At 42.0% G+C, this 105,759-nt stretch overlaps 1 protein-coding gene across 4 annotated transcripts; it reads right to left on the bottom strand.

Annotated features, from left to right (window-relative positions):
- Positions 1 to 9,557: 9,557 nt before the first annotated feature.
- CAP2 (cyclase associated actin cytoskeleton regulatory protein 2) lies at positions 9,558 to 83,475 on the bottom strand. Of its 4 annotated transcripts, none has more exons than XM_077809106.1 (12): positions 83,346 to 83,475; positions 79,682 to 79,782; positions 53,621 to 53,698; positions 38,405 to 38,548; positions 37,808 to 37,893; positions 34,208 to 34,313; positions 17,495 to 17,684; positions 16,304 to 16,479; positions 14,758 to 14,881; positions 14,452 to 14,534; positions 11,459 to 11,599; positions 9,558 to 9,641 (listed from the first exon to the last, which is right to left on the bottom strand). In XM_077809106.1, exons 1-12 carry the CDS (start codon positions 83,473 to 83,475, stop codon positions 9,558 to 9,560), a joined length of 1,443 nt encoding a protein of 480 aa, XP_077665232.1. The 4 variants fall into 4 exon arrangements, with proteins under 4 accessions (XP_077665232.1, XP_077665234.1, XP_077665235.1 ...); XM_077809108.1 differs by having other exon boundaries at positions 83,352 to 83,475; XM_077809109.1 differs by lacking the exon at positions 53,621 to 53,698 and having other exon boundaries at positions 83,352 to 83,475.
- Positions 83,476 to 105,759: the final 22,284 nt, after the last annotated feature.

Genomic DNA, 105,759 nt, shown 5'->3' with positions numbered 1-105,759 from the left:
GCTAGGGACGCCCAGAGCATGGGGTTCTGTTCCTGACCATCTTGGCTAACAGCCATTGATGGACCTATCCTCCATGAGTAAAAAGTGTGTCTCTGCTCCCCACTAGGTTTAGACTGCTTGTGCCTCCTGCTTTCTGCCTCTAGATTATGGTCACTGATTCTGTACTTGGTGACAGTTCATGTGAGTCTTAACACATTTCACTCAGTGGGGTAGTCTGTTTGTCTGATGGGTCTATGTAGGGATCAGTACTCCAGCAGCTAAAGGTGCAGGGAAATGACCCCAGGAATTTCCACAGTAAATCATTTAAGATAACAAAATAATGCCACTAATGCTGATGAGAGCCCAGAGAGCAGCAAATGTGATGGTGAGAGCATTGCTGAAAGATTTCTCAACAGAAATCTGTGTAGTTGAGTACTGATTTCTTTATTAAATGTCTTAGTATTAAGAGTTTTTGAGAGAGACAACTTCGTAGTCTAAGCTGCTTTAATATCTTCTCAAATGACCTCCTGGTCCCGGGGCTGCCTGCATGGCAAACCACAGAGACCATGTGCACAAAGATTTTTTTTTTTAATGTGAGACTATTAACCTCCAGCTGAAACACGTGTAGGCAAACCCTTCATTCCCAAAGGCCTTCAGCTGTATTCCTTAATTAACAAGTTTCTTTAGTCAATGCATTAGACATTTGGGCTCTGCATGTTTGTAGCTCTGTTGATAAGCAACATGTCTTGGTTTCATTGTTCCTATAATTTAAGTTATTTTCATCCCAATGCTGTCCTCCATCACACCCATGCAATTCTACTGAAGTCAGTGGTGTTACATGGGGTGTAAAAGATAGAGGGGAGCTTTTGTACAAACCCCATTACCATGCTGAAATTCCATTCTGAATTCAGAACTGAATTTAAGCTGGTGTAACAGATGTGCTAAGGGGGCAGGGCATAAGTTACCACTTAAGCTTCCCATAAACTTTCCTCTGAATTTGGTCGACATTACTGATGAATCAGTCTTACCAACGGTTACCTTGTCATGCCAATAAATCTACTGACATGATTAAAATGTGCTCTCACCCTACCCTACATTTCTGAGCAGATGTAGCTGGATAAATTTAATTTTCTTTGTTGTTCTTGCCCATCTGTGCTTTCAGCTTGTTTGTGGCCTCTGGCTACTTTCAAATCACTTTCTATTCTGAAAACGGAATTAGGTTTGTAGTTGCATTTTCTAAACTGAAATTAACTAGAGGACACAGAATTAGCTAGAGGCATCAAGGCTCAGGAGGATGGGAGGTAGTTAAAAGTTGCCATTTTTCTATGTATCCTAGTTGTTTCTAAGGCACTTGTCACCATGGTATCTAATGAGAGGTTTCAGAGTAGCAGCCGTGTTAGTCTGTATTCGCAAAAAGAAAAGGAGGACTTGTGGCACCTTAGAGACTAACCAATTTATTTGAGCATAAGCTTTCGTGAGCTACAGCTCACTTCATCAGCTGGAGCTCACGAAAGCTTATGCTCAGATAAATAGATTAGTCTCTAAGGTGCCACAAGTACTCCTTTTCTTTTCATGGTATCTAAGTCAGACAGTATCTTTTTGCCTTGAGACCTCGGCCTCTCATCTTTTCTGTCTCCCTCTTCTCTCTTTGCAAAACTTGGAAGTGTAAGAAACTAAATTGGGAGCTTTACAGCAGCTTCCAACTCAGCTGTCTAAAATTAACTTTACATTTTTAAACTACTTTGCTGGTTTCCAGATGCTGCTGAGCACCACAGCCACTCTTCAGTAGGAAGTGATGGCTTTCCTCTGAAGATCCACCTTCAACAGGGCTGGCGGCAGTACATCTTCCCCTTGCTGCCAAGCTATGGTGCTCAGCAACATTGGAGAAATAACTGTCTATATTAGAAAGACAAAACAAACCTCACAGGGATTAAACCATATTGATTTTGAAGCCAATCTAGTTACTTTGTTGCAAGCCCCTAATACAGATGGATTGAAAGACATTTAAATCATGCTTAAACTGATTTAACTGAGTGGGACAGATGTTAGCTAAATCAGTTTAAGCACATCTGTAGTAGGAAGATCCACACTAGTGCATGTTTTCTAATATAGACCAGACCAAAATTAGAGATCAGATTAAGCAGATGAATTGAGACCTTCTTATACTGCAAAGTTTGGCATAAGTGGGGAAAGATACGAGAAGAGGGTAGTGCATAAAGTGGACTGAAAAAAGTGTTTGGGTGGATCTATCATTTTCTACAGAACTGAAAGCGGTATCGCATCGGCCTGTCTCTGCAGCTCATCAATTCTGTCCCTCCAACACTTCACATCAGGTCTCCTCCCACCTTGCCTCATCTCTGGTCCTGCAGCTCTTGGGGTTCTTTGCCCCCCCCCCCGACTCAGGGGCTGCACTGGGGTCCCCTCTCCCCTTTCCAAGCTGCGGGGGGCAGCTCCAGGGTCTCCACCCCCACACACTTTCCATTCCAAACCATTTGGGGGTGGGGTGGGGGTCCATGAACCATCCTATGGTTCACAGGAGGGAAGGAGGGAGTGGAGCTACCCTGAGTTTTTTGTGCTCCCTCCAGTGAGAAGGGCTTTGGCTCTTGAGAAGAAGGGGGGAGAGCACAGCTTGTTTCCTGCAGCAGCTCTGATTGACTGGCCCCAGGAGATGGGCAAGAGAGGAAAGCAGGGTATTTTTTGCCCCAGGTAGGGTTGAAATGTCACCTCTGCTTGAGTTTTAGAAATTTTATTTCTGGGCCTCTAACCCAGTGCACTTTAATCACTGAGAGAGGGAAAGGAGAAAAGATAAGAAAGGAGGTAAAGAAGGGTGAGCAAATGAGAACTGCACAGTGTGATTCATGTAAGATAACATTTTGGAAGAAAGACCGTGGGATCAGAAACTCTTACAATAGAGAGTTGCTCTGCTGCTGAATGACTATGGCAAGCCCAGGGATTTTTTAAGAGATCCTGAAAAACAGATTTATTTTAAAATGTTTATTAATCCTTAAGTGGAGATCTATTCTGTAAAGGGACTGTAAAATTGGTATCATGGGGCTCCTTGTTCATTATCTTTCACTGATTTTTATATTAACTGTACTTTTTTAAAAATTTGCTTTAAATAGGTTTTCTAACTTCCAGCCCTGCAAATTCAACTAGTCTCCAGAAGTCCAACTTAGTTCTTTCCTTCCTGGGCATTACCACTGGCATAAAGAGTTCTGAAGGCCAAATTAGACCTCCAGTTACATCTGTGAAATCTTCCAGGCTTCAGGTATGCCCTCAGTGACACCTTTGCAATCCCATTGCCCTCAGGGGTTTTACATAGGTGTAACTGGCTGGAATTTAGGAGGGGACGGCCTTTAACAGCTTAACCGTGGCCAGTGGGAGCCACGATCAGCCGAACCTGTGGAAGCGGCAGGTAAACAAACCAGCCTGGCCCACCAGGGGCTTTCCCTGAACAAGCTGCGTCCCAAGTTTGGGAAACACTGCTCTACACCTTTTCCCCTCACCCCTCTAAGTAACCAGAGGGCATTAGAGGCTGGACTGATAGTCACAGAGTCTTTCTACCACCATGTGGATCTTCCAGTCATCCCCACCCTCTGGAGGTGCAAGGGATATAGAGAGAAATCGTGTCTCCACTGAAGTCAATGGCATCAGCATTTCACTTATGTAGGCTCTTTAGCTCTTAGGCTGGAGATCTCCATTGACTACATGATATGGGCTGATGTTTGGGAGTAGAATTGGGGTTTCAGGTGTAGATATTTCTGGGATATGTGTATAATACAATGGCACTAAATCAAATACTGGATGCAAGTTCTACAGGGCATGGACTGTGACTTGTACAAAGCCGAGCACTCTGACCACACTTAACAATTAATAATAACATGAATGTTTTGGTTGAACACACTGGAAAGATTTCTGTATTTCAAATTATTTCCTCTGTCACCTTCTTCAATAACCCTGCTCACTAGATTTCAGTGTTTTAAGCCAACTAGGTATTTCCTGTTGCGTGTGTTTTTAAAATGATTATTATAGAAGGACAGCTAAAAATAGATGAGCTGACTTATTCACTGACACCTAGACCTGGATGTTCTTTCCCTCCCCGACGCTTTCTAAACAAATAAAAAAAAAAAACCCTCTGGATTTACTCAAACGATCATTTTCAGAATCAAATAATCTTTTCTTGTTTTTAACAATGTAAATTTGGCCTCGTTTTTGGAGTGTAAACTTTCCTAATTCCTGGATTAGCTGCAATTCTAAATTAGTACATGTATTCTGTATAAATAGTATAGTTCCTACATTGTCTGATTGCCAAAACAGCTTGGATTTTCTTGCACCACAATAGTTTTCTGCCACCTGGTGGATATATAGGGTCAGTACCTCAATACTTACAATCTCTTATGTTTTCCTATATTTTTAATGACAAGTATGATTAAATAAATCAGGATTTTTACAGTTTCCTTTTTAAGATAATATGAAACAAAGGGCCAATTCACCATTTCTTGATAACGGTTGGGGAATTACTGTATTTACTACCTGAGTTTCTGCTTTCAGGGATATATCCTGTCATCAGTCCGTATCAAAAATTGGCCCAGATTCTATTATATAATGTTGGGATTATTTCTAGAACTGCGTATCCCTTAAGGTCTGATCCTGATGCCATTAAAATCCATGGAAAAACTCATGTTTTTAATTTGGCAAGAGCAGGCTCTGTAGGCCCAAATACTACACAAAGTGCAAGGCAGTAGAGACAAAGGCTAAGGGCTGGTCTACACTGGCAACGTTAAAGTGCTGCAGCTGTGTATTCACGGCACAGCTCCCACCTCGCGAGGGGCGCAGCTCCCAGCGCTGGGGCACTGTCTACACTGGCGCCTTGCAGCGCTGAAACCTGCAGCGCTCAGGGAGGTGTTTTTTCATGCCCCTGAGTGAGAAAGTTGCAGCGCTGTAAAGTGCCAGTGTAGACAAACCCGTAGTGTCAACAAAGGGTGATGAACTTCATACGGGATATGGGATGTTGCCCCACAGTATGAAACCTTTATTATTTTGTGGCTTTCTACAAACTCGATCATTCTAACATCATTACATGCGAACTTTGTATTCTGCGGTAATTACTTTCATTATTTGGCAACACACATTGCACGTGTCCTTTTGGCCACATACATACAGTATCACTGAAATGCAGTCACCTTTGGTGTGGCTGGCAGCGGCCAGCGAACAAACAGCACAACAGTGTGGAGAAGGGACACTTTTGGCTAAGAACAATGAAGCGACCCCCTAATGTTGTGGAAAGTGTCCTAGGATCTCTAAGATCCATGCAAAGCGGACAGGCCCTCAGGGAAGGTATGATAATAATAAAGAAGGACATATACAGTAAATGACTTATGGTGCTCAGTTTATACACCTTGGAAAGATAAAGGGCGGAAGTGATGCCAGAAGAATTTTAACCTGTGGTTCCAGAGTCTAGATATTGTCTCTAGGAGTAAAATGATAATAGTTACATTTATCTATAATTACACTGATGAAAAGAAGTTGAGATGTGTTTAGAAGATACAACCTTGTATCCTGTATTTATTACCTTGGATACAAGGCTGACTCTTCACTCATAAAGCTACAACTCTTCAGCCACTAAAACTAGAAGCTGCTATTTTGGCCACCTGATAACTCCCATCTCTTTCCATTAACAAACAAAAATATACAGAGAATGACAACATTGAGAATAAAGGCTTTAAAGTTCAAAAGGGCCTGTTCCCTGCATTATTTCCAATATTTATGTGGGTACAAAACTTCATGAAAATCACACTACGTTGATTGTTTTAGAGTAGCAGCCATGTTAGTCTGTATCTGCAAAAAGAAAAGGAGGACTTGTGGCACCTTAGAGCCTAACAAATTTATTTGAGCATAAGCTTTTGTGAGCTACAGCTCACTTCATCAGATGAATTGATTGTGTAATTCTTCTTCAAAAAGGTGATAACTGTCCTAGGTGCCACAATTATCCCCACAGATAGCACACATGTTTAAATAATTGTTCTCTCAAGATCATTGTATGCACCCAAGTGGGTTCTAGCTAGTGTGATGCTGTACAATTTAAATTGGTGCAACAATTAGTTTGGAGAATAACCACAATTTTGGGGCAGAAAAGCACAATGAGGGTGTGACTTGGACACAGATCGCTGGAATCGGTACATGATAATACACAACAATCTTCACACATTAGGGCTGCAACAGAACAGGGGAAGGCATTAAGTGTAGATCAAACCTGCAGACAATCGATTAAAGTTGGCACAGTTCATCAGATCATCATTATGCAAAATGCCTGAAGGATGTAGGCATCTACATATCTTGACCAACATGATTTTATATATGATTTTCAGTAGAGGATTATTCTTTAGAGGCAACTATGCACAGATGTGTATTAAGTGGAGTCAGAAGCTGGGATTTTTTTAAAAAAGATCCTCTTCCTTCATGTCCCGTAGATACATTAAAGATGGGTTTCCATTGTAGGGCAGGGGGCAGCCCATCCTACATGACAGTGCATGGCAAGGAAGCTAAACTGCACTTTTAAAAAAGTGTAGCAAGGGCACATGTATCTGATATCAACAGTTAATACGATAATTTCTTAGAAGTGCCTTTTCTGCAATATTTGTAAACCATTTGCAGGAACATAATCCACAGGGAGAAAGCTGTACCACAGTGGTGTTTTCCCTGCAAATATTTAGGAGAAAAGTCATACAAGTATACTGCCCCTCAAACTGCCACTTATTTCAGGGGAGAATCAGTATCCTGGTTCCTCATTGGGATATTTTGAAATTATTTGCCTGCCTACTATAAGTCAGAGCTGTATATCTGCTTCCTGTTGTTATTGAGTATTCAACACTTGTTTTGCTTCAGCAGTCCAAAGGGTTGGTTGGCATCACATTGCTGAGTGATGACATATATAATATCAATATCAGATGCAGTATTAGAAGAGAAGTCAGTGGCTCAGGTTTAGAATGTTCCAATGTATGATTGTTTTACTGCAGGAATTATTAGTGTAATTAATGTTAATAAACTGTTCGGTCATGACCTACACCGGCTACCCGTTCCTTTAGGTATGTGCTCTACATCCAGGTGAAATACATTGCACAACTAGTGGATGGTGCTATGCTGTGCACCTCTGACAATCCGACCAAAAGGGTCATGCCCAAGGGCCCACAGTGAGTTAGTGGCAGAGCTGAGACTAGAAACAAAGTTTCAGTGACTCCCACTTGAACATGGTCATTTCCAGGACATACCCTACAGCACATACAGGTGCTCCAAAAAGAGAGAGTGATGTTATATATTGCAATTATTTAAAGTAAGGGCCTCTGAAGTTCTGTGGTTGCCACTAAGGCTTTAATTTTGAAACTGCACATCTGCCCATTATCACTAATACATTATATCCAAGCTATTCTCTGGGAGGAGGGTGGGTGGGATATGATGTACAAGAGACAGTCGGTCAACTGCAGGGAGTAAGAGCTGCCTCCCCTCATTCAGACCTTTTGAAATGGCATTTAGGAAAATGGATGAAAACACTTAAAAGAAGTGCACTCTGAACTCGCTGTATTTAAACCAAGTACAGACTCCTTTTTTTTATTTCAGAATAGGTTTACCGTTGAAAAATGCTATGTACTAAAGCCACAACATTATACATACAGATAAAACATCAGATAATAAAACCTTATTGTGTGAGCACTATTGGTTGTAGTACAATCAGATACCTTAAACCTGAAGGAATTGATGTATTCTGAAAAGGTGCAGGAGGCACAATGTATATCCTGTAACTAGCTTTGCAAGCATATAACCATGAATTCACTCTTACAAAGGATTACAAGTGATCAAAAATGTATGCTGAATGTTGAGTACTACAAGCTGAAATCGTAAAATGTATAGCACACGCCACCTTAGTGTTGAAAAAGCACGTAAATAAGAACTGTAACATAGAATCAAGGGTCTTAAACAAGAAAGAGTCCCTTTAATTTGGGTTCAGAATTCATATGGAATACATCTATGGCTTTTATTTATGGACATATTTGAAGATTAGTATGCAAATCTTGCAAGTGACTAAAAAAACCAAGCAAAACCCTGGGATTACATCCCCAACAGACAGCTTATACAATAGAATACTTTAGAGAACCAAAATCAGCACGGAAACCAGTTATAGGGCACCTGACACTTAGCATGTGCCCAAATCATAAAACAACCCTATCTCAGGCTATGTCTACACTACCATGGAAAATCGACCTACGCTACGCAACTCCAGCTACGTGAATAACGTAGCTGCAGTCAACGTACCTTAGGTCAAGTTACTGTGGGGTCTACACTGCGGGGGTGGGGGTGGGGGGGGTTTCAACAGAAGAAACTCTCCCATCAACTTACCTTACTCTTCTCATTGGTGGTAGAGTACAGGGGTTGACTGCAGAGTGATCTGCTGTTGATTTGGCGGGTCTTCGCTAAATTGACCACCAGTGGATCGATCTCAGAGCAATGATCCTGGATGTAGTGTAGACCAGGGGTTCTCAAACTGGGGGTCGGTCGTGAGGTTATTACATGGGGGGATCGCGAGCTGTCAGCCTCCACCCTAAACCCCGCTTTGCCTCCAGCATTTATAATGGTGTTAAATATAATTAAAAGTGTTTTTAATTTATAAGGGGGGGTCACACTCAGAGGCTTGCTGTGTGAAAAGGGTCACCAGTACAAAAGTTTGAGAACCACTGGTGTAGACCTGCCCTCAGTTTTTAGAGCAGGCTGTGCAGTACTGTGTGAAGAAAAACAAAAAAACCCAATTCCTGCCCCCCCAACCCCAAATAAAGGAACACAAAAGAAATCAGAGAAGTGAAAAACCTTCAGATGATATGCTGAACATTAAATAACGTTTTCTAGAAGATATTAGGATTAATAATTTACAACCAAAAGGGATACAACAGGTCTGTGTAAACTGAAAGCTGAGGGATACTCTACATATACATATTAGAAAAATGTTTGATTAAAATATCCTGTTTTTATATTCCACTGGCAAAATGTATTGCTGAAAATTGTACTTTTGTGTCTTAAAAATCCCCATGATTATTAGAACAGATCTAAAAGAATCACACATTTCCTAAAGGTACATGTTCACCGCATCATACATGAATTGTCTAAAAGGTAAAATAAACATCTTAACTGTTTTAAGATTATTTTTGACTAGCAGAAACATGAAAAGGAATGCACTGAAACATGATTATAACAAAGTATATATATCATGCAATATTTTGGCTTATTGTGTGCAGTGTAATAGCCAATAACGCGAATGGAGTATTTTTTTTAAAAAATCCCTTATGTTCACATGACATCATGTAGAATCAAAACCGTAAATGAACGCAAACTGTGTGGAAACTTTAAAAATATCAGAATGCCTAATAAAAGCGTGCCAGACATGTCATTGTTTCTAGTGTACAGAGCTGCTGTTTGGAGACCTACTACAGCAGTATAAGCTACTGTTACTTCTAGTTCTTTATGTTGCTGTTTTATTTAGGCTGACCTTGGTCTGAGATCGTGGTCAGCGGGTGCTGTATGGCATTAGGAAGTTAACCTACAATCTCTGCAGGTTCAGTGACCAACTTAGATCCATCCCATGCTGTCTTAAACTGTTCAGGAACAGGAAATTCTTTCTGGTAAATGGAAAGAGCAACAATGATTGTTAGATAAACAGTGGATATCTTATAAAAACTGATGGAATACTATTAGTGCTGCATGATTGACAAGGCATTTATAACTCAGACATGCCTGGATTACAAAGAGGCCTTCTTCATTACGCGCAGGAAACTGTTTCAATGTCACACAGAAAACAAGCTCATTATTACCATAATTCACTTAGCTTTGTTCATGTGCTAGTTTGTAACAGCCCCCTTTCCTCATTATTTGGGCAAACTACATCAGTATAACTTGTTTCAAAAAAGACTATGGACTCCATTAGCAGGCAGTCAAGCTAACTGGATGGGAATGTAGAAAAGAAAACCTGGTAAATACCAGTAAACTTGGTAAGGTAGTAACAAGACTAACAGGAATTTTAAAGAGAAAAGTGATATCCTACAGAGCAAAACCCATGGTCAATCCCCAGAATTTGGTGGCAGATGTAATCTCAGATCTCAAGATAATTGTTGACCAGTCTTAGGTGGATGAACAAAGGTGCATGTTAACAAAAACACTGTCACATTACCACTTTAACAGTGAAGCATTCCAAAAGACACACTATGTACAGTCAATGTTGCAGGACTTCACGGGAGTCCTTAGCTCATTCAGTGTGCACCTGTGAACTCTGCTGGATCCCTGGCCTCAGGTGCTGCACACCTTGTAGGGTAAAAATTGTGTGATGCTCCTAAGATGTGGAAGAGAGGGCTCCTTTCCTCAGACCCTGCAGTAGACTTATATTTTCTTAAATGACTAGTGATTTTGGGTACCCAGCTCGAGACATGTTCAAAGGGGCCTGATTTTCAGAAAGTGCTTAGCAACCGTCCTCTGAAAATGAGGTCCTTTTAAGGTGTTGGAAGTTGGGCACCCAGGACCACTAGTCACTGCTGAACATTTAGGCTTTTTTTTTTTTTTAATTAACAAAAAACTCCCCAATGAAATTCCCGCACAAAAATATTAAGAGAAAGTTAAGGTAGCCTGGTTAAGCCCTCAGTAAAGTTGCATACACAACTTTAACCCTGCCCCTTTGTGTGTATGTATTACAACACAGCCTAATTATATGATATCCTGCTACTGTATTGCATGCAGTGAATGAGGAACAGCTTCACAGGAGGTGCTGAGATACTGCAGTCCTAAGTATAGTCTGAGAACCTCAGTAGAAGAGTCAGAGCCCTTGCTTCAGGTAACGTGCCCCTTATGTATGAATCAAAAGAAAAGGAGTACTTGTGGCACCTTAGAGACTAACCAATTTATTTGAGCATGAGCTTTCGTGAGCTACAGCTCACTTCATCGGATGCTTTCCTGGACTCTGTCTGGCATGCGCAGAAAGTACTACAAGAAACTATACACGTACCAAAAGCTTGTATTTAAAAATATACTGTATTATTTGAGAATTAATATGTGATGATGTTGACCTTAACACTGGCATTTCTTGACCTTTGAGTTGATGTTCTTATAATATGTGGCAGGAAACTGAAGTTAGAAATCTGTTTCACACAGGCCAGAGACTAAAGTGACATAGGAGACACTGAATTATTTTCCATCACAACGGAAGGAGATAACGGCTCTTTTAATGTATGGAATTACTTTGCACCCCAGGAAAAGGTGTTCTTTGATGGATTGTAGCTGAGACTATTGGTATATGAAAGAGGGTTTATTTCTGTGGTTTGAATCAGACCTTGCTGGGGGGGGGAAATTGTGGCACTTTAACTCCTACTTGCCTCGTAATATGAAAGGCTAATCACTACACAGATTAAAAGAGGGAGAAAAACTGAGTCTTTAAAAATATTCCACTTACGTAATCTCCATTTAGGGGGATAAGAATGTTCATTTCAGATGACTTGGCACTCACAATCTCACAGTCTAATGAATCTTCACTGAGGTATATGTGGCAGCCTTCTGTCTTGTTAATCGAAATGGTTGGCACTTTCCCCATCACCTGAAGAACAATAAATGTACCTAATATCAAATGCCACTGCATCAGTGAAAGTAACAGTTAATAACAAAAACCCTATCCACCTGCTGAGCCTAGCTTTGGCCACCAAACTCTGATGTATGGCAGCTGCATTTACATTTGGGGATTTAAACAGACTGGCATGGACCAATTAATGGATGGTGGGAAGGCTGCTACTGTTTAACTGTATTAAATGTTATTTTCTATCCCTGAAGTTCTAAAACATCAACTTTTAAACAACAAGCCTCTCACTCCCACACACATGCACACGGTCTCCACCCCTTGGCCCTCTTTACCAAAGGGGATAAGATGATGGGATCCACACACATTCCCACCAGTACCAGTGCATAACTTGCATGTACATCAGTGGGACTTATGGGGAAACAGATCCCCCCCACACACAGAGTGACTGACTGCAAATAATGACAGGTTTCAGAGTAGCAGCCGTGTTAGTCTGTATTCGCAAAAAGAAAAGGAGTACTTGTGGCACCTTAGAGACTAACAAATTTATTTGAGCATAAGCTTTCGTGAGCTACAGAAAGCTCACAAAAGCTTATGCTCAAATAAATTTGTTAGTCTCTAAGGTGCCACAAGTCCTCCTTTTCTGACTGCAAATACTCCTTCACTAGAGAGATGCTCCACAAGTTTCTGCTTAAAACATTCTGCAGCCTCTGGGTCTCTGAGGTATTGCAGCACATAATAAAAAAGGATTTTTTTTTCTTCCCCTGCCAGCAATGGTACAGCTCTAAAAGTGTATTGAAATTGATTACAATTTAAATTAAACAGACATTTCTTTAAGTCAGTTTGAAAGCAAGTGCAAGATTTACTTGAGGCGAGAAGAGGAAATGAGCCAACTCCTCTTTGCATCTGTGGGGTTGTAAACAACTCCACAAGGCAAAGTGGTTGAGTCACTGTTTGTCAGTAAGAATCCCCTTCTCTCCACCCCCTGCCCTGCAAAAAAAAAAAAAAAAAAAAAAAAAAGCAGTAACTAGAGCCCCATGGTAAATGATTGCCAAGATATCAAAAGGACAGAGGTTAGTTAGGGTCATAAAACAGCAGCAGCAGGGTATATATATATATATATATATATATATATATATATTCCCATGTAAATAAAAAGGAGTGTTTTCTCACATCATTCACGTTAATACATTTTAGATTCAGTTCCTGAACAACATGCTGATAAACACAGAGTGTTCAGTGGCCATGGCCTTGATTCTATAGCTAGTCTGTGCAAGTGGAGCACTTTCTCTAGGTTGATTTTAATGGAGCTCCATTGAGTCGAAAGTATGCTCCTATATGGATCATATGGTATGCCTGGGGGTATTTTATTTGACAAATATTAACCCAGCAGGAAAAATAATCGGTAAATAGTTATACTGGTGGGGGTCAAGAGCCAAGAGCATTGCACTATTATTGCTGTTTATGGCAAGATCTGCTTGGTGAATTCCATTGATCTGTTACATTAACATATCATTCATATGACCAAACCTGCAAAGTGCTGACAGAGTTCAGGTGCTCAGCACCTTGCAGGATCAAACCCTTAGAAAGAAGACAGCAGCCTGCTTCAAGCAGTTGTTCAGCCTGACTCATGCTTTTCTTAAGTGCAAGACCAGCCACGCTATAAGGCACTGAAATCTTATGCAACATTCATGAAGCCTGAATCATCAAAGGCATTTTGATTTTAGCAAATATATTTCCCCTTTATTTGAATTTTAACGAGACGTGGTGTTCCTATTCATTGTGTATAGACTTTTCAGCTTTGGTGAATAGTTCTAGCGCTAACAATCAAAATCCTCTATTTATTAAAAAAAAGATCACTATTTCTTAAATAATCATGCCCTTTTCTCTCTCCCAACTGCCTCTTTCCCGCAAAAGGAAATGTAGTGATTACCAATAAAATTATTGCTAAATGTTCAGAAGTAGACAAGTAACTAGTAATAATGGCATTCACTCGTTTAACGTTTAAAAGATACAAAATATCTTGCTGTTCCTCTCCCTATGGTGGCTTTGACCCACATTTCTGAAGCATGGTACAGTATTCCCCATTATTAATGTCACTCACTGTGCTGTATCTGCCCATCTACATGTAAATAGAAGACCCCACTGATTTCAGTGAGGAATGTGAGCCTCGAGACGGATGGCAGGATATGAGCTGATGAGTGTTTCAGCGGTTTTATTTTTTATTGATATTTTAAAGAAAAGCCATTGTTTGCCCTTCTCCCAGCAAAGCTGGAGAAGCCATTTCAATTCCATTCTGTTGCTAACAGGGTAGACTGTCAAGGGCTCAGCACCTAGTACTCAATTAAAGTCATTGGGAGTTAGGTGCCATTTGAAAATCTACCCAACATCCTCAGTGTGAGAAAATTAGCTGAGCCTCACAACCACCTTCTTGACTTTAGCACCAATTAGGCAAATGAGTGGCACTATGCCATGAAGCTTTGTCAAACTCCGACACTGATGGACCAGGATGCATGGAGTCCAAACCTGGGGACCGTTCATTGAGAGAACCTGACCACCACTCCCCAGAAGTAAAAGTTCCCAGACTATCAGAAAATACCTCTGCTGATCTCAACTACAGCACCAGAACATTAAGGAAAGGTGTTCTCGACAGGGAGCCATGATCAGTGGCACTTGAAAACTCAAAGGCAAAAACAATAGTAGCTCTCAATCTTTTTCTAGACAAGTTAGAAGAATTTAGTGCATCTAAAAGGTAATTTTTGGAAATATACATTTTTTTTTTGTATACTCCAGGGAAGCTGAAATTATCTCTAGTAGTCAAATACCACTTTGAAGTTGTTGGTTCTTTTCTTCTTCTTGTCTAATTGGATGTTTACCTGAATCTGAATATCCCTGGAATTGATCACTTCCACGATACCCACGACGTTGTCAAACACAAGGCCAAACTTTCTGCAGTTGTCTACAAACAAACAAACCCGAAACGAATGAAGGCAAAATAAAAAGATCTTTTTTAAAAAAAAAATCACATGACCACATTAAAAACTAAAATGCTTCAATCCTGCAATGACTTACACGTGTGAGTAACTTTACACAGGACTATTCATGTCAATAAAGTTACCTGCATGTGCAAATCTTTCCAGGACTTACTGCCCCAAAGCTCATATGTGAGACTGTCCACTCACCAATTGTAATGGAATTTATTTTTCCTTTCATCTGTAGTGTAGATTTGTTGCATTTAAAAATGTAAGCCACTTGCTTGAGTTCAGTATCAGTAATAACAAGGTCGTTCTTATCCTCTTGGTATTCCTGTTTTAAAAAACGCATATACTGGTTTCACTATCTTTAATAAGGCAGCAATAAGGTAGACTTTAAGCACAACTTATTCCAGTCATTGCATCTTCACATAGAAAGAGAATGGGGAGGAAAAAAGATTCTCACTTATCTCAGCCTGTGATAAGTCTAACTGATTGGGTTTATGAGGGCACATATTCAGTGCTGTGTGTGCATGATTTAGAGCTGAAGTGTCTGTGTTGTGAAGATCTTAACACTGACCAAGACCAAAAAATGTTTATTTTGGTACTAGGTTCTTATACACTCAACTATTTAAAACTATCTCAGTGAAGTTGTTGCTTGGTTACCACCCAATTTTAGAACAAGTAGGCACCTTCAGGAATAGAACAAGTTGTTGGTGCATACTGTTATATAATTCATTAGGGTTAGGTGTGAGCAAGGCAGTATCCAATAAGGAGTAGTGCATGAAGACCTTCCTTTCTATTTGTAAGACACTGAGGGCCCATTTTGCACACAAGACTTCCAATTGATTTCAATGGGAGAGTTGAGGTATGTAAGCTACACACTGCGTGTCCCAGCATAGTAAAACAGAATTCATAGCAAAATGCTGGTCTACTTAGCATGTACACAGGGGCTCTCCCATGTTTTGCCTTTACTGCACTTTCCTGTCTCAGTGAGAGTACCTGGAATATTCTAACACTAGCATAGCACAACCCATGTAAACAATGGCTGACCCTCATGCACACTGTGACCCATGCAAACAAGGGCCTATGTAAGCTACCAACTGACTAAATCATGTCTTGTCTTCCCCACCCTTATAAACAACATAACTTTCCATTCAATAAGTTCTGTGCATGCACATGCAAAAAACCACACATACCCCCTCCAAAACTAAACGAATCAAGCTATTCCTTCTATGGGCTGGGAAAGAAGATGGAGAACTATTGTTCTTTCTATTTGTAAATACTATGATATTGTGATTATATGAGTATCTAGATAGAGGTGCTCCCACTGGCTAATAAATGAGAACTTCCATTGTGTCACAACAACTATATCTCTCATACGTAAGAATGGCTTGCACAATGGGACCTTACTCAATTGGAGTTCTCTGTGGGTTTCCTTCTGAGGGACTTTTTGACTGAGTTAAGAACTAAAATATTGGTTCTGAATCTTATAGGACTATTTTCCAGTTCAGGTAAATTCTCATACTATTCTCACCAACAAATGAAAAAGCTGTAAATCTCACAAGAATATTAAGGACTAAGCTGTGGCTAGATGGGACAGTGCAGAGCCACTGTGCCCCCAGAGAAGCACTGGAGAGATTGTGCCTCAGGCAGGTACAATCCCTCTTGGGATGTTCCAGGCAGTAGTACGTGTGTGTGTGTGTGTGTGTGTGCGTGTGTGTGTGTATATATGGGCGATGTGAGCTGAACTTACCACTCTCCATTTCTTTCCCTCTAGTTCTAACAAAGGAGAATGGCTCTGCTGAGGAGAATTTTTGGGAGAAGTGGGACTCGGAGTATGGCTTTTTGTAGGAGAACGAACTGGCAGACCCTGAGCACGTAGATTGGGATTCTTATGGGTCTTCTGGTCATCTGAGACATGTCGTAGCCCTAATAAATAAATAAATAAATAAATAAACAAAGAGGTGCTGATATGACTGAGTCTCTCTCACAGCATTAGGCCCCTAGGGAGGTTAATATTAAAACAGGGAAGAGAATACCATAGCTAGTTTGATTACAATTGTATTAAAATGCCCAACACACTTCTATGCTTCTTTAGGTATTTAGCCAAAAGGGAACTGTCTGGCCTCATACTTTTAAATAAAGGTTCTTTTACTGTGAATGGGCTGGCATTATGTCTTCACAGATAAGCTCAGCAATGTCTATTGGCATCTCTCTGTTCACAAATCTAAAGGTTCACTATATCTGTCATCAGCTGTGCATGCCGCCACTCCATTCATTTTATAGGTTCATCTGTGAAAATTAGATTCTCTAGCTAATCTGATTGTAATGCACTCATCCTCAGAATACCTAGGGCCAAAGACTGAACTTTACTGTACTGTGTATATTTCAACTCAAAACTGTGTACACTAATTAAGACTGTCCTCAGTTTTATTAAGAAAAGCTTAATAGCTTTATTTAGGTGTACTTACAACAACATTATACAGTGGTATAGCAATCGGTACCTGCTTATCTAAACCAATGTCTCAGTACAAATCAGTGTATGCAGAAAATGCAGAGTGGACAAATTCTAGTCTCAGTGACATCTGGGCACTGCCACTGAAGTCAACAGGACCCAAAGTGTCAAACTTGGATGCCTATAATAAGGTACCCAAATTCACACTGAGGGATCTAAATAAGTGACAGGAAATTCAAAGGTGCTGAGTACCTATGAGATCCTACTTATTCAATGGGAGCTGCCAGGGCTCAGTATCTCTGAAAATCACGCTATTTATTTGGGTGCCTCAATATGGATTTAGATGCCTAAATTTAGGCTTCCAAGCTTAAAAATATACTGGCTTTGGGCCGTATAGATCTGACTAAAGGGAGAATTTGGCTAAGTATATATAGTGGTAGCTAGTATCAGTTGGCTGAAGAGTGACAAGTTGAACTATTTTCCTCTAACCTTTGGTAATTGCCTCTCCCTGGTTAAGCTGGGCAAACAAGGCTGAGCGAGATGTGGTTGCTTCATCCTTTCCACTTTCTGTATCGAAGACAGGAGGAGGTCCTGGGGGCAGCGGTGGAGGTGGGGGTGGTGGGAGGCACTGCCCACTTGTTAGAGTAGACAACACAGATGCTGTTGATGCAGTTGGGCCCTATGTGTGGGAGAGATGGAAAATATGTTTAATACAGTTTTTCAAAAACCCTCTATTATGGAATCTTACTCTTTTCATACTTGAATGCTGCTGGGAGTTGGACTTCGGCCAGCAGTGGGCTTGGGAAAAATTGCTGGCACTAATGAATGAACTTACATATTAAGAAAGATTCATAGTGTAAGGAAGAAAATTTCTTCTTTCCCCAAATATCCAGATAAAATAAACCCCGGAATGATGCACATTCAGTATAGGCCAGACAAATAAAAAAGCATTTCACTCTAATCTCCAGTGAAGATAACACAATGAATAATAGGGTGGAACTTGCCCAGCCAGTTATACACATGCAAAGTGGGCATGAAATGCTACCCTTCAGATTTTGAATATACTTTGCAATGTGGTGTAAGGTTGTGGTGACTCAGGCTGTTAAATTCAACACTATATTTCAGAATTCTGATTTGACTGCTTTTTATTTTTTAAAATTTCTATATGTTTCTAACACAATAGCTCCAGGTGCAGTCATAATACCAGTTATAGACAAATACTGTAATGAGGGACATGGATATAGTGTGAATAAACTAATCTTTCTAGCAATTGTTTTGTATAATCAGCCGTACATGGTATTGGTCTGTTTGAATTATATGTCTATGCCAGTGCACTATGAAAAGAAACAGAACAGCTTTATTAGTAAAAAATCAGATTCAGATCTTAGATTTCTAATTTGCCTGACTCACAGGAAAGACAGGAAGGATCAAAGGAATTGGGATTCATTTTTTCTGTCTGACCACTCAGCGAGTGTCACTCTGATTCCAAGAATCCCTCATCTGGACAGCACCTCTGCAGAGGAGGACAAAGACTATATTTTATAGGATCCATTATGGAAGATCAGACGTTTGGAATCTATACCTGAAAACCTCATTGTTTCAGGCATAACTACCACCTAGAAGCAGCAGCCCAGGCTGGTTATATGGAAGTAGCATGAGGCCCTCTGCACCACTTATATCTTACATGGGGGCTGCACAGGCAGGTCGCTAGGAAAATGGATGTATAGGAGGGCCTGGCATCTGTGTGGGTCCAGCACAATCCAATGGGGAAGGCTACAATGGGATGAGGCTGCTGGAAAGGCCATAAGTTCAATGTGAGCAGAGTCCCTGAGTTATTCCAGCCCATAGACTAGAATAGCAGTCAAGAGGGTGAAGGCTAGGCTGGGCTGCACAAAACCTGAGATGGGAAGGTGGATTTTACCTCCACAGCCACTCCACTCCCATAGAGCACAGATCCTTGAGCCTTATGTGGGATGGGTAAATTTCTCCATAGAGAAAACAGAACTTTTTGTTTGGTTTCGGGATCATTTGCCCCCCAGGCTGCAAAACTGCCTCACATCCTATTATGGACCCAGTCTAAAGCCCATTTCAGTCAATGGGAGTCTTTCATTTGAGTTCAGCAGGCTTTGGATCAGGCCCTATAACAACAAGGAAGCATTTTGGCAATTGTATCAGAAGTAAAAAGCATGGCAGTAATTGACAAAAATGCTAATATATTCAACCAACAGTACCTCTGTAACGTACTTTCCCACTGTTTCAGTCTGGGGTAAGATCTTTGCATACAAGTTATGACTCAGGTAGTGAGTAAAGGATCAGAACTCTAAACACTGTAAAACCAGCAGTGTTTTGTATTCCTCCTCTTCCTCCTCCTCCATGGGCTAAGTAAACAATAGAGGTTATAAAAATCATTATATTCCACTACACTCCTAGAATTCATAGCAGCACTCACTGAGCCATCAAAGATTGAATGGTAAATAAGCTGCATTTTCTCTTGTTTCTTACTTTTATGCACATTTAGGTGGCTTGGGAAAGGGAGAAGAGAAAATAACAATCGACTTTGTAACAGAAATCAAGGAAGTTCAAGAGTTAAGTTGAACTTCTGTTGCAAACTTTTTTCCTGTGTGCCAAATTCTTTTCTCAATTACAGCCAAGCAACATAGACAGAATATCAGCAGACTGCAGAGAAATCAATCTGCACAACAGCCTAGAGTACAATCATGGGTTTTGGAAGAAGGCTATAAAAGTTGCTGACGCTGACTAGGAAAGTGTGTAGAACAGTGTTTTTCGACCTTTTTTCATTTGTGGACCCCTAAAAAATTTAGAATGGAGGTGCAGATCCTTTTGGAAATCTTAGACATTCTGTGGACCCCAGGTGAAAACCACTGATCTAGAAAGAAGAGTTACAGCCAAGTAACCCTATAAAAATCAACAGAATAACATGGGTGTATGTGAGAGCAGAATTTGTCTCCATAATTATTGCATAGGAAGAGATTCTCAAAACCTAGTCCCACTTTTTAACCTGTAATGAATTTCAGTCATAATTTAGGCCACTGAGACATCTAAGAACAAATCCAAGGTAATGAGATTGCTGGGGTATAATTCAGGGCTGAGTTTGCTCCATTGTACGTACACATCTCAAGGCATGAGGGACTGAGCTGAAGTTACTAAACACACCCAGTGAACACACCTGGGACAGAATGACGAGAAAAGACAGACCAATTTAAATAATTAGGAGACATACAGAAACATACTGGTGCTGCTGTCAACTGTCTGCCTCTGTGTGTACTGTGTGTGTGTCTGTCTCTCTCTTTTAACCTGTACAATATTGAGTTGCCCAATTTAGATCAAGTAAATATTCATGAAAAGAAAAGGAGTACTTGTGGCACCTTAGAGACTAACCAATTTATTTGAGCATGAGCTTTCGTGAGCTACAGCTCACTTCATCGGATGCACCGTGGAAACTGCAGCAGACAGTCTGCTGCAGTTTCCACGGTATGCATCCGATGAAGTGAGCTGTAGCTCACGAAAGCTCATGCTCAAATAAATTGGTTAGTCTCTAAGGTGCCACAAGTACTCCTTTTCTTTTTGCGAATACAGACTAACACGGCTGTTACTCTGAAACCTGTAAATATTCATGCTTCATGAAATTCATTCCATGGAGGAGGACCCATGTGTAGCATAGAGGCTCCTTGGGCAAGGGTCCCCTGTTCTTTTAAAACAAATCTCACCTCAGACCTGACAATCTCACTACATCAAATGCATGTCTTACAGGATATTTAGCCATAAAGAGTAACATGTAAGGTATCTACAGAAAACTTATAACCAGACATGCCAAACCCATGAAAAAATGCAGAAATTGGGCTTGTTTTTGGCTTAATTGACTTGTGAGTTGCTTGTTGGCTAGTTTTTGGCTTGTTGCTTGTTTGGGTTGTAGCTTATTGCAGCTTGTTGCTTCTTTTTTTTGATCGGCTCCTGGCAAGCAGGGGCAAGCAGGGGAGAGAGTCAGGGATGCACAGTGGGCCCACCACAGTCCCAGACTGCATGACAGGGGGTATCTAGTCACATAGAGTGTTGGGGTTCTTAGGGATTGGCTTGTTATGGCCTTGTTTTGAAATGGGATTTGCTTGATTTTTGGCTTATTGTGAAAGTCAGGGTGCTTATTTACCGCATGGAAGTTGGCAACTGTGCTTATAACTTGTCAAGACTCATAATCTTTGCAAGATATATATGGATAATATTTAAGGAATAATGTATTTATATTGAAATTATGCTTTATCGACTTGGAGCAAAAATTAGTCACCAAGGTAGTCTTGGTGATGACCTATTCAAGCAAGAGTTGCCACCCTTCCCTAGTCAACTGGTGAGGTAATGCAAGATTCTATTGTCTACCCTTGCCACATCGCAGAACAGTCAATGGAAAACCATCAAAGACAAATGCCAACAATCAAAACAAAACCACTTGGAGGTGAAAAAGAACATTTTAGCAGGCAGGAGATTGCCCTAGCTATGAATAAAAACAAAACACTGTTTCACTATAACAGAGTGTAGGGAAAGGCGCTCTGGACCCATTCATTGAGGAAACCCTTTAACAAGGGGGCTTTCATGAACGTTTGGATCCTAGTTCTTCTGAAACCAGCCAGCTCTGCAACAAGCTGAACTTTGGGGGGAAGCCTACTTTGTTGTATAGGAAAGGTAACTACTGCTAAGCATAGACCCAGGTTTGTGTTTTATGATTGTTTTGTGTTTGTAACCAGTTGTTTCCATCCTTTTCTCTCACTTCTAGTTAAATCTTTATTCTTTCTCAAATAAACCTACTTTTGTTTTATTGTAAGTGTTCACAAGTGCTGTGTGGTTTTCAGGAGTGGTGGTTTAAGGTAAAACTGGTAAACTGGGGTACCCTGCACCTCTGGGTGCCGAGAATCTGGAATTTCAGTGAGTAGCCAGTGTCTGGGGCTGGATGTCACAAGGGAATGATTCAAAGAGACTCAAGGCTTGGGGCGCACCTATTGTTAACCTGCAAGGTGAAGACAGAGCTGGCATAGCCCAGAGGAGAGTGTTTGAGTGGCTGACAGGCTGGTGGTGTCAGGGAGGTGATACCCAGTTACCAAAGGGAAGACTCCCACTTGCTGGAGGCAGTGGTAAGAAAGATGACCCACAGTCCTGGGTACCCCGAGAACCATCACACCATGCAAGGCCCTTCATGTTGAGGAAGCCCTGAGATACCTCTTGGCAAGGGGACAGGGAGCAGGCAAGCAGACTGGATGTGCAGGAAAGTCTCTGCATCCCTAGCCTGCCAGGGCAATGGATTTTGTGCTGCTTCCAAATACGCTGGTATGGAGGGCAGTTTTGGAGTGGGCTTGGTTAGGAGGGTCCATTGGATCCATAAATTGCTCTAGTATCTAGGAATGGCTGCATAGGGATCACTGTGGGGCAGCAATCACCATACGAGCTGGAGTAGTAGCTATGTACGGGGTATTTTATTGGGTGACCTGTCCCTGAATTGGGGTGAATTCTATTCCTGTCCAGTTTCCACTGATTTCCCTTCATAAAGCCCATTTATTTGTGCTTTGCATTGCGTGGTGTGTGTATGTGTGAGCCCCTGGGAATTGAAAAAACAGCACATTATACGCTCACAAAAGTTCATCTTTTTTAATACAGCAGGTGGTTAAAAGGCTTGCTATTTGCAAACAACTCTTTACATTAACTTTGAGCAGATGTCCACAACAATGTATCTTTACACAAAGAGTATTTAAGAGCCATTTGACTAGCGAGGGATGTTATCTGCAAGCCCCTGTCTTCTATTTTCATTTCAGCTGTTTTCCTTGGTAACAGCTGCTCTCCTCAGTGCTCTGGTTTACATACATCCATTCAAGTTATGCTCAGGGATGTTTGTTCCCACTTGCATCTTTGGGTGGTCACTTTCCATTTGTAATTAAGATCTTTTTGTTGAAACAGTGTCATCACTTGCAAATGTGCCCCTTGTAAGAAATATTAGGGAAGTGACTGACTTCAGCGCTAGCTAGCTAAAATTACAATTTTATATAAATACAGGAAGACATCTGAGAAGAAGGGAATGTATCATACACGTTTCATCATACAGTACTAGCAATCTCAATGTGGTTGCTTTAGTAAAGCTTGCTTTAGTAAAGATTTATATAACTGGACAAAGAATTCTTTGTAGCTGTCTGAGTAAGATCCTATGAACATTGGAAATGCTAGAACCTAGCTCTATGTGGAAATAGCTGTGTAGGGGACAGGAAGCTCCACAGGATTATCATCATGGTGTTTCCCCTGCAGCCTTCCATTGGGGTCAGGGTTTGACCCTGTGTAGGTCAGAGTCATCTGCACAGAGGCCCTGTTCCTCCATACTGACTCTGGCTCCCTAGCAGCCCCCTGTACCTCAGTGACACAGTTCCAGTGGCGTCATGCTTATAAACCTCCAACAGCTTGTGCATGCCCCAGGATTCTCTGTAAAAGGGGGATACTGCTGTGGAAGGGGTGCAGGAATGTAATACAGACCGTGGCTGTATTATGTCTCCACCCTTAGCTCCACAGAGCTACCCATATGTTCCTCCTGACCTACCTCTTTTCCCCCACTGGATGGGCCAGGAACGTGAAGGAGTAGAATGTTGCATGGAAGAAGCTGATAACCCCACACCATGCTGGAGGGGCGACATCAAATGTGCAGATCAGTGGGGAAGAGGTGTTTGGACCCAAAGCTCTTTATTCTGAGTAGCTTCTCTATGGTAGCTCTTGGAGCGTAATTTAAGCCAGGTAATGTCCCAGTGCAGGCGTTACAACCTACCTGATCACTCTTGCTCCTAGTTCCCAAGGTTAAGTTCCTAGGAAGTTTCTGTAGGGCTAGACGCAGAAAGGATCTCACTTCTATCACTCATCAAGTTCAAATTGAGTGAGCCACAGAAAGGTATCTGTCCTTATGGTAGCATCCAGACGCCACAATGAGAAATGAGGCCTTAATGTGCTAGGTGGTGTACAAACACACAGAAAGACATGGACATGCCTCTTTTTGTTCAAGCTTTTGGTGATCTACTGCAGGGTTTTATGTGTAATAACAAAGAAGATGGGAGGATGAAGGTTCCAGTGCAGTGTGAGATTACTGTGGAACATTTAAATGGGAACACATCTCATTTTGTAGTCTACTGATTGCTCTTAGTGAGGAAAGACATTGGGTATAAATATAAATTTCTAAATAATACATACAAATATATATATATATATATAAAAATAACTGAAGTGAGTTAGAAATAAAATGTATCCCTTTATATCTATCTCATGATACAGGTATCTAATTGAGGACGAGACAAGTGGTTTTGGGGGGGCATAACCCCCTGAAATTCATTGAACGCTTTCCTTTTCAAGGCAACAGATGAATAGGACTCCCAATGGGGAGGTTCACTTTCTCCTCATAAAAGGATACGCCACCCCCCTTTTTATAATCCTAGTTACATGCCTGAAATGATTACTGCTCTGTGTTGTTCTCTTCATACACATGCAGTCACAAAGATGAGGATCGTAGAGCTCAAAATATCATGTAACAGCCTCTAGGAACAGGTGGACTATGACACAGAGACATAGATCTTTTGTTAAGGTGTTTCTTCTGTAAAAGTGGCTTAATGTTATGGCCCTATTAACTACAACATGTTAGGCCACCTGTCTGCAAGCATTCATGCTGCCCAATGATATGGAAGTTATAAGATGAAACAGCTGATGTGCAGGGGCTGCAGTCTTTGTGAATAAAAAAAAAATCCTCTTTTTCTGGTTCTCGGCAGGATTATTTATCTGTCCGGCTCTCCAGCTCTGAAGCCGCTTTTATGCATTTGTGCCATTTATCACCTGTTTGGGATTTAACATAGGGCCTATGTTGCCACTGAGCAATGGTACCATTCAATCACGCAATCAGAGATGTTTTACAAAGTCTGGGTTCTCTAAATCACCCTGGAGCTGAATGATGATGTACTATCATTAAGTAATTTGTTTAATGGGCCTATTTAAGCTGTTTCTTTTTTAAAAGTAAAAAAATGTGGAAATACTTCTTGTAACCTATTAAATTGATTAGTAGACATCTTTCTCTCCTTTTCCCTCTATGTATGTTCAGTCCTCCCATTCCATCCCCCTGGCTGTGTTTATACTACAGCTCAAGCTGCACTTGATGGCTGGTGTCAAACAAGTCTCCACAGGCTTCCCCTTAACTGGGGCTGAATAATGTTTGGCCACTGGTGTGGATAGGGCCAAATCAGTATACAGTGTTGCGAACCCCTGCTAGAAGGAGGGAGTGAGGACACTTTCTTAGTAAGTGTGTTGAATGTAACCGATCCTATCTACACCAGTGGGGAAAATGATTTCAGCACTGGATGGTGTTCTGCCATGTTTACATTGAGTGTCCTGAATGGCAGTTTCTATAATGTTAGTGTCTCAGTGGTGAGACTCTGTCTTACAGGGGAAAGGTGACGGCTGAAGCTTTCTACAGGAACCTCTGCCAGGCAATCTCCAGCTTGGCATTGCACCGGTAACAGTCTCGGAGCACAGTGTGTTCTGTGAAATGGAAGTGGCTCAGATTAAAGTGATTCAAGCTGGTCAGCAAAATGAGTCAGAGGGAAATACAACATGGGGCAGAAGGGTGCCCCAGAAAAGATTGGGGGGGGGCAGGAAGGGCGGGGCAAGCCATGTTCTCTTACCAAGACCTAGAAGATTAAAACCCTATGTCCAAACTCTGCTCTTACTTATATTTGTGCAATCCTGCTGAGGTGAGTGGAGCTGCACCGCTATACAATAACACAGGGTGGAATTTCACCTGATCATGTTAACCTCTTGTTTTATGAAAGATGAGTGTCGCTGGCAATGGTGGGTGCATCGTTTATTTTCTAAATTTCTTGTTGGAAACCTGGAATTGCATCAGGTGTATGTTTATACCTTCCCAACATCTCTTCTTCTGGGGGGTGGTCAGAAAAGAAAGATGAACTTTATTCCACATAAGAACACAAGACTTATAATTCCCCCTGGGCGTGACTATGTGGCTTTTTGATAAATGGGTCGAACTAAACATAGCATGGCAGATATACTGTAAAGATAGCATGAGGTTGCTGATTGCAAAAATCAGCCTTTGCAGCCTCCTCCTCTGAGCATGCAGATGGTAGGGACAAGACAAAGTTTTATGGGGAAAATGTTGAGGTGTTAAAGGAAATGGTGGCGATTCGGTGAGAGAATGTCTAGAGCAGGTGTCTGTAGCTGGGAATGAAGTGCCAAATGATTGTATTGGGACTAAATATAAGGGCAGACTGGATGCTAATTTATGGGCTGCAGTACTTACCACTGTTTGATCTATCTCTGGTTCTCGCTGAAGATGCTTAGGGGAGTTTTAATCAAAATTTCAGTTTTTTAAAGAACATTTAAAAATATTATGTATTCCATTATGAATATTTTAGAAAAATATATGTTAGGAGATAAGACTTGCAGACACAGATAAAACTGTCATTGACTTCAATGTGAGTAGGATCGGCCCACTGTAAATAAATCTCAATTTTGAAACTGTTCGTAAATTGCAGATTTTCTCCTAGGTATCTGTGTTTTTTTATAAATGGGGAAAATATTTAGTGTTTCCTTGAGATTGTGTCAAAGGGAACATTTTCACTAAATTCACCACTATTGTGAGACTATTTCATCAAATCAAAAACTCACCAATTTTGTCCCAAATGACCATGGTCTACAAAAAATAAATTATCCCAGCTCTACACAAGTAACTTGAGATGAATGTTTTGGAAAATAATCCTCAGGCAGTATTTGTTTGTTAGCACTGATTTGAGATACAGTTAGCTATAGCAAACTCTCCTTATTGCCAGTTGTTTTCAGGCCATAAAGTAAACCTGCATGAATAGGAGTGGATGTGTTTCCCTGGTCCCTCCCAACACACTCAACCCTTCCAGCAAACTAAAACTTTTATGAGACATTCCTGATAGCTTATACTACAGCTGTTCTAAAAAAGAAAAAAAAGTGGGGCGAGGGGAGGGAGAGATAGTTCAGTAGTCTCTTGCATTTCACCAGTGACAACTGAAAGAAGGAACAGTTTATTACTACAGCTGTAGATTTCGTCTAGAGTTCAAAAAGTGGTAACAAGGAAACATGGTTGCAACTGTCACAAAACAGAACAGTTGTTGTGTGGGGGAAATGATATGCTGATCATTTTCAACAGTTCATTATAATAATAGCTTTGCACTTCTACAGTCTCTTCTGACATCTGAAAATGTCCAAGCATTAATGAATTACATTTTACAGAGCTCTATTAGGTAAGTAAATATTATTATCCCCATTATACAGATGGGTAAATTGAGGCACAACACCTAGTGACTTACCTAGTAGAACCAGGTATCATGACTCCCACCCATTCACATGACTTCTGAAACTTCACACATTCCAATCAATTCAATGAATCCCCAAAACCTTACTTTAGGGAAATGATTTCAGATTGAATTATTTTGGATCATACTGGCAAGAACAGTCTCTTTGAGTTGCTTGCATATCATGATGAAAATATAATTCTATATTTTATTCCATGGGTGTCAGTGGGGCTGAACAGTGGGTGGCCTGTATGCACTGGTCAATTACCAAGTTGCAGTCAGGAGATAAGTCAGGGTCGAACTGGGTAAGGATACCAGGGAGTCAGGGTCAGACATCAAGTTACAGACAGCAGGCAAACAGCAGAGTCTGGGACAAACCAGGGTCAGAAGCCAGAGTCTAGGGTCCACAGCAAGGCAAGGTCTGGAGAAGAAGCAAGCAGGCAGTCTGTGTCATTGCTCAGGACAATTCCCCATGATGGCTTCTTGGTTTATATACCAGCATGAGACAATCAGTGGGCTGCAAGGGGCTGCCACTCAGACCCTGTTGGTCAGTACTTCCTGCAGTGCCTAGCTCCACAGGATACTCCAGCGGAAACATGGCGTAAACTTCCTATGACAATGCTGAATTGTTAGCAGCCCAGAATTCTCATGGTCCAGGTTCTAACTCTTTCTCCCCTGCCCCCCAGTTCTGGGTTGGGTTCTACTTGAGGGTTGGGGGTGGTTCCAGAGCATGAGGTGTGGTGGTACCCAGACTGCACCCCCCTACTGCATCTGGTCTTGTTCATTTCCTGAGCTCTTCTGAGCTGGAGAGGAGGCAAGAGAGTGTTCTGGAACCACACAGTGAAAACAGAGCTTCGCTGCTGTCTATGTTCTTTCTCCTGAGGTCAAGTGTTGGTGACCCTTGTAGACTTATATGGGTTCAGGATTGGGTCCTACAGGCTTTGGTGTAGAGGGAGGACATGGGGGCATCTGGACACCCCTCATTTCCTCCTGCTACTCACACAGCTGAGAGTTGATGTGAGATCAATAGAGGCCTGTAGGCAGGTGGGGCAGGCTAGCTCATCTTTTACATACTCACTGAGCACCACCAGAATTTATGTAGTTGGGCAGTGTCTTTCCATTGGATGTCCGCTGCACACTGTTGGAAATGAGCAACATAAGTGGCTGGCCCTTGCTCCTGGCAAAGCTTCCAGAGGGCAGCCTCTGCAGAGCAGCCACAATGTGGGTCATCAAAGATGGTTGAGAAGGCTTGCAAGGAGTCCCAATCAGAGACCATGGGCCTGCTCTACTCCAACAGGAGGGAAGCCCAATCGAATGCTTCACAGGCAATCAGGCTGACTATTAGCTCCACCTTTGTCTGGTCCATGGGGTACGTTGGGGGCACAGCAGGAAGAGCAGGCTGCCTTGGTTCAGGAACCCCCGGAATTTCCAACAATCCCTGTCAAACTGTTTGGGCGGTGGCACCGCAGGCGTTGGTTCAGGCGATGGGTGGTCTGTCGGGCACATAGTGTGGCTGCTTCTCCCTGTAAGCATGCCAGCTGTTTGTGTAGGGTTTGTGCTTTGACAGTGAGCTTCATCACTCGGGTCTGTAGTATTAGGTTCTCCGCCTGCAGGTTGGCAACTTGCTCTTGCAGGTCCCAGACCCCTGGGGAGCTACTGGTCGGAGGGCAGCCCACCCATTCCATCATATATGCAGGGGTTAGATGGGCTTAGAGGGTGAAGGTGGTTTGAGTAAACTGTCAGGGCTGGGCTGTGGGTAGCCTGTGTTCATGGTCAGTTACCAAATTGCAGGTAGGAGAAGAGTAGCAGGCTTGGGGTCAAGCCAGGTCAGGATACCAGGACGCCAGGGTCAGGCACCAGGCAAGTAGCAGGGTCAGAGTAAAGCTGGGTTGGGATACCAGGGAATCAGGGACCAGGTTACAGACAGCAGGTAAATAGCAGAGTTGGGGACAAACCAGGGTCAGAAGCCAGAGTCTAGGATCCAGAGCAAGGCAAGGTCTGGGGCAGAAGCAAGCAGGCAGTCTGTGTCATTGCTCAGACAGATCCCCATGATGGCTTCCTGGTTTATATACCAGCATGAGCCAATCAGTGGGCTGTGAGGGGCGGCTACTCAGGCTCTGCTGAGAGGTACTTCCTCCAATGTCTATCTTCACAAAGTCCTCCAGTGGAAACCCAGCCTAAGTGTCCAATGGCACTGTGGAAGTATCAGCAGCCCAGAACCCGCCGTCATCCTATCTAGTCCCTCAGGTTCTTCCAAGGGGAACCAGTCTTGTGAATAGTTTTCCCATGAGCAAAGAGCCCAGAAATGCACTAACCCTATTTATTATTTGTTTAAAAAATCTGCAAATACAGGTGGCTCAGTTCTGCGACCTGTATGAACGTTGAGAAGTAACTTACTCCTCAAATAATTACACATATTTCAGTGGGACTGCTTAAAGAATAAGGTATTACTCAACAGGGTGGCAGAATCAAGACCGAAATGAATAAGGGTGACAGAACAGGGCACATTATTATCTTTCAGAGTCTGTACAGATCTATTTTTATCAGCATAAGCACAATAATAAAAGCTGATAGAGCCCCTGTGATTATATTATGAGGGCTGATTGCTTATGTGTGCTTTCACCCTTATGTGCCCTGTACTAGGGCTGCTATACTGTACTCCATTAAGACCTATCTTGAACCTGCCTCTTAAAGCATCCAGAACTGGCCAGTGCCAGAGACAGAGATACAGTTCTAGATGCCCTAATGATCTGATCTAATTTGGTAACTCCTATGTTCTTGATTTTGCACATTTTCCCAAGATATTTGCAAACTGGTTGGAAAAAAGTAGTAATTTGCTAATGATTTTCCAAGACACTTTTTCTCTCTCTTTAACAACCCCAAATACACTGAGTTATTTATTTTATTTGTGTGTGAGTGTGATTTCCAGCATTCCTTGTCCAGTTGTGCAGATACCAATGACAAATTATTTGTATGACATGGTACTTATAAATATGCTTTCAAGTTGGTCAAAAGTTTATTGTATACACAATAGCGATTCTGTACCAACATTTTCTTTCCATAAACATTCCTTTCTCAATGCCTAGCCAACCTACCAGTTTTTCCTTTTATGCACATAAGCGGATGCTATTCCTTTCAAGGATTAACAATTTTGTTTGTAATAGTCCCATAGTACCTATCTAAGACCCTGATCCTGCAAACACCTGGGCGTGTGCCCGACTTTATACACTGTGGGTCTGGTCCTGACTTGTTGAAGTCAATGGGATCTTTGCCATTGACTTCAATAGTGCAGGATCAGGCCTTGTGAGTAGTTCCACTGATTTCACTGGGAGTTAAACCTGTGCTAAATTGGTCAAAAGTTCCCTTTTAAATGCAGTATCTTTATGATACAGTCACTTTATGCCTGGCCAAAACTCTTAGGTGTATCACTTTTGAAAGCCTGAGTATATAATCAGGGATTCACTGAAAACTATCCAAAAACATTGATATGTGACTGTTTAATTCTGACTTTAAAAAGTAAAAGAAAAATCATAATACCATTTTATAACTCCTGGATTTGTTACAGGTGTCTAGTAGAAAAATATCTAAACAGAAAAGATACATGCTAATTTATTAAACTTCTGACTTTGTAAGGTTCACTTGATGGTATGTCAAAAGAATTACATATCACATCAATAAGAACATTATGTTTAGAATTTGACATCTGAGTCCCAGGTCATCTGAGATTTAACTGAACCATACTTTCAGGATAAACCACTTCAGATAGGACACATTTCAAGTGAGCGAAACTAATAATACTATGGATGCAGTAAATCATCTTTAACCAACTGTAATGGATGGAGTACTGTCTGTGGAGACGTTATATTTGATATGAACAAATAGTGGGTTTCGGTCTGTTTGCATACAGCACTCTGATTGACAATTAAACCAAAGGAAACAGAGAGACCCTGGGTGGGAGGCTGAGATGCTGACTTACAACCAGTCAAATGTATCCTGCAATAGCTACTATTTTGGGAAAGATTGCAGGTGCCCACAAAGCTAAAAATGACTCCTATCTGACGAAATGCAAATGAGATAGCTTTGTCTTATCTTAATATTAGTTCCATACCTGTAAAGTTCCATTATGTAAAATAAAATTATTTCTTTTATATATTCGCATATATAAAGTTGGCCCTTATTCTAATGCTCATTCTGCTAATAGGGTAATAGAGTTCCTTAGCCCTGTCTTATAATCATTTCAAAATCAGTAATTCTTCTCACACCCACTGACTGGATTAAAATAGAATAGGATGCAGCAAGGGTGTAATTTTATACTAAACACTGAGAAAGAAAGTGAAGTTTAATATTTTAAACCTTTGCTAAAGAAAGAACCCCACAAAAAAGCAGCTAATTCCTCAGACACTTCAAAAAAGTTTAATATTTTACTTTGGTTCAGACCAAAAAGTACACATATTTCAGCAAATGCTAGTTTCTCCTTTGTTTGAACTTGCACTTGCTATGCTTCAAGGTCTTGCATGGTGCACAGGGAAGAGCGCAAAGTTGTAGTCCAGTGCAAATCTGAGCAAAAGCTATCCCTGGGCACAAGTAACATGATGTACTAGGCACAGCTGTTTTCCCTGAACAGAAGTAAGTTTCAAGCCCCTTGAGTGCAAAGCAAGTGCAGTGAATGTACGTGTCTAAAGGGACATGTCAAGTGCGATCCTTGGCATGCTAATATGTGTTTCTTTCTCTGGGCCAATGTAACTCCTATTAAAGTCAGTGGAAAGACTCCCGTTGACTACAATAAAAGTTGCATCAGGGCCTTTATCCTGACTCCTACTATTAGGCTGTAGTGATTTGGCAACCATGGATTTGTAATATTAGAATACATCTCAGAAGAGGTGGCTTAGTGGTTAGGATGCAGGCATCAAAGGTTAGCGATAGATACAGTTTATCACATGGATCTCACCTCTACATATGTGCCATATATATTGGAGGGGAGGTAACCACTTCATAGCTGAAGTTAAAGCTAGCCTCCATTATAAGATACAATTTTAGCTTCTCTATGTCTTTGGATTGGAAAACTGTTTTGGCCTGAAACTGTAACGTTCTGGTGACTTGTCCCATTCCACTTAATTACAAATTTTTAAACTGTGTCTTTATTTGCTTACACAAAAGAAACTATGAACAATATTGTATGGGTGTGCTTTTTAAAAAAAATTAGGACACTCCAAAACCAAAAAATTGTTAATGAAATTTCAGGGCATAAGACATTTTGACTCACATCTAGAATTCCTCTAACTAGATAATAAGTAATGTGAGTACATTCTTTAGACTACCAAGAAAAAACTTAGACTCTTACATTTTTATATTGACAGGGGTTCAAAATCCTTGCATGTGTGTCAAACACAGCAAATTCTTTATTCTTAAAGTTTAACCCTATTTAAGAGAAGAATAGACAACAGATTGCAAGATGATCCTCTAATGTGGTTACACATCATAGTTGTAACACAATGAAAATGTACTTATATTGTATATATGTTACACACAATATATACACATAGCATGGAGCTCAATAATTATTTATATTCGTATAACATTGTAAAATAAAATTATCTATACTATAATAATGTGGTATGTGTCCCTTATATTTCTTTTTCTCATTATAAAACCTCCCTCTTCTCTGTCTTTCCCTCCCATTCTTCCATCTTTCAATCTCTCCTTAACTTTTTATCCCCTTCTTAACCTTTCTTCTGCTTTCTATCCCCACAAGCAATAGCACACTGGACCTGGAGAATCTAATTTCCTTACTCCTCCCTCATTGCTGCTGAGAACTAGGAGCCCAAAGAATTTCTCCACCTCCCCAAATGTCTAGGCCACAATCGTCCTAAAGCATCATTCTGTCCATCTTTCGCACAAGTTTCAGCTGTTCTCAGCGGAGAGCAAAAAGAATGTAACTTCTGCTACTGGCTAAGAACAGTGAGCTGTGACCATTGCCTGCTCTGCCCTGGAGAAGCACAGTTGTGTAGCCACACAGCCAGCACTGTTTAGTCTCTGATTTGTGTAAGACACAAAATTTCTGCGGAGGCTTCACCTCCCTGGGGCCCATCCATTGTCATGCTTTGGAAAAGTGAAAGGGAAGATGAGGGTAGACATGTCACTATCCACAAAGGCAGATTAAAGAACGAAAAATCCTGCAGCCAGCATACATTGAGCCTAGTTTGTTCATATCTGACGACTATTATTACAATGTCCACCTCCGCCCACTCAGATCTACATTTTATTTTATCAATGCACCCGACCCACTTTAGATCTCTCATACTAGGAGACTACACCAGCACTTTTGTCAGCAAAACTTTTGTCGGGAGTGTGAAAAAACCACACCACTGACTAACATAAATTTCGCCAACAAGAGTGCCAGTGTGGAGAGCGCTATGTCAGTGGGAGATGCTCTCCTGCCGACATAGCTACCACTGCTCATTGTGGGTGGTTTAATTATGCCAGCAGGAGAGCTCTCTCCTGCCGGCATAGAAGAGCTACACAGGAGACCTTACAGTGCAGTGGTACAGCTGTGCCGCTGTAAGGTCTGTAGTGTAGACATAGCCTAAAAAGCTACCTTACTACAACATTCACTACTTTGCACGGCCAACTTTTGTTTTGAATCTTCTTCCTGGGTCACATTTGTCTTATCCCCTTAAAATATTTTTAAAATTTTAAATACAGAAATGTCGTCTTCTTTTTTTTTTTTTTAAATCCTTTCCTCTCCCGGAGATAATGTTTGGTCTCGCTGCAATAATGCCAGAATCTGGTAAAAGCAGAATGAGCTAGTGTTATTTTTCTGTTCTGACTGTGAAAGGGAAGGAGCACTCACGGTTTTACTCCAGGTGAGGCCTGTGGTATGATGTTCTTTGATGTAAGCCTGAAGCTCAGTCCAGATGTTCAAGTATGATTTCACCCAATCAACATGATGTAAGTCACTGTAAGGAAAAAAAAAGGAAATATTTCTATGTATGATTTATTTCCTCCTCTCCTGTGTTTAAATATAGATACTTGCTACCCTGTATTTAAAGCAGACTAGAGACTGCATCTGTCATTGGCCACTGACAATTCAGTCAGAAGACTGCTGACAGACAGGCAGCCCAGCAAATGGTGAGGCCTAGCAGACTGGTGAGCCCTGAGATCCTTCCAGAGGAGAGATAAGGGAACAAGAGGGAACAAAGAGCATCAAAGTGAGCCAGGGCAGTAATAAAGCTAGATGGGGCCCTGTGCCAGGAATTCAAACCTGGTCCCCTTCAGTGTTTTGATTTTTAGAGAATTAAAGATCAGCATATTCTGTAAAATGTCCTGGCTTCTGAGTTCAAAGGTAGTTTGTTGCTTTCCTTTACACCTCTCAAATGAGCATGTGCTCTGCTACCCTTTCCCCTTGGAACATTTTAACCAGCACCTTATAAACTCTTAAATGCAATCAAAATATTAATCTCAAAAGAAAATGAGGAGTTGTCATAAATGAAGACTGGTCAGGAAGCAAAGGTTATGTGCATCTTTAGGCTAGATAATATGGTGTCATGTTATAATTTCTCTCAGACTCATATTTATAAGCCAAGATTTTAAAAAATAAGTTAGGTTCCCAAATTACTATTTAGGCACCTAAATAAGTGGCCTAATTTTCCAAAACTCCAAGCACCGGGATGCCTATCATTGACTGCAATGGGACAATGAGTGGAAGTAAGAATATGTATGGGAGTAACTATTTGTAGGATGGAGCCCTTAATGGTGAAAATCCAGTTAAAGATAATAACAGTGATCACTAAAAGCCTGATCCATGGCCCGCTGGAGTCAATGGAAAGACTCCCATTGATTCCGTTGCATGGGCACTGGGATCAGGTCTTAAAGTAAAACAAAGCCTCAGAGAAAAATTTCCACACTTAAATCCTGTGTCTTGTTTGTTTATTTTTATATAACTTTTTCAGCTCCAATACTCAGAAATATCTTGGTGTGAAATACTAAACAAACATCATCCCTCTCCTCATCCCTAAAAATCATGCACATTGTTTATTCCTTTTTAAAAGGTACACTTTCCCCACTGGTGCTTATACCCGTTCAAAAAGTACATTCTAAAATGGAGTAAAGAATTACCCAGAGTAGATAATTTTGGGCTCCAGCAGGCAATTCACAACTATAATTAAAAGAACTTTCTCAAAAATTCAGATCTGCAGATTAATTTTTACTTGGGCAAAAGATTAAATTACTTGTGAGCTGCTTTCCCTCTGCTGATCAGTGTGGATGAAAATGTGTATCAACAGACCTGATATAAGGACTTGAATCAGGTATAGATTCATAGATATTTAGGTCAAAAGGGACCATTATGATCATCTAGTCTGACCTCCTGCACAACGCAGGCCACAGAATTTCACCCACCACTCCTACAAAAAAAACCTCACACCTATGTCTGTGCTATTGAAGTCTTCAAATCGTAGTTTAAAGACTTTAAGGAGCAGAGAATCCTCCAGCAAGTGACCCGTGCCCCATGCTACAGAGGAAGGCGAAAAACCTCCAGGGCCTCTTCCAATCTGCCCTGGAGGAAAATTCCTTCCCGACCCCAAATATGGCGATCAGCTAAACCCTGAGCATATGGGCAATATTCATCAGCCAGATACTACAGAAAATTCTTTCCTGGGTAACTCGGATCTCACCCCATCTAATAGCCCATCACAGGCCATTGGGCCTATTTATGAATATTTAATTACCAAAACCATGTTATCCCATCATACCATCTCCTCCATAAACTTATCGAGTTTAATCTTAAAGCCAGATAGATCTTTTGCCCCCACTGCTTCCCATGGAAGGCTATTCCAAAACTTCACTCCTCTGATGGTTAAAAACCTTCGTCTAATTTCTAGTCTAAATTTCCTAGTGGCCAGTTTATATCCATTTGTTCTTGTGTCCACATTGGTACTGAGCTTAAATAATTCCTCTCCCTCTCTGGTATTTATCCCTCTGATATATTTATAGAGAGCAATCATATCTACCCTCAACCTTCTTTTAGTTAGGCTAAACAAGCCAAGCTCCCTGAGTCTCCTTTCATAAGACAAGTTTTCCATTCCTCGGATCATCCTAGTAGCCTTTCTCTGTACCTGTTCCAGTTTGAATTCATCCTTCTTAAACATGGGAGACGAGAACGGCACACAGTATTCCAGGTGAGGTCTCACCAGTGCCTTGTATAACGGTACTAAAACCTCCTTATCCCTACTAGAAATACCTCTCCTGATGCATCCCAAGACCGCATTAGCTTTTTTCACAGCCATATCACATTGGCGGCTAATAGTCATCCTATGACCAACCAATACTCCAAGGTCCTTTTCCTCCTCCGTTACTTCTAATTGATGTGTCCCTAGCTTATAACTAAAATTCTTGTTATTAATCCCTAAATGCAAAACCTTACACTTCTCACTATTAAATTTCATCCTATTACTATTACTCCAGTTTACAAGGTCATCCAGATCCTCCTGTAGGGTATCCCTGTCCTTCTCTAAATTGGCAATACCTCCCAGCTTTGTATCATCTGCAAACTTTATTAGCACACTCCCACTTTTTGTGCCAAGGTCAGTAATAAAAAGATTAAATAAGATCGGTCCCAAAACCGATCCTTGAGGAACTCCATTGGTAACCTCCCTCCAGCCTGACAGTTCACCTTTCAGTAGGACCCATTGTAGTCTCCCCTTTAACCAATTCCTTATCCACCTTTCAATTTTTCTATTGATCCCCATCTTATCCAATTTAACTAATAATTCCCCATGTGGCACGGTATCAAATGCCTTACGTTCTATAAAAGAACAAAAATGGGATTTCAATCAGCCTAATTTGTCATGGAAGATGATGGCTAAGGGGGAAAAAAAAAACCCTAATCTGCAGGTATTGTATTTTAGTAACAATATGGTACTATCGGCTAAAAACTGTGCACAGGCCAAGTGAATGGGATTTGTGCAAGGGTTCCCCAAAGGGGCTCAGAAAAAGGAGTCATCCTCTCACTGTCTCAGGCTACAGAACACCAGTAGCACTGCACCATATCTGCTGCAGCAACCACATGCCTCCCTGTGCCCACCCCTTAAGATCCCCTTGCATTGGTGCAAAGAGAGCCCCTTTGGAAACACAGCATCAAGGGGCAGTAAAGTCTCAACTGCATGGAGCTGGACTCCAGATGATAGAGCCTAAGTGCAATTTTTCAAGCAGAAAAGCAAGATGGGCAGTCAGGGAATTCCATCTCTGCAGCAGTGTATCAGTCAGACAGGGTAGTGCTGTAGCTGGCAGTGTGTGTGTGTGTGTCGTGCGTTCACGTGTTGAATGCTTTTTAATTTTCAAAACATTTTTTTGTCATGTGTTTGCAAATAATACAGTACTCTCTAGCACCTCAGTAAAGCTAGTTCTAAGCTATCAATAGAGAAAGTGTAGACATTCACACCAGGCAACATACCTGTTTTTGTAGTCCTTTAACACCCTGTTAGTATAAAAAGTAGCAGCATCATTCATCTCCTTGACATAAGGGCCTGGTTTAGGAGACTAAGAGAACAGCACCATTGCCCAAGCAGAGCAAGAAAAAAATAAAAGAAGAGAAGAGTTAAAACATTAGTCAAAACCCCCCACCACTATTTTAGACTAAGGGCTTGTCTTCACTACGAGGGAGATCAACGCCGCTGCGAGCGATGCAGTGGGGGGTCGATTTAGCGGGTCTAGTGAAGACCTGCTAAATCGACAGCAGAGTGCTCTTCGGTTGACTCCAGTACCCCAGCTCTCCGAGAAAAGTAAGCGAAGTCGACCGGAGAGCATCTCCCGTCGACACAGCGCAGTGAAGACACCAAGGTAAGTCGACCTAAGCTACATTATTCATGTAGCTGGAATAGCGTAACCTAGATCGACTTACTCCCCTAGTGTAGACTAGGCCTGACTGTAGAGATAAGGAGATGGGAATGCAGAGTTAAATAATATTCAGGACTGCTCTGATTTGATTATTTGTTTATGGAGTACCATTAAGAAGTGCGTTTAAAAATGCCCTAGTCTGTGTCTAACTCACCACTGTTATCCACCCAAGTGCAGGAATGCTTTCGCTGACAGCTGAGAGGTGGTTGAACATTTTACTTCCTCGGTTTCTCTCTCTGAAGGTTTGGATTTCCTGGATCTTGTCAGATATAGGTTTGAGCAGCACGGCCATCTCACTCTGCAGTAAAACATGAAACTATTGGTAACATTGGCAGACTGGAAGCACTCTGTGCTCAGCACTTCTCCGTGTAATGCCATCGATTTAGGGAGGCAATAAAGGTCAATGTCTTGTATCACTTGTAAGCCCACCACACAACTTCATTTGCCCCGCTCCAGTTACAACAGCAAAACATCCACCCATTAAATACTGATGTGCATTGCAATATAAATTACAGTCAGCATTGGCAGTGTCTGAGATATGTGCAATCTATACAGCAGGGCTGGTCAAACTGGCTCTTTTACCGTTAAAGTGTGGCTCGCAAGCCCCCCACGTTCCCCCATTCTCTGTCTACCAGACTGGGGGGGAGCTCAGGACCTCTGCCTTGCAGTGGGGTGGTGGGGTAGGGACTTCTGTCCAGTAGGGAGGGGAGGGGTCTCCGGGCTTTAGCCCTATAGGGTGCACTTGCTGGGGCTCGGGGCTTCAGCAAGAGTGGGGCTGACGCCCCGAGCCCTGGCTCCTGCCAGGTGTGCTCCAGCTCTCGAACTTCTGAAGATTTTTGTATGTCGCTCAGAGGGCCAGTGAGTTTGGCCACCCCTGCTATATAGTTAAACAGGGACCTGTGCTTCCTGGGACCTGTGATGCTCCCCAAGGGCACCCATGGTTGTGAGGCACCTCACTACTACCTGCCTTTAGCAGACACAGACAAGACTTCTTCACACTGTGGATCAACTCCCTGAAACCAATGGCCTCTGGCAATACAAGCACTGCCTTCCAGGCCTCTGCAGGCCTCACTCCCTCTGAGCAGGTTGGCACACACCAACAGCCAAGCCCTTTCTGAGCATTCCCTGTTTTGTCCAGCCCCGTATTCATTAAACACTCAGAGAAATACCAGGATATACAGAACACTCACACTCAGAAAACACACACAGAGAAAACAAATGTACACATAAGGCATACACCAGCTTGTAAGATTCAGCTCAAGACCCGCACTTTGCTTAACATCAGTGCACTGAGATATATTTATAGTGAAAACAAGAATAAGTTTATTATCAAATAGTAGATATTCAGGAGACAGTGAGTAAGGATACTGGAAACATGGTTACATATGAAACAATATCATAACACACTTTCTAGAGACAGATTAACCTCCTTTCTAAAGATTTTCAACACTTTCAACCAAGGCTGGCTGAGATCCCATTTTCATGAATATAAACACATCGTCCATTTACTTCCTAGGTACAAGATGAAGCGGTATCTTCTTTGTCTTCTAGATATATCAGCAAAGTTCATGGTCTTTACTCACAGACAGGATAACCTCCCATAGATTGTCTTTTTTCCTGTGTGACCTTTCCCTGTTTGCTTCACATTTCTTCATTAATATTTGACTTCATATGTAAATGGGCAGCCATTGTGTTAGTTTACAATGCTTAATTTACATCCTGACACAGAGACACACACATTTCTTACCTCCCGTTTGGAGGAAAACCTGTTTTTCACCTTTGCTGATGACAAACATCTTGATACAGACTTAAAAAACATATTTTCAGTGTGTGTGTATATACATAACTTCTTCATACATATCACTAGGATAGTAATGACCAGTGTGACACTGGCTTTAACTTGAGACCTCACATGACATTCTTTGAAGAAACAAAATGTACATACTAGAATCAGGATATGCCCATAAACTTATCAACTGGCATTATGAGATTCTTGGGTCACAGGACCCCACTCCTAAAATGATTATACATTTTGGAGTTACTGTGACAATTAGTTTTTTCATACGATATTCCAGAAACTTCTTTAGGACACTTGCAATGCCCTGGGTTTTCATTTTATTTATCAAAATGTATTTTATGTCTGATTTTGTTTTTTAGAAGTACAAAATATTTGTTTTGATGTATTGCTATACCAAGTAGAATTTGCTCTGTGTTTACCAGCAACAAACAGTCCAATAGAATGAGTACTCAGTGCGATTGAATAGCGTTTGGAATGAAGAGAAAAGCTGGATGAGCATAGATGGCATCTAAGCTATTCTTTTATTCAACGTGAATATTAATCACACTTGTCCAGTGTATCAGATAAACTCATTCAAAACACTAAGTCAGTGGAAAATTTACCACATTCAGTAATAGACACATGTTGCTGCAGAGTGAGAATCTGTCAGCATCTTCTTATCTGTAATATAAACTATCTTGCGACCCTAAAATATATTGCCACAAAAATGGCTCAGTTTTTGATTTTAAAAGTTCAGTCACCTAACCCATGCCACACACTGACATGTAACCGACTTGAGAGAACAACATTCCCCAGTGCCCATGCTCTTTCCTGAAATATAACCGAGGGGAGAAGTTGGCCACTAGTATTTATGGACAAAGTTGTCTGAGACAGATATTTCTTTTCACTTTTCCTAAGAGTGTAACTGTTTGACTGACTTAACTGTTTACCGAAGAAAATTCATTTTTCAGAATACTTTGAGGACCAGCATTACCATTCACATAATAAAATTACCATTATTGTACAATTACCTGCCCAGTCAAGGTGCAGGTCCATTCTGTAGTAAGAAACTGGTATATCAGAGTGCTTAAATACTGCAGTGATGGATGCTATACAATTCCTAAAATAGGTAGGTAGTGTAACAGAGAGATTAATGATCAGAAAGACTTTCCAGTCAGCAAAGAAAGATTGATTGTAAGTGGCTTCATTTGCAAAAGATGTATCCAATAGTGGGATTAGTGGAAAAGGTGAAAGCTCCTAAATGGCCTTTTGAGAGCTACACAATTTTCTTTTCCGTGCTGGGAGAGAGTTGTAACAAAGAGAAGTTCAAATGTTCCCCAGATCAGCTAAGGAATACCTTTACAGGATGACCTTCTTCCTGCCTTGCCATTTAAAATATCTCATGACTTCTGATTGAGCAACAATATCTGATGACTTCTGATGGCTTTAAAAAATAACACACAGCAGTAAGCTTTGCTTGTTTATTTCCCTCCCCTTTAACATGTGTTTCAAGCCATTCCGCATGACGTAAGCTTCTTAAAATATTCCCCCTACTTAAAATAAATGTGTCAAAGTTACCATAAATCAACATATGGTCAAAAGGCTTTCCCAGCAACAGGGGAAAAATCAGGGGTTAAAAAATTTTAAAGGAGTCAGTCTCGAACCTTATTATTGTCACATTGAGAAAGACCAGTGCATCTGAAAAGTTGGTGATATCTGGCCTGCCTCCACAAAGGGCGAAAATATGATATTTACAATATTAACTGGATCAGAAAGGATTCTTGTTTATCTCTGGCTCCCCAACTACAAGTCATTAAGTCTGAAAAGACCCTGCGATCTCTTAAAAATTGGTTTTGTGACCATAATATTATCAAGTTTGGAAAAGTTCTTGTTTACAGTTTTTATTTTTTCATACAACACTCAGGAATCGGAGTACAACACAGATGAGCAAAAATGAAATTAAACAAAGTATTAGCCCTGCTTTTGTGTTGTGCTAATTTGCTCCTAGAGTCTAAGGAATGTTTACAGTCTCTAGCTCATCATAAACCTTCATGGTCCAGATCCAAACAGCCCAAGAGAATGTCAGGAACAGAACATGTAGCTCCAGAAAGGCCTTGCATATCGAGGCAGCACAGGGATAGGGCACAGGCTTGGTAATCAGGAAACCTCAGTTCTCTTCCAGGCTCTGCCGCTGACTTATTGTGTGACTTCTGGAAAATCACTTCAGTTCTCTATGCCTCAGTTCCTTATATGTCAATTGGGGCTGATGATACTTACCTTCATTTGTAAAATGCTTTGAGAGCCAAGTAAAAAGCCCTAAATAAGAGGTAAGTAGTATTATTACTGTGGGCAGGGGACCCAATCCTGCTTTCATTAAGGTCAACAGAAAAGCTCCCATGACTTCAGTACAAGATTATGTCCATTCATCTTACGTGTGTTAGAGTTTTCTGTTGCTTTGAATGTAGGGAGATATATATTTTCTTTTGCTGCACTACATATTAAATATTTCTAAAAATGTAGTCCATTTTACTTTTTCTATTAAGTTATTTAAGTCCATCGCAGGGCTTTTTAAAGATGAAATATTAAGTGCTAGAGAAACTGAAAGGAGCAGAATTTGGATTCATATAGCAGCTAGATTCATCCTCACAGTAAGTGTGTGTGTGTGTGTGTGTGTGTGTGTGTGTAGCTTCTTGTTACTCATGCACTTGGGCAAGGGTCTGTCACAATCCAGCCCTAAGCATCCGAACTTCTTAAAATGATTGAAATGTACCATTAGACGAATGAAATACAGTGCATTTGACTATGTGGTGCGGGGGAATTAATTAATAAAATACTCTTACTTCGGGCAGTAATAGCTCTTGATTTGGCTCTACAATAGGAGCAATATGGATCTGCTCTGCTCAGGATTCTAAAAGAATTTTCTCTTTATTAGCTACCAGCTGATTTAATATTCATTGCGATAAAGTGAATCTCTATGCTGTATCTCTAACAAAAAAAAAATCAATTCAAAGAGATGAATCTGACCAATTTAGTTGGAAAAAATCTTCCAACATGTCTTCTGCATGTGCTACATGAAATTTCTTGTCATGTAAAACAGCACAGTTGTTCAAGGTACAGTAATTTAGGACTCTTGGTATTTAAACACTAGATCCATTCCTATTATAACATCATTTTACTGAAATTTAAAAAATGCAGAATAGTACAACTGAAAAATATCAAATATAATTCTTAGCTTCTCTCTTACCTTTCGGCCTTTATAATAATTAGTAATGCCAGACAAGAATCTCTTACCCTTATTAGTAGTTGTGGAGCAAAGCTTGAAAATGTGAATCCTAAAGGTTCACAAACCACAAGGCAAATAAAAAGAAGCCAACGTATTATTTTTAGTCTCATGACTTTAAGCCAATCTCATAGTGTTTTGGGGCTTGACTAATTTAAAAAAAAAAAAAAAAAAAAGCTTGGGGTTGACAACACTTCCGGTATATCTACCCAGCAACTGGGAAGGTGTTCCCCATCCTGAATCAACAGACACGCGCTAGTTGAGCTAGCATGCTAAAAATAACCGCATAGCCAAGGGTAGCCCAGGAGGTGGCTCAGGCTAGCCACCCAGCTATATACCCTGGAGGTTGGGTGTGACTGTATTCAGGTAGCTAGTCAAAGCCACTGCCCATGATGCTATGTGACACTGCTATTTTTTTTAGCACACTAGCTCCAGCAGTGTTTGGAAGCACCCTCCAGCTGCTGTGTAGACATACCCTGAGTTCTCTCCAACCTTGTCCACACTGCAGCAGTTAGTTTGGGTTAGTACATTCCAGTTACAGCATCCAGGTTACCCAAGTTCGAGTGAGAGCAGAGAGTGGTCGCACTGCGAAACAATGCTGGAGCTACACAGTGATTGGATTAGCATCTGATGAGTTGTAACCTGAGATGCTGCATCCCCACAGCTATCTGGTCATCCTAGATCCTTCCCATCTTGGATTCCAAGTTAGAATAATTCCCTGCACCTCCACCAAGCAGTACAGCATATCTTTTACTGTGAATTGTGTATGGCCATAAGGTAGGCCAGAGTTAGTGGTATCACTGTGTATTGAAGAAAAAGGCATTGTAGTTTGTTATCGCTGATGAGATGAAACTCTGTTATGGATGGATAAAATCATCTAAGAGTTTCTGGCATAACTACAGTTGCAGAGTTTGGGTGCATTAACTGTGCTTTTCCACACTTTCAAATGTTTGTGTTTCTTTTAAAGGCAATCTGTAAAGAGCATTTTTTTTATTGGACTTGAACCCTTCTTTTATTATGCATACGGAAGGAATGAAAGGTTGTTTTGTTTTTGACATTCAAGAATGTCAGCAGTGTGATGGAATAATTTTTCTATTTTATTACTAATCTGAACTCAACTGAGGTGGTGCTTGTGTTAGGCTGAGGAATGATTTTCAGAGCTGAATCTAAATAAACCCAAAACAAGCTGCTAAACAGCCTTGAACCTCCAGGGCTTGCTGTTTGGGAAATATCTGGATCCCCTGAATGGTTACAATTTTCTGTTTGTTTATTTCCTAGCAAAAATGTATCCAGCTTTCAAAGGCAGCTGCCGGACAGTTCCTTTTGCACACTCCTCCTCCTCCTCCATGGGATGACATGATTCACCCCCCTTGCACAAAGGAGCTTTGTCTTGTGTGAGGTTTGAGTGGGAAGAAATTGCAGCCCCTCTGCATCTGCTACTTCAGCCTCTGGGCCAGAATAGCATCCGCTGCCCCTGTGCACTGGGGAGCAAGTGGGTTACTGCTAAATATATGACAACTTTCAGAGTAACAGCCGTGTTAGTCTGTATTCGCAAAAATAAAAGGAGTACTTGTGGCACCTTAGAGACTAACCAATTTATTTGAGCATAAGCTACAGCTCACGAAAGCTTATGCTCAAATAAATTGGTTAGTCTCTAAGGTGCCACAAGTACTCCTTTTCTTTTTGCTAAATATATGCAGCTGCAGCTTTAGTTGAACTTCCCCCACCCTGGGTCCATAGGCCTTCACCACACCAGCTTATTCGGGATCAGTACAGAGATCTGTCTTCAAGGATCCCTCTGTGTGACCAATCCACTCACACCTCCCCCAGGGAGGGCTACAGCAATATTTCCATGCAGGGGGCCTTGTGCAGACCCTCCATACATAAGTGAATTTTCTGATTTCTCTTAAATTAAATGAGTCTCCAACTCAATTGTACATTTAGGGCTTGTTCCTGCATTCACAGAAGTCAATGGCAAAGCTCCGATTGACTTTAATAGTGCAGGACCTGGGCCTTAACAAGGTGCGACAAGTGTGAGGGAAAATTCCTGGCCTTACCAAGTCAGTTGTCTATAGACAGATGCATGTGATTCAGCAGTCACTTAAATGGCATTTGATGTATTTCTCTTAAAAACCACAGCAATGCCCAACCTAACAACTAATTGGTGTTCTGTCAAAACTGACAAATTACTATTTTTGTCACTTGTGGTTTTTATTTTTATGCATAAAACGTTAGGAAAGCAAACAGCCAGGAACATGAAAGATAAATAGTTTCCTAATCAGTGAAGAAACCTGGGGCTGGTGTAAATTTCAGTGAAGCTGTGCCAAGTTATACGAACAGAGAATCAGGCCCAATATATTTATTCTGGGAGCCTGGAGTCAGTCTGACAATTTTTATAATTAGAATTGCCTGCTACTGCACACTGCGTTACCTTCTGCGGTCATTCTGGCCAGGCAGCACACTGTACGTCCAACAAAGAGCCACTCCTAAGGTCAGACAAACTGTGCAGACCCACCTAGGTGTTCTGCTGCCCCAGCCAAACTGAACAGATTCCACTCCTAACTATGGGTTGCTACCCAGGCAAGACCAGATTTGCTCCTAATTTGTGCTGCTCGAGGTACTCCTGGGTTCTGTTTGTTACATGGTTTGCCCTACTCTGTATGTTCTAGCAATACACTGAAGCAAATTTCACGACAGAGAATGGTGGTAGGAGGGCATGTGCACTAACTGAAAACACAGAAGTGCGCAGGAAGACTGAGCTGACTAGCTATATAAGCTACTCGGGTTTTAAAAAGCAATCACATGCTGTAGTACCACTCCAACAGCTTTAAGAAGGACAATAATTCTTCTCTAAACACTGCCACTGTTAAAATCCACTCACCGGATTCACCCTGTGTTTATGATGGCAAAAACCCCGGCCGCAGGTCACTAGTGGTAGCATATTTGCCAGAGATGGAGACTGCAGCAGTGCCCAATCACCATGTTGTCTCTCCTGCCAGAAGATGTAGCGGGGGTGAGTGCAGACCAAAAGTGCTGGGAAGTGGGTGGACCTGCTGGCCAAGGGAGTGAGCTACTTCAGTTTTGGGTTTGCAAAAAATGAAGAGCATGGTCCCTAGTGGATTAGGGACTCTTACCAGAATACTTACATCAAAATGGTTTAATGTAACCTTATATAGCTCAAGGGCTTGAGTATGAGCATTTCTGCAGGGACTGAAAACTGGCTGAAGGATTATGGAGAAAGGATAAATGCCAAAAGGAAATGTTTCAGGCAGGTATCCAATAAGGAGCCACAGGGATTATTAGTGTTGTGTCCAAAGGCATTTACTGTTTCATTCATGAGCCTCGAGAGGCAATGAATAGCATATCCGTTAAAACGGTAAAATGGTGCTCAGCCCCTGCACGGATGTGCTGGGGGTCAAAGGTGGAAGGAGCCTCCCTCTTACTTGTGTCTGGCCCCTGCATGTGTACACGATGACAGTGCTCACACTGAGAAGTGCAAAGTCTGTGAGAGGCTAGAGATGCTGGTGGTGTCTGCCCCTCAAAAGGGTGTGAAGAAGCAGAACCGTAGCCTCACCTCCCTTCTGCACTGGCCAGAAGAGCTGGTAGGGTACAGAGAATGGACTTCCTCAATGGTACCACAACAACCACAGCCTTCCTGTACTCTCTGGAGCTCCAGGTGGCATTATGCCTTCCCGAGGCTAAGTGCCCTGCCTGCAGGGCTGTGTCTCGAACACTTCAGACCATCAAGCTGCAGAAGACATTAACTTGGGAGGTTTTGCAGACACCAATGAGGAAAGAGAAACCATACAAGGGGATCTAGAGAGGTGAGCTATGTGGGCAGGAAATAAAATTAGTCTGAAGCTGGTAAAGTGCATCTGGAGGAAAAAAAGTGAGCAATACACAACCAATGGCAGGTAGCTATTTGGAAAACAATAATACTTACCAAAAAAACAACCAAGGATGGTGGTGGACAACTGGATGTAAGTGTGCAATGCTGAACAAAAAAAGAGCCCATGCAGTTTTGGGCTGCATATACAAAAGGCAGCACATGAAGGAGCTGGGAACTGTATGCTGCTGTGGACCCTCTTTATATGGCATTAATGAGACCACAGGCATCACACAGTTCTAGGCTTATTCATACCTGAAACATACTGACAATCAGGAAGGAATGCAGAGAACCTGGGTGGAAGGGGGAATAAGGGCCTAATGATGCAAGGTGCTGAGTGCCTCTTATTAGGGGCGCAGCACTCTCAACTCTCATTCACTTCAACCTCCACACTTTTTACCAGATTGTGCCCTGAGGGCCTAGAAAGATTTAAGAAAGAAGAAAAAATAATTGGACCAAATTCTACTTCTAGTTACAAAGGTGCAGCCTTGCTGAAGTCAACCAAATGAGTAAGATGACAGCAGATCTTGACCTAAAATGTTTAGTTTGGCTGAGCAATGACTGAAGAGGAAGGGATGTATTTAGAAAATAGGTGGTCCATGGGTGGTATATCTAGGAGCAATCAGTAATGGAATGACAATCAACAAAGAGAAATTCTACATAAGTAATAGGAAAAATCTCCTACTTGAGGCAATAGTCTCCCATGAGATGCAGTGGCCATCCTATCACTGGGGTAATTTAAAAATAGGATAGTTCCCATGCTGCCTCCACGATGTTCTGTCCTGAACCAAATCTGGCGGGTTACTGGATTAGATGCCGATGACCAACAGGTTTCTGTTGAGACTATCCAGCTATTGTGTTTTAGGTCTTCCGAGGGGTCTTTTCTATCCTGCTTTCATTAGATAAAATTGAAAATAATTCTCTCAGGGGAAGCTGGTGGATATTAGGAGCAAATGACCACACCACCTTAGAGAACGTTGGGTGACCGTCCAAGAGAGTGGGACCTGTTTAGTTGGAAGATGGGTTTCTTCAATTGACTTGAATTTGGACCATTTGATGTTTTTGAACGTTTCTGAGATGCCAGCTTCATCTGAATGGTGCTCAACTTCTTTTCAGTCTGGACAAAACAGACTGGAAAAAAACTTAAGAATATGATGCTGCAAACAATCCTGCACTCGCAGGAACGAACTGGTTGAAAACATTCATCTCTAATTTCTATAGACTAAATTTCGATGTATTTACTCAGTCTGTACTCAGGCAAATTCCCACTGACTTTAACGAAAGTCATGTCTGAGTAAAGGGCCATTTAAAACCTCAGGTTTTGCTCCTACACTCTAACTTCCACTCTAACTTCCCTAGTTTTTGTGGGATTTTGAGGACAGGTTATTGTGATTTATTTTTTTCTAGGTGAGCCCTTCGCATTCCCCACCCTCAAATTGGTTATAGCATTTGCACATTAAAGGCAGGTATTTATCCGGAATGTTTGTCTACAGAATGTTAATATCAGACCAGCTGGGGATTGGCAGACATATGCACCATTTATAGTCTGAACTGCATCTGTCATCTGAATTTGGTTGTGATAATCTCTTATGATCAGTTTCTTACATTTCTAGCTGTGCCTATTTGTATGGACACTAAATTTTTGAACGTAAAGGGCTTTACCTCAGAAGTGCTGTGGTGTAATTTTAAATGAATTGACTTAATGGCAAGATGTGCATTATTACATCATGAAAAAAGCCCCTCTGTCTCCCACAACATATCTGAGGAATAAACTTTAATATGAGAGGTTCCTGATAAACTGGGCTACAACATTTCAGTCCAGTACCATCTGCAGCAATGTGTTTGGCACAGATCTAAAGCTGATACTGCTTATACTTATAATAATTCATGGGCAAACTTATCTTATTAATGATCCCCTTTGTGGGAACAGTGGTACAAATAGAAGATCAAACTGACAAAGCAGTTTTTTAAGATATTTAAACTCTTGAAGTGAAAAGAAACAGTTACTCAAGAAGCAGTGGCATAAAATTTATCATTCATAGAATATTTACTCCTATGACTTTGAATGGTACTATTCTGGAACAAGAATGCATTTTTTGAAGATCACAAGTAAAAACTTATATTGTTAAAAAGATAGTTACTCAAGGAAACAAATAACTTTAAATATGCCACAAAATAATATTCTGTTTGATTCAGAATTAGATTTGGAATAGAATATGTGGAATAGGAAATTCAGTTCAAAACTGTTTCACAATGTTTTGATATTTTAATTTTTTGAACAGCTCAAAAAGCATATAAATCAAAATGCCTTTTAAAATAATTTCTCACAGAACACAACACACTTACACCTCTTTGGCTCTCTCTTCACCCCTTTCCATTCCCATGTATAAATAATTTATGGTAGATAGGTTTACATTTTTCACATTTTAAAATGTAGCATCAGAAAATTACTTCCAATAAGTGGATGAATGTAAGAATTGTAGAATTAGTTTGTATCCAGCAGCCACTAGTTGGGACACAAACATTAATATCAAATGATAGTTTTGTCATGTGATCTTTTCCACTGAACCTACAAATATAGAACATGACCATAAAAAGTAAGGAGAACATGCACTCTGCTAAGTAATTTATTGCAGTTGATGCAGGATTGGTATGCCATCTGGAACAGTTATTTTCACATATACAGATGATAAATGCTGTTCACCACAAGCTCCAAGATGAAAAAATGTAGAAGCTAATAATAAGAAACAAATCTGAACAAAACCAAGCTAAATGAGTTTTAGCTAAATGGAAGAGCATTTGATAGTAACTCACTGACTACAGATATTAAAGAACTAAATTAATTAGTCACCTCAGCATTTGAATAAAAGGAGAAGAGAAAAAAATCCTGACTTCTACAAATTATGTATTTCTATTTTCTGACCTCAAAGTTATAATATTATTACCTCAACAGCCATCTTTCTAATGCTGATTGCCTAATTCATTAGTTTCTTTAGCAAAGACAGCTGAGCTAATTTGTTTTTTCAGGGTTTTCTCTCTTTAGTTTTTTTTCTTAAAAAGTCACCATGTGCGACATCCCAACACCACAGGAAGTCAGTAAATCCTCTCAGTCTCCACACCGCTGTCTCTGAATATCTACAAAGCTACTATGCCATAATTGCAACTCACTGGCTCATTCACAGCTTTACATTACTAAAGCAAACAGTCTAGACAGCTGAATGACAGAATTACTCCCTTTTCTCTTGCATTTACAGATATGCTGTTATCTTCATTTGCTTTTCTCTGCCCTGTGCATTCCGATACACTAATGATTAGCTTTCCTGTTTGGATTCCACACTGACTTTGTAGGTTTAGGCTATAAATACAAGCAGACCCAGATTACATCACATTGATACAGTCCTGGGGGGGGTCTCCCCTTCCTTCCCTCTCTTGGGATATTCTGTGCTCACCAATTTTCATATGTGGTGCAGAAAATAATCTGCAAACTCATTAATCTGTGTGGAATTAGTAACACAGGCTTTTTTTTCTACTACTGACATGTAGGTGTGAAAAGACAGAGTGGTACCTGGAACTGCACGCTCTGTAATGGAAAATACTATTCAAGCTGCTGCCATGCAAACTACATGTTGCACGGAATAAGTAGCCATCTGCAGCATTCGGGTCTGCCCACAGAATAGCTGAGTGTAAAGCTATGCAAAGAACTGGGTCTGAAAAAAAGTTAGAATGAGCAGCAATATCCTTTTTTATGGAGGCCCACCAAAATAAATGTGTGTATCAGCAATGCTGCCTAATGCTCTTGATATTAAAAGGAACAAATGCACTTGGCTTGGTCTCACTCACAAGCAATCGGAAAAAAAACCTTATGACATTTTTAACTTTCCAGTAGTGTTCACCTACACACTATGACTATGTGGACCTCTGTCTATAGCTATAACATTCCAGCCTTGATCCTCTAAGTCAGGGGTCTCAAACACGTGGCCTGCGGGGTTATTTGCTGCGGCCCGCCAAGCTCCCCCACCCCCCGCTACCAGAGTTATTTCCTGTGGCCCCAAGCTCCCCACCCCTGCCACCCCCCCAGCATGCCACGTCCCCGCTCCTCTGCCTACCTCCAGGTGCTTCCTGCCGCCAAACAGCTCTTTGGTGGTGCTTAGCACTTTTCCGGAGGGGGGGGGGCAGGGAGCCGCATGCTCAGGGGAGGAGGCGGAGAAGGGCAGAGCAGGAGCAGGGATTTGGGGAAGGGGTTGGAATAGGGGCAGGGAGGGGGCGGAGTTGGGGAGGGGACTTTAGGGAAGGGGTTGGAATGGGGGCGGGGAAGGGGTGGGAAGAGGCTGGGCAGGAACTCATGGAAGGGGTGGAATGGGGGTGGGGCTGGGGCTGGGGGCAGAGGCGGGGGCTTTTGTATCTTTATATTAAAAGGTGTCAGTGGTGCGGCCCTCAGGCCAATGTACTAGTTCTCATGTGGCCCTCGTGGTGATCTGAGTTTGAAATCCCTGCTGTAAGTCCTAACAAGGTAAACAAAATCGTCATGCCAGCCAAAGCGCAAGTAAAATTATGCCCCAAGTTGCCAAGTTTTGTGATTTTATTGCAAGTTCTGCAATATGTAGTGTGTTTCTTAAAGCCCCGCCTCCTGGAAAGCAGTGATTTACATGAGAATCTTAGTTTACTTTTTTTTTTTTAATTGAAAGTTTCTAGCCCTCATGGTTGCTGAGAAAAGCCTGAAAATGTGATTCAATTCTGCCAAAAGCTCAGAAACAAGAAGACAAACAAAAAGAACCCCAAAATGCATTCTTTTTTAAAGCCAATCATGAACTTCTGGGCGGGCCTGACTCCCTATTTTTGGGTGTGGCAATACTGCACGCCTAGTGCTTAATTTATCGTAACCCAGGAACCTCTTGATGTCAATTGGCAGAGGGCAAAGGGGGTTCATAGAGTTTTACAGGGCTCTCCTGAATCAGTTATATGGATAATAATGTGCCAAAGAATGTCATGTAAGGTCTCTACTGAAAGCCTGTCTCACTCTGTTCGTCACAATCACTGCAAAATATATGTACAAATAATATGGAAGGGATAATGTGCATATATACTGAAAACTGAATTCTTAAGGTATGTAAGACAGGTCACGAGAAGGTGATAAACAGCTTCTGTTCAGACAAGGGATAGGAGACACTTATCTCCCTGGCTGACCATTGTGTGTCTTAAAATGGAAGTTAGTCATTAATGGACGCCATTAATGACTGCTCCCTGGAGCAGCTAGTCCTGGAACCTACAAGGGGAGAGGCAATTCTTGATTTCGTCCTAAGTGGAGCACAGGATCTGGTCAAATAGGTGAATATGGCTGAACCACTCAGGAATAGCAACCATAATGTAATTAAATGTAACGCCCTTGTAGGGGAGGAAATTCCAAAGAAACCCACCACAGTAGCATTTAACTTCAGAAGGAGAACTACACAAAAATGAGGAAGCTACACAAAAATGCAGGCCATGGACAGACTATGCACAGGGACTCTTAATTCCCTGCATGCCCCATGAAGGAGGATTTGAGGGTGGACCCATGGAGAGACCGGGATATTTGATACAGACAGATCAAAACTCAATGTATTACAGAATCTGTAATAGAGGCTCCATAGGGCTGCTCCAAGCCCTAGCTTCAAATTGTTAAGAAGGATTCAAATAACCCCCCTTTAAAAAAAATAATCATTCTGACAGAGAAATGTTTCCTCCTTCTCCTCATAATACTACCTCCTTGAAGTATTTTCCTCCCAAAATTAGTGTAATCTGGGCCTCAGGCAGGGCCCGAGTCAGCCCTGGGCCAATAATAATGTTTCTATACATAAAAAGTGTTGTGGCTTTCAAGTCTGTTACCTAGTGTCCCTGCAGGACTAGAAATGGAAGTTTTATTCCATGGGAAACAGGAGATGTCTGGCTTCCCAATGAGATACACAGCACTCACTTCCAGCCCCAGAAGGTCCAAAGGTCCAGTTAGTATTGTGACACTTTTATGCATGGAAAAACTGTTTTAGGGCATTTGGGGGATTTTATGGCTTACTCTGATCCCTGTGCAATAGAACTTTGAGCTACTAAGGTACCTTGCTTTACAGGTAGAGAGGACTGCAACAACTCGTCCTAGGAAAAAAGTTCTAAAACTCTCTAATATATTTTTTAAATGTTCTGCCATATGTGTGACAAAGCATAAATAATAGTGTGTTTATATCAGTGCTCATTTGAGAGTAGCTGCATGACCCACTTCTAGCTTTGCCATTGGTACTGCGCCCATCCCAAACTCATGTCAGTACAGCATTTATACCACACCATCACATATTCCCTCTAAATAAAGAGCAGTGAATGCACGAGAGCTTGAGTGCTGCCATTTATACATACACAGACATTCTAACACGTGTCTCCCAAAATGTTATACTGATTTCCTTACCTCTTGAGGTTCTTGATATTGAGACACTAACAACAAGAAGGCTCTCTGTGCTTGGAAAGCAGCACGTACCATTTCTGCCTATAAGAAGAGGAGCAAAACAAATTAAACTTTAATCTTGGAAGGAAAATAATTGTTAATAGTAACATTAACCTCATCTTTTTAGCATTAACAATTATTCTGTTCCTTCTTTATGCCCTAGTTCCCCCCTACAGCCTTCACTCTTCTAGTTGGTACCGCCAAGTCAAGTGTTATGACTTAATTCTCTCTTTCTGCTTCTAGTCTAACTCCCTGCAGCAGTACAGACTGGCCACAAGACAATGGAGGTAGGGGAGTCCAGCACCTTACAGGTGGTGCTCAGCTACTGGTAGCAATGGGTCCTCTGTGTTTTTGAACATGCACAAACAAGCACAAAACTTGACATGGGCTAGAATGTACCATCTAATCCTCATTCAACTGCAGATCAGGAGAATCCAATTCAGGCGTAGAGGATAACAGTTCAAACAAGCATATCTGTGGTTTCTCCTAGCCAGAAATGGGCAAATTTTTTGGCCCGAGGGCCACATCTGGGTATAGAAATTGTATGGCAGGCCATGAATGCTCACAAAATTGGGGGTTGGGGTGCAGAAAGGGCTGAGGGCTCCAGCTGGGGGTGTGGGCTCTGGGGTGGGGGCAGAAATCAGTAGTCAGGATGCAGGAGGGGGCTCCAGGTTGGGGTGTGGGGGAAGGGGCTCCGGGTTGGGGTGTGGGGGAGGGGGCCCCGGGCTGGGGCTGAGGGGTTTGGAATGTGGGAGGGGGCTCTGGGCTGGGGCTTCGGGGGCAGGGTGAGCGCTCTGGCTGGGGGTGCAGGCTCTGGGCTGGGGATGAAGAGTTTGGGGTGCAGAAGGGTGCTCCAGGCTGGGACCAAGGGGTTCAGAGGGCGAGAGGGGGATCAGGGCTAGGGCAGGGGGTCGGGGACAGGAAGAGGTCGGGGTATAGGCTCTGGGTAGCGCTTACCTCAAGCAGCTCCTGGAAACAGCGGCATGTTTGGCCACAGTTCCCGGCCAACGTGTAGGAGGTGGTGGGGGGACATGCCGCTGCTTCCAGGAGTTGCGCGGCGTCATGGCACACGCAGAACAGGGAAGCCCCCAATCCTGCTTCCCGGCGGGAACTCGAGGGCTGGTTTAAAAGGTCTGACAGGCTGGACATGGTCCATGGGCTATAGTTTGTCCACCCCATCCTATGCTGTCTCTCATGCTTGGGAGGAGCACCCATAAACATTTGCAAAGCTATTTCGTTATCCACCTTCAAAACCCTCCTTAAACTCTCCTTTACCATCAAGCCTACAAAAAGCTTGACAACAGCTAGACTGTTGGTGTGCTGAAACCATTGTGTATAATGCTGACTAATACTTGTCTCACTGTTTCCTTGTACTCTCCTGTTGGTCTGTCTGCATACATCCATTGTCTCTTCTCTTATACTTAGGCCTTGTCTACACTACGAAATTAGGTCGAATTTATAGAAGTCGGTTTTGTAGAAAGCGTTTTTATACAGTCGATTGTGTGTGTCCCCACACAAATGCTCTAAGTGCATGTAATCGGTGGAGTGTGTCCACAGTACCGAGGCAACCGTCGACTTCTGGAGCGCTGCACTGTGGGTAGCTATCCCACAGTTCCCGCAGTCTCCGCTGCCCATTTGAATTCTGGGTAGAAATCCCAGTGCCTGACGGGGCTAAAACATTGTTGCGGGTGGTTCTGGGTACATATCGTCAGGCCCCCCTGCCCTCCCTCCCTCCATGAAAGCAAGGGCAGACAATCGTTTTGAGCCTTTTTTCTTGAGTTATCTGTGCAGACGTCATACCACGGCAAGCATAGAGCCCGCTCAGCTAACTGTCACCAAATGTCTCCTCAGTGCTGGCAGACGCGGTACTGCACTGCTACACAGCAGCAGTTTATTGCCTTTTGGCAGCAGACAGTGCAATATGACTGTAGCCGTCGTCGACGTAGTCCAGGGTGCTCTGTTAGCCGACTTCAATGAGGTCAGGGGCGCCTGGGCAAACATGGGAGTGACTCAGCCAGGTCATTTCCCTTTTAAGTTTTGTCTCATGGTGATTCAGTCCTACCAGCAGTGCACTGTCTTTTAATCTGCAGCCAGCAGAAGACGATGGTCAGCAGTCATACTGCACTGTCTTCTGCCGAGCACCCAGGTGATGACGATGGCTAGCGGTTGCACTGCACAGTCTGCTGCCAGCAAGATGTATAAAGATAGATGAAGTGGATCAAAACAAGAAATAGACCAGATTTGTTTTGTATTCATTTTCTCCTCCCTCCCTCCATGAAATCAATTGCCTGCTAAACCCAGTTTTGAGTTCTATCCTTGAGGTTTTGAGTTCTATCCTTGAGGGGGCCAGTCTGTTTCTCGCAAAGCCACCCCCTTTGTTGATTTTAATTCCCTGTAAGCCAACCCTGTAAGCCATGTCGTCAGTTGCCCCTCCCTCCGCCAGAGCAACAGCAAACCATCATTTCGTGCCCTTTTCCCTGGATTGCCCGAGCAGGAGCAGACACCATAGCACAGCAAGCATGGAGCCCGTTCAGCTCACCACAGCAGTTATGACCAATGTAAACATCTCGCGCATTATCGTGCAGTGTATGCAGAACCAGCACCTGAAAAACCAGGCGAGGAGGTGACAGCAGCGCGGTGATGAGGACATGAACACGCTTTTCTCTAAAACTGCATTCCCCCACAATTTGGAGATCATGGTGTTAATGGGGCAGGCTCATGCCGTGGAACGCTGATTCTGGGCCTGGGAAACAAGCACAGAGTGGTGGGACCGCATAGGGTTGCAGGTCTGGGATGATTCCCAGTGGCTCTGAAACTTTCGCATGCGTAAGGACACTTTCATGGAACTTTGTGACTTACTTTCTCCTGCCCTGAAGCACAAGAATACCAAGATGAGAGCAGCACTCACAGTTCACAAGCGAGTGGCAATAGCCCTGTGGAAGCTTGCAATGCCAGACAGCTACCGGTCAGTCGGGAATCAATTTGGAGTGGGCAAATCTACTGTGGGGGTTGCTGTGAGGCAAGTAGCCAACGCAATCACTGAGCTGCTGCTATCAAAGGTAGTGACTCTGGGAAATGTGCAGGTCATACTAGATGGCTTTGCTGCAATGGGATTCCCTCACTGTGGTGGGGCTATAGACGGAACGCATATCCCTATCTTGGGACCGGACCACCAGGGCAGCCAGTACATACACCGCAAGGGGTACTTTTCAACGGTGCTGCAAGCACTGGTGGATCACAAGGGACGTTTCACCAACATCAACGTGGAATGGCCGGGAAAGGTTCATGACGCTTGCGTCTTCAGGAACTCTGGTCTGTTTAAACGGCTGCAGGAAAGGATTTACTTCCCAGACCAGAAAATAACTGTTGGGGATATTGAAATGCCAATAGTTATCCTTGAGGACCCAGCCTACCCTTTAATGCCCTGGCTCATGAAGTCGTACACAGGCACCCTGGACAGTAGTCAGGAGCTGTTCAACTATAGGCTGAGCAAGTGCAGAATGGTGGCAGAGTGTGCATTTGGACGTTCCAAGGGTTGCTGGCGCAGTTTACTGACTCGCTCAGACCTCAGCAAAACCAATATCCCATTGTTATTGCTGCTTTTGTGTGCTCCACAATCTCTGTGAGAGTAAGGGAGAGACGTTTATGGCGGGGTGGCAGGTTGATGCACGTCGCCTGGCCGCTGAATACGCGCAGCCAGACACCAGGGCGGTTACAAGAGCGCAGCAGGAAGCGGTGCGCATCAGAGAAGCTTTGAAAACCAGTTTCATGACTGGCCAGGGTACTGTGTGACACTTCTGTTTGTTTCTCCTTGATGAAAACCCGCCCCCTTGGTTGACTCTAATTCCCTGTAAGTCACCCGCACTCCCGCCTTCGATCACAGCTTGCTTGCAAAGGAAATAAAGTCACTATCGTTTAAAAAACATGTATTCTTTATTAATTGATTATAAAAATAGGGAGATAACTCACAAGGTAGCCCGGGTGGGGTGTGGGAGGAGGGTAGGAGGGAAGAAAAAGGCCACTTTAAAACTTGTTGAATGCCAGCCTTCTGTTGCTTGGGCTGTCCACTGGGGTGGAGTGGTTGGGTGCCCGGAGCTTCCCACCCCGCATTCTTGGGTGTCTGGGTGAGGAGGCTATGGAACTTGGGGAGGAGGGAAGGCAGTTAAGCAGGGGCTGCAGCGGCAGTCTGTGATCCTGCTGCCGTTCCTGAACCTCCACCAGATGCCTGAGCATGTCCATTTGATCCCGCAGTATCCCCAGCGTTTCCTCATGCCTCCTCTGATCTTCCTGCTGCCACCTCTCCTCATGTTCATCAGCCACCGTCCTGTACGCTGCTATTGTGTCCCTCCACACAGCTCTGTCAGTGCCGGATGACTGCATGAGCTCAGAGAACATGTCATCGTGTGTGCGTTTTTTTCGTCGCCTTATCTGAGATAGCCTCTGGGATGGAGGAGGGAGGCTTGAAACATCTGCAGCTGCTGGAGGAAGAAAAGGGAGTGAAGTATTTAAAAAGATACATTTTACAGAACAATGGCTATACTCTTTCACGGTGAACAACACTATTCACATTACATAGCACATGTGAGTTTGGTACAAGGTCGCATTTTGCATCTTATATTGAGTGCCTGTGGCTTTGGTGTTAGAGATCACACACGCAGTGCCAGGCAACAGAATTTGGCTTGCAGGCGGCCATGGTAAGCCATAGTCTTTTGGCTTCTGCAACCTTCATAACAGCAGCGCCCTCCTCTCCCATACCAAGCAAAGCCCGTAGACTTGGCCATTTACTGCTGCAGTTTTCCTGTTAATGTGCAGCAGCAGAAACCAAACTAACCCCCTTCCCACATCCAGTTCTCTGGGATGATCGTTTTTCCCCTCCCACCACTGCCTGGCTGGTATCAGGGAAGATGTCTGCTAACCAAACGCGAACAGCTCAGCGCCAATGGCCCCCCCTCCCACCGCGTGGCTAACTGCGGGGAGGATTTATTTTCAGCCACAGGCAAACAGCCCAGTAGGAACGGCCACCTCTGAATGTCCCCTTAATCAAATTCCCCTATTTCAACCAGGTTACCATGAACAATATCACTCTCCTGAGGATAACACAGAGAGATAAAGAACGGATGTTGCTTGAATGCCATACGCTGGGACCATACGCTGCCAGGCTTTGTCATGCAATGATACCAGATTACTTGCTACTAGCATGGCATGGTAAAGTGTCCTACCATGGAGGACGGAATAAGGCTGCTGTCCCCAGAAACCTTCTGCAAAGGCTTTTAGAGTACCTCCAGGAGAGCTTCATGGAGATGTCCCTGGAAGATTTCCACTCCATCCCCAGACACGTTAACAGATTTTTCCAGTAATAATACTGGCCACGAATGCATCCCAAGTCCTCAGGGCTACTTAATCATTAAAAAACGCTTGCTTTTATAACATGTATTATATTTTAAAAGGTACACTCACCAGAGGTCCCTTCTCCGGCTTCGTTGGGTTGGGAAGGTATTTCAGTCAGGGTGATAAAAAGATCCTGGCTGTTGGGGAAAACTGTGTGTTGTGTGCTCTCCTCAAGCTCGTCCTCCTCCTCATCTTCCCCATCTGCAAAATCCTCAGCCATGGCAGAGAGAATCCCATCCTCGGAGTCCATGGACAGGGGTGGGATAGTGGTGGCAGCCCCCCCTAGAATTGCATGCAGCTCAGCGTAGAAGCGGCATGTCTGGGGCTCTGTCCCGGAGCACCCGTTTGATTCTTTGGTTTTCTGGCACGCTTGTCTGAGCTCCTTAAGTTTCACGCGGCACTGTGTTGCGTCCCTGATGTAGCCTCTGTCCCTCATAGCCTCTGAGATTTTTTGAAATGTTTTGGCATTTCATCTTTTGGAACGTAGTTCTGATAGCATGGATTCCTCTCCCCATACAGCGATCAGATCCGGTACCTCCCGTTCGGTCCATGCTGGAGCTCTTTTTCGATTCTGGGATTGCATGGTCACCTATGCTGATGAGCTCGCCTGGCCAAACAGGAAATGAGATTCAAAAGTTCCCGGGGCTTTTCCTGTACACCTGGCCAGTGCATCCGAGTTCAGAGTGCTGTCCAGAGCAGTCACAGTGGTGCACTATGGGATAGCTCCCGGAGGCCAATACCTTCGAATTGCGTCCACACTAACCCTAATTCGAAACGGCGATGTCGATTTCAGCGCTAATCCCCTCATTGGGGAGGAGTACAGAAATCAGTTTTAAGAGCCCTTTATGTCAAAAAAATGGCTTCGTTGTGTGGACAGGTGCAGGGTTAATTCAGATTTAATGCTGCTAAATCCAACATAAACTCATAGTGTAGACCAGGCCTTAGATTGTAAGCTCTCCGTATGGCACCTAGCACAACAGGGTCTTGGTTTCTGAACTCGGTTCTTAGGCACAATGATAATACAATTGAGTAATAATATCAATAAATGGAAAAACAGGATGACTATGTTAAATTAACCTAATAACTGTACTTTCAAATGGGAATGTACATATTGGTCCTTTTGTTTTTCCCCAATGTCTTTCCTTTATTTATCTGTCCCTCCCATCTAAAAATAAAACAAGGAAATTAACTGTAAAAGCCCATGTGAATATAACTTTTGATTGAGATTTTAAATATACATGAGTCAGGAAATTCAAAGTTATAGCAAGAGTAAACCAGACACATTGCCCACATGAATGTTACCTTTGATATCATATCTAGTAACATCAGATACTATGTGAGTCAATTCATGTCTGTGGGCTAATGTTGCTGATTTCAGAGTGATTACTGTATGCCAGGAATTAATCTGGCTTTAGACACTTCAGGCTGCTGTGGGCACCAGAATGCTCATGTTCCTGGCATGAGTATTTAAATCTTGACCAAAAGATTGTATTGACATAGCCTTTGCAATTAATATAGTATAATTTTATAAGGCCTTTTATTATCACTGTTTACTTCCTTCTCCCAGCAATAATATTTAAAGATGGTCCTACTTGAGTTCTACTGCATATCCCTGTTTATGGAAGTGTGTTGATTTCATTCCACTATGTCTCTGCAAAGTAACACAAATGCTTCTTCACAGTGAGACTGCAGTATCACTGGCTGTAATCTACCACCGCACTTCCTTTTTTAACCACCTCACAGACTTGGAACTCTACTTTACACATTTCATTGTCACCTACCTGAGGAGCCCTGCAAATCCGTGGATATTCACTTTACATCCGCAGACCATGTTTGCAGCTCGCGGATTGGATGCGGACACACATTTTGTATCCGCGCAGGGCTCTACCTTCCTGGTTCTAACTAACTAGTTATTTACCTAAACAGATACATTTATTTTTACAGAGAGCTGGTCCTTGAATAGGACTCTTTATTGAATGGGCAGCCAGTATAGTGACCGTGAGCACAGGGGTGATGTGTTTACAGTGACTTTTGTGGCTGAGCAGATCGGCTGCTGCATTTTGTATCAGCTGAAGCTTTTTAAGTTTTATTTGGCTTCCTTCCCAGATATGAAATGAAGTAATGAAGTCTGGAAGTCATAAATGCCTGGGTAAACATGGCTAGATCTGTGTCCTACTGGATGGGGCACAACTTCCGGCTATCAGTGGGTGCCAATGGATATATTTTGCAGCCATGGCTCTCCGGGCATGCAAAATCTTTGGGAGTCCTTTTAGTCGGTTCAAGGCTGTGCACAGATTTCACAATTAGTGTGCAGGTGCCTTGAGGTGTATGTTACAGAGGAAGCAAACTATGAAGCCAATTTCTTTCTTATGGAAGTCTATAGCGCTTCCATTGACTACAATCAGATAAGGAGTGGGTCCTTCTGTACATTCTCAGTAACATTTATCAATACCCAGGTCTCGAGATAGTGAAACCTAGCTCACCATGAACACCTCACCGCTTTGCTCCACTCACTATGCTGGCTGTACACTGAATAAAGAATCCAATTCAGGGACCAGCTCCCTGTAAAAAGAATGCTGTCTGTTTAAGTAGATAACATGTAGGTAACAATGAAATGTGTGAAACAGTCCCAACGGCTGTGAGGTGTTTAAAAAGGAAGAGCAATGGCATATTACAGACAGTGACAGTGCATTTGTCCTACAAAAAGTCTCTGCAGAATTCTGGCTAGATTGCTGTACAGGCATATATACATAGAACCAGATGTTCGAAAAAGCTCAGCACCCAATAGCTCTCATTTAAGATCCTAAATAAGAGGCTGGATTTTAAAAATAATTCAGCTCCTAATGGCTGTCAATGGGAGCTGCTGAGTTCTTAGCAGTTTCGAAAATCTGCTTCCTAATGTACAAGTACAGTAAACTATGCATCTTAAGAGCACTGTGCCGTAGTTCTGCCCAAAACTTCCCCTTCTCTGGAGAAAGCATGATAAAAAACAGTATGCTTGTATCATCCTAGCTGCCACACCATACAATTAGCTCTGTGCATGACAGCTGACTAAAGAGATTAAATAAACTGTATGCTGTGTGTGTGTGTGTGTCTTTCAAGCAGTTTTGAAGCTGCCTCTACAATTTCAGATAGATATATTTGGGCTGAGGTTAGCTAAAATTCAGGCTTCAGTGAAGGTTGTCATCAGTACATATGTCTGCAACATCTGGAGGATACATGTATTTTCACAGTGGCTGGTGGCAGCGTGTTCTCAGCAGAGGGTCCTTGACTCAGGAATTCACTTCTCCCCCTTATCCAGCCAAGTAAGGCCTTGTCTACTCTAGAGAATTTTACTGTTCTAAGAATGTTTAGTCCCCCTAGTAGACTTGTAAAATATCTCATGTCCACATACAAAAGTGCTCCGAATGGTTAACATGTGTTCCAAGAAACGATTTGGATTAAACTTCCTTTTAGACAGCCTAAACTACTGCATTCTTTTAGTGCCAGTGTAGATGGAGACTTGCCCAAATTGTAGTGATTCAAACCACTCTCCTACAGTGCACCCTAATGATGGGGTCTAAATTAGCTGTTACCACTCAATAAAGAGATCTTGGAGTCATCATAGATAGTTCTCTGAAAGCATCCGCTCAGTGTGAACCAGCAGTCAAAAAAACTATCAGAATGTTAGAAGCCATTAGGCAAGCGATAGATAATAAGACAGTAAATATCACAATACCACTATATATATCCCTGGTACACCCACACTTTGAATACTGCATGCAGCTGCATACAGTCACTCCATCTCAAAAATATACATATTAGAATTGGAAAAAGTACAGAGAAAGGCAACAAAAATGATTAGGGGTATGGAACAGATTCCCTATGAGGAGAGATTAAGAAGACTGGGACTGTCTGAAAAGAGACAGCTAAGGGGAGATGTGACAGAAGTCTACACAATCATGAATGGCATGGAGAAAGTGAATAAGGAAGTGTTATTCACTCCTTCACATAACACAAGAACCAAGGGTCACCCGATGAAATTAATACGCAACAGGTTTAAAACAAACAAAAGGAAGTACTTCTTCACATAATGCAAAGACAACCTGTGGAACTCATTGCCAGGGGATGTTGTGAAGGCCAAAACTATAACTGGGTTCAAAAAAAGAATGAGATAGGTTCACAGAGGATATGTCTATCAATGGTTATTAGCCCCTATTTTCTGGGTGTCCCTAAGCCTCTGACTGCCAGATGCTGGGACTCGACGATAGGGGATGGATCACTCAATAAATGCCCTATTCTGTTCATTCACTCTGAAGCATCCGGCACCGGCCACTGTCAGAAGACAGGATACTGGACCATTTGTCTGATCCAATATGGTCTGTCTTATGTTTGTTCACTACTGGCTTTTGATGTCTCCCTGAACGCACTGCTCTGGTAGTGGTGCCAGGAACTCTGGGAGCGAAGCTTAGAAAAGATACTACAATTGAACTGTTTAGAATAGTGCTAGTTTGGACACTGGGCAAAGCTTCATTGGTTCAGAATGTGAACTGACAGGGTCACGCTGAGCCATTTGTGCCTGAACCAATTCTATACCACCCATTCAGTTAGGAACAGTTCAATTCTGTAGTGCAGGCATGGTCCTAGGCAATGGTAAGTCCATCCCTCCTCTCAGGCTGTGGTGGTGGTGGTGGAGGTGGTGGTAATTCGCTTTGTTTTGGGGCAATGTTTGTTCTTTTTATTATCTTTGCAAACTATAAATTCTGTATGTATACATTTCATACCTGCACCTTGAGTTTGGGAATATGAGCGCTGTAGGCTGGTGGGCTGTTCCAGCAGCCAGAAAGGGAAGCAAACTCCATGCCCAGGTCCCTGCATGGTAGATTGTTTATAACAAAGGACATAAACAACACAAAATAACAACTCAGCTGAAAAATGTTGCTTGCTATCCCCAGAGTTTTCCCTGCCTCAACCAGCCAAGGAGAAAGAGGCCACAGTGTTCTTCCCCTATGACCCAGTTTTTTCTTCCTTATATATCCTGTCTGGCCAGGGATAGCAAGGATCCTGTCATAGGATGACTGGCCCTGTTAAGAGGGACTGGGTTCAGTTCACCTGTGACTAATTAGCTGCCTCTCAATGGGGCCTCATAGACAGTACCTGGCCTCTATAAAGAGCCTCGAAGTAGTTACGACAGTGTATGTGTGTGGGTACATGTGTACTGGTGGGAGCTCTCTGGGATAGCTGCATGGTGCTTCCCAGAGTCCCCTGGTGAAGGAAGCAGTAGACAGCTACTGGGTAAAAGGATCAGGGAATTACCCTGTAGCCCGCTCTTCTGTACAGGGACAGGGTCCTGGGGAAGGACCCAGGATGGACTAGGATTTTAAGCCCAGGCCAGGGAGGGCAGACACTGATTGCATGGGAGTTTTGTTTAGGCCCAGGATGGCTGGATGCTATTTATTCAGCTTCTTCATTTGGGGCCTTGACAGAGGTGGATTAAGATTTATTGGGGCCCTGGGCACAAAGAACATTGCCCCCCCACACACACACACACCCTGCCATGGAGCCCCATCCTCTGCTTCTCCCTTTCCCCCCATGGCCCTGCCTCCTGGCCTGGCCAGAAGCCGGGCTGTGGTAAGAGCTGCCCAGAGAGCCTGGGCTGCTGTGGGGAGTCCTGGACCCTCCACCTGTCCTAGACAGCGCACCCTGGGAAGCTGGGACATGGGCCGGGGGCTGTTCTCGGGCACCCCGGCTCCTCGCCCAGGGCAGGTGGAGGGTCCGGTGTTCCCCAGGCTCCCTGGGTGGCTTTTATTACAGTCTAGGGTGACCATACGTCCTATTTTGGCCAGGACAGTCCCCTTTTTAAGCCCTGCCCTGGACATCCTGACCTTTTTGGCAAAACTAGGTATTTGTCCATCATCAATTGGCAAGAGCAAATGGGAAAAATGCCCAGCTTTGCCAAAAAGGGACTTGGGGCGGTAGCAGCTCTGTGGGGGGGGGGAGGGGAGAGAGGGATTCGGGGGGGCCCTAGAAGGGAAGGTCTGTATACCAATACAAGGAGCAAAGGAGCAGTGTGTATACATGTTTAAAAGAGAGGGGAAATTTTGGCTGTCTAAAAGGCTAATTCAAATGGGGAAGGAATGAATCTGAGTGAGGGTGAGAGGGGAGCTGCAAAAAGCCTACATAGCTTATATATAACATACTGGGCTGTCTGGAAAAAACCGCTATGGGGGTATTTATTGAAGACAACAAAGAAACCGTGTACAGTTGCTACACTTTATTTTACTGCCTTTATTGTTTTAAGTAAGTTAGAACTGCCTATCATATTGCAACTTGTTTAATAAAGAAAAACATTTAATAATTTAAAATACTTCAATTATTCCTGTTTAACACAGATACGAGATGTAACTTTTTCTTTTTAAGTAGTTTGAGAAGCTGATGTAGTAAGAGCATCTCAGCACAGGCTGCAGATGTCTGTACACATAACACAGCATTATGCCAGAGAACTCTGCCTAAGTGCCAAATATTGTAATAGCTGAGACATGAGTTTTTTTTATTAAAACAGTATCTATTGGTAAGTGTCGGAGACTGGCAGTCAGGACTCTTGAGTTCTCTAACTAGCAGTGATACTTGATTCACTTTGTGCTTGACTATAGGTAATTCACTAACCTCTGTGCATATCACTATACCCATGTGTAAAATGAGGGGAAGGAGAGGGGGTGGTAGCTCCGAGTGGGAGGAAGGGGGGAGAGGGATTCGGGGGGCAGCACCGTACAGGGTATGTGGGGAATATGCTCACCCTATAACTCCTGCGTCCGGCCTAGCCAGGGAGCGGTGCCTCAGGGGGAAGACGAGAAGCTGGGTGGCAGGGAGGGGGGGGTGGGGCAGGGGGTGGGGCCAGAGTTCCAGCAATCCTGAGGGGCCCCCCAATTCGCTGGGGCCCCTGGGGACAGGCCCCAGTGGCCCATAAGGTAATCTACCACTGAGCTTTGAGTATATTAAGAGGACATGGAAGGAAGCCTGGTACCCCATTCTGAAGGATGAGTGGGATGGAAGAGTCTGGATTGGCAGAAGATGACAGAGCTAAGTGATAAATTTTGAGCTATTAAATTGGGACTTTCTTTTCAGCTTGTAAAGGGTTATTCTGAAGCCCATTTTTTAATAACTGAGCCTGGAACATGGATGGCTTTGGCTTAAAGTGCAGTGGTGGGGTGATCTGAGGGATACTGAGATGGGCGAGCCAAGGCCAGAATCCTGGGGCGGGATGGTCCTGCCACAAGGGAGTGCCTCAGGAGGGCCTGCCTGGAAATCAATACCTCACCTTTTTCCAGGCTGTGGCTTTACCTTGTCATAAGCACATTTTATAGACAATAAAACACATAAGTCCATCAATGGCTGTTAGCCAAGATGGTCAGGGGGACAACCTGGTGAAGCTCAAATGATGCCAATCACAAAGTTGGCTCTAAGAGCATCAATGTGTTACTTTTTCTTCCAGCTTAAACATCTTATTCTATCTTACACACACACATTATAGCAATAAACAACCCAACTGACTGAGGGTCACAACATTACCATGAACTAATATTCCATTCTTTCTTTTAAGAATTGTAAGAAAGAGTTCAACCACCAAAAGGAGAAAATGGTCTTGCCTCTGAGATACTTGTCTGTTTTCAAGAGCCTTTTGAGAGTGAAGAGGCTACTCTTTCAGAAGTATGACCTCCTGGTGGCTTTAAGGGACAAGGAAGAAATGGAGAAAGAATGGAGCTTTGATTAAACAGGAACAAGCAAACTACCCAGTGCAGCTGCAGAGACAATATGTATGCTGTACTGCTGAATAATCTGATTGCTTTTTTTTGTTTTGGTTTGGTTTTTTTGGTTTGTATAACTGGGCCAAATGTTAGTCACTAGCAATTCTCTAAACACTGGGCTAGTAACTGAACTGGTCAAGGAAAAGGAAAGCGAGCAAACGACCACCATCTTTCTCTCATTGGCCCATGCAGAAAATAAGGGTGAATTTCTGGTCCCACTGATGTCTCTATGCAGATGACTCTAGACCAGTGGTTCCCAAACTTGTTCCGCCGCTTGTGCAGGGAAAACCCCTGGCAGGCCGGGTTGGTTTGTTTACCGGCCGTGTCCGCAGGTTCAGCTGATCGTGGCTCCCAGGGGCCACAGTTTGCTGCTCCAGGCCAATGGGGGCTGTGGGAAGCGGCGGCCAGCACATCCCTCAGCCCGTGCCGCTTCCCACAGCCATTGGCCTGAAGCGGTGAACCGCGGCCAGAGGGAGCCACGGTTGGTCGAATCTGTGGACACGGCAGGTAAACAAACCAGCCTGCCAGGGGGCTTACCCTCGCAAGCCGTGTGCCAAAGTTTGCCGATCCCGGCCTAGATTTTTACACCCTTACCCTCCTTTCTCTGTGAGTAGCCCTACTGAAATCACTGATACCATTCAAAGTAAGTAATTTGTCAGAATCCTGGCTCCTTTGAATTTGACTTCCATTTATATGGTTTTGGAAGACTCCCAGGTCAAAATTTACAAATGTAGGTATTTAAAGTTAAGGCATTTAAAACTATATTTAGGTACCCTTCTGCTAAAGAGTGGCCTGACTTTCAGAGGTGCTGTGTACCCAGGGTTCTCCAATTCATGACTTGGAGTTGCAGGTGCTCAGCATCTGAAAAGCACTAAAGCAGGCCAGTTATCTAGGGCCAGGTTGACACTACAAACTTACTTAGGTATAACTACATTGCTCAGGGGTGTGAAAAATCTACACCCCTGAGCAACGTAGTTATATTGACCTTAACACCCCTGGGTAGACAGCACTATGTCGGCGGGAGAGCTTCTCCCACCTATGTAGCTACTGCCTTTCGCAGAGGTGGAGTTTTTAAGTCAACAGGAGAGCTCTCTTCCGTCAGCTTAGAGAGTCTTCACCAAAAGCGCTACAGCAGTGCAGCTGCATCAATGCAGCTGTGCCAATGCAAGTTTGTAGTGTAGACCAGTCCTAGGTATTTAAATATGGACTTAGGGGTCTACTTCTAGGCACCATGTTTGAATATTTTGGGCTCTGATTTAATTTTTAGTATTGATTACAAAGAAATATGCAGTTTCTGCAGTCACGCTTGGTCTCTGTTAAACAGGTATTTTATAAGAATAAGCTCAGGAGACTAAATTCTGTCCTCAGTTATACCAGATGTAAATTCAAAGTAACTCCATTGATTTATTCCAGGTTCACAGTGATATAGCTGAGAGAAGAATTTGACCTAAGGTCATTCCTTAAATAGAAGGCTATAAAAAGATTTCAGACTTAACTACTGACTTCAAGACCCTGTACCAATCTATTTTACTGCACCTCCAGGAGCTGTTGAGAAATGTGAAATTAAATTTGTAAATAACTAAATAAATTTTTGCATTACCCACTGGTGTTTTTGTGTGTATATGTGCATAGTTCAGATTGATTATGAAGTGACATAGTATAGTTTATGATGTCATATGATAACAAAAGTTAGCAACACCAGGATTGTTCTACCCAAATTTATTCTCCAGCATTCATGAAACTGGACATACTGATAATATGCTTCAATCTGAACAAAAAGAGTCAAATGCACATTTACAATACCAGTTGCTCCCCCCTCCCGCAACATCACTCCCAGCTTATTTAAAACAACACTCAAACGGCACATCAGTTTCTCTTGTGCCTTGTTAATACTCATTATTCATTGAACTCCTTTTTTCTAGAAACTGACTGAAGAGCCAGATTCTGAACTCATTGTTTGCATATATGCTGACTGCAATAAATAACCCCCAGTTTCCAAACCCAGCATTTCTATGCGACTCAAACAGTTGCAGCCACCAACTGAAAAAAAAAAAAGCGGGGGGGAGGGGGAGAGGATTTATGCAGGGCAGTGAAGGCACGTGGTCCTGGAGAAAATGAGATTGAAAATTAATGAAAAAGCTTGTTCACTGCCTGTAAAAACAAATAACTCCAATCAAGCATAAGAGAGGGGAATCACTGTTCAGCATCAGAGGAAAAGCTTTAAAAATGGACACTGAGGGGTATATTATTCTCAGCTTGAAAAACTGGGCTCAGTAGCACTGCAGCTCCGAGATGAAAAAATAATAATACATTTTCCTTCACTGTGAGAGAAATTAAAACCACAGGCCAGATTCAATGGTGCAAGAAGCTGTCAACTATAGCTTGATGCGGGGAGCTCACCCTGGTGCGGAGGGCAGGTAATACTAATTCTGCCATTCTCCCTTAGATTTTCTGCTGGATCAGGGCAGCTTTCTATTTTGGCGAGGACTACACAGGAGTCTGCTAGCACTGTGACAGGCACAGAACTCCCAGCCTAGAAGGATGGGTGGCTATGGCGGCTTTAACCCACCTTTGTACTCTCCCAATCTTGGGCTGTCTGGGACTGAAGAGGTCCCCAGCATAAGTTAGCCTTGGGGCTGTCTAAGGTATGGCCCCCTTTCAGGACTTCTTATTATTTATTTTACCATAGCTCCTAGGAGCCCTAGTCATGGACAAGGACCCCACTATGCTAGGCACTGTACAAACATAGGGGGAAAAACAGATGCCCCAAGGAATTTATAATCTAAGTATAAAACAAGAAACAAGCAACAGGTACATGCAGACAGTGCAAGGAAACAATGAGACAGTATTGGTCAGCATGATATGCAGTGGTCTTAGAACGCAAAGCAGCCTCATCATTGTCATTTTTTTTTTTTACAGGCATCACAGCAAAGGAGAGCTTTAAGGAGGATTGCCTTCCTGCAGTGGTTCCGAATCTAGTGGGGTCCTCTGTTAGTGGGTGGGGTCACAGCAATCCTGAGTGCGCAGGATTGTAAAATGGCATCCTCTGTACAGCATGACCTCACATGTATGGCGTATGCGAGATCACACTCCATGGTGGACACCACTGATGTGCAGAACAAAACGGCATCCTCTCTGAAACCTGATCTTGCACCTCCGAGGTGATGCTGTGCAGAGGACACTGTTTTAAAATGGCATCCTTCAGATTGTCTGGGGTCATAGGAAACAATACATCTGAAAATGGGGTCATGCAGAGAAGAGGTTTGGGAACCGTTTCCTAATGGCTGTGAACCTCCAAAGTCTGCCTGCTGCAGTGCCACCCCTGACAAGCCCCCTATCCTGGGGCTTAGAATGGGCTCCTTGGAAGGCAACCCGACAGCTGCCTTCTGCAGTGTGTGTGCCAAAGGAACCCTCCCCCAGCTGCAACCGGGGCTTTTAGGACCCCTTTATGACATTCAGGCCTGTTAACCAAGCAAAAAGGAGACAGAGCAGGGTTGAGGATGCCACCTCTAGAATTAAGAATGCAGAAAAGGCTTAAGTTATAACACCACACTCCCACCCGACCCCTATTTTTACTCACTTGTGACTTCCCCCAAAATTCTTCTTATGGGCTGATATTTTTCATGTTTGGTTTCTGCACAGAAGATGTTTGTTTTAAACTGAAGCTGATTATGTTCAGCTGTTTTGGGAATTACAAAAAAAAACTTGACAACATTATTTTCTATTCTCACCACCAGTTTTTATCATACCTCAAAAATTGCTGAAATTTGAAAGTTCAAATGTTGATTTAGAGACTTCAAGTGCCTGAAAATCCACCACATCCCTCCTATATTTTTCCAGTGGCTAATCACCCTCACTGTTACCTGCACCTTCTTTCTAGTCTGAATTTGTCTACTTCAGCTTCCAGTCACCTCTTAACCTTCTCTTGGATAAACTACGCAGATGAAGCTTCTTTAATCTCTTATTTAAGGCAGATTTTCCAGATCTCAAATAATTCTTCTCTTTTCTGCACCTAGTGGTGGATTAGCCAACAGGCTGACAGGGCCCGTGTCCAGGGGCCCCAGCCAATTGGGGGGGTCCCGTAAAATGGTCGCTTCACCCCAGCAGACATCTGCCGTGGGGCAGCAGAAGCCCGGAGCCCTGGCAGCAGCACCGGGCGTGGTGGGGGAAGCCCCCACGCCCCAACCCCACTCTCTGGAGGAAGCACAAGGCAGTGGGGGAAGCCCCAACGCCCGGACTCCAGCAGATACCACAGGATGGACAGGGCAGGGGAAGCCCCAATGTCCCGACCCTGCTCCCGGCAGAAGCGCCCAGCATCCAGACCCCAGCTGCAGCCCTGGGATGGAGGAGCTCTGACTCCCTGCCGCAGCCTCAGGGCTGGGGCAGGGGAACAGAGCTTCTCCAGTCTTGGGGCCACAGTGGGGGGTGGCAGAAGGGAGCAAACAGGGGCCGCAGTGGGCAGGGCAGAATGGTGTGGGGCCAGGGGCAGTGCTGCAAGCAGAAGGAGCGGAACAGGGGCGGGACCATTGGGAGGGCCCCCCCCACTTGCTCTGGCCATGGCCCCACAAAACCGTAATCAGCCTCTGTCTGAACCTTCCCTATTTTGTCAACATCCATTTTGAGATGAGGATCCCACGGTATTCAGTGCTGTACAAACACAGAAGAAGATACCGTCCCTCTCCTGAGAGGCTTACAGTCTAAGGTCGTGATCCTGCAAACACTTATGCATGTGTTTAACTTTACTCCCTCCCTCAAGCAGTCCCAGTGGTTTCAGTGGGACAATGTACATGCTTAAGCATGTGTGTAAATTTATGCAGAATCCAAGCCTAAGGAAGCAGGTTGTATAGAATTTTTGATAGATTGACTATTTTTGTTTTTGGGTTCTTAATGTTCTGACTTAACAAATGCCATCTGGAGGACTCCCAGTAGAATTCTCCCCCCCCCTTAAACTTACAGGTGCATGCTTCTGGTGCCAGCAATGCACAGCTAGGCATGCTGGGCACCATTTCCCGATTTTAAGCAGTGTCTGTTGGACTTGTTTTCTCCTCCTTTTTAAGATAAAGCTGGCATTACTGCAACATTAAGGTTAAGAAACAAAGAACCCAATCCAATTTGCTATTAAAATCAACAGAAAGATTCTGATTGACTTCCATGGGAGCTGCTTCCAAGCAATCAAAAGTCAGGAAATTCCAAAAGTAAACGTGGATATTGCATTGGTAATTTGGCCACATTGCACATATGTAGTATCTTGTATTCCTGTCTGTCTTCTTAACCAGTAATACGTTAAGATTTAAATTTATATTATGTAATATTTTATGGTACAGATATAGGATGTGCAATAAAGCTAAGTCAGGATTACTAAAGCAACCTTAACTTTGAGAATTTCTGGATTTTTTTAATATTGTTTTTTTCGATAAACATCATATTAAGACTATTTTTTTATTTAATTTTCTCTTTATTTTACAAAAGTGTATTTTGGATATTTTAAAAATATTTTTGCTTCATTCTTTTTTCTTTTGCTCTGTTGTTTCCCTACCCTGAAAACTGTTCTATCTAGTGTTTGCTTTCAACAGCTGAGAGATAGCCCCGCTGCATGCTTTTCATTGGGCAGACTGACATCATTCTCTACTTTGAGTCCTGACTCAACTTTTAGCACAATGCCTGAAACCACACAGCCTGTGGGCACAGCAAGATCAACATGAGAGTACACGTGTGCATTCTGCTGCACTGTAAGCACATTGCCTTGTTAATGAGGAATCAGCCAAATAATAGGTTTGATAGTGCGTGGTTAAATTAGGCAATATAAATTGTAAAAGTTGCCCATCACAGAAAGGAGATCCTGTTGAAAAATCATTACCGTGAAAGTCCAATGTCTACTTCTACATGTCTCCCTGTAAAGGACAGATGATTTGATGATTTGAGTACAGGGAGTGTTATATCTTACAATAAAATGCTTGTCATGAACAGATGTAGATTATTATTTATTTTGTTTATAGTAGTTACCAACAGGAAGAAAAAGAAAGTTACCTTCCCTTAGTCTAATTACTATTAATGATTTGGAAACTTGATCAGTTCCACATGTGCTGTGTTTGGTCCATTTGCAGGATCAAATGGTGGGGCAAGATTCCCCATATCGAAATCCTGAATCATTGTCGAATGTCTGGAATTCAAAGCATGCTCATAAACACTCAGCTGCATTAGTCTGGGCATCTCGTTCTATTGCCAATTTGAGAATACTCAGGACCATATTTTATGGTCATCTAATGTAAGGTACCTGTTCTCGTGGTGGCCAACAGAAATGATATAAAGACACACTGAAGTCAAACGTGAAAGTATATCAGGTTGATCCCAACAACTGGGAAGCAACAGCCCACGACAAAGCAAGGTGGCTGCAGATATGTCATGTCACCATTAACTGCTTTGAAGCAAGGCACATTAATACCTTCTGTGAAAAATGTGAACAGCACAAAGCAAGGATGCAACAGCCTGCAAAGATCATGGACAATCTTGTCTGTCTCCCACATAACCATGTTTCTTGCATTAGTCTGACCTTGCATGTACATGTTCACCTATAGCATTTGCTGAATCCTGGTACATGGACACTGACATGAGATTCCATCATTAATTATTTGCACAGGCACCGGCTTTTCCCTCTGCCTGGCGGTGCTCAATGCCCGCTCAACCCCGGGCCCTGCCCCCACTCCACTCCACTCCACCCTCCCATGCTCCCACCCCACCTCTTCCTGCCCCAGCTCTGCCCAGGCCCTGCCCCTACTCCACTCCTTCCCCCAAGGCCCCGTCCCTAACCCGCTTCTTCTCACCCAGTTCCACCTCCTCCCCCCGAGCGTGCCTTGTCCCCACTCCTCTCCCGCAGCGGCTCCTGCACGCCATGGAACAGCTGATCATGGCGGCAGGTGGTGCTGGGAAGGAGGGGTAGGAGTTGATTGGTGAGGTAGCCAGCGGACAGGAGGTTCTGGGGGTAAGAGGAGAGCTGGCTGCTAGTGGGTGCTGAGCATCTGCTATTTTTTTCCTTGGGTGCTCCAGCCGTGGAGCACCCACAGACTCAGCACCTATAATGATTTGCATTACAGTAGTGCTTAGTGGCCTCTATTGAGATTGGGGACCCATTGTGTTAAGTGTGGTGTATATGCACAGCAAGAGAAAGTCCCTGCCTGATCCATTTAAAATCTAAACAGAGAAAGTATGTGGGGGAGAAGGATTATTATCCCCATTTTACAGATGAGGAACAGAGATTAAGGTCCAGATCCTCAAAGGTATGTAGGCACCTAACTCCCATTTATTTTTATTGGGAGTTAGGCACCTAAATACCTTTGAAAATCTGGGCCTAAGTGACTTGCCCAAGGTTACAGAGAAAGTCTGTGGCAGAGCTAGGAACTGTACCCAGATCTCCTAAGTCCCAGGCCAGTGCCTGAACTACAAGACCTTCCTAGACCATAAGAACAGCTATACTGGATCCGACCAGTAGCCAATCTAGCCAAGTATCCTGTCTTCTGACAGTGGCCAATGCCAGGTACTTCAGAAGGAATGAACAGAACATGCAATCATTGAGTGATCCATCCCATTGTCCACTCCTAGCTTCTGGCAGTCAAAGGCTAAGGACACCTAGGGCATGGGGCTGCATTACTGACCATCTTGGCTAACTGCTATTGATGGATCTATCCTCTATGAACTTACCTAATTTTTTTTTGAATCCCATTATATTTTTGGCATTCACCCCCTGGCAACAAGTTTCATAGGCTGACTCTGTGTTGGGTGAAGAAGTACTTTCTTTTGTTTGTTTTAAACCTCCTGTATATTAATTTCATTGGATGACCCCTAGTTCTTGTGTGATGTGGAGTAAATAACACTTCCTGATTCATCTTCTCCATGCCATTTATAATTTTACAGACCTTGGATATATATCCCCTTCATCATCTCTTTTCTAAGCTGAACAGTTCCAGTCTTTGCAATCTCTCTTCATACGGAAGCTGTTCCATACCCATAATCATTTTTGTTGCCCTTCTCTGTACCTTTTCCAACTCTAATATATCTTTTTGGAGATGAGGCAACCAGAACTGCATGCAGTATTCAAGATGTGGGCATACCATGGATTTATATAGAGGCAATATGATATTTTCTGTCTTATTATTTATCCTTTCCTAATGGTTCCTAACATTGGTAGCTTTTTTGGTTGCCACTGCACACGAAGTGGATGTTTTCAGAGGACTATCTATAATGACTCCAAGATCTTTCTTCTCAAGAAACTACCTAGAAACCCAATTTAAATGTCACACACTATATACAGGGGGGTTGATTAATTTCTGCTGGTGTATGTATGTATAAAAATCACCCCATCCCCTCCCCTGTGTGCCAGCAGGGACAGCTTCATCCCAGGGGCACTGCCCAGGGAAGGCAGTTTTGAAGAACAGCCAGGGCGCCATAGGAGCCCTACAAGCAGAGGCTGCTCAAAGGATTGGCTAAATCAGCACAGCCTGTGGGCATTAGCCGGGAAGAACCGCCTTTCACTGCTGGGGTTGTGGATGGCTCCAGGACCCCTGCTGGAGTGGGGGGGAGGGAGGAGGAAGTGTCTTGAGACACTGCAGCCACTTTTCAGATATACTTTGTGCCACCAGGGACTGCAGACTGTTTCTCCAGCAGAAATAGTAGAACCTAGATGGGAAGAGAGACCGGTAACCTTTTCCTCTATGGACTAAAAAAGTTGTAATGTGAGGAAAGGGAACTACGATTAGAGTTAACCAGATAACCAATTCTTTGAATACAGTAACACATATCATACAAGGTGTTTGGCAAGGAGGCTGTAATTCTTTTCTACCATGTGTCCTACAAAATATTGTCATATGGCAATCTTACGGTATCCACACCTTACCTCAGAAGACTTCTCTACTTGTATGTTCTAGTCTTATCATTACATTGTACATCTTATCTTGTACATCATTATTCTAACTTGCTTGACCCAAAGCATCCTGGAGCCTGTGATATCAGACTCCCATATAACCAACATAAACTGACTCATACTGAACACTTGACAAAGCCAGGTTCTCAGCCCCTTTGTACTGCTTGACCAGTCTCCTCAGTGTAACAGAACCACTAGGTAGAACAGATCTGGCATAGCTGGCTCTTTGTCACCCTCATCAAAGTCCTGGGAGGAGGGGATATGGCCAGGCAAAAGGGGATGTAGCTGATGCACCTCTGCTCCAGCTATCTGTGGCTGCTGGAATATCCACACGGGTGCAGTTTAAACCAGGAGGCCATCTTTGCACTCCCCTGATTCCTTTTCATCCTTGGACTCAGGTTAGAGCAGCCTCACTATGCCCAGGGGCTCTGAGAGGCATGGATTAGAGTTGGTTTCCCCAGTTATACACTGCCAGATAGCCAGTTACACCTGTTTTGTGGCCAATATGCATCACCACAGGGGCTCAGCAAGGCCGAAGATCTGGCCGTAAACATTTAATATAGCTTGTTTTCAATAGGCTATACAAAAATCCTTGCTTTTGGTTTTTGATGTGGTTAGCTATTTTAATGCATTTGACCTCCCAAAATAATCATCACTAGACATGCTATAGTTTGAATTCAAAACCATTCTACTACTAACTGGATTGGGTCTACGCCGAACTCTTCTTTAGTGAACTAATCTTTCTGAAATCTACTGCACTGTTATGTTCACCAGGGCTTACGAAAGCTAGTTATCAGTTCTCTTTTTTATTTTGTTCTCTTTCCAAAGACTAGCATACAGTAAGCTAAGAAAAACACAGGAATGGGGCACTGCAGCAGACATGAGATGTAGCTGTACTCTTCCTTTCATCAGAAACACAAACCACACCATTCTTACAGCAATAAACATGAAATGCATCACATTAAATCCCTTATTTCTTTAGCATAATATAACGTCCCCTATGAGCTCTCTCTCATATTACCATCCTGATCAATCAGGTATGTGAGGTTTTCTAGGCAACAGGTGTTTTTTGAAACAAAATACAACCTTCGGTTCAGCTTATTATGTGAAAGAGACAGCAGCTGCAAGCATAATGCTTAGGACACATGGTCTATAAGACACCCAGAAGAAAAACACTCCTGGTTCTGCTTGTTACGGTAAAGCACAGATGTTGTTGCAGCAGCAAGTAGAAACATAAAGCAACTATAGTCTGTGTTTCATGTTGTAAATTCAGAGACTAAAATTTCAGAATATTTTAACAGGTTACAAACAGAATCCCATTTTCTTTATACAATGGAAACTTGCTAATAGTTTCTATAGCTCTGAACAAACACTCTTTATTATTGTATTTATATTCCAGGAGCACCCACAATATGTCAGCACTGCCCACATTTTCAGGAAGATTAAATCTTTTCATTTAAGTATTCTTTTAAGTGGACTAATTTGTGTATGTCAAATGGTGGCCAGCTTAGAGTGGATTTACTCAATTAGCAGAGGTCTGCGGCTGGATTTGCAGTGTACCCATTACCATAGAGGAGATTCGGGATTCCATATGTAAATTAGCCCATGTCATTGTTTTGTTTTGTTTGTTTGTTAGGATGCAATACTAAGGTTTCCTATTTATCATGGGGTTTTATACTGCTGCCCATCAATTGCAATAGTGAAGTTCATAGTGAACTTCATGGTGGCTCTGGCACTTCTCTATTTTTGAGGTCAAATCTCTGCTTAGGGCCTGGTTTTTGTTTTTAAAAATATTTTATTATTATTTTATTTTATAATTTTTATAATTTGTATTCCCATAGCGCCTAGGGAATTCCCCTCCCTTTTTTAGCTTGTTTTGTTTTATTTTTTGCTGGTAGGGGCTTCAGGCTACAAGTGTTGGGAGTGTCATTTTTATGGTAGGAAGGCTTTTTCGAAGAGCCAGATTTTGCAGCAATTTCTAAAGACAGTCAGACTCTGGATCCGCCTGATCTCCTGATCCATTCCAATATGCTAGAGCATCCTGACTGAGGTACTCTAACCCTATTGGACAATAATGTATAAAACAAGAGACCCAGTTCAGAGAGCAACCTCAGAACTCTTGTACCTTGAGCAGACTGGATGCAAGGGTCTTTTGAATATGATGCTCTCAGCTGCTAAGGTGAGACACCCTGTCTTTGCAAACTCAGTGGATGCTGCATGTTTCCCTTGCTACAGGGTTTGTGGGGTAGAGTAGCAGCAGCAGTGAATTAGGCAAGGATTAATTCATACGGGGAAAGGCGTGGTCACACAGCTCTACTGAGATGAGGGAAAATCCCTGACCCTCTTTCACCCCCAACTCAGATCAGCTAACTGACTTTGAGCGATGAGCCCCCCATTTGCATGTAGCTTTATGACATTACCAGGATAGACAGGATGTTGCAAGCTGTGATCAGATGAATCCATCCTTTGTCCCTCTGCTACAGAAAGTGAGCTGTAGCTCACGAAAGCTTATGCTCAAATAAATTTGTTAGTCTCTAAGGTGCCACAAGTACTCCTTTTCTTTTTAGAAAATACAGTATACTTCTGATTATCAAAACAGTGTGTGGGACACAGATTTTATCTCAGTAATTGGGAGTTTAGATAATCGAGGGCAGGAGCCATTCAGCAACAGGGTGGTCTCCCCCAGGGCCAGGAGCTTGTCCTCCTCCTCCTTCTCACAGTGCTTGCCAAGGGTCTCTGCTCTGCCCCACTCATTCAATCCCATGACAGCAGGGCTGCAGAGGGCCCCCTGTACTGCCACGGCTGGTGACACTTGATCCCTGCAGATGCAAGGTGAGGGAGGGAGGTCTTAGTGGGGCACAGCAGAGATCCCCGTACAGGACTCTGCTCTGCCCTGCCAGGGCTGCAGCCTTCCCTGCACCTTGTACCTGCAGGGATTGGGTGTCACTGACCCTGCAGCTGTACAGGGAGCCCTCTCCAGCCCTGCTCACTCACTCCCATGACCTGGCTGCAGAGGGCTCCACACACTCCCATTCAGCAGCAGGGTGGCCTCCCCATGCCTGGGGGCTCCTCCTCACAGTCCTGGCCAGGGGTCTCTGTGCTGTTATCAGAACCTCCTCATTATCTGAATCCCATCCTTATCCCCCAGCATGAGAAACATGCCACAGAGAGTTATGTATCTCATGCTGGGGGACCAGAAGGGATTAAGATAATGTGTATAAGATAATGAGTATATTGTCACTGAATTTTAGAAAAGACAGTTTAAAAAAATAAAAAGCCAGATCACAAAAGGGAGGTATCAGCACATAAAATGACCACATTCAGTGTGAACTAACTTTGTCTTTATAAAACTTCCTTGTTACAAAATTTATTGCAAAAGAAAAAAGAAACAGGCATAGATTTAAAAAATTGGGCAGATTAAAAACAATTTAATAATTTAAAACAAAACAAAATAGGCAAAAGTCCTGAAAATAAAGAAAGCAGATGAGGATTAAAATAAAAAAACCCCCAAAACTTAAGATCTGGAACCGAGTTGTTCACATTAATACCCTTCTTACTTCATATTGCTTTTTATTCACTTGTTGCACCTTGTCTTTAATTAGGCCCCTATCCTGCAAATATTCATGCTCTTGCTGAACTGTATGCAATGGAACTACTCATATTGTGTATGCTAATGCATATGTGTAAGGTTTTTTTTTCTATATTAGCGCCTTGGATGGTAAACTCTTTGTGACAGGGACTGTATCATATTTTGTGTTCATACAACCACTAGTACAATGCAGTTTTATCCGACTGAGACCTCTGGGAACTACTAATAATAATAATTAAAGCAACAGAAATGAGAATTCCATAGCCCTCTCCACAATCAAGGCTGGTAGAGGAGGTTTTGTGTATTTAGAGACAACCAGTTATATTGGGGAAAAATGGGAAAATACTCACATGTATCTTCACATCACCTTCCAGGATCTTGCTATTCCTGAGAAACTCAGCCACACTCCCATTTAACAGTCTATCAAAGGCTTCTACGTACGGTGCTACACCTTTGGAAGAAAGGCATTTCATTACAACTGGTTCATAAAGTCAGTAATTTGTAATACTGTCCTTTGCTGCCAGAGGGAAAAATACTGTAGAAATGGGAAAAAATTGATGTAATCTTTTGCCATATTCACTGATTTGTAAAATCAGTGAAAATTAATGCATCACCATTATTTCCAGCAACAACCAAACAATATTGCTCCCAGTGGAACCTAGCTTGCAGCGTGAAAATAATGTAATCTATATACTGTATGTGTCTAGCGGCCTTTGTGCTAAAATAACAGGTGCTAAAATGAACATTTTTCAATATTGCAAAGTCAGAATGACCGGATAAGCATGATTTAGACCTTTTTATTAACACAGTGCTATTAATATACATAAAACAAGTGTCATCCTCCTAAAGGAATCTGTACTGAACCACTGCTATGTTTATTCCACACACCCATTCCTGAAGCTTTATAAATTGTTTGGCAGACATTAAAAACCAGTAAGTCAATTTCTAGTAAGGTGGGGCTTCAATACGGCAATAGTGCAATTCTACTATATGAGGGAATCAGTTCCTAAGCGATCAGTATACTGAAGCACAGCATTGGAATCTCCTTGTTTCATTGTCTGAGTTTACAAAACTGTAAATTCCATTAATGATAAAAGCTCCTCCGGTCACTGGAAAAAATCTAACTTTACTAAATCATTAATCTCAATGACTATGTGACCTTTAACATACCAAACTGATGAGTACAAGCACAATTTTTCATATAGAGTATACTACTGTCTCCTGATACAGTGGATTTCATTTAAACTGGACGTGGATTGTCTGGACTACTGGGAAACCCAGGTAAGAGTCAGTTTCTTACACCAAACTGGCTTTCTGAATAACCTTATATATCATTTAAGCCAGAGAAAGTAATCTTTTCTAGGATGTTTTCCAGTCCCTTTTTCACTCCCTGATATGCCGTCATATCCTCTCCATGGCCCTGATCCAGCACATATGCAAATTTAAGCTACTCAAGTGCTCTGCAGAATCAGGGTCAAAATTTTCTCCTGCCTCTCTCCCTGAGCTTCCCCTCTACTTGGTAAAAAGTGAAGCCTGTTCTGAAGGGACCCCAGGCTTTGCCCAGTGCTGTCTTAACCAGTTGGCACTGCACTACGGCAGAACCCTGATTAATAACTCTGAAAGCTCTTTTTGCAGTAACAGCATTTTGGCCCTTTGACAGAAAACACTAGCTTTGACAATGAGGACTTGGAATTGCCTGTGTTTAGCACTCTGTGCTTAAGCTGCTTGATGGAAAGCCTAGGCTGTCCTGTTCTCCTTATGTCACTTACTTTTCTCTCACCTTTGATTCTAAGGATTTCTGGGCTTTTGTCCATTTGAAATGTTTATGTGTAAGTTTCTTGTGGGACCTACCGCACAAAGATTTTTACAGAGGAGAAGAAAATGTTTTCCAAAGCCTATTTATATTCTTTGTAAAAATCCATGCCAGTCTCCAAGAGACTCCATTTTAAGCTTTTATTTTGGAGCACAGAGACTCAAACAGCAGCCCATCAACTACACTAACACTGTAGAAAAACAGAACACAGCTACACCTATTTTTAGGAAGCAAAGCTGCTGATTTATGAGATCATATCCTAGAGTTTGCTGTGGACCTCTCTGTAATTCAGAAACTGCATGTTTTTCCTGCAAGCCTGCCACCATGATCTTCAGGACCAAAATGTGTACTCTTCTCCATCAAGCCATGTATGATAAAGATATTAACCAACTAAGATGGAATACAATATACATTCAAGACTAACTTATCACACATATATTCTGAAGTAAGCAATGGTAAATTATTTGGGTCATTACTATGGAAGAACATATACTCTTTTACATGAATTCCTGTTTTAAATGAAATAAAGACCTTACTATAAGACAGGTGCAACTGTAAAGCTCTAAGACTATCTAGGGATATTGAGTGATAATGTGGCTTAAAACATGTCTTTAGGAGGTATGCCCAGAGCCTCCATCTTTGAGGGGCACAGTTAAGGAAAGTGGCATGAATAAATACAGATGGGAAACTCTGTGTGTCATGTTACTGAGCCACATTCATCTCTGGTGAGGAACTTGGGCCATCATGTTTAGCCATAGAGACTATTTGGAATGGGAGAACCTGGCCTGAAACAAACCATCACAGGCATATAATGTATAGCTGTGCTCATGACACCACACACATAACAATGGCCCAAAATGAACACTATTGCTAGAACGGCTACCATCTCTCCAAACTCACGGATTGCTTGAGTGTGACACTGTATATGATGTGGGCTCTATGCACGCTGCCAGCACAGCCTAGGTTCTGGGCTCACATCTGTGGTAACTGCCAGCGGCAGCCGTGCTATACAGGGAATATCCTGTAGCCCCTGGTCCTCCAGGAAACTTGGGACTGACGGATGCAGCCTCCAGGATAGGCAGGGCCAGATCAGCTGGAAGATGTGTTTATTTACAACCTCTCACAGACAGGCTTTGCTGTTGAGTTCCTGTGCAGCCCAGCCAGGATTTTAAAGCAGCACTTTCCCAAGTGGTGAGCCCCCCATCTGATGTAGCTGGCCCCATAAGCACAGGGTTGTGCAAATTTCATGGGTAGATGTGGCTTTGCAATTAAAATAATCAGAACAGGGACCTTAGTAACAATGGCTCCAACCCCACAGTGAGCTTTCTGTGGATGCAGGGGTCTTCCCCGCAAGGAGCTCATTGCAGGACTGGAGCCTATGTTTTGAAAATACACAGTTTTTAATAGTTACTTATTTTCCCAGCTTCTGTGTGGGTCATGTGTTTTTCTCTGACTATTCACTCATGCAGTTTTGCTTAACCTGGAAATTTCAAGGACAACCAAAAATCTAACTTAAGAGCTGCACAGTGTTAAGTATGGCTTGGCAACACGGTACAGACAGGTGTGGGTAGACTGTGATTCCAGCCTTCCTTCCTCTGTTCCAAACTCCAGGACTTTGGAGATGCACTTCTGGGGACAGAGGATGAAAGAGAGCACAAAATAAGGCCAATGCTGCGATAGTGGCAGCGATTAGTGAGCAAATGCTTAAGAGCAAGTTCAGCTGTTATTAAGGGGATCAGGCAATTACATGCAGTGTTTCTGCACAGTGAAATTCAATTCAGGGAGCTGGAAAATAAATCCAAAGTTTGCATTGCTGATTTCTTCAGTGAAATGTATGTTCTGACTTTTCAGGAACACTCATTTCTTCTGCTAATTAGCCTCAGCAGACATTTGCAACTGGTGAGCACTCTGTAACAATATAAACAGTAAAACAGAGCAATAAAGCTTGAAATATGGACTATATATTTAAGATTAGTTCAAATCTTGAATTTTCTAGGGCATGCTAATGTATGATTAAGATTAAGGATGCCTCCTGATATGTTCCAACTGAATCTACAAAAAGAAAAAAATTGCTTTCTGCTAATGTGCAGCTCTTAAGGGGCTGGGATTGTTCTCCCTCTCTTGGAACAAAAAACATGCTCCACTTACAAGCTATATATCTGGCATTCCAAAAAAAGGCATGCAGTTCTCGGAAGAGCCACTCATACCTCCATTGACTCCATTTACAGCTCCACACTCCATTCCAATGGATCTGTGTGAATCTGAAAACAATGATTCAAGTCGAATTACAGCTTTTTCCAGCCTCTCCATCAACACCTGTGTCTCCGCCATTCTAAAAGACAGAAACAATGTTAGACATTTGAATATGAGCACAGGTTTTACAGCACTATCATTCTTCTGTAGTTTTTGGTGATTTTAATTTTCATCAATTTCTAGGTTAAGGACAGGTCTACTGATCTCCTTTATAAAAACTACTTAGCTTGCATCATCGCAACATTAGAAAAACAATCTCCTCTCTCCTCACCAGTAAATTTAAATTATATTTTAAGGGATGCGTTTCCAAAAGTGGTCTCTATTTTTACATTTCCAAATGATAGGTACAAATGACTGTCAGTGCAATTCTGGTTATGTGCACAGCCTGACGGCACCTGCAAATTAGGTACTTAGATATCCAAGTGACTGAAATACAGTTGCAAATAATTGTTGGCATAAGGTTGTGCCTGCAATCATTTGTACCTGCTATATACAGATACAATACAGAACGCTAGTTAAGTCTGGACTAAAAGTTGTGTGAATGTACACTCTCTCCTTGGATTTCCTAGATCTTTCCAATCCTCGTATATACTGTGGTAAGATTCTGTCTTGGTTGTTTTTACTAATGACTACACACCTTCAATTCAAGAAACCAAGAAAGTATTGTATTTGCTTCTTTAAGATCTGACCTCTCATCAGTTAATGTTGTCTTCTTTCCCTTCTAAAAGTACATGATGTGAACAAATCAAATAAACAGCTAGGTTTCAAAGCATGGAACCCTCCCCCTTCATCATTTACTTAACAGGTTTCATGCACACATGTTCCATTTAAGGTTGTGAACATTTTATCCCAGTAAATGACATCCAGGGTATGCATATGTTATTTCCTAATAAACATCACTGCTAAAAGTGTTAATCCCTCAGAGATACCACATGTGTAATACTAGATTCCAACAAACTGCATATTATTAAGCTACACTAGCAACCAGAACAAACACCATTGTGCTAATTACCTGTCCCCGTACTGCGGGGAGAGTGTCTAAAGTACTATTATTAGATAGCCAAATATGCAAAGAGAGTTTTTATCATTATTATTACTACATATTTTTAATTTTTTAAAAAGATGTAACAGGGTATTAGGATTCTACATATAGATGCAGAGCTCTTCTGCTGATTCACCTTGGCTGTCAGGCTAATGGGTCCTTTTAGCTCAACCCTAGTAGTTTAATAAGGTTTGTGCGTGACTACGGAACAAGGAACTAGAAGCAAAGCCAGTGGATTCTACAGGGAAAAACCCTAGGAACAGACATTTTCAGGAAAAAGCGTTGGTCGAGGTTTATATTTTGTTCTCATTTACGTTAGCAACAAAGGCAAATCCTTGGACGTGGGTAAGCTTGGACTAGATCCACTGTGCATGGTGCAGGGTGGGAACTCAACCTGCCTACAATAGATGTGTACATTGTTCTTTTTGCAAAATATAATCTGCATATTCAGTGAGTGAGTTGGTCATAAACATTCCAAACATTGTTTGTTTTTTAACGTACTGGGTATTTTGTCTGAATGAAATAAGATAGATGGCACCAGGAGAGCTTCCACAATGTGCAAGATTTTGTGAAAACATAAGAACTTTTTCTTAAAATAAGTATTGTACACCCCTAAAGAAACTACAGACTCTCTTCCTTCCACATTCTACACAAATCTCATGTGCTAAAGTCTAAAACTCAAGTTGTAAAAGACTCTAAAGTGAGGTTGGGCTGACTCATCATCTTGAAATAAGGACCATCTACAGTCTAAGTCAAGACAACTATCTGATGTAAAAAACACAGCTTTCTTTTTCTTACAGTAAAGACATAGCCTACCTGAGCCTGGAAAAAGCTTGGAACAATATCTCTGAAAGGTTCTCACTAGGATGTTAACTCAGATGCCCAGTGATGATAATTTAAATATCAACGCTGTTAACTATTTCATGCATGTAAAAAAGGAGGGGGGATCATAGACTTGCACAATTTACTGTGATATCTCAATTTGGTGTCACAAGTGGGTGGTGTTGACGAGGGGTCACCATTTATTTTTCTCCAAGCCCAAGGAGCCTAGCACAGCCTATGGAGACATGGGCAGAGCATATTTTATAGGCAAACCTTAAAACAGAATGACCATACCTTCCCCTCCCCACATCTGACCTCTACCTACAAATATACTTATGTCTGTAACCTAGGAAAGAACAAAACTGCAGAATAATTTCTCTGGACACTCTTCATCTCAAATATTTTCCAACATAGCAGACAAAGAAAGAGCAGCACAAATGGGCCTGCTCCTGCCATCATTCTGTATGGCTGACAGGAGAAAAACATATTGCTTTGTCTCAAGTAGAAACAAGCTGTAATGAGTCCATGAGGGTAAGTAGCACAGTGACATAAGAAAATAAAAAAGTGAAAAAACATGATGACAATCAGAAGAGCAAAGATTCCAGTTTTGAACAAAGGAAAGGTGTTAGCCTCTTAAGTATAGTTTTACTCTGAAAAGTAACTGTAAAAATAGTGTCATAGGGTTCCATGTTTAGTGGGCCTTTTTGATTCCTTACCATATTCACTCAGTTTAAAATTACAAAGATGGTTTGTTTTTTCCTAGCTGCCAGCCCCTTCAAAAACAGCCTGGGATCTGAAAGTCAAGCTGGGTCCTTTCTTTCTCACATACCTCCACCACACTACAGATAGTGCAGGGCAAATTCTGCCCTCGGTTGTTCCTGTACAACCTCATGAGATGCAATTTGGAAGTTGTGTGACTAAATCCCTTGCACTGCTTGGAGAAATCACTATCATAGTCTTCAAATTATAGTGGCCCATGCATTTGCTCTCTGATAAGATGTAACTGAACTACAAAATATACAAAAACCAAGCCTCCAGTATTCTAAAAAGGTAGCATCTTAAAGCCAACCACAAATTTATTACAGGTTTAGAGTAGGTATGTAGCAATCTATATCAGGAAGGCTTTTTTCATCTGCTAGCTAAGAAAGCAGTACAACATATACTAAGTTAGGAGAAACATCCCAACATGTTCCTGGAATTCTTCTCAAACTGGAGGAGCATCCAATCATACTTTAATTGTCATAAAACACAGCCAATGTAAGATGGAAATGCAAAGAATAGCTACTTTCCCCTGTTATTGACATGTAACCTCCTTTAAATTATTACAGGTGTGTTGGCATTTCCTGGTGAGGAACTCAAATCTTTGCTGCTTCCCACACTCAGGTTGTCCATAAAATGAGGCCCCACTGTGCCAGCCAATGCAATGGCTTATGGTTTTAGGGATTAATTCCCAGTCAGAGACACTAAGGTGGCGAAAGGGGAGAGGAAGAATGGGACTAATTAAGTGCAGCAGAACCTATTTAGTTTCATCACCTGAAAAGGGGTGGGAGGGAAGAGGAGTAGGAGGAAGAAAAGGAAAAGAGCATGGGTAGTGAGTTTGCTTCACCATAAAGCATGAGTGGCAGGAGGAGACAAAATGGGGATTTCTCTCATAGAAGACAGTGAGATAGGAAGAGTGTGTTTGCCAGAAGCTTGCATGTTAGAGAAACAGAAGTGCTACCTTGTATGGTTAGTACTTTGTTTTTATGTTAACTCCATGGAAAGAATGTAGTTAGAGACATGCCAAATTAATGTCAATTTAGATTAAACAAGAATCCCTGCAATAAAACCCTACCTAGAGAGAGGGTGACTTTGTATTCAAACCTGAGCCTTTGGTGAGCTTTCTTCCAATTTTGCTCAGTGCTTCTATATCCTGGGAAATTTCCCCAAATCTGGGAATTTTTGAGTAAAATGTTTTGAATGAAAATTCCCAATTTCCCAAGTTGAAACATTTTATTCAAAAATTCCCAGATTTGGTGAATTTCCCAGGATATAGAAGCGCGGCTGGGAATTTTTCACCAGATTTGGGAAGATTTGGGAAATTTTTAGCACTAGGTTGGGAAAAGTTGGCATCACGATATAGAAGCACTGATTTTGCCCTTGGTCCTGCTGCAGGTTGTTTTAGGAACAGTGCTCCTAAGTGTAGAGGACAGCTGTCTGTAAAAATGTTATAAATATATTTTTTTAAAATTATGCAATGCTCTTGCATTTTTATAGCATTTTGATTTTTTGCCAACATTTTGACTAGCCTTAACCGCCTTGCAGAAAAAAGGCAAAAAATGTGTGTGGAAGGGGTTTTTTGGTTAAAATTTGAAATGGAAAAAATTGTCAGTGTTTGAAGCTTTTGACTGGTTCTAGTATGGTACAAAGTATAAAGGAACTTTCATATCTGTGTCCTGATGGATACAGATAATGAAAACTGATGTTCTATTAATGAAAATGGGTCTTTTAAATATTATATATATAGCCACAAGATGGTATCCAAAACGGTTTTTTCTGTGAGCTACATTCTTCAGGTACAGTGTTAAGTCTTAAAAGCCTTTTTATCAGAAGAGACCTCTATGGAGAAGAGAAAATCCTGACTTTTCCTTGTTTTCTCCTACTTATCCCCAAGTTTTTGTCCTTTGTTTGACTTCACAGAGCTGGTATGCAAATTGACTAGTACTGCAGAGCCTATCTACTGTGTGTTTGGTTTTTCTGTCACTTTTCCTCTTTCCTGTGTTTTGTCCAACAGACTAAAGTTTAAAAAAAACAAAAACATTCAAGAGGCCAGTGTGGCATTTTATATTTTGACAGTATTTTATATTGGGAGAGCTTTCATTTAAAAAAATAAAAATCCCATCCATCAAAACAGAGACTAAGATTAGAAACACATCTTAAATTTCTTATCACATCCCTATTTAGTCTCATATAACTACAGGTAAGCAATAGCACATGCCAGGATAATTATTCAAGAATCTGTGTATGCACACACTGTGTTGAGGTCTTTGAAATATTTTACTGATTCACATTTTTGAATATAGTATGTGCATATATATTTAGTATCCCTTGAAATAGCAGTTCATTCTCTAATTACACATGAATATCCAGTTGTTTAAAAAAAACCACTCCCATCCACAGCTGAATAATTCTTAACGCTTTATCAATGGTGACGACAAAAGTTCATTATTTAATGATCTACTGTAGCAATCAAGGATTGCCAATTTGATGGAGTTAAAATAACGAAGGCAACCCATTTCCTAGTACATCCTCCTAATCACTTATGCTACCTTTTATGTAACTGTTCTCCCAGTTCTCGCCTTATCTTTTGTCTGGTTTTACTTGCTTCTCTTTGTGACAATGAAGTGTAAGATTTTAAGTATTTTTCCCATCAATAGATATACTGTGTTCTTAGGCACCCCTTTGCCATATATTAGCATAATACTTTTCAAGTAATCAAACATTTTATAGGGCTTGCAAGCTACTTAATTACATGCCACAAGTCCAATTACTGTATGCAAGCAAAATGAGCTGCTGAACTTGGAGAATATACTGCATACGGCCACAGATGTTGGAGCTGGTGAGGTATGACTACTTCATCCAATAAGATTGAATGGTAAAATCATTAACTAAATTAGAGTTCTATCTAAGTTGTGCTTTTAAAATGCATTTGTGCTATTTAAAAGGGTATGCTTCCCAATGCAAAGAAGCTGTCAGTGTTTCACTTCTTTGACCAGACAGAATTATGGCAAACAAATAAAAAAACATGGAAGGCAAGAGGACATTAGTCTCTAGGCAAAACTTCCAGAATTGGCAACAGTTAAGTTGCTGTTACTACCACTTAGGACAAACTTGATCATTTCTCTATAGTATACCCTAGCTCTCGAGAATATCCATACTCTGTCAAATCCTGCATTCCTCATTCAATTTTGTTTTATTCAGGCAAAATGGGCTGTCAATGGGTAATCTTTTCTAAATCCTAGAATATCAGGATTGGAAGAGACCTCAGGAGGTCTTCTAGTCTAACCCCCTGCTCAAAGCAGGACCAATCCCCAACTAAATCATCCCAGCCAGGGCTTTGTCAAGCCTGACCTTAAGAACCTCTAAGGAAGGAGATTCCATCACCTCCCTAGATAAGCCATTCCAGTGCTTCACCACCCTCCTAGTGAAAAAGTTTTTCCTAATATCCAACCTAAACCTCCCCCACTGCAACTTGAGACCATTACTCCTTGTTCTGTTATCTGCTACCACTGAGAACAGCTTAGCTCCGTCCTCTTTGGAACCCCCTTTCACGTGGTTGAAAGCAGCTAACAAATCCCCCCTCATTCTTCTGTTTTGCAGACTAAGTAATCCCAGTTCCCTCAGCCTCTCCTAATAAATCCTGTGCTTCAGCCCCCTAATCATTTTTGTTGCCCTCCGCTGGACTCTTTCCAATTTGTCCACATCCTTCTTATAGTGTGGGGTCCAAAAATGGACACAGTATTCCAGATGAGGCCTCACCAATGCTGAATAGATTACTCAAGATTTAAGAAAGACTGGGCAGGAATCCTCCTGCAAATTCAGGAGGTAGGGAGGGAGGGGATAAGTAGCTACTCTGCTGCTATTAATACTGCATTCCATGGGCTGTATCAGCTGTGGCTTCACAAAGCCTGATTCAACTCCCACTAAAGTCAGTGGAAAGACTCCAATTCTCTTCTAAGAGATTTAGATCAAGTTCTAAGTGAGGCCTGTGGCAAACTAACTGACCACTCTCCTAGCTCACTTCCCACCACACTCAAATCCTCTTTCATGCTACCACTCTCCTAGCTCAATTCCCACCACACTCAAATCCTCTTTCATGCTACTAGAGAAACATGCCATGGATTTGTGGAGCACTCCTCTGTCCTGCCCCTGCGATCCTAGTACTTAGGGATGGGGGAGGGGGCTTTCTGCAAAAGGAGGTAGAATAACATCATTTGAATCTGACTTACATCAATGAGAATTGGTCCATTTCTGTAAGAGAGCTAGAGTAGACTTTTTAACTGGTACTAGTGGATTGAGAAAGGAGTTACCGTGTATATGCTCCATGATCCAATAAAATTTCACCATCAGAAAATGAGGACAGTTCAGCCATATCATAATTATAAAATCCATCACTCATGGACCACATTTAGCCTGAACTTTATAAGCAGAGGAAGCACTTCATTCAATACGGGAATGTATTCTGGTATGGAATATAGCATTGGTCTAACAACTCACAGGAGTTTAGAACAAGCAAAGAATACTGCCCTGTCCTGTTGAAACTACAGAAGAAATGGCAGTTGGAAGAATGTCTGGAATAGGGCTAGGACATGGTGGGTACCATTATTACTCTTGCAAAAAGTGCGGTGATCTTTACTGATGACAAGTAATCAGGCCCTTTTTTCATGTCTCATTCCAAAGACAAAGGCTCTAACAGAACAATATCTCCAAAACTGTGCTGGGGCATGTGTTCGCTTCTGACACAGAATGAAGAGTGCCACCTACTGAATTACCAACAACATTTCTTATAGCACCTTGGTTTCTATTTGAAGATCTTCCCTCTTAATCGTGACCAAGCTCAACCTTACTCTGTTTATGAGAACTAACAGCTATATATCCCAGGGTGACAGAGTTGTACGCAACTTATCCCATGTCAGAGTTTCAATGTGTGGAATTATGAACTCCAGAATGACCAAGTTAGCTCTGATTAGGTCTTGTTTAACTTGACCATTTGTACAGTTAACCTTTTCTAACATGGCTGCTCTGATTGACATGAAATCTTTATATGGCTGAATTGTTCTTTTCTCTAAACCACTGGTGGTTAGGTGCAGAATGTGTTGAATCACTGCTTGTCTTGCTTCAGAAAAGTAACACCTTAATATGTAGTTATAATGATGGAAAAACTGGACTGAAATATTACAAATCCTATGCTGTAATAGGATTTGAACTCACTGCCTTGGAACTAAATCAGATACTTTAACCAATTATGTAGTTGGCCACTTATCTACCTTTTAACTAGGCCACAAACCTTATTCATTGGGCCAAGTGATTCCCAATGCACAGCAGTACCTGCACATCAGGCTTTTATAATTAGTACTCTTGACTGTTCCTGCCAGCGTGAGTCTTGAGATGCTGAAGATCACCGGCCACCACTGGCTCAACACTTCACAAGAGTGAGTCACTCTCTTGTATGTGTGTTAACACTTGTTGGAACCATTAGTCTGAAGTCTCCAGGAGCCCAAACGCCACTGTAAGTTAATATGTATAGATGAACTAGAGATACATACGAAGACTTAGAGCCCGAACAAGCTCTCACTGATATCTATAGGAGTCAGACTGGGCCCTTAGTCTGAAACTATTATCAGTTTTCCAAAAGATTTGGGAACTCTTGGTATAGACTAGACAGCTTTGATCACCATTCATGGGAATTTATAACTGTTAATTAAGCTATACAAAAGAACTTTCCTTTTGCATTCCAAATACAAGAGAAACATCTAGAATTAAGAGGAAAGAATTTTCAAAAATTGAATAATGCAGCCAAAGTCTCTTCCTTAGTTTGTTATAAGATCTACGTGCCTGAAAACTGAGCGCAAGTTAGGGTTAACTTGCTGTTTTGTTTGCCTAATAAATGTGAGAAGTAAAGGAACTTTCCCAATTTTTACCTATAAAAATGTCTTACTAAGACATACTTACTAAAATTATCTTTTTTTTTTTTTTGCAGGTGAATTTTAGAGCAATGAAGTCTGCACAAATCAACAAAGAACATTCCATTAAAGGTACTTTGCATGTCAGCATTTTTCCTATATGGATCTCAAAGCATTTTACTAAGGTGGGTAAATGTCCTTATTCCTTAAAGACTGTAAACTGAAATACAGCAAAATTAAATGACTTGCATCAAGTCACACTAAAATCAGTGGTAGAGCCAGGCACAAAATATGGGTGCCCTGACTTCCAGTCCTCCTGCCTGCTCCACTGGGCCACATTCTTTCTCCAGTGTATGATAATTCAGGGTAAAATCGCAAATTCCCATCAAATTTAGTCCTGTATAGGTGGTAATTTTAGTGTTCTTTTGGAGCCACTATCAGGATTTTCAGTTATTGCTCTTGCAAGAGAGATTTAGGTGAGTTATGGTTTCGAATGTGGAAGTCTGATATGAACATAGGTAAACAAATATTTCTTTGTTTTCACTTTGGTTAATATAGGATCTTCGTATACCAAGATCACTCACCATTAGCTATAGGACTGAGGATACTATGCATTTTTTTTCACTGAAGTATTTGCCATTGTCTACAATGGATGACCAAGCCATGTAATGTGTTAGACCTACTACAGTAAATAATGCACGCCTTTTTCATTTTTATTTAATAGAGAAAACAGATTTTATTCATTACACTTGGAGTTCTGCATGTGCACCGTCTAGATCTGAGCAGTGCTCACTTTCTTGAGGGAGAAGAGGTTGATGAATCACAGAAATTGTCTAAGGACCCTGTAACATTTTATTACAACAAAGATCTAAAATGTCAAACTATTCTACACACCTCGCTTTTCTATAGAAAAAGCACTGTTCATAGTATTACATTGTTTAAAAGCTTCTCCCCCCCATTCAATTTTGTTATTAAATCCTTGTTTTAAAGTTTATAGTGTTAAACAAAAGCTAAAGGAAACTTTACTGTTCTGTGAGCTGTAAACAAAAGAAAAACCTGCTTCAATATGTCTGAGGCATAAAAATTAGCATGTGAAAATGTTCACTTTGCTAAATGTATTAATACCTCATGCAATAAGGACAGCTTTGAGAAACAGTATTTAAGAGCTTGCAATTTTGTGGGGGTTTTAACCACCCCCCACCATCTACAATATAGTTTTAAAAATGCCATTCACTCCCTGAAATATGAATGGTTTGCAGATAATGATTTCATAGAACAATGAATCATGGTACCCACTGAACCAAATATCACTTTTGTCTTTATCTCCTGCAGCATTTTTTAAAAACACAGTAGTCCCCTTTTTTTAAACAATTGTTAATATAGCTGCCTGTAGATCAATGTGTTTTTCTTTAAATATATTCTATCATTGTATTAGTAGAACACATTTAGATAATGAAACTTTGGAAGTCATTTTTTCAAAAGTCCTTTTATTTTAAAAAATATACTGATTATGATGAAATTTGGTCTGATTTGGTATAAGCCATCAACTGTGTTTGTCTATTGCAAATATATGGCTCTAAATTACCAGTCATTTAAAAAAAAAACACATTTATTTTATAGTCTTTCAGGTGGGCTCATGATCAGTTCTACTCTGCTATTGTGCAAAATGAATCTGTTGAGAACATTCCTTTAAAATGTTCATTTATTTCAAAATGCAAGGTGTATGTAGGCTTTGAGTTCCTTGATTCTTCTCTCTTGCTCTCTTCCCCCCCCCCTTTGGTTTTGTAGCATCCCTATAAGCAGGGAGTCTCTGTCCTCCCTTTAGCTAGTATATCCTAAACTGCTCTTTAACCCTTTGCTTTCCACGCAGCTATACCTGTAGGCTAATCACTAACCTATGTCTCTTGTCACCTAACATTTTGCTTCTGTGGCTCTAGGTGTTCCCTGGCACAATTTGAGCCTAGCCACCATCAAACAGCCCTGGCTCCTGAACAAAATTAGCCAATCTTAAGTCTTGCACTGCCCGAATCAGCAGGGCATCACTTGACACCATCAGATCTAAACGAAGAACCAGAGGGTTTCCGATAATCTCTTAGAAAGACATGGTGATGCGGGGGTGGGGTTTCTAATCCAACACACTTCATGGCTATCTACCCTCAACAAGCCAAATCCTGCAGTGCTGCTCTCAGGGGCTGTCAGACACCTTCCCTCCTCTTCAGCTGAATACGAGGTTGAAAAGCAGAATATGCAGGTACAGCTGTAATAATAAAAGCCCCGGTTCTCTGTAAGCGTGTCTCTACTGCTGCGTGCGTGCAGCTGTCAGCAGCCTGGCTTCATGGGGGGGCGGGGGGGGGGGGTGAAGTGATGTTGGGGCTTCTCAGGGGCTGAGCCGAAAGTTGAAGAGCGAACCGGGTCCCTGGCCAGCAGCAGGCCACAGCCCCAGGCAGAGCATGTGGGGGAGGCAGCACCAGTGTGCAGAGCTGACCCAGATAGAGGAGGCACAGGCAGCTCTGCCGCTATGCAGCCCCGCCCCAGAAGCCCGCTAGGGCAGCACTGCTTGGGGATCATGGCACAATAAACCCCCTACCCCCACCCCTGAGCATCGCCCCCCCACCCCACCCCACCCCACCCCCAGATGTCCTCTGCAGGCAGCAGCCGCTTGGCAACGCAGGGCCCCTCTGCACGGCCCCCTGCAGCCGCCGCTCCGCCTCGCGCGCGTACACACACATACCGCCCCGCTCCGGATCGCCCCCCGAGGCTGCCCCCACCCCAGCCCTCCTGCGGGGCCCCCACAGCCGGCTCCGCCGCGGGCTGCTCTGGAATTACCTGGCTGGAGGAGCCCCCTGCTCGCGTCCTCGCTGCGGGGATAATCCCTGGCCGCTGCCTCCTTCCCCTTCCCTTCCCCTCCCCTACCGTGGGAGCTGGTGTCAGTCAGCCCGGCAGAGCGACACGCACCGCCGCTTCCGGGAGCGCCAAATAAAGCCAAGTCCAGCAAGAGAGAGATGGAGAAAGACAGCAAAGGGGGTGAGGGGCTGTGTGAAAATGGAGAGAGAGAGCGAGCGCTGCCTCTCAGCAGCTCCACCACCAGCCCTGTGTAACAGGCGGAGAGGAAATGGAAATCTTAGCACATCACTAGGGAGCAGGCAGCCTGGGAGGAGGCTGGGAAAAGTGGGCTCGCCAAGGGGAAAGACAGCAGGTTGTGGGGGGGGGGAGTGGGGATGGAGCAGGTGGGGGAAGCAAGGATCTGGGGTAATACCTTGCCCTGAGTGAAAAGCTGGGCAAGGGAAAAGGAAATCTACTCTGGTTTGCTACCCAGGGCAGCTCTGCTTGGTCTTCCCTCTCTAATATGGAGACAAGGTGGGTGTGAGGTAATAATACCTTTTATTGGGCCAACTTCTGTTGGTGAGAGGAGAGGCGAGCTTTGGAGCTCTTCTTCAAGTCGGGAAAAGAGTTCTCTGGAGTGCCAGAGTTTGTCTCTCTCAGCAACTGAAGTTGGTCCAATATAAGATGTCACCTCACTTACCTTCTGTCTCTCCCATATTCTGGGACCAGCATGGGTGGTTGTAACAACACTGCACGTCTATTGAGATACACAGCCAGGACAATGCCCTTCATTGTCTCTCAGACATAAGGACAGATTCAATCCCGGTGGAGTTCCACTGAAGTCAATGGAATTAGGCGTGGTCTATGCTAGAAGAGTTATAAGAGTATAAATATGTTGGTTAGTACCATGGGGAGGAAGCAGAATGTTTTTAAATTCAGGAGGTCTAGAAAAGTCAGTTTGCCCCTAAAAGGAAAATAATTGCCTGACATAAAAAATATTTATTTTCTATAGTCAACCACACAGTTGGGATTTGTGGCAGTTTCCCCTGTTGTAGGTACATATATATTTAAAAAGTCCTTATGTAACAATATAGATGATTTTCTATAATTCAGTGTTGGAACACTATAAAATATGGAACATAAAATGTTTGTTTTGAATTACTTAAGTGTTAATTGGGATTGAGGAAACTATACATTAATGAAATAGTGTCTAACCAATTCAACAGAGCTATATATTTGTATATGGTGAGATATAAGAAAATATGATAGAGAAAAGCTGATGGCAAAGATCAACAAAAAATGTCTTGCAAGCCAAACTGTCATCTTGCTGGATAGTGAATTAGTTCATAACTAACAGGAACTGGTGCTGCATCACCATATACACAATTATGAAAATATATCTATTTGGCTTGTTGGCCTTGATCAAACTCCTACTGAATCAGTAGAATGAATCCCATTTACAGGTTTTAGGACGGAAACAGATTAATATGAACTGAAGTATCGCAGATACTCACAGATCGAGAATAGAAACAGGACAAATGAAAAGAGGGAGACAAGAGAAAAGAAAGTATGGAGAAAGAGAGAGAAATGGAAAGATCAAAAGTTCATTGAATATATTACATTCTGAAAGATCCATTTTAATGTTCTCTATAGTCTGGGGAGATAATAGGTTAATGTGATAGAAGGTTTAATTTGATAAAATGTAAACAGATTTCTTCCTTCCAAATGATGGAAAGTTCATTTGAGACAATGGAATACAGTCAAGATCAGAAGAGTTTTACAAGCAAATTATTAAACAGTCATTTGTAAGCACGTGGAGGAAAATAGGTTTATAAGGAATAGTCATCATGGATTTTTCAAAAACAAATCATGCTAAACCAACTTAATTTCCTTCTCTGACAGGGTTTCTGACCTTGTGGGTGGGGGGAAGCAGTAGATGTGATATACATTGCTTTTAGTAAGGCTTTTGACCCAATTCTGCATGACATTCTCATACGCAAACTAGGGAAATGTGGTCTACACAAAGTTACGGTGGGTGCACAATTAGCTGAAAGACCATAGTCAAAGAGTAGTTATCAATGGTTTGCTGTCAAATTGGGAGGTCATATCTAGGGGAGCCCTGCAGGGGTCAATCCTGGGTCTGGTACTCTTCAGTACTTTCATTAATGACTTGGATAATAGAGTGAAGAGTATGCTTATAAAATCTGAAGATGACACCAAACTGAGAGGGGTTGCTAGCACTTTGGAGGAGAACATTAGAATTCAAAATGACCTTGACAAATTGGAGAATTGGTCTGAATTCAAGAAGATGAAATTCAATAAAGACAAGTGCAAAGTATTTCGCTTAGGAAGGAAACATCAAATGCACAGCTACAAAATGGGGAATAACTATTGAGATAGCAGTACTGCTGGAAAGGAGCTGGGGGTTATAGTGGACCACAAGCTGAATATGAGTCATCAGTGTGATGCAGTTGCAAAAAAAGGCTAACATGATGCTGGGGTGTATTAACAGGAGTGTTGTATGTAAGACAAAGGAGGTAAATGTCCCATTTTACTTAGCACTGGTGAGGCCCCAGCTGGAGTATTTTGGCCAATTCTGGCATCAGAATTTAGGAAGGATGTGGACAAATTGGAAAGAGTTCAGAGGGGAGCAACAAAAATGATAAAAAGTTTAGAAAACCTGACCCATGAGGAAAGGTTGAAAAAAGTGTCCATGTTTAGTCTTGAGAAAAGAAGACTGAAGGGTGACCTGATAACAGTCTTCCAACATGTTAAGGGCTGTTATAAAGAGGCTGAAGACCAATTGTTCCCCATGTTCACTGAAGACAGGACAAGAAATAATGGGCTTAATCTGCAGCAGGGGAGATTTAGGTTAGATATTAGGAGAAACTTTCTAATTATAAGGGTAGTTAAGTTACGGAATAGGCTTCCTAGGGGGGTTGTGGAGTCCCCATCACTGGAAGCTTTTAAAAACGAGTTGGAAAAGCACCTGTCAGGGATGGTCTAGGTTTGCTTGATCCTGCCACAGTGCAAGGAGCTGGACTTGCTAACTTCTTGAGGTCCCTCCCAGCCCTACATTTCTATGAATCTATAAGCAAAAATGCAATACATCTAGATAAGCACTAGGGTTATAAACATCACCCATTTGTATCATAGACTCATAGAAATTAGAGATGGAAAAGACCTACTAGGTCAAACCCCTTAGCAGAGTAGGATTGTTCACTTGGGTACCAAGATCATAGATGCCCTATAAATATCAAAGATAGATAAATAGTTCCCTATAATATATTTTCTAGTGCTTTGTTCATTCTGGTTTCGAACATCTTAAACAGGAGCTACAGCTACCAATAAAACAAAATAAATCAGAATGGGCATCCATCACTTCCTTTAAGAGAGGCCTTGTCTACACTACGGGGGAAGATTGATCTAAGTTATGCAACTTCAGCTACGTGAATAACATAGCTGAAGTCGATGTACTTAGATCTACTTACCTCGGCGTCCACACTATGCGATGTCGACTGGAGAAACTCTCCCATTGGCTGCCCTTACTCTTCTCGTTCAGGTGGAGTGCAGGGGTCGACAGGAGAGTGATTGGCGGTCGACTTAGCGGGTCTAGACTCACTAAATTGACTGCTGTTGCATCAATCACTGCACGTCAAACCCCCGGTAAGTGTAGACAAGCCCAGAGTGTTGGATGACATCAGCTGAGCAAAGGGAACAGCAACAAATGGTAAATTCAATAAGAGGAGAAAATGAATATATCATCCTTGTAAATTACTTCGAAGTACAGAGGAAACCTAGTAGAAACAAAAGACCTAAAAGCAGGTATCTGTCAAAATATACAGTCCTAAGAGCCATGTCCACTTCTGTTGCTATATAAATAATAAAAATAATATTAAAAGATAATATAAGGAAATAGAATTCTTATTAATGGTTTTCTAAAGAGTAAAAAAGGACAAAAGACCTTCAAAATAACTCTTATGAGCCTATTTGTAGTTTACAGAATACTGTATATGCAAATGTAATGAACAGATGATTCATTATAAACTATTTCAACCTCTCAAGAAAAAAAGACAGGTTTTGGATCGCAATAGAACAGGTGATATGAAACTATATGGTACTGACTTCAAATGGAAATACATGTGTACTTAAGGATTGCAGGATCAGGCTATAATGGCTGAGCACTCTGCCCATGATCCAGCAAAACATTTATGCTTTGGTGCTTAACTTTATGCAAGAGTTGTTCCATTGACGTCAATAATTAATAATAATGATTACCTTTCAGCAGGTGCTTAATTATTTTTCTGGATTGTCAGTGTGTTCAGTCACTTTCAGGATAAAACCCTAAATCTTCAGAGAGACTTCAGTACTACTTATTAATTTATGGAGGCCTGACCTACAATTCTTACTCAAGCAAAACTCCCATTGAAATTAACAGGAGCTTTGACTGAGTTAAAAACTGCAGTAGTAGCCTCTTGTTAGAGAATTTATGAGATTAAATTTTAATGCTGCATGAAGTGTGTTGTACTGTATTTTAATGGATCATATTTAATATACCTTTGGCTGTATAATCTTTTCATTTTACTTTTTGACTTTCACACAGATTGTTGCTGCACCCAAGGCTTGCATACTTTAGCTCCTTTTCTGAAAGAAAGAGTAGTTCTGAAATTCTGAACAGATCCCACGATGAACTACAGAGTCTATTACAGAGATATACTATGTCAAGCTCTATAAAATAAGAGAATTATATTCTATAAAAAATACTATGATGCACTTGTTTTACCTGCATACTCATTTTTACAGAGAAGGAAAATGTTAAAAATCCTCTCCTCAATCCTTATAATAATTCACTGGGAATAAAATTACAAAGCATATGTTTGAATTTGTACTGTTGAAAAATTTTACCAGTGACATAAGCCATATCTGATTGATAAATGAAACTTGGAAACAAACAAATATGGTTATTAGTTACCTTGATTTTATAAAGGCTATTTTGTTGAAGCATTGCAGAACAAAATACCATTGATTAATATTAATTAGATATTGATTTCAAGCCAATATATGTATATAACACAAATGGGAATAGCTTGTTCAGAACATCTTGGCAGTTTGAATCGCGAGACATGCCTATCTCATATTGCAATCTACTCAGGACATATCTTGATATCTTTTATCTATAAAATCTGCATCTTAGCCTATTGAACCAAGTAAATATATATAATTAATTAATTGAAGGGAGCATTTTGTAGACACCTTGCCTGTATCAGATATCAAGATGTGCAATGAATGAAACAGATACTGTTAAAAAAGAAGAAATATGAGCAAACTAGTTAAAAACAAGGGGAGAATCTGTCTTCATCCATTTGACCACCTGTAAGAAAAGGTTAGAGCAGATTCAGATTACATGTAGTCTCAGATAGGATATTATACTACCTCTTTTTGGTCTCATTTACTTGTTATGTCTTATCTTTTAGATTGTAAGCTCTTTGGGGCAGTGACTGTTATTTAATATATATTTGTACAGTGCCTAGCACAAGAGGGTCCTGACCTGGCTGACCTTTTGGTGCGACTACATAAAAATGTTAAATAATAAACACATGGTTAGCTTTAAGCATGTGGATAATCTTTTCCCTATTTAGCACAGCACATAAGCATTCCATGTGTGTTTGGGTATATCTACATAGCAAAAGATACACCCAAAAATGGGCTAGCCTACCTGAGCAAGCTTGAATCCAGCTAGCATGAGTAACAATAGAGTGAAGACAGCATAGCATGGAATTCAGAAAGGGTTAGCAAGCCAAGTACATACCCGGGTCCTTACCGGGCTTGGACTGCCCACAATATGTTGTCTTCACTGATATTGTTACCTGTCCTAGCTGGATTCAAGTTAGATCAGGTAGGCTAGCCGTATGCGCAGCTTTTGCTTAAGTGGTTTGCTAATCAGAGATGGAGTACTACTAGTGGCACCTTAGAGACTAACCAATTTATTTGAGCTCAAAGTGTAGCTCACGAAAGCTTATGCTCACAGAAATTGGTTAGTCTCTAAGGTGCCACTAGTGCTCCTTTTTCTTTTTGCGAATACAGACTAACACGGCTGCTACTCTGAAACCTAATCAGAGATGATTACTCACACGCTTAAAGTTCAGTGGATGCTTAAGGGTTTTGCTGAATCAGGGCCTTAATTAAAAAAAAAGCTATAATCTAATGTCCTGAACACTTTACTAACATGAATAAAGTGATTCATGTGTCCGTTTCATTAAGTTCAGGGGACAGTTAACATGGGTAAAGCACAGGATAAGGCCCTAAATGTGCTCAGTTTTTACATTACGCTTCTCCATCTCTGTGACGAAAGGATGGGTAATGATTTAGAGTTACAATATACAGGTATTCATTATGTTGCTAAAAGAAAAAGTCTTTCCCTACAATATTGCTTTTCTGAATCAGTTTCAAATGAAGTTTTATGTTTTCAATACAAAATAAATAAAAGCACAACAAACACACACACATACACACACACAACCCCAAGTATTTTCAAGCAGAATTACTTATTTGAGAACCAGGAAAAGCAACAAAGAAAGAACAAATTCAGTTTTCATGAGAGCCAGCATAGTGTTGCTCTGTAACACTCACCTTGAATGGGTTTACAGCATTGTCCCTCACCAGAGAGCTTTACATTTAAAGGTGCAGCACACACTGACCCAGGCCAACTTTTTGATGCACTTCTGTCTCATTAGTCTGTAAGCACTGATGAAACAATAACTCCAAAGGAGTTGTGTACTTTTAGTTGTAATGGGCTATTAACTTTTTCACTGAAGAATCCTCAGCACCTCAGTTTGAGCCTTATTGATCTCCCCATGCTTTTGGCTCTCCATTCCTTTCATTATTCTTTTCACCCAGGCAGATTGGGTTCCTTTAAGAGATTGTCCGTATGTCTTAGTTGTATTGCAGTTGGATGAAATGAGGCACTACCTCCAGCATAGTAATTGAATGCACTGCCTCTGCTTTACGACGAACTCCACTATGGCATTAGAGAGTGCTAGCACTAGGCCACGCTACCTGCCCCAAATGCAAGTTATGAAGCATCTGAGTAGGGTAATTATAGCTAGTTAAGTGTCAGTGCCGGAAACCTAGTCATTGCTCAGGGCTTTGTAATCCATCTGTGCCTGGGGAGCAGATGTGAAAACCTGCTGCTTCCTGCATTTGAGAAACAATACCAAAAGTTCCACCTCTCTTCTCCAGACCACTGATTCACCCTTGTTGGGCTCATTCAAAATGCCCTATCCAGGAGCTCCAATCATCCTCAGACCCTGTAAGTGGTTCAGGCCTAAGAGTGTAAGGAGGGTTCTTGCTCTCCCATAAATGGGCTTGTTCTGCGAGTCACAATCTAGCCATAAATAAATATCTCCTGTAGACAGACTGGATAATCTTAGCACAAGGAATGGCCATTTAAATATTATTATTATGGTGATAGTGCTCATGAAAGGTCCTGAACCGAACTAACCCATATTTTTTCCCCACAGAACAGGGTCGGGGCAGCCACAGTGTGAGCTTTCCCCAAACTCCATTAGCTGTGTGCCTTGATCAAGAACTTGAAGAATCACATCTCGGACTTAGAGGATATCTCAGTCTCTGTGTCCTTCTCTGTCCTCTTAAATGAGAGTGATGACATGGATGTCAAGGTACATTACATTATATTAATTGTTCAGTTTAGTCTATCTAAATCAATATCTTTTACAAGTGATGGCTCTTTCTGCAGGATTTGTTATTGCTGAAGCCTTTTTTTCAAAAAAGAAATCAAATGTAGCCTTACTGTTTTAGGGTCTTTGCAGTGCTGATTCATATTGCTCCTAGCCTTAAAAATGGCATTGTACCCAACATAAGAGTGTTAGTGTCCTAATCAGCAGAGTGTGTGACTGGGGACAATGCCTTTAAGGGCTGAGCTTCCCAGGCAGAGAATCTGCGTGAGGTGCTATGAAGCATTTCGTTATGCACCGCCAGTTGGAACTTGTTACCAGAGACAGAATAAAGCAGAGCTCTTGAAATCACCTAAAGCATTGAATGATCAATGACAACCACACAGTGGTTCTCAAACTGTGGTCTGAGAACTCACTCACAACCTGTGGAAAGCTGGGTGGGGCTAATTCACCTTGTTTCCACCAGATAAGATAAAATCAAAAGAAAATTAAAATAACATTAAATACTTTTCTAATATTAATTTTCCATATCAGTGATTCATGTAGTTGCTACAGTAATGTCAGGAATGTGAGAGAAGCATCTGCGAGACAATTGTTCTGCTACAGTATAATCTGTGCTATGAAATCTAGGTTGGTCATTTTCTATTGTAAAATACTGGTGAAAAAAGTAAAGGGCATCCTGCAGACTTTTCATTCAGGTCAGTGAGCAAGGACTGCAGGATTGGTGTAGGTATGCTCAGTCTTTCCATTATGATACTCCATCACTGTGAAGAAAGGACTGGTATCTTTTTAATTTTTCAGTTTTCAAAGGGTTCTTTTATGGTCAAAATAAAATAACTTCATTTGCAGTCTATGCTTTTGCCATTCCAGTTCAGAAGAAGGTCGTCTTTCTTTCAGTAAAAAAGAAATAATAATGTGTGTTCTCCCTTTGTAAGTATTGCAGTATGAGGCTCTTAACAGACACAGCTTTCTTCTTGTACCTGGGTTTTTGAATTGGGCTCATCTGTGGATGAATTTCTACAATGAAAATATTGAATACATAAAAAATAAAGCGGGGGGGCTTTAAGATAAATGTTGGCATTGCAAAGGCTCTCATTCCATTTGCCATATTTTGCTTTAAAAATGTAGCAAAAAATTAATTCATATTGATGCATGAAATACGGACTAGAACGTTGTGTAAATGCTTCAGGCTCTAGGGGTGAAATCCCAATCCCACTGAAGTCAATGGGGGTTTAGCCACTGCCTTCAAAGGGTCCAGAATTTCACTCCAAGTTCCAAGACTAAAGATTGGCTTGAATAAAGATAGGCTAAAAAGATTTATGTAGGAAAGTTCAATACTATGTGTCAGAAATATTTTTCTTTTTGTTTCCAAACCATTCCTTCATTTAATACCTCTCTCTCTCTCACCCCCCACCCCTGTATTTACACTAGCTTTGTACCTACTGTACCATATATAAAAAGGCTATAATTTTCCCTGGAAAAGGAATTGTTTGTTCTGCTAAATATTTCCTCTTTGAAGTTCTCTTATTAATTCCCCATCAAATATTGCATTCCAACATCTTTCAGAGAGAAAAGAAATGAACAAAACAAACATTCTAAAGCTGATTTATGAATTAAAACATGAACATAAATACATAAAGGGTCATTACAAATTATAACTTCAGGCCAGATTTGAGTTACACATGTGTAAATCTGGAATAAGTTCACTGACTACAGGTTTTGATCCATGTAACGAAGATCAGAATTGGGTTCTTTACATTGTTTGAAAGATAAGGATTTGAGGGAAATTTGGTATTTATTCCTGGAACAATATAGGGAATGATATAGAAGAGATTTTTAGGGAAAAGATATTAGTTTGTATTATGGTTAGATACCAGAATGAACATAATACAAACACCACCGTAGACAGAATATTGTTTGTAATGTGTGCATATGCAACCGCTTCCTTTATCACTTTTTTTCCCAAATCCCATATACGTTGGTAAACTACAAATACTTTTAAAAGAAAGGAAAAAACCATAGTGTAGCCACTAAGAAACTGTGGCACAGAGTTACACCACATGTTTAATCTTTTACTCTACCTACTAACTTATATTAAATCCCTAAATGAGATCAGTGAAGCAGCCTTTCAGCAGCACCCACTGAAGTTCAATTGGAACCTGTTAGTCTCATCTGCAGGAGGTCATCTAGCCCAGCTGTTGAGTTGGAGTATCTCCAAGGCTTTGTTGAAAGGGGACCCCAGCTAACTATACTTTTGTCTGTACAAGAAGGGTTCACACCTTGCATCTTACATTGAAGTGTTGTTTCCAAGTCGTATAGCTCATGGATGTTCATGAAACAGTGAGGGATAATAACCAGAACAGTTTTATAGTATCTCCTTGAAGAAAGTGTAAAGAAATCTTTAAGGTCAAGGTCATATTAAAGACACATGTTGGTTCCACAACTTTTAGACATATTAAAATATATAAAAGACTGTTAAGTTACATCTCAACCTCTCTCAGCTTCTTAAAAAAATATGTCTTCCTGTTCCACTTGGCTCATGATAACCAGGAGAACCAGTTTTCCATTCTATAATCAGTTGTCTCCACATGCAGAGCTCCATATCTTGATCACAGCTATCTTCTGCAGCTTTTGTGGGCAACCCCTCCATGACTGATGAGCAAGGCCATGGACTACATTGTAGGACTCATTGGTCACATTTAATCTGTGGTCCAGACTGTAACCCCTCCTGTTGTACACACAGAGCACAGTGAGCAATGGACTGCTGAGAGTCTTTTTGTGCAGCACTAAATGAGACAAAATTAAAAAGGGGTTAAGGAAGGGGTAGACTGAATTGTTGTTTGGAAAAGAAAGAGTCCCTATGTTAAAATATTCTGCAGGTAGATCTACAGTATCAGTCGCAGTGAGCAACATATACAATATCTTGATTTAGAAGCCATCCATAAAAGTTTATAGTCATTCATCATGGCTAGGGTGACCAGACATCCTGTTTTTAAGGGGACAGTCCCATATTTAAGCCCTTCTGCAGGTGTCCCGACATTTTCTTAAAAATGGGCAAATTGTCCCATATTTTCTATCTCCCCCTGATCAGTACTAGCAGGTCCTGCTACTGGTCGGATCCCTGCTCACCAGCCACCTGCCCATCAGCAGTGAGTGGGGGTGGGGGGGGGGGTCCAGTGGCCGACGATGGGGGTGGGTGTAAAAGGCTGGTGGTGGGGCAAAGCTGCAGCTCACGGGGCTGGCTGCTCTTCCTGCTGGCCCATCAGTGCAGCCCCTGCTGCGTGCTGGCTCTCAGCCAGCAGGGCCCAGCCTTCTGTCC

The sequence above is a fragment of the Eretmochelys imbricata genome, chromosome 2 (assembly GCF_965152235.1).
Source record: "Eretmochelys imbricata isolate rEreImb1 chromosome 2, rEreImb1.hap1, whole genome shotgun sequence".
In the NCBI taxonomy this organism is placed as follows: Eukaryota; Metazoa; Chordata; order Testudines; family Cheloniidae; genus Eretmochelys; species Eretmochelys imbricata.
This window is presented reverse-complemented; position numbering and strand designations above follow the sequence as displayed.

Excerpts from the sequence above, each read along its gene's own strand:
- CAP2 (XM_077809106.1), bottom strand. The coding sequence starts at position 83,475 with ATGGCGGAGACACAGGTGTTGATGGAGAGGCTGGAAAAAGCTGTAATT. Across the intron at positions 16,480-17,494 it reads GGGAGAGGCAATTACCAAAG|GGCTACGACATGTCTCAGAT; the intron begins GTTAGAGGAAAA and ends TTTATTTATTAG. Across the intron at positions 14,882-16,303 it reads AGGGAAAGAAATGGAGAGTG|GAATACCAAGAGGATAAGAA; the intron begins GTAAGTTCAGCT and ends TTTTTAAAACAG.